This window comes from Hippoglossus hippoglossus, chromosome 4 (assembly GCF_009819705.1).
Source record: "Hippoglossus hippoglossus isolate fHipHip1 chromosome 4, fHipHip1.pri, whole genome shotgun sequence".
Classification (NCBI taxonomy): domain Eukaryota; kingdom Metazoa; phylum Chordata; class Actinopteri; order Pleuronectiformes; family Pleuronectidae; genus Hippoglossus; species Hippoglossus hippoglossus.
Window position 1 is genome coordinate 8,902,831 of NC_047154.1, and position 113,953 is coordinate 9,016,783.

At 41.4% G+C, this 113,953-nt stretch overlaps 10 protein-coding genes, 1 long non-coding RNA gene and 1 pseudogene across 17 annotated transcripts; 6 read left to right on the top strand and 6 right to left on the bottom strand.

Moving 5' to 3' along the window:
* The first annotated feature begins 2,654 nt into the window (after positions 1-2,654).
* LOC117760555 lies at positions 2,655-3,882 on the top strand. The gene is made up of 4 exons (XM_034583678.1): positions 2,655-2,739; positions 2,857-3,051; positions 3,091-3,324; positions 3,598-3,882. Exons 1-4 carry the CDS (start codon positions 2,665-2,667, stop codon positions 3,880-3,882), a joined length of 789 nt encoding a protein of 262 aa, XP_034439569.1. The 5' UTR covers positions 2,655-2,664.
* Positions 3,883-7,835: 3,953 nt separating this feature from the next.
* Positions 7,836-8,900, bottom strand: LOC117760851. The gene is made up of 2 exons (XR_004613739.1): positions 8,731-8,900; positions 7,836-8,356 (listed from the first exon to the last, which is right to left on the bottom strand). It is a non-coding gene; the product is annotated as an uncharacterized LOC117760851 (long non-coding RNA).
* On the top strand, positions 8,194-15,051 carry ubxn6 (UBX domain protein 6). Its single transcript, XM_034584210.1, has 11 exons — positions 8,194-8,454; positions 8,920-9,077; positions 9,984-10,048; positions 10,167-10,295; positions 10,416-10,513; positions 10,669-10,744; positions 10,834-10,918; positions 11,056-11,275; positions 11,804-11,934; positions 12,083-12,231; positions 12,777-15,051. Exons 1-11 carry the CDS (start codon positions 8,369-8,371, stop codon positions 12,900-12,902), a joined length of 1,323 nt encoding a protein of 440 aa, XP_034440101.1. The 5' UTR covers positions 8,194-8,368; the 3' UTR covers positions 12,903-15,051.
* A 1,408-nt stretch (positions 15,052-16,459) lies between these two features.
* chaf1a (chromatin assembly factor 1, subunit A (p150)) lies at positions 16,460-31,258 on the bottom strand. Its single transcript, XM_034584176.1, has 16 exons — positions 30,908-31,258; positions 29,336-29,383; positions 28,537-29,174; positions 28,257-28,319; positions 27,885-28,129; positions 27,675-27,756; positions 27,525-27,593; positions 26,817-27,034; positions 22,746-22,914; positions 22,408-22,488; positions 20,805-20,903; positions 20,423-20,672; positions 19,370-19,532; positions 18,859-19,177; positions 18,668-18,743; positions 16,460-17,349 (listed from the first exon to the last, which is right to left on the bottom strand). Exons 1-16 carry the CDS (start codon positions 30,969-30,971, stop codon positions 17,237-17,239), a joined length of 2,697 nt encoding a protein of 898 aa, XP_034440067.1. The 5' UTR covers positions 30,972-31,258; the 3' UTR covers positions 16,460-17,236.
* A 691-nt stretch (positions 31,259-31,949) lies between these two features.
* On the top strand, positions 31,950-37,151 carry scamp4 (secretory carrier membrane protein 4). Of its 2 annotated transcripts, none has more exons than XM_034584232.1 (7): positions 31,950-32,181; positions 32,663-32,688; positions 33,143-33,271; positions 33,357-33,513; positions 35,106-35,207; positions 36,597-36,714; positions 36,866-37,151. In XM_034584232.1, exons 2-7 carry the CDS (start codon positions 32,682-32,684, stop codon positions 37,052-37,054), a joined length of 702 nt encoding a protein of 233 aa, XP_034440123.1. In that variant the 5' UTR covers positions 31,950-32,181; positions 32,663-32,681; the 3' UTR covers positions 37,055-37,151. The 2 variants fall into 2 exon arrangements, with proteins under 2 accessions (XP_034440123.1, XP_034440122.1); XM_034584231.1 differs by having other exon boundaries at positions 31,954-32,260.
* Positions 37,152-39,812: 2,661 nt separating this feature from the next.
* Positions 39,813-49,303, bottom strand: LOC117760850 (semaphorin-4E-like). Its single transcript, XM_034584235.1, has 13 exons — positions 49,195-49,303; positions 48,780-48,922; positions 47,735-47,797; positions 47,287-47,385; positions 45,637-45,736; positions 45,212-45,322; positions 44,534-44,685; positions 43,225-43,397; positions 42,814-42,970; positions 42,481-42,703; positions 41,599-41,714; positions 40,749-40,968; positions 39,813-40,628 (listed from the first exon to the last, which is right to left on the bottom strand). Exons 1-13 carry the CDS (start codon positions 49,301-49,303, stop codon positions 39,871-39,873), a joined length of 2,424 nt encoding a protein of 807 aa, XP_034440126.1. The 3' UTR covers positions 39,813-39,870.
* Positions 49,304-57,684: 8,381 nt separating this feature from the next.
* LOC117760556 lies at positions 57,685-60,010 on the top strand (annotated as a pseudogene).
* A 2,265-nt stretch (positions 60,011-62,275) lies between these two features.
* On the bottom strand, positions 62,276-81,102 carry LOC117760829 (semaphorin-4E-like). 4 transcript variants are annotated; one of them, XM_034584185.1, is made up of 14 exons: positions 80,939-81,102; positions 72,525-73,016; positions 72,080-72,222; positions 70,283-70,345; positions 69,835-69,933; positions 68,084-68,183; positions 67,659-67,769; positions 67,369-67,520; positions 66,753-66,925; positions 66,259-66,415; positions 65,961-66,183; positions 65,074-65,189; positions 64,112-64,331; positions 62,276-63,991 (listed from the first exon to the last, which is right to left on the bottom strand). In XM_034584185.1, exons 2-14 carry the CDS (start codon positions 72,631-72,633, stop codon positions 63,234-63,236), a joined length of 2,424 nt encoding a protein of 807 aa, XP_034440076.1. In that variant the 5' UTR covers positions 72,634-73,016; positions 80,939-81,102; the 3' UTR covers positions 62,276-63,233. The 4 variants fall into 4 exon arrangements, with proteins under 4 accessions (XP_034440076.1, XP_034440079.1, XP_034440077.1 ...); XM_034584188.1 differs by having other exon boundaries at positions 80,878-81,083; XM_034584186.1 differs by having other exon boundaries at positions 80,868-81,083.
* A 389-nt stretch (positions 81,103-81,491) lies between these two features.
* LOC117760803 lies at positions 81,492-85,477 on the bottom strand. 3 transcript variants are annotated; one of them, XM_034584124.1, is made up of 5 exons: positions 85,171-85,477; positions 84,663-85,001; positions 84,320-84,373; positions 83,777-83,902; positions 81,492-82,035 (listed from the first exon to the last, which is right to left on the bottom strand). In XM_034584124.1, exons 1-5 carry the CDS (start codon positions 85,205-85,207, stop codon positions 81,872-81,874), a joined length of 720 nt encoding a protein of 239 aa, XP_034440015.1. In that variant the 5' UTR covers positions 85,208-85,477; the 3' UTR covers positions 81,492-81,871. The 3 variants fall into 3 exon arrangements, with proteins under 3 accessions (XP_034440015.1, XP_034440014.1, XP_034440016.1); XM_034584123.1 differs by having other exon boundaries at positions 81,492-82,038; XM_034584125.1 differs by lacking the exon at positions 84,320-84,373 and having other exon boundaries at positions 81,493-82,038.
* Positions 85,478-87,447: 1,970 nt separating this feature from the next.
* Positions 87,448-98,497, top strand: fsd1 (fibronectin type III and SPRY domain containing 1). The gene is made up of 13 exons (XM_034584117.1): positions 87,448-87,615; positions 88,379-88,474; positions 88,609-88,740; positions 90,023-90,124; positions 90,374-90,396; positions 91,373-91,494; positions 94,437-94,646; positions 94,743-94,841; positions 94,953-95,100; positions 95,198-95,280; positions 95,395-95,646; positions 96,645-96,733; positions 96,830-98,497. The coding sequence occupies exons 1-13, from the start codon at positions 87,601-87,603 to the stop codon at positions 96,938-96,940; spliced, it is 1,482 nt and encodes a 493-aa protein (XP_034440008.1). The 5' UTR covers positions 87,448-87,600; the 3' UTR covers positions 96,941-98,497.
* Positions 98,498-98,523: 26 nt separating this feature from the next.
* Positions 98,524-106,881, bottom strand: LOC117760801 (signal-transducing adaptor protein 2-like). The gene is made up of 13 exons (XM_034584118.1): positions 106,607-106,881; positions 104,557-104,628; positions 104,334-104,453; positions 104,195-104,251; positions 103,890-104,038; positions 102,662-102,793; positions 102,505-102,574; positions 101,859-101,961; positions 101,413-101,502; positions 100,504-100,551; positions 100,358-100,393; positions 100,120-100,254; positions 98,524-99,291 (listed from the first exon to the last, which is right to left on the bottom strand). The coding sequence occupies exons 1-13, from the start codon at positions 106,691-106,693 to the stop codon at positions 99,239-99,241; spliced, it is 1,152 nt and encodes a 383-aa protein (XP_034440009.1). The 5' UTR covers positions 106,694-106,881; the 3' UTR covers positions 98,524-99,238.
* Positions 106,882-108,872: 1,991 nt separating this feature from the next.
* Positions 108,873-112,731, top strand: LOC117760805 (ras-related protein Rab-11B-like). The gene is made up of 5 exons (XM_034584127.1): positions 108,873-109,025; positions 110,520-110,715; positions 110,808-111,001; positions 111,093-111,173; positions 111,984-112,731. Exons 1-5 carry the CDS (start codon positions 108,986-108,988, stop codon positions 112,127-112,129), a joined length of 657 nt encoding a protein of 218 aa, XP_034440018.1. The 5' UTR covers positions 108,873-108,985; the 3' UTR covers positions 112,130-112,731.
* The last annotated feature ends 1,222 nt before the right edge of the window (positions 112,732-113,953 follow it).

The following is a 113,953-nucleotide window of genomic DNA, read 5'->3' on the forward strand; positions in this document are numbered from 1 at the left end:
GTCCGTCTGGCCTCCAAGTGTAAAGTCTGTAGAAATCCAGCAGAATCCAATGTGTGAACACAGCAGGGGTTGATGACGCACAACAGACACAAAAATTTAAAAAAGAAAAAGAAAATAAAAATGTCCCAGTGAAAAAGCAGTGTCACACACGTAGAAGTCACCGAAAAAGATGTCAAGAGAGTTTGTGGTGATAAGGGCTGACACCGGATTCTGTGTGTTGTCAAGAAAATCACGTGATCTCTGCAGTGGTCTCAATATATGTATAAGTACACTGAAACACTGCGTATGTTTTGCACACAGTGACGAAAACTCAACAAAGTTTGTGCATAGTACTACTGCTTTAAGTTTCCTCACATCTACCCTGACAAAGGTCTGGTTTGTTGATGGACAGGTAGGCGTGGGTTATCTGTCAATGGTTACACAAGTACAATGTCAGCACCTTTGTACAGACTTTGTTGATAAGATGAAGATGGTGTAGCAACTGACCTCATAAAATCTCTATTGTAGCAAAGTGGGAAAAATACAACAAATATTGCTGAGCTAAAATCATTTCTAGGCTTTGTACCATTACAATCTGTTAATAAGACAAACAAATGTACATTATAAAATTATTTTTAATTGTATTATATATAACCTATATATAGTCTTCCTGCACCATCATCATCTCTTCCTTGAGGCAGCCGATTGCTTGGACCTGTTCACAGAGGAGATTTGACAGTTCCTCCTCCCACTGACATTTAGATTTTTCTTGGTCATGATTAGCCTGGGTCAGTGAAATTTTGATTTTGGAGGTCTCCTCCACCTGTCTGCTGAGGCATGCCTCAGCCTTCTTCCTCCTGTCGGATTGAGCAATGAGCTCTTTCTCCAGTTTTTTTATTTCTAGGCCAGTGTTCCATTCCAGCTTGATATGATTGGACAGCCACCAATACCGACGGCTCTCTCATGGTTTGCCTGGGTTACTTGACAACCCAAATGCTGTAGCTGATTCGTAAGCTCAATCTTCCGTTTCAGCAGTACAGATAAGTTTGTCTCCTTCTCACCGATCAGTTTAATGAGTTCTGGCTTGGTGAGTTGAGGGTTGGCTGGGGTTGGCACTAATGTGTTTTTAGATCTCTTTTGAAAGTTTGCATTCTTTTTCTTGGTTTTCGCTGGAGACAGTTTCTTCATTTTCCAAGAAGCCTGTGCTTTGTTTGTCCATGCAGACTGTCTGTGAGCTGAAACAGCATTTGCCACTGATGACAGAAAAGGCAGAGATACATTGTTGTGTGGTTTGCCTTGGTTGTAGGCTTGATCCGGGTGATAATAGCCGGGTCCCAGGTTGTCGCCTTGATCCAGGTGATGATAGACTGGTTCCTGGTTGTTGGCTTGATCCAGGTGATAATAGACCGGTCCTTGGTTGTCGCCTTCATCCGGGTGATAATAGACTGGTCCCAGGTTGTTGGCTTGATCCAGGGGATGATAGACTGGTCCCTGGTTGTCGCCTTGATCCGGGTGATAATAGACTGGTCCCAGGTTGTCACCTTGATCCAGGTGATGATAGACTGGTTCCTGGTTGTTGGCTTGATCCAGGTGATAATAGACCGGTCCTTGGTTGTCGCCTTCATCTGGGTGATAATAGACTGGTCCCAGGTTGTTGGCTTGATCCAGGGGATGATAGACTGGTCCCTGGTTGTCGCCTTGATCCAGGTGATGATAGACTGGTTCCTGGTTGTTGGCTTGATCCAGGTGATAATAGACCGGTCCTTGGTTGTCGCCTTCATCCGGGTGATAATAGACTGGTCCCAGGTTGTTGGCTTGATCCAGGGGATGATAGACTGGTCCCTGGTTGTCGCCTTGATCCGGGTGATAATAGACTGGTCCCTGGTTGTCGGCTTGATTCGGGTGATAATAGACCGGTCCTTGGTTGTCGCCTTCATCCGGGTGATAATAGACTGGTCCCTGGTTGTCGGCTTGATCCAGGTGATAATAGCCGGGTCCCAGGTTGTTGGCTTGATCCTGGAAATTATAGCCTGGTCCCAGGTTGTCGCCTTGATTGGGGTGATAATAGACCGGTCCTTGGTTGTCGCCTTCATCCGGGTGATAATAGACTGGTCCCTGGTTGTCGGCTTGATCCAGGTGATAATAGCCGGGTCCCAGGTTGTTGGCTTGATCCTGGTAATTATAGCCTGGTCCCAGGTTGTCGCCTTGATCCAGGGGATGATAGACTGGTCCCTGGTTGTCGCCTTGATCCGGGTGATAATAGACTGGTCCCAGGTTGTCGCCTTGATCCGGGTGATAATAGACTGGTCCCTGGTTGTCGGCTTGATTCGGATGATAATAGACTGGTCCCTGGTTGTCGGCTTGATTCGGGTGATAATAGACCGGTCCTTGGTTGTCGCCTTCATCCGGGTGATAATAGACTGGTCCCTGGTTGTCGGCTTGATCCAGGTGATAATAGACTGGTCCCAGGTTGTCGCCTTGATCCTGGTAATTATAGCCTGGTCCCAGGTTGTCGCCTTGATCCAGGGGATGATAGACTGGTCGCTGGTTGTCGGCTTGATTCGGGTGATAATAGACCGGTCCTTGGTTGTCGCCTTCATCCGGGTGATAATAGACTGGTCCCTGGTTGTCGGCTTGATCCTGGTAATTATAGCCTGGTCCCAGGTTGTCGCCTTGATCCAGGGGATGATAGACTGGTCGCTGGTTGTCGGCTTGATTCGGGTGATAATAGACTGGTCCCTGGTTGTCGGCTTGATCCTGGTAATTATAGCCTGGTTCCAGGTTGTCGGCTTGATCCAGGTGATAATAGACTGGTCCCAGGTTGTCGCCTTCATCCGGCTGATAATAGACTGGTGCCTGGTTGTTGGCTTGATCCAGGTGATACTAGACTGGTCCCAGGTTGTCGGCTTGATCCTGGTGATAATAGACTGGTCCCTGGTTGTCGGCTTGATCCAGGGGATGATAGAGTGGTCCCTGGTTGTCGCCTTGATCCGGGTGATAATAGACTGGTCCCTGGTTGTCGCCTTCATCCGGGTGATAATAGACTGGTCCCTGGTTGTCGGCTTGATCCTGGTAATTATAGCCTGGTCCTAGGTTGTCGCCTTGATCCAGGGGATGATAGACTGGTCCCTGGTTGTCGCCTTGATCCGGGTGATATTAGACTGGTCCCTGGTTGTCGGCTTGATCCTGGTGATAATAGACTGGTCCCTGGTTGTCGGCTTGATCCAGGGGATGATAGAGTGGTCCCTGGTTGTCGGCTTGATCCAGGTGATAATAGACTGGTCCCATGTTGTTGCCTTCATCCGGGTGATAATAGACTGGTCCCTGGTTGTCGGCTTGATCCTGGTAATTATAGCCTGGTCCCAGGTTGTCGCCTTGATCCAGGGGATGATAGACTGGTCCCTGGTTGTCGCCTTGATCCGGGTGATAATAGACTGGTCCCTGGTTGTCGGCTTGATCCTGGTAATTATAGCCTGGTCCCAGGTTGTCGCCTTGATCCAGGGGATGATAGACTGGTCCCTGGTTGTCGCCTTGATCCGGGTGATAATAGACCGGTCCCTGGTTGTAGGCTTGATCCTGGTAATTATAGCCTGGTCCCAGGTTGTCGCCTTGATCCAGGCGATGATAGACTGGTCCCTGGTTGTCGGCTTGATTCGGGTGATAATAGACTGGTCCCAGGTTGTCGGCTTGATCCTGGTGATAATAGACTGGTCCCTGGTTGTCGACTTGATCCAGGTGATAATAGACTGGTCCCAGGTTGTCGGCTTGATCCAGGTGATAATAGACTGGTCCCAGGTTGTCGGCTTGATCCTGGTGATAATAGACTGGTCCCTGGTTGTCGGCTTGATCCAGGGGATGATAGAGTGGTCCCTGGTTGTTGCCTTGATCTGGGTGTTGCCTTGATCTGGGTGATCTGGGTGATCGGGGTCTATTTGAGGGTAGCAACCAGCATCAATGTGCATTTACTTCCTTTCCCAAGCCTTTATAAGCAAATATTTAAGAGATCAAAGCATAAAAGGAGGACAAAACAGATCAAAGAGCTTCAAAGGACAAAACAGATCAAAGAGCTTCAAAGGACAGGAAATGATCCATCCTAATTTCCTAACCCTTGCCTGCACTTGTTTATAAAGATTAAAGAACCTCAACAGAAAGATTGAGATCCAGTAGATGGCGGTAATGCACCTTGACATTGGTTGCCACCCGCCAATAAACAAAAAAAAGGAAGAAGAAGAACAGAATTTTATTAGAATTATAAAGAAGTGCTAGCAAGTGGTTAGGAAAATAGTAAGAAAAGCAAAAAAACTAAGTTGTCAATCTTTTTGTAATAAAATAGGGAGATTAACAGCTGTGGGAGATGTTTGGAGCATGAATAGGAGCATGAGGAGAATCAGAAGGGAATGACGGTATCCAGTACTGAAGATGGGGAGGATGCAGCAGTGTCTGATGAAGAGTAGGCAGAGATGATAGCGAAAGCACTTATTCAAATCCATAGTTCTGATAATTTCAGTGAGGATGCTAAGAGAAGAAGGGCAAGGACAAGATCAGCTCATTTGTACTAACAGTACAAATAGATGCTCCACTCACTTTGGTAGAAAGAAAAGATCTAGGCTAACATCACAGGGTAGGATGACATCACTTATGCAGTGTTAAAGCACTTAGGTATGGTAGCATCACTGAAAGAGTTAGGTTTGTATAATAAGGTATGGGAAGTGGCGATGTTGCTTCTTGGAAAGAGGTGGTGATTGTTCCTATCAGGAAACCAGGGAGGGATCCATCAAATCCAGGGAGTGTTTTGTGTGGAGCAGTATAAAAGTAGCCAGAGACATGTCATTAAAGCTGCTTTCAGACATGCACTGTACTCCACAGATCCTCTGTATGTGCATGTGTGAACGCAAGTGTCCAAGTGAGACGCTTCGCAATTTCTATGGACTTTATCCGCCTGATCTCCTAGTTTATAGTCCATAATAATCCAGGAGAAATCAATGTGAGAACATGACTTCCTGGAACCTGGAGTTCATGTCTGAAAACGGCTTAAGTCAGAAAAGTTACATCCCTACTGTACTGTTGTCAGTAACACCACCCTGGCTGTTCCCCTCAGTGTCTACGGATCTCTACTTTCTGGAAAATGTGCAATGACATAAAGATTGTGGCAATATAGCAGTTTTGGTGGAAGATATATTGCAAACAGTATACAAAACATTTGTTCCATTATGTACAGATGTTTCAGTATACCAGACGTTTCAGTGAACAGGAGAACCTCAGATCATTTGTCAGTTTACACGGTGGAGATGGTAGCCATTGCAGTAGCATTACAGTGGGTAGAAGAGTTACAAATCAGGAAGGTTGTTTTGTGTATAGATTTGTCTTCAGTATTAATGTCGTTAAAGTAATGTTCATCTAACAGTAGGCAAGATTTAGTTAATGAGATATTTGTATAGATTTTCAAATATGAATATTGTGACTACTTTTATGTGGATACTGGCACACAGAGGAATAAAGGGCAATAAAGGGGTGGATGTATTGGCTAAGCAAGTACTAAATCATGAAGAAATCATGGACATTTCACTTAGTAAATCAGAAGCAAAAACAATAATCATAGGAAACATTATTAAAGAATGGCAGCATAGCTGGGATGTTGCCAACGCAGGGAGACACCTTTATGCAGTACAGCAGGAGGTGAGCACAAATAATTTAATATGGCCTAGATCAATGGTTCCCAAATGGTGTGCCTTGAGGTATATTCAGGTGTACCATAGGAATTTGAGAGAAATTTACAATATTATACAATACTACTATACTAGTACATGGCTCCAGAGTGTGATCATTTAAATTTGTGAAGTGTGACTAAAAATGTTCCTTTGTTGCAACGGTGCGCCAAACATTTATCTGGTTTCTTAATCTGATCGAGTTGTAACACTTTCTCCTCTCATCTCCTCTGTGAAGACAAAGCCAGGCAAACCAGTGCAACCAATGTCTGGAGTCTGAAATAAAAAGTTATGAATAACTTTTAAATTTATTATATGTTATTTTTATGCATTCATTTCTCAATACAGAGGTAAATTCTTTACCCTAAAAAATCATTTAAAAAAGCCTTCGGAACCCTAAGTTGCCGCAGTTGTCAGATGGTAGGAATTATTAGTGTGTGACACATCGAAGACCTTGATTGACAGCCAGTGTGAAGGAGAGCAACACCTCGAGCCAACCCGACAATGAATGATAACAAGGGTTTCGCATGAATAAGAATACAGGTGTGCCTTGGGATTTTGGCTTGCAAGAAGAAGAAGAAAGAACACATAGTGGATGGCAGTAAAGCACCTTGACAAAGGTTGCCACCAGCCAATACACGGAACTAAGAAGAATGAGAAGAAGTAGGATAATTTACGGTGATGCACCTTGACATTGGTTGCCACCCGCCAATAAACCGAATAAAGAGGAAGAAGAGGCCACTTCTGAATTGTGACAATGGAGTTCTTACCGACTCAGGGGGAAAGAAGAAGAAGAAGTAGATCCAGTAGATGGCTGTAATTCACCTTGAGGTTGGTTGCCACTTGCCAATAAATCGAACAAAGAAGAAGAACAATAACGCTACATTCCATTACACATTGGAGCTTGGAACACCCTCTTAAGTCAGAATTTCAACTCAGAAAGTCAGAGGAACCTCACCAACCCCAACTTCGAAATTCAAGATGGCTGCGCAGTGTATCAACAGTAGTGAAAGCTGTAGATTTAACTTTTAGTAGCACTAATGTCATTAAACGTACACACAGTACTGTCCAATTACTGTCTGTGGACGTTTTACTACGGCGTTGGTATGTGTGAAATAACTGGTACGCAATCAACTCAGGTTTTTGGGGTTTGACGTCATTCCAAGTGCTGAGTTCCAAGGTGTAATGGAACAGGGCATAATTTTTGTCATGGTTCACCATGACGGTTGTCTCTTGTCTTTGTCTGTCTTTTGTACCTGTCCTTTGTATTTTTTGTGCTTTTTCACTGCCTCACGACGGAAACTTCCAGTCACCCTGAGACTCCTTGTCACCTGGCATTAGTTAAATAGACATGCTCTTTGATTTCACTCTGAAAACCGAGTTTGTCTGTCTGCGTTTGGGTCTGTTCCATCGGCATGATTTAACTTTTTTTTGTTGTTGTTTGTTTCTTAAAAATACACATGAACAAACAGACGGATAAATACATAAAAATAGAATATGTAAGGAACTAATTTAAAATAACTAAAATAAAATAATAAAATACACAGTGTACAGGCAACACATATATTAACTGTTTTTAAAGTCTTTGTTACAGGATTTAATTGGCACTCTACAAAATCTTAATAGAAAACAGAAAAAAGGGGATTTTGACTGGAAAACTTGCATTAATGTATATAGAGTACTGACAATGCCAATGAAGATGGAGTATGGTTTACAGTTGAGCTTTGCAATTAGCATGTTCAAAAAGTACAATTAATATTTATATGAGTCATACATTTGTAGAGAAAATCCTTCTGCAGGCTAAAACCGAATAATAATTTTACCGTTTATCTCATCTACTTCACACTTTGTGTGTGTATTCTTAATGGTCCGGTCAAGTTCAGCGTTGAATTTGGTGCGATTTGGACATGTGATATGTGAATGTGTTGATTGCTGAACAGACCTCTGAAATAGCCAACATGCAATGTAAACAAATAACAGCAGTTAAGTAAACTATGCAAACTTATAAATAAACCACACACTTTAAAAGTAAAAAAGCTAATTCTGTTTCATTTAATGCAAAAGTTTTACTATAAAATCTTAACTGCAGATAAACTAGGTAGGATAAACAAAAAGTTTTCTAACTTCACTCTTCACCACAGACTGTTTACAAAAAGCTCTGCAAACAACGTCCAGCGCACAAACGATAACAAGTGGCAGTATATTGTAGAAGTGTTTGAGGAGGACTCACTAATGACAAGGTATAATTGTGAAGTAGCTCCTGAACATCAACACAGGACAAGAGAACAGGCAGGTTTAGAACAGACTCTGCACTAGTACACATTATTGCACTACAATATTTATCCAAACATGTCAGATAGGATAGAAAAACATTGAACTGCACTGTAAGTACTATTAGTTTACACACTTTAAGTATATTCTGCTGATACATGCATATTTCTACTTAAGTTGAATGCAGGACTTTTATTTGTGGTGGAGCATTTGAATACTTCTTCCACCATTGTCGAACACAAGCATCAGTTACTCGCGTCCATTGAATTCGTCAGTGTTCAGCTCCGCCACTTGGCGGCGACAAGGAGCCGGGTTTTCCCTCGAGTACAGTTTGTTTGGGTCGTCCTCCTCCGGGCTAACGTTAGCTAGCTGCTCTGCTTCTGCGGCCACACCTTCACCAACTGCCCAAGGAGATGAAGAAGTTATTCGATGACTTCAAGAAGGACATTAAGTTTAAAACAGCGGGGCCCGGAAAGAAGTTAACAGCCCCTGCCACCAGGCGAGTAGCGAACTTTTCTCAGCTGCCAAAGCGCTAACAACAGCTAGCCAACACAGCTAGCTGGCTAACGTCTGCTACAGTAGGTCAGCTGGTAGTTAGCTGCTGGTTTTTAATGATTGCTGAGCTGCATGAGAAGCTAAGTAGAGATATGCTGACCAGCGATCTTCACTTGGTAGATGGTCAATTTTACCTTCTGCTACGCGTTAGCAACCATATTATATAACACTCTGCATCTAATGTCAGGGCGGCTAACAGGTAATCCCTCAACAAGCTTACTCAGTCAATAGGTGAAGTAAAGTCACATTTAGCCGCAACGTTGGGTAAACAACACATGACTGAGCTGCTCATTGCGGCATCGTGACGCATCACTGCTAATGTGGTCGTTAGCTTGTGAAACACCACGGGTCAGCTGAGGTTTGACAATCGCCACCCTCCTCTGCCCTCCTCTGCCCTCCTCGCCCACAGCACCAAGCCCGAGGCGGTGCAGAGCAGCTCCGGGGCCAAACACAACCGCCATGCTGCCAGTGAGGGGGCCCAGCGGGCCGGGGCCGCGGCTCTGGCCAGGATTGAACAGCAGCCCCGGCCCAAGGTCCACACCTCTCAGGACCACATCAGGAACCAGGGTGAGACACGGTGCAGCCCTCTCTTTAAAAAAAAAACCTAATTTATGAGTGTTACAGACAATCAGCTAAACAGTACAGTTAAGTAATCAGTAGCATATATTAATAGATACTGAGTGAATTTTCATTTTGGGCTGAACTATCCCTTTAACGTAAATATAGGAAAGAGAAAAGAAAGAGGGCGAAAACGGTTTCTTATTGTTGATTGAAAATGTCACTGCAAATGTCGGCAGTTATTTTACTTTTTTAGTTTCTCTAATTTCTAGAGACTTGATATATTTAAAAAAAAAAGTTGTGTAGAAATCCTGTGAAATTGAAGGTATTGTTTGACATTGTGCAGCCCTGGCATCACAACAATTCACACTCAGGATGGTGTCTGAAACCCAACTGAGCTGATTTTCACCGCTCTCCTAACCTCACCATTTCTGTCTTTTGTTGGCTGTTGGAATATGTTGCTTCATTGAAGTCATTTGAGCTGCTTCCAGACGTGCACTGAACTCCTGAAATCATCCGGAGGTCCTGTCTGAAAACAGCTTTAGTAATGGAAACATGGAAATTGTTTAAAAGGTCAAAATATGATGAAAATAACCTATTGTCCCGGAGTCTGTAAAATTGTAATTAAGCTCCTCACATAGATCGACTCGGAAGACTTTAGTCTGTTTTTTGTATGAAGTTTAACTCGCTGTTGGTAGGAACCTCTGCTAGTGTTAAATATTACATGTGAAATTCTTGGAAGCAGAGCATAGTAATTATTTTTTCAAGTTTAAAGTTCATATGAAGGAGCTTTGACTGTGTTTGGATGACTGCCACAATTCTTATTATGTGTTCAAGTAATTATTGTAACAAAAGCATATACACTGGTCTCTAGAAAAGACATATAACTGCATGGTTTTCTGCTTTTGATCATAGTTAAAAGAGAACTGGAGGCAGAGGCGGTGGCACTGACTGAGAAGGATAAAGCAGCGACAGCAGAGGTATGCACTGCAGTGATTTGTCAGGCTAAATGAAGCTTGCTGAAGTTATACGATTAATATGATGTTTTGCTCAGCATTTAGTGTGACAACACTGTTGAAATTACTAATTTCTTTCCAGGGATCCAAAGTGCCAGTGAAAGATCCCACCTGTCTCTCTGTGTCAGGTGTGTATTTCACCTGTCCACTAACTGGAGCCACTTTAACTAAGCGTGAGAGGGAAGTACACATTAAGGAGGCCATTTTTATGGTACGTTTCAATGATATACATCACTTGTTCTTGTTTATGCTCAAATAAGAATGTGTTTGCAGTGAGATTATGTCTCAGTTAATCCTGTTAGTAAAACATGACCTGTATGTTCACTGTTAGCGGTTTGAGGAGGATGCAGTTGAGGCCTCTGTCATGATGGTCCACACATTTAACAAAGACAAAGAGAAGGTGAAAGCTGCTGTGGACATCATAAGCAAGTAAGACACTCTGCAATGATTGATAACAATACTAATGATAGAGGAAATGTTCCTTTCAGTTAGGGCTGACTTTGACCTCAGTTTGGAACTGTTTTTTTTACACTTCCATCAGTCAAAGAATTATTTTTCATTTTTCTTTGTTGCTTCATCATCAGGTATGTGGATAATATATGCAAGTGTCCCACAGAGGAGAAATACAGGAAGATTAAACTCAGCAACAAGGTGTTCCAGGTGTGGAAGAAACTAGACTCATTGCCATTTTTCTTTGTTGGCTCAGAACTGATTTCATGAATGTCATTCATCCTGTTGTTTTCTTTAAGGAGAAAGTGCGTTCTTTGGAGGGCACCCGAGAGTTCCTGGAGGCCCTGGGCTTCACAAGTATCATGCTTCCTATAGAGGGTCAAGGTAAATTACTCCTGATGAATGTTTCCTGTGCACTGTCCAATGGTTTTTCACTTTCATGTCACAGTCAACATCACGACGTGATGAATATAATTAGTCATTACATCTTTTCACTTGTGCTCACGTTTGCTGGAGATCAGAGGAGGAAGAGGAGTTCCTGGTGTTGCCAGAGCAGAGTCCTGATGCCCTGGAATTGATGAAGGAGAGAAGGGATCGACTCCAGAGAGGCGAGCCAGTCAGAGCTCAGCTGGACAGACAGCCCCAAGCTTTCAGACCCTCTCCCAACGCCCAACGCTTCGATCTGCCATCAGAATTTTACAACCTGACAGCAGAGGAGCTCAAGAGAGAGCAACAGCAGAGGTACAGACCTCTTGGTAATAGAAGCTGCAGTCAAAAAACAAGTTCACACTACATGACCTTCGAAGTCGTCGGATCACTGTGCAGACATACTGTCTTTTAATCGAGTGTTAGACATCAAGCTGCAGGAGACGGGCAAGAAGTTACTTACAATTGTAAGGAATAGAGAGTGACTCAGGTTGCATTTTTCTGTCCAAATCCGACCCAAGCCCATGAGAAAACTAACCAAGCCCGCCCATAACCCGACAGGCATTCTGTGTTTGCCCAAACCAGACCCAAGCCTTATGCATTTAAAATAAGCAGCTAAAGGAAACTATATTGTTCCTTATATAAAGTTCAAATTAAAATGGGTTGTTTAGCTAACATTAAACATTTACAGTCAATTTGTGGATTGGTGAAGTTATGGTTGTGATGCTCTAGCCACAGAAAATACTAACGTGCATCTCATACCTGTCCCACGACTGTGGACTGTGTTTGTCCATCAGAGAACCTGCACTCACTGACCAGCTGGTTTTATGTGTGTTTTTTCAGGAGTGATTTGGTGGAGAAGAACGCCATGATGCGCACAAAAGCCATGAGGGAGAGAGAGGAGCAGAGGGAGAGAAGGAAATACAACTACACCCTGCTCAGGATCAGACTGCCTGATGGAAACCTGCTGCAGGGTAAGAACCCCCTCCTATTTTTACATACCAACATTCATGAATAAAAAAGTTTTGTTAAAGTTGTCATTGTCAAAAACGTATAAAATGTTTTTTTTTTGTGATGTGCCTGGTTGTAAATAATGAGTCAGTGAATGATTTGTGACCACAGGCATATTTTATGCGTGGGACCGTCTGTCTGTGTTGTTTGGGTTTGTTCGGGAGTCCCTGGTGGACGGCTGGCAGCCCTTTGAGCTCATTGCACCTGGAGGTCTCAAACTACAAGAGGCAGAGGAAGTGGCGCTCGCAGAACATAACTTGGTGAGTTGCAACCAGCTGCATCTCATGGTACTGGCCTACTTTGAATCTAGATCAGATTTGTTGTCATGTATCAACCTGGTGTTCATTAATCCAGCCCCGAAAACAGTCCCCAAAAAATGCAGTAGCTGCTGAAGGAAATTATTGAGCCTTTTTTAATGGAAGTGTATAATTTAATGCAAGATTTATGTCCTCTGTAGGAACAAATGAGGTCGACAATAAATAGTTTTTGTCTTTTATCGATATAGTTACATATACATTTCTAAATCAATTTGGACACTGGATATGTTCAATATGAATAAACAAGCGTCCAGCTCTTTAGCAGCGGCGGCTGGGACTCATCAATGTAAGTGATGTGATCACGACAACAGTGCGTTCACAACAACGGCAACTGATTCTGCTGTTCAGGGATCTGCGTACTGAGTCAATCTTCACTGAACTTTGAATAAACATAAGCAAAAGCATACCGAAGTGCCATATTTTACACAATCCTGTATTAGCACTTTGCTGCAGTCAGTTAATATTCATGTCTGTATGTTGTGTCTAAGGTCCCTGCAGCTCTACTCACCTTCTCCTGGGATGCAGCCGTGCAGGCAGATATCGCAGCTGCAGGTGGAAAGAGCACCTCCCTTCTCAAACCGGGGCTGCTGGAAACCATTCAGACCCTGAACTGAGCAGACGTATTGTGTCCCCAAATTCTTTCCTGCTATGACCCTCCCTTGCACTGCAGGGGGTGAAGTTGCTCCTTCCAAAACAACTAGTGATGAGTGTTACTAACTTAAGTCGGTAGCAGCGATAGACTAGGGGCAACTTCTCCCCGATGCACTTGTTTTGCTGAGCGCAACCCTTCTCTTGTCACTGTGGGGTAAATGTCAACCTACAGTGTGTCTCAGCAACACATTCTGCTGAAGAAGCACTGCTAAGACATCTAAGGAGAAAGCAAGGGACGAGTGTGGTTAGTAATGCATCCTGAATGGACATGCTGTGTAGTGAACAGACTGTGGCAGCAGTCATCTGTGCTCTACCCTACAGTCAACCTGTCAGGTATACTTCTCGTGGCATGTGGAGAGACCTTGTTGTAACTGTCAGCACTTCCCCCTCAGTTTTTTTTTTTTTTTTTGTTAAAGTTTTTAGTTCATCTTGCTTCCAACTGTTGAATCAGGAAACTAGAATAGCCAAGACCCAACAGTACCCTTAAAGATAGGGTTGGTAATCCTGGAAAAGCTAGCAGGCAGAAGCTACACTTTGGGAAAAAAATTAATCTATACATCCCACTCCCTCCCATCGGCCCTCTTATTAAAGATACGCCCCCAAATGACTCTTCTAGTGTGCGACAGACGCAAAAAATAAAAAACAAAGATAAATAATACCTCCAAGTGAAAAAGCGGTGACAGACAGAGATGTCAAGAGAGTTTGAGGTGATGAGAGCTTTGTGTTGTAATGACAATTGTGATCCCAGCAACAGAATTAATACGTCACTTCCTGCCTCTGCCTGAATATTGAAGAGGATTTCTTCCCTGACCCATATCACATTGTTCCACGAAAATCTGTTATTTGTGTGTAATCTTGCTTACAAACAAATAAACCAAGACCGACAGTGGTGAAGACATAACCTCAGTGACGTAGGTCTGGTCGGATACATATTTAGTATCTCAGCCTCTACAGCAGCTCCTGTGCTTTAGCTTGGTGTCATTGCACTGGCTTCTTTCAAGACAGTCTGACGCTTTGTTTGGCAGTGTTGTGGGTTCGCTCAGTGTTTAATCCGTCAGCTGATGGTCGACTGGTCTGACTTGGTGTGATAACAAGTCTGTCTCTGTTGCTCGTCTTGTCCTCTGCAGTGGCGTCATACTCCTCAGTGCTGTACTACAGTTTTTTGTGGTTGCTTACGTATGAACATAAAAGCCCAGATCATCAAATCATTTTTTTCCCGGATGGATTGACTTACAACTGAGGTCCAAAGCTGGGGCAAATGTTTATTCAACCCCTCGCACTAAGTTTTTAGTGTGCAGTCAATTCTAATACCAAAATATTGAATCTGATCAGTTTTAAGCACTTTTATTTAAAACTGTTTGAAAGACTTGGTATAAAATTCCCCTGGCAATTTGATAGTTTAATTGCAAAAGCCTCATGTAAACAATGTTCTGAATTATAGTTGTGATAAAAGTGGCTTCCTGTCATTGTTCCTGTCGTCCAGAGAGGTGGTTTATTTCTATTTGTTTGTATCAAACACATTTAATTCAGATTGAAAGGGTTTATTCTTCAAACAGTGGTATTCGTGACAACGTTTCACTGAATCCACATGTGGAATAAATGCAACTAAAGTTTACCCCGAATGTTCGTTCTATCTTTTAGAGCCACCTTTTTGTCAGAGAAGTTTTTGTTATGTTTGTTAGTTGAATATATACCTGTTAAACCTGTACAAGCTTATTAGTTTCTCCTGCTTGTGGTTGGTTAAGATGACAACGACCTACCTCTCACCACACATCTCCATCGAGTCATAAACAAACAGATCCTAAACATGTTGGTCGTGTTGAACTTTTTCATCACCACCTTCAACCTGTGCCACTGTCACTGCACCAAACACACATTAACTTCTGCCTGCCATGTTAATGTCAAGGATTTGTTATTTGTTTAGTTCCAGTGTTTGAGGGCGGGTCCGCCATGAGCAAGAGTTCTGCACTCCACAGGTTTCAATGGAAGGGTGCAAATGTGTTCTCAGCAGTGTAACTTTATTAAAACACTTGATCTATCCAGATGTTCTGAGTTTTGTTCTGTTGTTTTAACCTGCCTGTATTAAAGATCGCTTGCACTGCATCTTGTTTTTAAAAACAGAACTGAGGCATGACTGTTTATTTGTGTAGATCTGTGTATCTGAAGAGAAGCTTTTCTACACATACTCCTATGACAAACTATAGAGCAACTATCACAGTTCTGAATTCCCTGAAGTTATTGAACACAAACCAAACACTTCAAAAAGAAAAGATGTAACAGTTTAGGGTTTCATGAGTTAAATGTCTGTTACTCCACCTCCAATTTCCGTCAAAACAGATCACAGAACCAGTGTAATAGCTTCTTGAAGGTTTTCATCCAATTTGTTTCTTTAAAATTACCCATATAATTCACGTTAATAAAAACATGAGCATTTAGTTAAAATTCTAAAACACCTAATTGCTTAACTTACTGGGCGTTAGACATGGTGTAAGGCAAGCCATATTTATTCAACATGGCTTATTGAATAAAGCCATTATATGGCTTCACACACATTTAATGCAGTTTGTTGTAACACATCAGCAAAAACTATTTTCAGCATGAAATAAGGTGGAAGCAGCTTCACTTGTAAATGCTTCTCATGTAGCAGCAGACTGCAGCTAAATCCTGGAGGACAACCATCTGAGGTCAAACCATTAATATTCTCATCCAATCATATTCCAGGCATCAATCCAATCAAAATTTGTAAAAGGATATCAGCAGTTGAAAAGTTTACAAAGGACGAGAGAATAATTGTAGCTTTTACTTCTGATTAATTCTCGTACATTTTTCCTGTACAGACAGTCTGGTACTAAAGAGATCAGCAGGATAAATGTTGGTTGGTAAAATGCCTACTAAATGTCAGTCAGCTGCTAACTAAGCTGGAGATGTGGAAATGTGTCCAGGAAACTCCAGAGGAAATTACCTAAACAATTTATTGTCACCAAAACAGTATATAATTTACCTATTCATACAGATTCAAGCTCTAACTGCTGGCGAAAGGGTTGACCACACTTTACACGTTCCATGTCCGCTGAGAGTTGCGTTAAATTCATACTAAAATGAGGGTCGGCGTCAGTCTGGTGTTCCACCATGCGTACTTGATCCCACATTCTTGTGGAGCATGCAGTCGATGTGTACAGTCAGCGCAGTCACAAATTATGGGCTGCACGCGGATGTCAGCAAAGGGGGCCGTGCCAACAGCAGCGACATGTTGGGATGAAGATATTTATGTCACGAGGACCACAGCAGACTGGTGTACGCAAAAACTGAATTCGCCTTTCGATCCATCTACAAAATATTGTCTCGAAGGGATGAATATTTGTGTGACATAACCCCAAAAAAACACATTACATCCACTGTTATTGTCTCATCACTGACGATCAGTTTCCTGCACTAAAAAAGAAATATTAGTGTGCTGAAAAAGTGATGGCATCACACAAGCAAAGTTACCCAGATGAAGCTGCAAGGAATGAAGGAGATATAAAAGTGCAGTACTTTTATTCATGTTTAATGAATTTATCCTGTTCAAGTATTCTTGAAAATACAGAAAATACATATTTATAAAACACGTGACACTGGACCTAATTGTACAAGTACAGATCTAGCAACTACACCAGTGAGTTGTCAGAATCAGAAATTGCAGAATAAATGCACCCACTGAAACCAAAAGGGGAAAATTCTGATAGACTTTCAGCCTCTCATTTCCCAACTAATTTCTGGTTAACTATATACATTTAGAGCGTAAAAAATTCCATGTCTTTAATTCAACATGTCAAAAATGTAAATAATGCTGTTCTTAACATCTTGGGTGCTTCTTCTCGAGAAAATTAGGTATTTCCATTCTGCTCTTCCTCCCTCTGTTCAACCCAATCTGCTGTAGCTAAAGCAGTGCCAGAAAGACACCACCTTCCCCTTTAAAGAGGCCCACGCCAAACATGCCCAACTGAAACTTTACTGCAAAAAAATCAGACCCATAGCTACTGGACACTGGACAAACCTGCCCTTAAAAGTCAAGTCAGACACTGATTTTATGCACAATTATGTTTTAATGGCAAGATGGCTCCTGACTCTTTAAAAATAATTATTAGGTGAGAGGGAACTCACGATACTGAGCAGATGCTGCCTGCTGCGAGTTGCCTGTACCAGGGTGTGGTGATTCATGTTGCACGAAGATGAAGCACCACAGAGTTCAGAGGCGGGAAGGAGAAATTTGTGAGGAAACGGGAGTAGCTTGGTTGGGGGAGACTGCATCCTGTTCTCAGGCAGTGGCGAGTGCAGGAGCGGCGCTGGCCAGAGGGAGAGCAGCTGCGTCGGAGGGGGTGACTTCCATTAGGACGTCACCATCACTGGAGGATTTCTCTCTGTTTGGGCCTGGAGAGTAACATTTTATGAGGTTTTATTTACATCATGAAAAAATGCAGTAGATCAATTTGAGAAGGGCTTCTATTAAGAGTTTGCAGATGTCAATGAATGTATTAACAGGTAGTGTTTTTCCATTTTGATTCAACTGTACAAATGAGATACAGCTCAAATAATGAACTTAAGTTATGCTTATAGGCTTTTTGAACTTTGGAGAGCCAGACTAACTGGATCCATATTCCCCTCCTTTACTTTGAGTAATAAGAGGGTAACAGTGACCGCCCACTTTTAGAAGGGCTCTGGTTCAGGAAGTACATTTCCCATTTATTTTCTCTATTGATATTTCAGAAAATCCTAAAATTAGTTTTAAGCCTGAAACCAGGCCGACCAGCTATGAGATGAATTAGGACCATAGAATATTTTATTTGCAACAAAAAAAATTGGAAAACAGAAAAAAGGGCAAAGGTATAAGACTGTGTATATAATTATTTTAAGAATGAAGGAACTACACATCCCATATAAAGTCAAAGACCTGAATGTAACCGTGTTACATATATGTTCACAATATATTGTAGTTTGTGTCTTGTATAGATGTATATAGGGTTTCATATAGTGTAGCATGTGTAACGTTAGTGTTGTCAGCAACATGGTACAGTGCTTTGTTCCACGACTGTCATAATAGGTAATCGGGTCGCTCTGTGGTAAACACTGCAAAGCTGAACCATCTGATTGTAGCCAACGTGACTCGCAGCTGTGGTAAACATTTCCATGGTAACCTTGAGCTCCACCAATCACAGCAGTCTCTATTACACCTGATGTTTGTGGGTAGTGTAGCACTTTTTCTTGATATTGCAAATCAAATGTGCTTTTCATAAGGATTGGTGGCTCTTGTAGCTTGTGGTAAATCTAACTTGGATTTTGACAATATTATGGTGATAATCAAAATCTCTTCAGAAAATGAATGGGATGAAGGTGTTGAGCTCTATGGCCTCGTATTTCCTTTTCTCCTGTTTTGAAAACACTTCCGAACTGGAGTTGGATCAACTCTGCCTCGGTTCTTCAGAGACGATTACCAATTGAACGGTCAGAAAGAACATGTCGAAAAAATGTTTTTAAATTCCCTAATCTGCCCATTTATCATGGGTTCTTCCTTGGATCATGCCTCACCCCTACACAAAATGTCATTAAAATCGGTTCAGTAGTTTTTGCGTAATCCTGCTAACAAACAAATAAACACTGAGAAAACATAACCTCCTTGGCAGAAGCAATAAGAAAAACTGTGTAAAGGCAGTTGTAAAAGCTTATTGTTTATTCTTCTTGTGTAACTCACCAGTCTGTGGGGAGATAATGACACAGTCTTCCTCATCATCCTCCTCAGTGTCAGCCTGAAAACCGTCTGCTTCCGTCTGGACAGAGAAGTGAGACCACGAGATGGTATTAAACTTGAGAAAAATCATATTTTCATGAGATGATAATCTGTTTAAAAATGTATTGTAAGAGGAAACTAATAAGTTTCCCTACCGGCTCGAGATCAGTGCATCTCTTCATGAACTTGGTGATTGACATGCTCCCTGTGCTCTTCCTCTTGTTGGATGAAGATGTGGTGGAGGAGGTCTGAGGTGTAGTAGGAGAGTTTCCCTGAGAGCCCGTGGCAGCCTGGGGTTCTTCGCGGGACTCCTCTCGGGCACCTGTGATGAGGTAGGTCCACTGGCAGGGCAGTGGAAGAGCCTCCTGGCCCAAACGGGACAGGACCTCTGTGTGCACGTACCAGCAGCAGCGCCTGTAAGTTGAACGCTTCTCGTAAACAGCGTTGCTCTTGATGAGGCGCTTCAGCTGTATTCTGCAGCGAGAGGAAAAGAGTACTGAGTAACACCTTATTGGAACAGCAAACAAATCTCTATGCTTTACAATTACACTTCTTTTGACAGTGATGTTTTAGGAGATTTGTTTCAATTAGTAAAGGAAGGGTATTCATATAATATATACATGTAGTTTCATGTATTTTATGCCACATATTCAGTCTTAAACTCACCTGGTGGGAATGTTTTCTGTTGAGCTCTGGGGGCTGGACGGTTCAGGTGGGGATGATGATGAAGAGGATGAAGTCTGCTGACGACAAAACTCCTGAAACTCTGTGATGATCACTTTGCTGCTGTTGACGTTGCCATGCAGCAGAGGCAACAGCTGATCGAGCACTGTGAGAAAGAATAGAAGCCCGTTTTTAGAAAATTGCTAAATCAACTTTTAAATGAAGAACAAAAACACATTTTAAGATTAATTTAGTTCAAACTGGATCATTGAAGTTTATCTGAAATATACATTTAAGCGAAACTTACTTAACATTATTATGCTTACTAGAGTGACTAATTATTGAATTACAAATGTTATGATAATTAAAGCAGGAAGTAGAGACCACACACACACACACCTCTCTCTGATTATATTTCTAGCAGCTGATGGCACAGGCTCCAAAACAATAAAAGTACGGCTATATACACGGTACTAAATGCCAGGACTCTTTCGGTCCTGCAATAGCAAACACAACCTTGTTAAAACAAATTAATGGCTTCAACAGAGACATTGAAACATTAGTGAAAGATTATTTTCACGGTCTATTTTTGTGAACTGCACGCAGTATGCAGAGAAAATATGCAAGACCTTGCCTCTCCAGAATAGCAGCGCAGCTCAAACACCGGCAGTGTGGCCGTGATAACCTAATGACATGGGTGCCTAAATGAAACGCAAGATGTTCCGCGTCACACGCTCACGCAGTGGCCCAGGCGTTGTGTTGCACCCTTTCCAACACGAAAAATATATGCGTTGAACTCAATCAACTTGCATTGAACCATTGAACTGGTGCATAAACAGCAACAAACATTTTGCAAGATACAACTCTGGCAAGACAGCGAGGTAAGAGAGATTCAGGGTTTTCAGCAAGTTTGTGACTTTGAACGTGACTCAGTGTGAAAAAAAACATGAAGTTATTAAATTAAATGTTCTGCTGGCATTGGAGTCAATTTAACAATTTGTATAATTGCTATTATAAGCGTAAAAGGGGAATCAGTAAATGCTGTGACAAACTTACATTGTGCTTCTCTCTGACACTTCTGCGACAGCTCCTCTGCACTCCTCTGGCTGGTGTCTGCTTTAGGTAAAGGCTCAACCAGACACACAGCATAAGGCTGGAGAAGCTCCAGACCAGGTCCTTCTCCCTCCCACATGCAGCCCCTCACCACTGGCTCCAGCACCTTCATCTTCTTCTTGGTGGACATTAGCTCGTCCCACTCCCTTGCTTTCAGTTTCTGGCGCAGTTTCTGATTCTCCAGGTCGCCGCTCTCCAGGGAGATTACATTAATTTGTTAGAAGGTGCAAACAGGAAGAATTTTGAAAACACAAAATTCTAAATACCTGTATGTCAGATTAAGGGGTGAAATATTCAAATTCATAAAACAAATGTCACGCCCTACCTCCTCTTCCAGCGCCACCTCATCCTCTGAAAGGTAGCCATGAGGAACAAAGAAGCCATCATCATCATCGTCATCTTCACCTCCTTCCTCCTCATCTTCCTGAAAACGATCAAGAATTCAAAGTTTTATATAAAGTGCACTGTACTTTGTTGCTTGCTCAAGTTTAGGCAAATGTTTTTAACTAGGGATGCACCGATATGGAAATTCTTGGCCGATACCGATATTTAAAACAACAATCTAGCCGATAGCCGATACCGATATTTGTTTATTACTTGAATAATATGAAAAACAGAAAAAGTGACAAGTGTAACTTTAGATGCCATGGATGGACATAGACACCTATTCAGCCAAACATTTAACAGTATCACCAGGCCTACTCAAGACATCATCTCAACTGTAAATAGATGCTTGCAATGCAGCCTTACAAAACACTAGCATAAACCCTTAGGGAATGCCATATAAATTCCGCCTGGCTGTTCACACCGGACCCGCATTTCTCCGCGCCGGTCAGCCCGCGATTCTCCGCTTGTTGTTGTATGTAACCCGTTCAATGTCGGGTGACGGGGGTAAATGACGTATTCTCCAAGCAAGCCTTTAGCCCCCCCCCCTCTCTTTTTATCTATACGACTGCTTGTGTGGCTGTAGTGAATGGGCAGAGGGGGACATTTAATTATGTGATTGGGAAAATTAAAACTCCAGGACAACAGAAGGGGAATACAAAGTATGGGATGCATATTTGATCATTTATATCATATAAAATATGTCATTTATATCGTTTAAAATCATTTTTCAGTCTGTTTCCTGGCGCGATACGCTCGCTCGCACGCCGAAACCATCGGTGAAGGGCGCTGGCGCGGCGCGGCGCCTCGCAGCCCATGTGAACTGCACAAAGGTTTAACAGGGGGGTGGATGGGAGGCGCCTGGCTTTCCTTGGCGCTGCGCGGCACTTCAGCACCCGGTGTAAACCCGGCGTCAGTGTACCATAATCTGGCTGCAGAAAACATACCAATGAACATCGGCCAATGTTATCGGTGAAAGTCAAGTTTATTACCGATACGCCGATGGCAGTAAACGAGGCGAATATCGGCCGCTACCGATATACGGCCGATACATCGGTGCACCACTATTTTTAACCCATTTCCTTTCACACAGTAAATACATTTAGAAAAATATTTAACAATCAGATTTAAGGCACTATTTCAATCTTGAAACAGTTATGAAGAAAACTAAAATTGTAAACTAAAATTTTAAAGAATTTCTTAATTTTCAGCTTGAAGACACAGATGCTTAATATGAAAATCATATCAGTGAGATTTCAATTGTGTATGTTTTTCTGTACATTACATTATGGTTACAGTTGCTGCTGCTTTGAAAATTCAAATTTGTGGGTTTCATTATGTCTAAAATTTTGAGTCAGCTGCTGAATAGCCATCTTGTCAGCGGCCCAACCACAATCCTTTACGAAAGCCTTATGTTATAAGTTTTATGAAAAGATTATCTGTGAATTCTATAAAAATTGTCACTGCTCTGTAAGCTGATTTTTTATGAAAACTTTTTAAGATCAAGAAATGACCATAATTTTTTATCCTCCAATGAAACTTACCCCTTCACTATGTGACAAAGACTCTCCTGGCTCCTCTTCCTCCCACTCTTCATCACTGTCCACCTCATAGTCCAACAAATCCTGTGGTGTCAGAACACAGCTGTTAGCACCAAAGCTACATGAATATAATTTCTAATATCAAATCAGAGATAAATTCTTATAAGTGATCCAAAAGCATGCGAATGTAATCTGGGTTCTCAGTTGATTGAGACCTCTGTGTTACATTTAAACATCTACAAGTGTAATCAATTTAATCTGCAAAAGAACCACCGTGAACTTTACTTATGAGGTGTTGACTAAACTAAATAAAAAGACAGGCCTTTTAAAAATAGGTTTACCTTGTCCTGGGTGAGGGGGCAGCGAGGTGAGATGTGTGTACTCTTTTTACTCCAGGTGCCCCAGTACGCTGGACGGTAGTTCTCGTGAAACCGCAAAAGCTTCATGGGTCCATAACGTTTGCGGTCTGGCACTCCTTCTGGTTTAGGGCCCTCCAATGTTATACACTCACTGAGGAAATAATACACATGGGGTGAGAGAATGTCTACCAGTTATCAAACAGTTAAAATTCCTCAAGTTTTTTTTCCCCTCACAGTTGAGTCGAGCTTGGTGCATCTTTATCAAGAATACAAATGAAATCAGTAACAATCACAGCATATCCTCATGGCTGTGGTTACTATGCCAATGTGTGAACCATCATGCACACCGCTGGTATTAGCTTCTCAGCTGTGAGAATTTGAAACTACTCTTTGTCATGATAGTAAACTGAATGGTTGGTTAGATGAAACAAGCAATCTGACAATGTTATGTTTTATTAAGCTCTAAATGTATGAAATAATCAACACTATTTGTCACTTTTGATCAATGTCACACTGATGTATTAAAGGGGACATAGCATGCAAATTCCACTTTGTTAGTGCTTCTACAGGTTAATGTGGGTATCTGGCATGTCTACCAACCCCAAAACTCGGGGAAAAAAACACTCGCGCGTTTTGTTATGGTTCCTCTAAGTCAGAAACGTCATGCTTGAGCGACTCGATTGAGCTTCCTGGTTTTTGTGTCGTAACAAGGAACTGGAAGTCTCCCTACATGGTCTTGGCCCACCCCCCACCTCACGCCGTGTTTACACCGGATGCTGCGAGGCAGCGCAGCGCCGTTCCCAAGCACGCAGCTGGGCTGTTCACACGGGACGAGCATTTCTCCGCTGGTCAGCCCGCGATTCACTCACATGTGGCATTTGTCTGGATCATTGGGACTGGGAGGCTGCAGCAGTTGCTCGGGCGCGACCGCTCGCTCTCCCGTGCGTGAGCTGGAATTTGTGTCAGCGCCACACAGCCAGCAGTGTGGAAGACTTCCGCAGTGTTCAGCGCTACTGTTACACTGCGGAAGTCTTCCACACTGCTGGCTGTGTGGAAGACTTCCGCAGTGTTCAGCGCTACTGTACGCCGGGTTAACACCGGACGCGGAAGCGCCGCTGCGAGGCAGCGCAGCGCCGTTCTCAAGCGCGCAGCCGCCTGGCTGTTCACACGGGACGAGCATTTCTCCGCTGGTCAGCCCCATAGACTGTATATATAAGGTCAGCCCACGATTCTGCTTTCTCCGCTTGTTGTTGTACCCGTTGAATGTCGGGGTTCGGGGGTAAATGATGGTCTTCATAGCCCCCCCCTCTCTTTCTCTCTCTGTCTGTCTGCTTGTGTGCTTGTAGTGGATGGGCAGAGGGGGACATTTAATTATGTGATTGGGAAAATTAAAACTCCAGGACAACAGAAGGGGAATACAAAGTATGGGATGCATATTTGATAATTTATATCATATAAAATATGTAATTTATATCGTTTAAAATCATGGGGGGAGAGGGGGGAGCTGGCTCATTCGCATTTAAAGGAACAGGCACTCAAAACAGGTCACTCGGTGGAGGGCTGTTTTATACAGGGTAAAAAGGGTGCTGTTTGAAATGATCCTTGTGGTATTTTGACCAAAGTATGTTACAGACATTTCATTAAGACCCCAAGGAACCATATCAACTTGTGGTAAAATGGGCATGCTATGTCCCCTTTAAGAAGATGCAGAAAAGTGCTAACTTTGGCTGTACAGGTAAGCTGTATGGAAATTTCTTGATTCTTGTATGCATCGCAATGCAAACGACTCTGCATCGATGTAATGGCAAAGTCTATTCAGGTTTCCCTTTACCTTTAGTGTTTTAGCAGTGTCCCACCTCTAAATAATTATAAACACCACTGCTTCAGGATCAAGACAGACGCATATTAAAGGTTCCGTTGTCCCGAGTTTTTATAAAGATCATTATTATATGCGTGAGTGATTAAAAAAGAGCAGAATAATGCACCTCAGTGCAGAGGCACTGCCAAGGGGGAATAGGCAGGGCCGCCCTGATACAGTAAAGGCTTTAATCAGAGTTTTTTCTTAGGTGCAGCTAGGGCTGGGCGATAAGATTCTTTAAATCGTATCAGGATATTTTTTTTCTCAGCACCACTGCACTGGGGTGCATTGCTCTGCGCAGGTCAATACGTGAATCTGCTCCTCTGATGTTTTCGAATTACTCACACTTAGAACTGATCTTAATAAAAAAAAAAACTGCTGAATTCATATTTATTTTCTTGGATAAACGGGGCGTCGCTTCTTAAACAAAGAAGTTAAAACACAGTGCTGCATCATAATCTGTGTGGGTGTGTGTGCTCGTCTCTGCCCCTCCTCATACATGAACTGATAATCACATGTATATCACATGTAAATCGATGATGCCGGATCATGACTGAAACATGATCGTTCTGGTCACTTTAACCCTGATGTCCTGACCGTGCGCGTCACGTCACGTGTCTCATAAACTCTAGAGAGTAAACGTCAGAACTGTACGTGTCTACTTCTGATCAGTGATGGTGTTTATTGTTAAAGTGCAAAGTGAGCGCGTGTAGGAGGGAGTGAGGAGGAAGCAGAATCCGACAGAGACTCTGACACAGGACGACTGGACATTTAATGTGCGTCTGTCCTGAAGCAGCTGTGGTTGTAATTATTCAGCGGTGGAAACCTGCTAAAACAATGAACAAGGCAGAAAACATGAATCGATTATGTTTAATCACTGCCTCTTTGCAGGAGTCCAAACGTTAGCACGTGTACTGCTGCTCCTCCTATACTCTATGCCAGGGGTCGGCAACCTTTTTGACAATAAGTGCCAATGTAAAATCCTCTCGTTAATTAGTGTGCCATATCAACAAGTTTTATTATTGAACCACATTAATATTTCCAACAGACATGTCATTTTATTCCATCTGTATTGGCTATATATAGAACAACACTTTAAAGAAACATGTTTATCTCATTATGATTGCAATAATAAGTTTGTCATTAACCCCACCAACCACACTCATACTCAGAATTGCAAAAGCTTGCTTCAAAGACTTTGAGAGAGTTGGCTTCTCATACCTGGACACTGCACGTTTGATCGATTCTCCCTTGTCTGCCTGATCTTTGAAACTTCTTTCGTGCCTTGTTTCAAAGTGGCGCTTAACACTGGACGTTCGGCACACAACATTTTCAAAACACAACGTGCACAGAGCACGGTCCTTATGAAAAACAAAGCCACAGTCTTCTGCCCATGAGGGCTGAAATGCCCGTGTCTTCGTTTTTTTAGACAGCGGGCATGACATCACCAATACACCTGAACGGACGCACTTCGCAGAGATTCATGTGGGGAAATGCGAGCAGCGCTGGCTGGGAGGCTTCTTCTTCTTATTATTTAATGGCGATTGGCATCGAGCCTATGGCGCATTACCGACACCTAGTGGCTGGGAGGTGTTAACATCAATCAAGCTAAATAATACAGGCTGCGTGACGGCAAAACCTTTGAACATTTCTTTAACAAGTGTGCCAATGATTATGGCGCCGCGTGCCAATGAGGTTGCCGACCCCTGCTCTATGCTGTGTGTCAACCTAACCTGATGTGGCTGTAACTCTATTCCAGCCACATGATAGGTTCAGCGCGGTGCTATTGTCATTATCATTGGCTGTTCGTGTTGTCTGTCAAAAAATGGACGGGATGAGTTCTATCGACCATGTCTTATATTTCTATCGAGGAAAAGTTATATCGTGATAATTATTGCTATCGTTTTATCGCCCAGCCCTAGGTGTAGCACACAAGTCTAAACTGAATGAATGTCGAATAAGTGTGGCCACTGTGATAGACTTACGGTTGTAGAGTCTATAAAAAAGGGAGACAATTTGTATTAATTGATGAAAAAGCAGCCATGTGCAGTAATATAGAAATTTGAGGATGTGATACATTGAAAAGCATCGTTGCTGCATTTGACTCATTGACTGCTGAATCCTAATCGAATCAAAGCGCGAGTCTAGTGAAGATGCACACCTCTGATGAAGATAATCATAATTTGCAGTCTCACCTGAGTGTGTCTGTCCGCCTGCGTTTGGTGGGTCCTGACTGACGGGGCTTTTGTCCAATCCAGTCTTTCAGTCCATTTAGGTTATTACTGGGGTTCAACAAACACCGGTCAAGATCCTCCAAAACAGAGTCCGCACACTGAACCCGACACAGCGGTGCCAGAGACATGTGTTCTTTTATCTCAAAAGGAGCAAACTTCCCACATGCAGCTGCAAGCGTCTGAAACAACATAGGGACAAAACAAGTTGTAGTTGAAATATTTGTACTTATAAATGCAATTTGACTTATTGATCCATTAGATCAGAGCAGTTTCCCGATAATTAGACTGATACGACCTATCACAGTCAAATTTGTGCCACTAGTTTCATAATGAACAAACAAAAACACTTTGACACTTCTTTATGTTTCCCATACATTGATATATTTGTGGCAGCCTACTAAAATATCAACACTGGGCCATATATTGATTTTATATTTCTTGTTTTAACTTTAACAATAACAGTAAATTCTTATTTCACTGTGAAGCTGTGGGCAGTCACATTGATTCGCTCAGCCCCTCTTTTCCCTGCTCTCTCGCTCTCTCATTAACACATTGACAATGGGAGACAACCTATCACAGCAGGGGCAACAATATGAACGATGTTGACCTAATCCAAGAAAAGTTCAAGTGAAACCAATCTCACATCTTGTTGTTATGAGATCTACCGACCTTTGGAGCTTGTTGGATCTTGGATATCTGCAGAAAACGTGTAATTTCTGCTTTCTCAGCTTTGAGGCGCTGTAAACGGAAACATGTAGATTAAAAAAAAAGTCGAGAAAATCCACAAAGCTCATCAGCAACATTTCTGTTTAAACTTACATCTTTCTCTTCCTTCAACCGTTTCTCTTCTTCCTTCACTCGCTTGTCCTCTTCTCTCTTCCGTTTTTCTTCGAGCTTGGCTCTAGGGAAAATGTAATCACATTTAGCTCAACAAAATCAATATTATCTGTGCTAAACCACTTTTATCCTGCACAGACTTATGGAACCAAAAAATAGACTTTAGAGTAACAGGAACTTGGCATTACTCACTCTAGCTTGGATTTCCGTAGCTCCTCTTTTGCTTTTAACTTGTCTGCTTTTTCCTTTTCTTCCTTCTCTTTTTTCTCTCGTTTCTCTCGCTCATCTTTTTCCCTTTTCTCACGTTTTTCCCTTTCCCGTTCCTCCTTCAGTTTACGAGCCTCTTCTTTCTTTTTCTCTTTTACAGCTTTAGCCTCTTCCTTCTGGCATTCCTTCTCCTGACGCAAACGAAGCCTCTCCTCTTGTTCTTGTAAACCCTGCATCGCAAAATTCCGACAATGTTTTCACACTTAATAGATATTGAAGCGAATGGCAAATACAACCTGTAACATATCACATTGTGTTTTAATCAATGTTTTAAAAAAAGACAAATAGAACTCCAACCTTCAATGAGCGTCTTGTGATCTTCTTCTGATCTTCTGGTATCTTGGGGGTGGTCTTTGGCTCCTATGAGAGGGGAGGGCAAATCTGATAATCAGTCTGACAAATTTTAATATTTTTGTATGTATAAATTTAAATAAATCTGACTGTGCTTAAAACATCTTCAAAAATGCTATTATCAGCAGACATATTTGTCCAAATAAACAGGGTTAACCCTATTTATAACGGCTAATCTTACACAACCCTCAGTGGGATTAGACAGAAAGCAGAGAGATGTGCATACTGTAGGTGTTGTAGTGGGTGTAGGGTCATCACTCTTGGACTTCTCTGGAGAACTTTCAGACATGGAGCTCACTGATGAGGCTGACAGTGCGGACTTATTTCCCAAACTGGAAACATTTCCTGACTCATTCTGCTCCTCTGGTTCACTGTCAGAATCCTGTGTTGTGTCAATCTGAGAAATAGATGTTTGATTCCCATCTTCATCATCCGCCGCCGCCGCCGCCTCCTCCTCCTCTTCTTCATCATCATCATCGACAACTGCACAGTCTACAGTGTGTGTCTGAATTTGATCAAGGTTGATGGATTTCTCCGAAGAGGCAGTTTTGTCTTTGCTTTGTTGCTTGTCTTTTGTTGGGAGGCAGGGAGAAGGAGGGGCAGGTGAAATAAGGTGTTTTACAAGAGACATGTTGTTGTCCTCAGTCAGATCTATAACCATGTTCTTGTTAGAGGCCGTGGGGCACCTTCGGCTCAAGAAGCCATCGAGGGGCCCGCGACCATTAACCAAGGGTTGTTTGGGGAGAGGGGAGGACTCATTCTCATTTTCTCTGTCTGAAGGCTCGGGGTAGGTATGTGCGCAGGGGCGTTTATGTGAGTGGTTCTCTTTGGGTTCAGAGTTCAGGCGCTTGAATGGGAGACGAGCTGCGGGCAGAAGAAAAATAGTCACCACCACACTTGTATATAATGTAAAACAGATGAGGTAAATTCAAAGTTGTTCATTAAAATATCTGAGGTCTTACTCTGAATTATCTTTCAACTGTGTCAAAACTCATGAAAAATGAAAATCGAACTTAGATTTTTACCTTGTATAAAATTCTTGTTGGCATTTTTACTTGGCTTACGATCCATGCCTGAGAAGAACAAAAACATTGGCACATCAGAAAAGCATACATCATGTCAAAACTTCACTTCGTAATATTTAGAGACAGATAACAGAAATAATGAAGTTGCGTGGCTACTGGTCAAAGAAGATCATTAAATGAGAGTTTGGACAAATAATGACAGCAACTTCTTGAAGACAGTGGTGTCAAAAAAAACAACGACCACCACTCCAAACAAAGCTTTCAAAGTTATAACTCATAAGCATACATATATCTGAAATGACAGATGACAGTAACCTTGGTGCAGACCGCCCATTTGACACATTGACTCCCATCATTTACCTTTTGTTTACTGTACTGCTGTGATGACCACACGCCGGTGCAGCTACTGCAGTGCGTCTTAAAGTCCTCATCACATTTATTTAATGTGCAACTACGTCACATCACAGCAGCGCCCAGACTAATGTTGGTGTTTTAATACATGCCAGAACAGTCTCCATCGGCGACGTGTTACGGTTACAGTGTGACAATGAATGTAATGGTTGTGTTTGGTTTGCTCTCCCGCCAACCGGGGCAGTCGTCGGTGCAGCAGGCCCGGTCTGGTCCGCAGGGCACGCACCTTAGTGCTGCCGGGGAAAAGGATCTCCGCCTGGCTACAATCAGAACCTCCAGAAACCCTATTATAACTACAATGAAGGGTTCTAATGTTTTGTGCCACGACCGCTGAGAGTGTGGATGTGTGAACGAGCTACGACAAAGTCTGAGCTGTGGAGGGGCTCACCTATGAGACTCTCATGTCTGTAGCTAACGTTAACCACCTCACGGGGCGCTAGCATTAGTAGCCTGTGTGCTAACCTTACAAAACTAGCATCTGTGCCAAGCACTCTTGGCCGGAGCTACAAGCTAGCTGCAGAGCAAACCGGCCAACAAAGTTTACCACCGGGTTACACACTACAAAAACTACAATACAACAGAAGCATGTCTGGAAAGACGTGTGTGTGTGATTTGAATCACACGTTTCTTAAACATAACTTTGTTATTTTTAACTGACGTTTAATCTTCGAGTAGCAATTAGCAATACCGGTGTTGTATCGAAGTCCGTTTCCCAATCCATATGATTCCCCCCTTACCCTTCTCTGAATCGAGACTCTAACGTTGTCTCTAAATACTTCAAGTCTTTCCTGTGATGTTTATTCTGACCCCAAGTTTATATCCCAAACTAACCCCTGACCGGTGGCATGTTAGCTGTGCATGGCTAGTTTTAATGTTTGAAAGCTTAGCGGCAGAGTTACACATTAAATCAGTTAACACTTGTCTCGTAGCAGTGACAACAGCAAACGCTGACTGGTGTCGTCGGGGAAAACGAGGTTGTTGGCCTTACTTAACCGAGCCTTTAATGGCGGAGTGTTTTGTATTAATAGGAACTTTGTCATCATTCTATGCTCGACTAATAGAAAAAAAACACGGAACTGCAGCCCCGCGCATTGCAGCAGTACACATTTTGGTAACGTTGAAGAGCATTTGCACGCCTGCTAGACGTGGCATTAGCGTTACCTCTTCTGCGGGGTGTCGATGCTGCCAAGTGGCCGTCCACAGATGGGTTTTCCGCCGCCAACATCCCAAACACTGACCGGGGGCTCGAGTCGGTTGCGATTCCTCCGGCGAAACGACTTCAGAACAACGGAACAGTTCGTGGAAAACGCTCGAGGACAGCCCCGATGCTAAACAAAAAGCTACGCGTTTACCTCAACGACGTGTATTTCTAATCTATTTCACAGAAAACATGACGCAGGCTCCTTCCTCCTCTCCCACACTCTCCCTCGGTTTACCCCGATGCCTGCCTCGCGCTCAGTCGGAATTGGCGGGAGTGTGTCGCTTGCTTCGATAACCTCCTCTGATTGGTCAGCGCCAAGTCACTGTGCGCTGCAGGAGGCGTTTGATTTACACACCCGAGCTGCACTTTGCTCGGTGCTCCGTGTGTTGAAGCGCTTTGGGCGATTTGTAACCACATTACAGCTTTAAATGTTGTATGATAGTTGCATTTTACAACATAAAGAATCAGTCATGTGAGTTAAATATTTCCAATGGACCCGTTATCTGTTGTTATAAACATACTATCCACCCCATCGAGGACAGCATGTGGTGTCACCCGACATTTGCCTCTCAGGGCACGCCCTCTGTCAGATGTTTCGGCCTCTGTGATTGGTGGATGTGCTTGACTCTGGGAAGTCAGGGTTGCCATGTTGTGGGACAGTAAAATACGGATGTTTTACACATATGCAGTGAAATGAATAAAGAGAGTCGGAATGATAGCAGGATTCGGTGTTTGATAAGGGATAGGCTTTGTACAAGATATGTAGACTCACACTGCTTTTATATATGTAGACACACAGACTGTCACTGTCCGTTTTGTTGCTATCTGTGAGAAAGTTGTCAAACATGGACGTGGAGCGAACACTTCTCCTGACTACGGCCGACAGGGGTTCAGGTTATCTGCTTCGCGGTGTAGAGGACGCGCTCTAACATGTTAAAAGACTGTGGTGGCATGGGTGGGACACTACAGTCTAGGGTGGGATACACTGTGTGTGGGTGGGATTCATGCGGACGGATGTCAAGGATGGGCCGTCACGCGTCTCCCATTTGCCGCTCACCTGAACCCTGGGACTTGTAGTTCTTGCGGTCGCCGGGCGCGCTGGATGTAAACAGTTGAGGAACTACAAGCTCAGCGGTACCGCGCACGCGCAGTGTGTTGGAAAAGCGCATTAATCTGAATGATTCCAGGACCCTGCTCTTGTCGACGGAAACGTGAGGAGATAAACGTTATTCCGGTAATTGCAGCTCTTGTGCTTTCTGCGTTACGAGCGGTCGCCGTAAGAGAGTCTCCAGGGTTTTGTCTGCAGCGATCAGGTCAGTCACATGAGGCAGGGACGTCAGGGAACAGTTAGCCTGTCTCTGCTGAGCTCCAGCTACTATCTCATCATCACACATAAAGTTAACGCAGGCTAACTTCACACCGGTGTAGTCAAAAGGAAAAATGGACTCTTCCATGTTTTATTGGTACAATGAGTTAATAGTTTGACCAAAGTTAGAATGTTCATCCAAACTGTAGAAACATGTTGAAATGAAGTGGTCTCTACTGAAACTGGTTAGAGGTTACCATTAACATGTCAGTTGTATGTCGTCTGATCATGAAGTAAATAAAAACAAGTAATAATGAGTATTATATGTGTACAAATAAATTCAAACTGGTTAAAGCTGTCTTGCCTGTATGACCGTTAACTGTCTATTCTGTGTATTCTTATCATCCAGGGATAGCTGGGATTCAAAAATGGGAGGTTTGTAACTTCAAATCTATTGATCTATCTATCTATCTGTCTATCTATCTATCTATCTGTCTATCTATCTGTCTATCTATCTATCTATCTATCTACTTATCTATATATCTATCTACTTATCTATCTACTTATCTATCCATCTATCTAGTCACATACTTGCTACTCAGCATAACCTCCTCCTGCCGTGTATTCATACATTTAAATATCTCATCGCTCATATTTCACAATCCTTTTCTTGTGTTTAAAAAGTATTGTACAATCCCTTCTCTAGTGTTAATGTTTTTATGCTTTTTCCCATTTTTATATTTACGCTTGCGCAAAACTTAAGCAAATTCCTTGTATGTGTGAAATCTACTTTGCAATAAATACAGATTCTGATACGGATGCTGTACGATATTCCAATGTAAAATAGTAAGTCATGAAAATAATGAAGACACTTCCTCTTTTGTTTCAGAGCGCGTGAATAACTTCCCTCCCCTGCCTCAGATTTTGAGAATAAAACCATGTTTCTACCAGAACATTGAAGAGGAAATTCCCGCCGCCCACCAGCAGTTGGTGCGCAGAGTCTACACGCTCTGGATGAGTAAGTACTTCGACATGTATTCACTTTCTAACTTTGTGTTCCTCATTAACCACTCTGCACATCTCATGTCTTCTCACCTCTGCAGTGTATTCAGGCACGCTGTGCATAAATGTGATCGCGTGTATTGCCTGGTGGGCCGGGGGTGGAAGTGCCATCAACTTTGGCTTCTCCCTGCTCTGGCTCATCCTCTTCAGCCCCTGTAGTTACACCTGCTGGTTCAGACCACTCTACAAAGCCTTCAGGTTAGTCGTCATCTGGTGAATATCACAAACAAGAAATTGCACTTTAACTTCAGTTTATTTAACTTGGTCATTACCCAAAAAGTCTCTGTCCACTTTGCAGGTTAAAGTCTTACATCAGACACACAGCAGTAGGTATTGCCTGAATTCCAATTTTTAACTGTGTGGTCCAGCGAAATCACATCATCAAGGTTTATGGACAATTAAATGAAGACTGACCCTCACCCTGTGGGTATTCAAATATAGGAAGTTGTTCTACATCCGATGATGGACAAAAGTGGTCCAAGTAATGATCCCTGTGGAACGCCATGTTTGAATTCAGAGCAGTAAGATGTAGCTGGTATTATTACTGTACACAGCTTCTTAGGACCAATATGATTCATGATTGATGGCAGTTAATAAGAGTTCTATCCTGATCATTGCAGTTATTGATATCTTTGAGTATTTGGGTCTGAACAGAATAGAAGAAAGTGAAACTCATAAAGAAGATTGTAAATGAATAAATGGCCTGTTATTTATCATGCAACCAACTTTTCTAACAGTTTTGACAAGAAGGGGAGAGCTGAGTTCCGTCTGCAATAGTGTAGAGTCCATCAATAGAATTAAGGTCTGTACCTATGGTTGTTTTAGAAGCAAAGAACTAAGACCTTCAATAAGATAAAATAAAATAAGAGACAAGACAATTCTTTATTAGTCCCACAACAAAAAAATTGCTGTCTTTGCAACAAATGGAATAGTAACTATAGGAAGCATCATTAAAAATAAATGAATAAACATAAGATAAATATAAAAATAACAAAGAAGAAACATTGAACTATTGACGGTGTATATGAAATCCCATCTACATTTCTGAGAATTCTGTTGTATGCGGTCTCGCATACAACAGAATTAGGGTTACAATTAGAATAGAATTAGGTTAGAATTAGGGTTTCTGAGAACACAGAAGATCCTCCGCAGGATTCACCACGAGCGAGTGGGGGCATGATGGTGTTTCTGACACGTGTCAGACACCAGAATGAAAAATAAGTAATATTTCAGGAGGACAAAAGAGGTGTCATACACGTAGCAGACACTGACAAAGATGTCAAGAGAGCCTTTGGTGATAAAAGCCGAGGCCGTTGTCAATGTGCCGTAAACAAAAACGCGTGATCTCTACCATCATCTTTGTCTGTTGCACCACCCCTCAGCTTAACATTTTAGAGATTTCTGTGTTGTTGTGTCTGAGCGAAGAATCTCCTGCTGTGTTCATGTGTGAAAGGAAACCTCCTGAGAAAGTCTGGAACAAATTTTGCAGACATCCTCCAGCTTTCATGTCTGAAAAAGTTTGAGTCCAAAAATGCTTGTTTCTCTTCTAAAGGAACTTCTCGCTTCATGATTTGCACTTGCACCCATTGTGTTTACTAAGGACATTTAGCTTTTCTGTGATTTGTTAAGTTGAATGCATCATATTTCACGGGAGTTTGCTGCCAGCTTGACCCAAATGTTGACAACCGGTAGGAGGATGCAGCTTTGCAACAAAAATAGGGCAACTCTAGGATTATTAGTTTACTAACGTATCGTCTTTTTGAATTCTGTTTTTTTTATTTTGTTCGCAGGGCTGATAGCTCGTTCAACTTCATGGCCTTCTTCTTCATATTCTTTCTCCAGTGTGTCTTGGCCCTCATCCAGACTATAGGCATATCTAACTGGGGAACATGGTGAGTGGAATCAGACCAGCTTTGAAGACTGTGTGCATGCCAGTTTTTTACCAGAGTCGTGGGGACGTCTTTCATGTGAACATTTGTCTGATGGAAAGCACATTTCCCAGCTGCCTTGAGTATTGGACAGAGTACTAGGGCTATATTGAAGGAAAAACTGTCCGATTTTAACAATATGGTCTTAATATTACAAGAATAAAGTCGTAATTGAGAAGGAAATCATAATATTACAAGAATAAAATCATAATTTAATGAGAAAAAAGTCATTATTTCAAGAAAAAGATAAATCTATTTTAGGAAATGAGCAGCAAGGAGAACCCGTGTTCACTGTAGTTCCACTTGCTCCAACAACCAATCTCATTGTTCCTTGAGAAACTACAAACCTCTTTGAACAGCACACAGATGTAACCAACCACATCCTTGCAGTCGATCACTTACAAACATTTCCTCCACGACAAAAGAGGCGACTTCCTCGAAGTGCTAGTGGTTCTTTTTTCAGAACTCTGTATCTTACGCAATATTTTCTCCTGATACTTATGATAATGTGGTGCTGATGTGCCAAAAGATGAGGGATTTCATTATCTGTGAGACCTATACTAAAGTTGAACTTAACAAGATGCCCCACATTCCTCATTCTGATATTCCCCTGCTATAAGTATGACTTTATTCTCAAAATCTCAGCTTTTTTCCCCCTTCCCTTGACTGTAATACTACGACTTACACATGTGTGCCTGTTTGGAATAAACCAGTTTGAAATAAAACCATTCAATTAACACATGAGGTTGTTAACAACATCATAACAATGTTGTTTAGTTCAGTTGCAGTTCACCCACAAGTGGAATGTTCTCTTTCTCTCTATAGTCTGTGTACTTGTCACTCGCGCTCTGTTGCGTGTAAGAGCAAACAGCGTGCAGGTGCATTCCCGCTACCGCCACAGACTGATTAAACTCTGTCGGAAACAATGCTGTAGTTACATTTTTAATAATTTAAATCTATAAAACACTATTATTCAAGAATGTATTATATTATTTTAAATGAATTTGTGATGATGTACTTGAATTCTAAAATGTGTTTTGATCTTTAATTTCTTAATACCGCACAAGTTCCACGTGGAACAAAGTTGTTTTTCAAATTATTTTATTTTGTATTTATTGTAATTAAAACATATTTTTCAAACTAAGTAATATTCAAGGCCACTAACCGAACATTGCTTGTGATAACATCCCGGTTCACTAAAGGGACAACGTGTGGTGATAATTCAGTGTTACACTCAGCCTGTTTCCTCACTTCTTAATGGCACTTTAGTATTTTGGATAATGTTTGTGTTGAATTCACTTTGCTGTATACTAACCCGTACTACTCCATCTCACTGTCACCAACACATCAAAGCGGCTGGATTGCCACAGTGATGTTTTTCAGCCAAAATGTGGGCTCCGCTATAGTGATGCTTATCGCAACTCTGCTCTTCACTCTGGTGACTGCTTTAATGGCACTGGTGCTCATTAGGGTGAGTACACACATTCTCTGAAAACATGCACGCACTTGTGATGGTAGTCTTTGCCCCCTCGTGCTTATAAACACACGCATACACTGGAGAACACACATGAACACACATTACACAAACTTTTCTCACTCTCCCTTTTGTTTTCCCGTGGCAGGTGCACAGACTGTACCGCGGCGGTGGCGGGAGTCTGGGGCGCGCTCAGGAAGAGTGGAGCACCGGCCTGTGGAAAAATGCACCAGTGAGGGAAGCAGGGTTCAACGCTGTGGCTCAGACAGCCCAGGGCCCGAGTTTGCCCCAGTACCCTGCAGCGGTGCCAAACTATCCTGACAACAGTCACTGGTGATAGCCAAGCACCGCCTCTAGATGGAGACAGATAGCTGGCCATTTCTGTGGTGCATGTGAAAGCACTCAAAAGTACAGCATCATTTCACCTTTACATGTCAAAATGCATATTTAATGCATTCAAATTTTTTGAATGAGATCGTGAGATTTATGTAAGAGTTTTGTCAGCAGAGCTTGTTAAAGCTCTTCACTTCTGCGAAAGGGTTTTCTTCAAATTATACCTTTACATTTCAGCTTTGTTTACACACTGATTATTGAGATGAACGAGAAAGATTTTATTTTATTTTCAAAAGAAATTTGCTTAAGAAGTTGTATGTCTTGCAAACACAGGAAACTCAGAAACAGTTTTGTGATAGTATGTGAAGGACACGTGCCTTATGGACATTGATGTGAGGAGGGTTTTGTGTGTTGACAGCTGCATGCTAGGCAGTGAGCTGAAGAATAGGGTTGTTAATTTTTTTTAATTTTGAAACAAAGAAAGTCTTAAACTGCGCGATTTCCTGAAGGAACTATTCTGTGTTTATGTATTCGGGCAGGACTCTAGTTTAGTTTTTATTCATTGTGCTTGATATCTTCACGCTTGTCTGCTTTAGCTTTCTTGAAACGGGCCTTACTATTACGTGCACATTTTGCATGTGATAAAATGACTGTCGCCTTAACGATTGCTTTTAAAAAACTGGATTCATGCTTCAGTGAAGCAACATGTGGAAACATTTCAAAAATTGTTGGTGCATAATCCTCCTTTGTGATTGGTCACTGAGCAACTGATGTGCCATAGCACCTGTCTCTCTCCTTGGTTTTGATACTGAGGAAAAAGTCACACCCTAAGTGGACACGTGTTGTACTCTGCTTTAGTATTTCTCAGTTTCTATGTTTCAGAATCGGCACTGTTTGCTTTTAGAGGTCAGCTCCCGGCTGTGAAACACCTTATCAGCTGTTGTCACTGTTCCACCCACTTTTCTCTCAGTCTGAATTTTTGTGTTTAGTGACTGCAGTGACTGTTTGCATGCAGTTTATCATGGGTGGGGAACTAAAGAGGATTTTTCTATTTCAAATATACTGACATCATATAACCAATATAACCCGACACAAACTGACTCAAAGAAAAAAATGGAACTGCAGTAAGGTGAAATCTTGCATGTGTCACTGTATGATACAGAATACAGGCATCAAAATGTCAAAGTGAAAACTATGATTAAAACCTTTGATGGCTTTGATTGCAGGTTATTTTACAGCTCACTTTGATCTTGTTTCAATATTTATATCAAAGCCTAAATGAAGCACGAGCACCAACTGGAAGCAAACGGTGTTCTTCTCATACTTTATTTTTCTTTTCTTGTTACAAAGTGTCCTTCATGGCCAACTGCCAAATGTAGTATTTTGTTGTTCTCTGTTCTTTGATAAGTGACAAACTATTACAGATGTTAAAATAATCTTTAAATATTGCAGCATTTCAATAAATATTCTTACTCATGTGGTCTCTGTCCTAGTTGAACATATCGGAATATTTATGACTCGGTATCTGATGAAAAGCCTGTGATGCACGTCTGAGTTTGACGATTCATAAACTCAAAAGTCTACCTCGCTGTCTAGTTAAGTATTAAGCAATGCTGGCACAGCCTGTCTGACAACATGTGTGATGTAAAGGCTTGCACACTTGGGTAACAATGTTTTCATGGGAGAAAAAAATCACTTCTACATTGATGGTTTGATTATTAACTCTTCAAACATTGGTGGTGGAGGAAGTACTCAAACATTTTACATTGACCGTTTTACATTTAAATAGATGAAATATCCCAATAACTTTTCTACTTCAGTAAAAGTAAGTAAATACTTGCTTTCAAATACACTTACCAAGTATTACAAGTAAAAGTACCTGCTGAATGTAGCCTATTCCCAATGCAACACTCTACAACATCATTATGTTTGAGTCTTCCATTTTAAAAAGGAGGTGGGGCCTAATGTTAAGTGCCTTCTCTGATTTGGATCAATGGACCAATTATTCCCCTCTTGTTATAGATCACCTTAAAAAAAATATTAAAAAAAACAATGTAACACAGTGCATTGTTTTTTTGTTTTTTTAGTAAAAAGATATTTGCAGAGTAAAAGTGAAAAGTACATACAAATAAATCTTTTTAAGTAAATTACAGCTACATAAAGAAATGTACTTAAGTACACTAACAAAGTAAATGTACTTTGTTACATACCACAACTGATAAACATCCATATGCTTTTATAACAAAGTGGGCAAATGCACCGCTGAGCAGCCTCTATCATCCTCTTGTCCCATGTGGTGTCAGGTTAGTGGCCATTTCTGCTGTGTGTTTTTCTTTCTCTGTATTCCTCATCCTTAGACTAAAATCATTCACCCTGGCAAAGATATGTCATCACATTGATTTATTCAGAAGTGTAAGTCAGACATATTGGAAGAAACTGGGTTTGGGATTAAAAAAAATACGCCTGTGAGCAACATTGCAGAACTCGTAAGAAACACTGAAGTAAAAATATGAAATGAAACCTCATTAAATCTTGGGAGGAGAATGAAGAGATTGAAGAGATGGGGCAGCTAAGAAAAGCCCCGTGGCTGTTTTTGGAATAAAGAACCCGGAAACAATAGCTGGCAACTGGATCAAGTTGATTCCCCTGAGTAAATATGTCTATGTTAAGCATTAACAGCAAAACCTATTCTACTGCACTGGCAATATTGTATTAATCTATCACCTGATAGGTCCAATATATATCCTTACACTGGAACCTATAGAAAGATAATTAGTGCACTGGCATTGGCCTCCGACTGAATCCTATAACTCAGCAGAGTCAAATCTCTGACTCATCATTTATGTATCCGAGACCATCCAGACTTGAAATGTTGGCCATAGGTGTGAAGTGGTGCTCGCCGTTCCCTTTGAAGTCCACAGCAGTGTGATTATTATTGGCTGTGCAAGGTCTCCCAGATTCAGGCCCCAGAAGCTTTACCTCTGACGTCCTGTTCTGGATGTGCATGTATTCACATGGCGACTGCAGCTTCCCCTCGCTCTCGCTGGGGCTCTGGAGCACCGGCGCGAATCTGAAGCACGCCCAGCGTCCTCCACTCCAGATGCAATATATGACCCCCATCAGACAGAGGCAAAACAGCGAGAGCAGACCCACGGCCACCTCCAAACGAGTCACCCTGCCAGTGTCGCTGTGCGTCTCAGGGGACGACGGGTCCTCTGATCCCGGCGCAGCTGTGTTCACAGGGGGAGACGAGTCCGAGGAATTCGTCACCTCAGTGCCAGGAGTGGTGCTGTCCCCCACTCCTGGTTCAGAGCAGAGCTGTAAACGATAAACCGCCACAGTTCGGTTGTATGTTCTGCCGTTTATCTGCTCTACTGATTCGCAGGTGTAAAGGCCGGCGTCCGATTCAGAGGCGCTCAAGATGAGGAGGCCACCGCTGTAGATGTAGTATTTGTGGTTGGAGTGAAGTGTTTGGTCAGAGAAACGCCAGACGACCTGTGCCAAGTTGGAGTGGAGCTGGCAAGACAGCTGGATGTTGTTCTGTGGGACGAGGGTGAAGTCCACAGCTGCAACTGGATCTAAAACACAAACACACGGCTTGTCTCACTGCATCTTATGAAAAAACAACTGCTGGCACATTGGCTCATCCAAAGCATCTCTACAGTGATGCATGCAAACGACACACTGCGTGAGCATACCTGGCTGAGGACATCGTGAGACGTCTCCCTCCTTCAGACTCTGCATTGCAGTAATTGGGGACGGGCGTAAGCTGTGGACCGAGGAGCAGTGCTCAGTGGAAAAGTCCCAGGCACAGTACGGATCCCTGGCCAGGATGCAGTCCACACACGTGTCGTAGCGGCTGCAGTTGATGACTGGCATCTGAACAGCACCAAAATCTGAACCTGCGTACAGCAGACCCTAAACAAACACAAACACACACACACACACACACACACACACACACACACACACACACACACGTTTAATGTATAGTGTTTCAGCTTCATGAAAATGTAATTTGAATTCATACTGATTGGTGGCAGGCTGACTGTGGATTATGATTACAACTGGATTGTTTAGATAAAATATGCCAATATTCACATTTACTACTATAAATAACAATACCTAAGGACAGAGGATGTCGCACCTTATTAAGTCCTATGAGTCCCATTGTGATTTGTGAATATGAGCTTTACAAAAAAAATCGGATTTGATTGATTGAAAAAGGGGTGTTTTATGTGTTGCATGTCTGAGTGGATATGAAGATGGAACCAAAACAGACAAACACATTTGAGTATACATTGTGCCTAATGAAATTGCCTTGTAGATTCAGGATGTAACCATTCAACCATTCATACATTAAACAATGGTGAGTTCTATAAGGAGAAACCTGCACAGAGCATTATATAAATAAATCATGAAGGTGCTTCAGATTAGTGTCAGAGGTGCTGTGATAGATAATGTCAGCGCGATCGATAATTGGTCGTATTTACTGAGAAATTATTGTTTTTCTGACTTGAAATTTCAACCACACTGGACATAAATTACCTTGGTGGATGAGAGGCGCAGGATGCTGATCGGCTCAGGGTTTTCAAACAGTTGAATCTCCTCAATGATGAACATTTCTCCAGCGTAGTTAACAGCCTTCTGAACAAAGCCATTTTCTATCAGGAGACAAAAATTTATTATGACGTTAATCATCGAAAAAATGACCTTTTAACCAAGATCACAGCTTTGATGTGCCTGGTCACTATGTATATGAAATCAATGCATCTTCAGCCAGTGAATAAAAAAGGAACTGATTGAACAATTGTATTAAAAACATAAAGCCTGTAGCAGCTGTCAACAACGATCAAATAATGTCTGATGCTAAAACACATAAGTACAGAAAGGTGGAAAAAACCTAAACTCAGTGAACAGCTGATCTGTTGTAGTGATGTTTGTTATACCAAACAAAAGTTCAGGCTGTAGCTGCAAAGTCTGAACTGACGAACACATAATTTCTCTGCTTATGAAGCCAGCTTTTCATTTATATGAGGAAGGATGTTTTCTTTCTTCTTTCAAAAGTTACAAACTCCTACATTAAAGACCTGAACACATCCAGATTCTACACTATGAGTGATGAGCTCCTACATGAAAACAAAAGTTCAGAGATTTATTTTTCTCATCGTTTTTGTCAATTGTGAATGTGGATGAAGTCATATATTACTTATGTTGCCACAACTGTCAATCAAACAACACCCGCATAATTCGACGAAGCAGATGAGACAAATTTTTCCAAACTTTGATGAAATTTTGATGTTATAGAGAACTACTAAAATTGTCAGGGCTCCATGTTTAATCAACTAGAATATTCATACAGAAAATCTAAGCTGAGGAAGACTCCCGCATCAGCTCTGTTGTTGTGCTTTGTTATATAATGTGCTTTACCAGTGCCAATAAACATGACAGTGTATCTCTGTCCGTCCAGCGCCAGCACGCTGTCCACTACAATCCGAGTCAGCAAAGCTCCCCTCTTGACCAGCAGCGGCCCTCCTGTCAGCGGAGGAACGGCCTCGTCCATGAGGGGACGGTCTCTGATGAATATGAGGGTTTGGTCAGGAAGGTCCAGAGAGCGGTTTATCCCCATTTTGCGTGCCACATCATTGATGCACTGCAACACATAACCACAGTTAAGGACTGTGTTTTTTTTTTTCTTGTGGATTTGCCTCATACGCTTCAAAATCCAGCATAATTTCTGGCTGCAACAGTCGTTACACTCACCGCTCCTGGTCTGGGGACTGGCACTTCTCCGGTGTGCATCACCCACTTCACATAGTAGGTCTCCACGGCAACGGCTTTCTTGAACTTTCCCTCATTGAAAATATTTCTGATGGCAGAGACGTTGTATGCGCACACAGCAGAAACCTGGGACAAACTCCTGGAAACACCCAATCAAACACATTTGGTATAACAACAATAACAATAACAACAACAACAATAATAATAATAACAATAAATGTTTAAATCTTGAATGAATAAAAATATTAGGTGTTAAATACCTTATATCCAAATAAATAAATCAAGACAAAGTCAACACCTCATGATTTTGTGTAAAGACACCTTTGTTTCTCCAAAATGACTTTCTTCTAATGTGGGGAACATAAAAACTACAGGATTTGACTGAGTACTCACGACTGCGGCGTAAAGACAGCGTAGAAGACGCTCTTCCTCCAGTCCTCGTGCTTCAGCAGGAAGACATCCTGGACAATTAGGGGCAGGCTGGGTTCAGGGAGGGAACAATCAAGACGAGCTTTCAGAAACGACGTCCATTTCCTCTGCAGCGTCCACTGGCCGCCCATATCCCCCTGAACACAGAGCAGAGCACTCAGTCATGTGCACATATTCGCTTCAATAACAACAAGCAGACCTGTGTCAGACAGGGATCTCTGAAGATGATAAAGGTCTTGAACAAATAATTACTATTTGTTTGCCACTGTGTGTTTGTTTGTTTGTCAGCATGATTATGCAAGAAATACTGTGGATTTCCATGAACCTTGGTGGAAAGATGGGACATGGGCCAAGAAAGAACACATTAAAGGGCCCATATTTGACACCTTTCTGGGATTTAATTTGAGGTATTGGTACCCCTAAGATGATATATCAGTGGTTTAAATTAGAAAAAACTGCTGCAAAGTGTATTTCCAGTTGCTCTCTTCTGCTTCTCTCTGGTGCTCCAGACAAAAGAGGCTGTTTTCGTCTTCCTCATTAATTATTTATGAGCCCCTCCTCTGATTGGCTGACTGCACTTTGAGTGACACGCGACCAGTCCTATCACCGGTCTCATTCTGGTGCATTGACAATCTCTCTGGTAAACACAGCTGAACGTCCTGTTGTTATGTTTGGATAGAAGACCAGCCACATATTTACAGTCGGTTACAACAGGATGTTTCTGAACGGTAAGTTACACAGTCGGCCAATGTAGGATTAAGTCCCGAGTTTCAGCAGTGAGTTTCTAGGTAAGGAGTAACGTAGACATTACTCCTTACGTATAATCTAACAAGCTGCTAACTCAGCAACATGTCTGTTTGGTGTCCCGTTCGGTGTGGAGGGGAGGAGGGTTGGTGGTTCGGAGGCTGGACTGGTACCGGCTGGGTGGGGCTGGGAGAAAAGTGCGATTTCAAGATGACATCATACGGACAAGGAAGTATGAAATGCGACATTTCAATAACATATTTCTTCGAATGAACTGAGTGAAAAAGTCCGCGGAGTGACTGTTTTCATACTTTGAGGGTACCTACTGACCCCCTTCAAGTAATTACGGATAGTAAAAGCCCAGAAAATGTATTTGTCACAATATGGGCCCTTTAAATTTTGACGCAAATCCAGATCAGGGGGCAGAGCCAGGAATTTTGTTTATCACTTTCTTTAACACTGCCAGATAGGGCAAAAAAATCTGACATGTTTAGGAAACTTATATTTATGGGTGTGTGATATTTGGTACCTTGCAGACACGGGCCACTCGTGACACTGTGACTTTGCTGTAGAAGTCGTACTCCATGGCGTTCTCGCTGAAGAACACGTACACCTTATCATCGTCGCCATCTGAACTGTCAAAACTCTCCCCAACAAAGTCCATGTAGACAAAGTTTGGATCTGAAATCACAAAACATGAAGTAAGGATGAATGGAGCGACGCCTGCGAGCTAGTTCAGGCAGCCAACTCGAGCTGCGCTGCTCCAATCATGTGACATACATCATGTGACATACCTCACTCTCCACAACCATCTATAATATACACCCCCCTTATCAGTAGGTCTATTTAAGCAGAGAGAAATTTCCCATCATCCCCTTTGCTCGCACTTCTGCTGCAGTATTGCTACCAGTTGCTTCTGTCCCTCCACCACCCCAGCATCCACCTGTAGGCTCCGACGGGGGGTTACAAGTATTTGCTCATCACTCCCATCATTCCTGTGTAATCATATGGGGGAGTGACTTAGTTGGAGCCTAGACGCCAAACACTAAACCTGTTCTACTGCTGCAATAAACGTTTGAACGTGAGCTGTCTGACTGAAATGCAAAAAAGGCCAATGACAACAGATACTTTCAGTTCCCGCTAAACTATGCACTTGATTATATAAAACTTGAAAAGGAAAGATTTTTTTTGCTGCAGAGGAACTCACCACTGAGCCAGGAGCTCTTAAACTCAGTGCGGAGAACCAAGTTTGAACTGCGCAGAACCGCAGACTCGTAGCCCAAGAAGTTGATGGATGTAGCAGAATACAGGTCATTTCCTGTTGGACAGGAACAAGAGTGAAGGAAAAAGTTCCTGGAAATCAATTATTCGCATGAAGTTAGAAAAATACCTCGTTAATATGGCGACTAATGAAGTGAACCGACTGTTTCAGTGCATGTGTTGAGTGAGGAGGCAGCAGCAGCAGCAGCAGAGATACTAGATGTTACATTTATAGCCTGGTCCTGTGGCCTTTCAAGTCGGCCCACAGTTATCATGAACTTATCCTTTTTTTTTTCAGTTGGTGCACTTTGAGCGTTCAGCATTATTCTGTGCTTTGTTCACTTTGGCAGCAAACGTGACTCAGACACTCACCAACCATAAGGGAGGAGTATCTCTGGAAGGGATCAAAAGGACACTTCCCATTCCCCTTCTCCTGCTTTCCCTGCAGCTTCAGCTGTCCGCTTACGAAAGTCTGTCGAAAAACAAGAGGGAGAGAGAGCAAAGAAAAGAAAGACTGAGCCATATTCACACAGAGACTGAGATCTTAGCCCGTCTGTATTACTCACAATTAAGAAAAAAAAAAAACTAAAGCCAACCATTCTCCAGCCTGTTTTTTACTTTTTATTTTTGTCAGAATGATACCATACAGATTATAGAGATCTGCTTTAGAAAACAATGAACCTCAGGTCTGCCTTTTTTTTTTTCATCAAATTTACATTGTTGTCTTTCTGCAGTTGCCCATAGGAACCATTCATTTCTCCATGGTGATGCTTTCACGTGTGTTCAGTCCTCTGAGGTTTGAGCTCGCTCAGAATAAAAATAAACCACAGTCATGAGCCGCTGCGTGTTGTCGAACAATGAAACCCAACAAAGACAATAAATAAGCAAACACGAGAAGAACTAACACAAACTGACTATTAAATTAAGAAAAGACAGCAACATGTAACCACAGTTATCTGCATGACTTAAGAATTAGTTGGGTGATGTTCCATATTGTCAACACATCACATGAGGAAACCAACAAAGAAACAATGCTACTAACTTGTTATTGTACAAGTCTGATAGACTTCACAAATATCTCTATTCATCTGTTATACAAAAAGGAATAAAACACTTTATTGAGCCACACCATTACATGTACCCAACCCACACACACACACACACACACACACACACACACACACACACACACACACACACACACACACACACACACACACACACACACACACACACACACACACACACACACACACACACACACACACACACACACACACACACACACAGAGAGTTCTGTCACCATGAGTTCAGAAGACTTTACATTGACTTACATTGATTTCCTGTATACTTACTCTAACCTTAACCATAGTTATTACTTGCCTAACCTTAATTTAAACCTAACCTTAACCTAAACTTAAACTCAAACCCAACCTTAAATCATGTCTACACCTTAAATGTAAGATTTATGTTTACGTTACGATTTATGGAACTTTTTGTCCCCATAAGGAAGACAAGTCCCCATAATGATACTGTGTAAGAACAAACACACACAAACGCACGCACACAGAAACACACAGAAACACACACAGTTGTCCTGCCCAAAATACTAGAGCACCAGAAGTGTATCCACTACTTAAAATAGTTTCAAATAAATGTCCTGTTTGAGTAGTTCAGTGGTAGTAGTAAAAACTACATTGCCCAGTTCTGTCCTTTTTTATGGAACTAAATTTTTTGAGACATTTGTTTAGATTTAAAGCTTCAGTAGGAACAAATGGGCTACAGATATGATGGAGAAGTCAGAAATAATGAGAGTAGGAGACAGACTTTGTAAGTAGTTTTTCATTGCATTTGTTGACAATAAAAACAATAGAAGTGATTAATAAACATATAAAACTACTTGTACAGATCTAAAAGAGGCAAAACTACTGAACCTGAGTGAGTCTTTCAAAATCTCTTCCCTTCACATAAACAGGGTCAGTTTTTAAAATTCTCTAATCTATGCATATATTCTACACTTACCATATAATCACAGGTGGGGCTAAAAGCATTGGTGCCGCACACATACATCGCAGTGTCATTCACTCTATGCAGGGTTCGAATGTAGTTGCGGCATTCCACCTGCAACGAGATCCAGCCCAGAGAATGCCAAGGTCAGAGCTTTGTTAGTTCAGCCACAAAAAATACAAACATGCCACAAACATATAGTGACTGCCCGGGATGCCAGGAGTCGAGCTGGGGACCAAGAGGTCAATGCCTTTATTTGGTCTTTCAGTACGAAGCTGGAACTACAGCACTTCAAAGACTTGAAAACCCACTCCCTTATCAATGATTTACAGATGCACAGAGATAAATTGCATGGGGGAGTAAATCGTTTTCAGTCAGGAGTCATCCTTAATGCTTGTGTTCTTGCCCCAGACGTATCAGAGTTAGCGTATGTGAGCTGTGTTTTGAAAGGTGGTACACAAACCTCAGCGTTTTTTCCCTTGTCCGTGCACTCCCTCTGCTTCTCCTCGGTCACTCGCCAGTACACCTGCATCAACACGGGGAGAGTGTTTTGTCAAAGCACGTGGGAACAGTGTCGCAACCCCCCCACAACAGCACGACAGCCGCTCGGCCTGTTTACACTCGCACATCAGTTTGTCAGGGACAAATCCCTCTTCCGCTCAATCAACAGAGCGCTGTAGCAGGTTCAACAAGACCAGTATTCATAAAATACTTTCTCATGCAAATAAACACAGAGAGAACAGTGTGGAACGAGAGCATCCAATGTACAGCTTGTGATCTGATCTTTGACCAGAATACACTGCAGTTAACTGGCAGACGGCCACCTTGTCAAAAAACACTGAAAGTTGACAAAGAAAGATACACAGGGAACATAGATTAATTGATTTCAGCATTATGACAAGAGCTGCAACGATCTATCCAAATTGTTAGTCAAAGAAAGAGGTTGTGTTTTACATGATTCTCAACCCAGTGGTCGGGACCTAGAACAATCTCAGGGGTCATTGAATGATTAAAAGAACGACCATGCATACAATATTTAGTGATGCTACACAAAACTATGCATTTGTTGTAACTTTTTCAGAATGTTGGCTTTTTCTCACTTTACTGGGCGGCTACAAATCCTCAAGTCGGACTTACACAGCAGCAAAATATCATAAAAGTTCCAAAAAAGATTTTATTGTATAAATGGGTGAATGGGTTAATGTGACTTTCACGATATAGCAGTAGTTCCCCAACTGAGGGGATCACAAGATCATTTCCAAAAATAAAATAAAATTTAAAAGCAATTGGAATTAGCATATCTTACCCATAATTGTTACAAAAGATTAAAAAAGTAATTAAACTTAAATATATAAAAGTAAACCAGCCTCTTAAATTTCTTGATCTCTTGATTTAATCCTGATTTACTTATCTTGACTTTCTTGAATTCTATGACAGATTAGCAACAGCATCAATTGAACCACAGGAAAAGATTTTACAACAGCCTCATTTCTTTGACATTTTCTTACCACAGCCTTTTCCACTGAGATGTCGTCGATGTCCAGAGCATATATGGCCTCTCTGGCTCCCAGCAGCAGCACGCCCAGGTCGTCTCTCATCAACATAGTGGAGTAGTTGGAGATCCCCTCCTCTCTGAACATCTTCAGCTCATCTGAACAGGAGAACATCAAGAATCAACCCTTCAATTTTACTCCCAAATTTTTAGCTGCAGAAGCAGAACAGAAATTCATTTCAATTTAATAAGCGTGTCCCAACCAGCATATAATCAAAGCATCTGGGTGCACTTGTTCATGTATCTTGGTTGAAATATTCTGCTACCAATTCTGGTGTTTACTGGTCCATAGCAGGAGTAGAGACACTTATTCAACACAGTAAGAGTAATGTCATTATATCTTGTAGAGGCAGTGAGACTTAGTGACTTACTCTGATATGGGACAGTCTTTCGTGGGGCACAGTAGTGAGTGTTGAGTGCACCGAGTGAAACATGGAGCATCAATCCACAGACGATGCTCAGAGCTAAGAGAAGAGACATGGCTCAGAGTCCGTCCTGCGTGGTGTCTATCTACGTCGTGTTAGCCACCAGCGCAGAGCTAATGAGCCATTCTGTCCGGCTACTAGTGAAGGACGCTGGAGGAGATCATGGTCATGGTTCCACTTTCTAGAGAAGATATGAAAAAATGTATGAATTAAATGTTCAATGAGACACATTTTTCAGCCTCTACCATCTTATTTCTTTCCACTTTTTCTGTTTGATGAATCATGGCTGATCATAACGTGCCGCTACAAAGGAATCCTCTTTTCAGTGTTGTCCAACAATGCTGCTGTTGTTGTTCTAATTATCTATTATTTACACAGTTTGACCCACAGCAAGAATGAGAAAAGGTAGACTTAGATGATCATTCCCATCTTTCACTAGAGAACAACCATAAAAAAGCCTCATACTCTTTAAAGGGAGGGAGGCAATGAGAAAATGTAGCATTGAAATCAATGATTACAAACAGAGTGGTCAAGCTGAGATATCTTGAGTTTTAGACCCTGATCTGTATAAAATTCCAAAAGCACTGAGTCCTACGAGTCCCATAATGCAAATCAAGAGCATATTCAATTAGGTCTTGTCAGGGTTATTTTTAACCTCCAGCAAGGAGCTTATGTTTTCACGTTGAGAGATAAGATGTTTTTTTAACATTTTCATTGATTTCTCAGAGAATAATTCATGGATGAATAATTCATATATGCAATCTGGTGCAGATCCAAGTAAAAATATGGATCTAGTGAGTTAAAATGTGGTTTCATGAGGGGACTGTTGGTAAGGAAAACAATTTTCTACCCAAATTAACAAGCTAATATTTTAAATGCATGTAAATTATAAGATACAAAACCAGAGTTTAAAAACTCTGACTGTAACTGTAACTTTATGCTTTGTTTACTTCCTCGGTTTCCTAAAAATGGGTTTGTGAAAGACAGGCACAGATACGATCTTATTGTCACACCAGAGAAATCAGGCATCACATAACAGTGTGAAAAGTTGAGCAGTAAACAATCAAGTTCACAGCGTCAACTGATGTTCGTGAAAATCTGCAGAGTGCCATGCTGCTCCTCAGGGAAAACTGCTCTTTAGCTGAAGAGTGTTGATAGATGGTCACCAGCTTCAGTCGTCAAATCTATCTGTCTCTCTGTTGTTTGGTGCTGAACAGCTAGTTTACAGTAGGTTTATCAGAGCTGAAAAGAAACCAAACAATGAGCTATTAGAAGCTAAAGCTCTTCTCTGAACACTGAATCGGTTTGTTGCTAAGAGCAACAGGAGGAGGCAATTCTTGGTCTTGATTCTGAGTCTGAAATCTCTGATGCTGATGACATAGATAACTATGTTCTACAGGATCAAGCTGGAGTTGTCTTGGAATCCAGCGCTCCTAAATGGAGAAGGTTCCTCTGATGACATAGAAGACTCATCTTTGATGACACAGAAGACTCGTCTTTGAAGACATAGTATCATTAATGACATAGAAGACAAAGGAGCCATCTCCTAAACGAAGAATGAAGAATAAGCTACAAAAGAATACAGCAAAGAAACACCCAGCCATGCACGAAATAACACAGGAAATGAATATGGCCAATTTTGGACCCATGTTGTGCATTAGAAGGGGTTTGCATAGCTTGTGTATCAAAGGGTTAAATAAAAACAGTGGTTAGTGCAGCATGTGTAGAATTATCCATTGCATGAATCATTATTCATGCATCTCAATGGATGCATGAAGAAGTTGTATACTGTATTTTGTGTTTTATTATTGACAATGGAAATCTCGTACACCTCTGTGCGTTGTATGCTCCTACTAAATTCTCATCGCTACTATTCTATATAAAAATCTCTGTGGGCTACCTGTGTATGTACATGTAATAAATCTTAAATCAACATGGCCCGATCTCTTACAATATTCAACAGATGTTGGGCCCTCAGAGTTAGAACAGAACCTGACACAAAGTGTATAAATGAGCTGCCACCTCTTCCTGGAATAATCTACAGAAGGATCTGAAAATGTCAGAGCTGGTTACTATGTGGGGGTTTAAATCCGGTTTAATAGATTAAGAAAATAGTCCTCATGGTCACTGTGGATGCTCTAGAATTTTTTATTGAAATCCGATTGGAAGATCGTACGTGTGTTGTGTGTGTAGTGTATGACAGCTGTATTTGACTGTTTGTATTTGTGTTTTATTGTTGTGACAATGTTTTGCTGCCCTCTTGGTCAGGTCTCTCCACTGGCATCTCACACAAGTGCATTAACAGAGAAACCACAACACACTACAAAATTCACACCCCTCACCACGTGGAAATAGGCAGCTCTATATCACTGTCAGAATCCATTTTGTTAATGGCTTATAGTCTTAATACCTGCAGACTTGATGGTGTATTTACAAAGCTGCTTATGACCCTTTGTTAATGACACAGCTTTATTAATACTCTAGGTCATTAACTATGTAGCTACATTAACAACAGCTTCTTGTTTACATTTAAGAACATATAGGACAAGGTGGAGAATATCCCTTGTATCCCTTGACATTGCAACTCAATGTCCACCCCATTGTGAGATTATACAGAACCTTAACATGCACCTCATTAAGATAATTAAATATTTATGACTGACATTGTTTGTGTAGAAGAGAACAGTTTTTGCATGAGGGGAACAACACTCAACCTGACATTTGAAGCACTGGTTGCATGTGAAAACAAGCAGCAGAATGCGAAGGTTCAAAGGCTGCGCACGAGCTGGTACAATACGATGGAGAAGGCTTACAGCAGCGTCTCCAGAGACTCCCACCACTTGAAGCACAGGGGGTATTTATAGCCTGCTCAGGAGCTTCCACTGTATCTACCTCACTCCTACGATGGAGTCTCACTACAATTACATGCTGCGTACAAAGTAAAACCCCAAATGTGCACAGACAGGAACCCTGCTGTCATCACCGTGAATCATAACATATCCAGACGTTATGTTGTACTGTACGGGAGAGGCCTCCTCCGGCTCTAACTGATTCACTCGAACAGCTGACTAACTGGTCTGCAGGTTGGTTGGTTGACTGCTTGCTGCCCGTCTTCCTGCCTGTCTCAGTGAAATTCCACATCAGGTCGATTGATGAGCTGGCCGTGATACAGTATTCCATCACATGTGGACGTCAAATTGAAGGCATTTGGCCCAAATGTTAAATGCCTAGAAGTGGACGTCAAATTGTAGGCACTTGACCCCAATGTTAAATGCCTAGAAGTGGACACAACCTATCTCCAGAACTCCTGGGGCTAGGATGCTGAAACTTTGGATCCCCCATCCTTGTGGGTAGGGATTTAAGTGTGCCAAGTTTGAAGCCGACTCGGAGCGCAGCCCCAATGACAAAGAATCCAAAGTTCGAGACTCCTAGCCCCAGGGGTTCTGGAGATACGCTCTTCCAATTTGGAGCACTTGGCCCCCATTCAAAGGGCCTAGAAGTGGACATCAAATTGTTGGCACTTGACCCCAATGTTAAATGGCTAGAAGTCGACGTCAAATTGTGGGCACTTGATCCCTATGTTGAATGCCTAGAAGTGGACATCAAATTGAAGACCCTTGGCCCCAATGTTAAATGCCTAGAAGTGGACGTCAACTTGTAGGCACTAGACCCAATTTTAAATGCCTAGAAGTGGACAGAGCCTATCTCCAGAACTCCTGGGGCTAGGACGATGAAACTTTGGATCCCCCATCCTTGTGGGTAGGGATTTAAATTCTCTTCCAATTCCGAGGCACTTGGCTCCCATTCAAAGTGCCTAGAAGTGGACTGTCCAATTGTAGACATTTGACCCCAATGGTAAATGCCTAGAAGTGGACGTCAAATTGTAGGCACTTGACCCCAATGTTAAATGCCTGTGGACAGAGCCTATCCCCAGAATCCCTGGGGCTAGGAGGCTGAAACTTGTGGGTAGGGATGTAAGAGTGCCAAGTTTGAAGCCAAGTTTCGACCTTTTGGTCAAAATCAGCTGTTGTAGGACTTGAAGTGAGATTTGGCGAGAAAACCAAGTTTCTCCGATTTGCACACTTGGAGCCAAGCCCCCAACGACAATGCATCCAAGGTTTTTAGACACCTAGCCCCAGGGGTTCTGGAGATATGCTCTGTCAAATTGGAGGCACTTGGCCCCCATTAAAAGTGACTAGAGTAGAGGGTGGGTGGGGTTTGCGTAACCTATGTCCTCATTCGTTTTCAATTAAAAAAAGCTGTTAAACTGGAAGCCTGTTTGGTAAGGGTGGTTTTAATGATTTTACTGTTCTCATCAACAGTGTTCAAACAAAAATCTGATGTTGGTTTATGTCATTCAGAGGAAACTTAAATTGTAGGAGATCACATTTCTGCACAAGCAAGGTTTCCGGCATGGAAAATAATGTCTTGTATAGTTTGGTGTCATTTTCACCCTGAATGTCAAAGTAGAAACCAGGTTCTGTTAATGATGGAGCAGAAGATGAAACTGATCAGTCCAGAGGCAGAAAACACACCAAGTAAAAGTAGATCAGTGGTGTGTGGGCTCAGAGATGGCCTGAGAAAAATCGGATGTTTCAGTAATGTTGTGAACGCTCCACTCTGCATTGGATGTGCTATTAAATTAACCAATTATAGTGACGTGGTCTGCCCAGGTCACAAGATCTGGTATGAAATGACTGAAATTCCATTAGAATTTAGTTTGCCTAATATTAAAGAGCATTGATCAGTTGAGCCGTTTTCAGACAGTTTGCCTTTCACACATGCACAACGCAGCGGGAGGTTCTCTGACATGTTCACAACAGCATAAAATCCTATGCATTATTCAGGTGAGAGGTGGAGCCGCTGGTTGCAGCAGACAGAGGCAGGAAGTAAAGTATTAATTCAGCTGCCTAGATCACGTGATCATCTTGACAACTCACAGACACCGGTGTTGGCCACAAACTCTCCTGACTTCTTCGTCGGTGTATTCTATGTTCTTTTCATTTTTGCGTCCCACTCGGTCGCTCTGTTCTGACATTGGATTCTTCTGAATTTCTACAGACTTTATCCTAGGAGGCCAGGCGGAGAAAGTCCGCAGACACTACGGAGCCTCTCACTCAGACTTTTGCGTTCACACATGCACCCCCTCCAGAGAAAATACGGAGGATCTGCAGTGTTCAGTGCATGTCTGAAAGCAGCTTTATTCTTATGTTTTTAGGTGCTCTCTTGGCAGGGTGAGTGGCCATGTGGTTAAAAAAAATGTGCTCCTTACGCCTGCTTTCAGACATGCACTAAACTCCATAGAATCTCTTGAGGGGCTGTATGTGAGAACACAAATGTTACCTACTGGACTTTATGCAAACTTCCTCCTGCGGATGATGTTTCTGACACGTGTCAGACACTAAAATGAAAGAAAACAAATATTTCAGGATGAAAAAGAGGTGTCATACACATTGTGGCATCACCAGGGGCCATGTAGTAGAGGGGTGCTACATCCCCATTCAAGATCGGCAGCCACACCACAAAATGGCCACCAAAGCACACACTACAGCTCCCAGAGTGCCTCACCACTCACCCAGGTGTAGGTGTTTGAGACACCTAATTGAGGCTGGACTGGAGAGCTGAGGAGCAGAGCAAAGGGACAGAGAGCACAGGGCTGGAAGGAGCTCAGAGAACAACCTTTGACTGGAGAACTACTTAAAGGAAAGGACAGAACCAGACTGTGAAACAGTGGACTTTCTAAGTTGAGTTTTCTTCTAATGCTGTTAAGCTAAAGAACCTTTATCTTTGCTGGGATGTTTTTGTTTGTTCTTGGATTTTGCTTTGGATAATGAGAATTACCTGAGTTGCCTGTTTATAAGAAGAATAAAACTTAACCTTCCTTTTTTGAACCTTTTGATTTTTGCTTGTTTTTCTTAGTTATATTGCACCACCCCACCCTAGCCTGCCCTAGTGACCTCATGGCATTACAGATGGTGGAGAATGTGGGCAATGGCGCTTAAGTGCTGATGATTGGGAGTGAAGATATTGAAGCCTTGACTCAATTTTTTTCAGAACTTCACACAAACGACCACCAAACCCAAATGAAGCAACTGGTGCAGATGCTGTTGGAGAGTAAGAGGGCACAGCAAGAAATCGGTGCAGCCTTGTTGCAACAGCAAATAAATGATAACCAACTGAGAGAGCAGGAGCTTCAACAGTTGCCCAGGTCGAAACCCAAAGCAGCTGATTTAATCCCGAAACTGGGAGAGACCGACAATGTGGAATGCTTACCTTAATGCGTATGAAGCTACAGCCATTTAGGAGGAGTGGCCGAAGACACAGTGGGTTGGACTCCTGGCTCCTTTTCTATCGGGTGAGGCACTTAAAGCATATCAAGCTGTAGAGGCCAGTATTGATGAAGACTATGACCAGTTAAAGGGAGAGATACTGAGCCGCCATGGGCTTACTAAATTTAGCATGGCTCAACGTTTCCATAACTGGTCCTTCCAAAATGGGCTAACTCCCCGTTCCCAAATGCACGAACTGGTACGAGTGACGAAAAGGTGGCTAGAACCAGAGAAGAGCAGCCCTGCAGACATTTTAGAAACACTAGTTATGGACTAATATCTAAGAGCTCTGCCGTATGAGGCCCAAAAAATAACCAGTCACCAGAAATTAACAACAGCCACAGAGTTGGTAGAAGCAGTGGAGCAGTACCAGGCGGCCTCAGACATGCTCCATCCAACCCATAAAGAGCCTATCGCTTCTGTCCCCACCCGCCCAGGTGGGCCTTGCCAAAAAGGTCCTAAGCCTGGATACCCTCACTATGGCCCACCCCATAGAATTGTTAATCAACCTTGGCAGCCACGAGGATTCCTGAACACCGAGACGTGCCAGTGCTCCCGCTGTGGCGAATTGGGCCATATCTCATGGCAGTGTGATAAGCCTGATGAACCAATGCACACAGCAGAGTCTGCTAGCAGCCCACATGTCCACTTTCCTGCCCTCTTGGGGGAAACTGGAGGCCGCAGACCAACATGCCCAGTAATGGTGAATCCTTGTTCAATTCTGGAAGTGCCAGAAGCGGGGAGTTTGTGGTCCAGGCAGATGCCTCAGAGGTGGGTCTGGGTGCTGTGCCTGCCCAGATCAATGAAGGTGAGGAACACCCAGTCCTTTTATTTGAGTCGGAAACTGCTTCCTCGAGAGAAGAACTATGCACCGGTAGAGAAGGAGGTTCAATCTAGTGACGGCTCATTCCCTGTTACAATGGATGGCCAAAAACAAAGGGACAAACAGCAGGGTAACTAGGTGGTTCCTAAGCCTACAGCCGTTTAATTTCTCTGTCATTCATAGGCCAGGACGGCACCATGGAAACGCAGATGCCCTGTCCCGCCAAAATGCCTTCTGGTCCTCATTCACCCTGCCGAGGACTTCAGGCCCGGGGAGAGGGATGTGTGGCATCACAAGGGGCCATGTAGTAGAGGGGTGCTACATCCCCATTCAAGATAGGCAGCCACACCACAAAATGGCCACCAAAGCACACACTACAGCTCCCAGAGTGCCTCACCACTCACCCAGGTGTAGGTGTTTGAGACACCTAATTGAGGCTGGACTGGAGAGCTGCAGGGAGCAGAGAAGAGGAGCAAAGGGACAGAGATCACAGGGCTGGAAGGAGCTCAGAGAACAACCTTTGACTAGAGAACTACTTAAAGGAAAGGACAGAACCAGACTGTGAAACAGTGGACTTTCTAAGTTGAGTTTTCTTCTAATGCTGTTAAGCTAAAGAAAACTCAAGTTTAAAGAACCTTTATCTTCGCTGGGACGTTTTTGTTTGTTCTTGGATTTTGCTTTGGATAAAGAGAATTACCTGAGTTGCCTGTTTATAAGAAGAATAAAACTTCACCGTCCTTTTTTTAACCTTTGATTTTTGCCTTTTTTTCTTAGTTATATTGCACCACCCTAGCCTGCGCTAGTGACCTCTCATGGCATTACAACGTAGAAGCCACTGACGAAAATGTTAAGTGGGTCTTTGGTGATAAGAGCCGAGGCAGGTGTCATTGTGCTGTAAACAAAAACGTGTAAACTCCAGAGCGGAATTTATACATTACATCCTGCCTCTGTCTGTTGCACCACCCCTCAGCTGAACGCTTTAGAGATTTCTGTGTTGTGTCTAATAGAAGAATCTCCTGCTGTGTTGTTCTTATGTGAAAGGAAACCTCCTGAGAAAATCTGGACCCAAGTTTGCAGACATCCTCCAGCTTTCATGTCTGAAAAAGTTGGAGTCCAAAAATGCTTGTTTCTCTTCTAAAGGAACTTCTCACTTCATGATTTGCACTTGCACCCATTGTGTTTACTAAGGACATTTTGCTTTTCTGTGGATTGTTAAGTTGAATGCATCATATTTCACGTGAATTTGCTGCCAGCTTGACCCACATGTTGACAACCGGTAGGAGGATGCAGCTTTGCAACAAAAATAGGGCAACTCTAGGATTATTGTTTTCTACTGTATCTTCTTTTTGAATTCTGGCCTTCTTCTTCATATCCTTTCTCCAGTGTGTCTTGGCCCTCATCCAGACTATAGGCATATCTAACTGGGGAACATGGTGAGTGGAATCAAACCAGCTTTGAAGACTGTGTGCATGCCAGTTTTTTTTACCAGAGTCGTGAGGACGTCTTTCATGTGAACATTTGTCTGATGGAAAGCACATTTCCCAGCTGCCTTGAGTATATTTATATTCAGGGCTATATTGAAGGAAAAGAATTTGTAATTTAACAATATTGTCCTTATACAGGAATAAAGTTGTAATTGAGAAGGAAATCATAATATTACAAGAATAAAGTCCTAATTTAATGAGTCATTATTTCAAGAAAAAGATAAATCTATTTTAGGAAATGAGCAGCTAGGAGAACCTGTGTTCACTGTAGTTCCACTTGCTCCAACAACCAATCTCATTGTTCCTTGAGAAACTACAAACCTCTTTGAACAGCACACAGATGTAACCAACCATATCCTTGCAGTCGATCACTTACAAACATTTCCTCAACGACAAAAGAGGCGACTTCCTCGAAGTGCTAGTGGTTCTTTTTTTACAGAACTCTTAAAAGTCCTAATATTTTTAATAATGTGGTGGTGCTGATGAGCCAAAAGATGAAGGATTTCATTATTTGTGAGACCTATACTAAAGTTTAACTTAACAAGATGCCCCACATTCCTCATTCTGATATACCACTTCTAAATGTATTCTCAAAATCACTTCCCTTTACAGTAATACTCTTAGGACTTACACATGTCTGCCTGTTTGGAATAAACAAGTTTGAAATTAAACCATTAAATTAACAAATGATTATTATTATTATTATTATTGATGATAAATTATTTTATTTTTAATTTATTGTAATTAAAACATATTTTTCAAACTAAGTAATATTCAAGGCCACTAACCGAACATTGCTTGTGATAACATCCCGGTTCACTAAAGGGACAACGTGTGGTGATAATTCAGTGTTACACTCAGCCTGTTTCCTCACTTCTTAATGGCACTTTAGTATTTTGGATAATGTTTGTGTTGAATTCACTTTGCTGTATACTAACCCGTACTACTCCATCTCACTGTCACCAACACATCAAAGCGGCTGGATTGCCACAGTGATGTTTTTCAGCCAAAATGTGGGCTCCGCTATAGTGATGCTTATCGCAACTCTGCTCTTCACTCTGGTGACTGCTTTAATGGCACTGGTGCTCATTAGGGTGAGTACACACATTCTCTGAAAACATGCACACACTTGTGATGGTAGTCTTTGCCCCCTCGTGCTTATAAACACACGCATACACTGGAGAACACACATGAACACACATTACACAAACTTTTCTCACTCTCCCTTTGGTTTTCCCGTGGCAGGTGCACAGACTGTACCGCGGCGGTGGCGGGAGTCTGGGGCGCGCTCAGGAAGAGTGGAGCACCGGCCTGTGGAAAAATGCACCAGTGAGGGAAGCAGGGTTCAACGCTGTGGCTCAGACAGCCCAGGGCCCGAGTTTGCCCCAGTACCCTGCAGCGGTGCCAAACTATCCTGACAACAGTCACTGGTGATAGCCAAGCACCGCCTCTAGATGGAGACAGATAGCTGGCCATTTCTGTGGTGCATGTGAAAGCACTCAAAAGTACAGCATCATTTCACCTTTACATGTCAAAATGCATATTTAATGCATTCACATTTTTTTGAATGAGATCGTGAGATTTATCAAAGGGTTTTGTCAGCAGAGCTTGTTAAAGCTCTTCACTTCTGCGAAAGGGTTTTCTTCAAATGTCAGCTTTGTTTACACACTGATTATTGAGATGAACGAGAAAGATTTTATTTTATTTTCAAAAGAAATCTGCTTAAGAAGTTGTATGTCTTGCAAACACAGGAAACTCAGAAACAGTTTTGTGATAGTATGTGAAGCACACGTGCCTTATGGACATTGATGTGAGGAGGGTTTTGTGTGTTGACAGCTGCATGCTAGGCAGTGAGCTGAAGAATAGGGTTGTTAATTTTTTTTTATTTTGAAACAAAGAAAGTCTTGAACTGCGATTTCTTTTATCTGAAGGAACTATTCTGTGTTTATGTATTCGGGCAGGATTCCAGTTTAGTTTTTATTCATTGTGCTTGTCTGCTTTAGCTTTCTTGAAACGTGCCTTACTATTACGTGCACATTTTGCATGTGATAAAATGACTGTCGCCTTAATGATTGCTTTTAAAAAAACTGGATTCATGCTTCAGTGAAGCAACATGTGGAAAGATTAAAAAAATTGTTGGTGCATAATCCTCCTTTGTGATTGGTCACTGAGCAACTGATGTGCCATAGCACCTGTCTCTCTCTTTGATTTTGATACAGAGGAAAAAGTCACACCCTAAGTGGACACGTGTTGTACTCTGCTTTAGTATTTCTCAGTTTCTATGTTTCCAAATCGGCACTGTTTGCTTTTAGAGGTCAGCTCCCGGCTGTGAAACACCTTATCAGCTGTTGTCACTGTTCCACCCACTTTTCTCTCAGTCTGAATTTTTGTGTTTAGTGACTGCAGTGACTGTTTGCATGCAGTTTATCATGGGTGGGGAACTAAAGAGGATTTTTCTATTTCAAATATACTGACATCATATAACCAATATAACCCGACACAAACTGACTCAAAGAAAAAAATGGAACTGCAGTAAGGTGAAATCTTGCATGTGTTAATGTATGATACAGAATACAGGCATCAAAATGTCAAAGTGAAAACTATGATTAAAACCTTTGATGGCTTTGATTGCAGGTTATTTTACAGCTCACTTTGATCTTGTTTCAATATTTATATCAAAGCCTAAATGAAGCACGAGCACCAACTTGAAGGAAACAGTGTTCTTCTCATACTTTATTTTTATTTTCTTGTTACAAAGTGTCCTTCATGGCCAACTGCCAAATGTAGTATTTTGTTCTCTGTTCTTTGATAAGTGACATACTATTACAGATTTAAAAATAATCGTTAAATATTGCAGCATTTCAATAAATATTCTTACTCATGTGGTCTCTTTCCTAGTTGAACATATCGGAATATTTATGATTCAGTATCTGATGAAAAGCCTGTGATGCACGTCTGAGTTTGACGATTCATAGACTCAAAAGTCTACCTCGCTGTCTAGTTAAGTATTAAGCAATGCTGGCACAGCCTGTCTGACAACATGTGTGAATGTAAAGGCTTGCACACTTGGGTAACAATGTTTTCATGGGAGAAAAAAATCACTTCTACATTGATGGTTTGAACATCAGTGGTGGAAGAAGTCCTCAAACATATTACATTGACGTTTTACATTTAAATAAATGTAAAAAAGTATCCCAATAAGTTTTCTACTTCAGTAAAAGGAAGTAAATACTTGCTTTGAAATACACTTACCAAGTATTACAAGTAAAAGTACTTGCTGAATGTAGCCTATTCCCAATGCAACACTCCACTACATCATTGTTTGTGTCTTCTATTTTAAAGGAGGCGAGGCCTAATGTTATCTGCCTGCAGTGATTGGATCACTGGACCAATTATTCTGTTATTGATCACTTTTAAAAATATATTTACTTTTTTTTTTTAACACAGTGCATTGTAAGATTGTACTGGAGTAGAAAGGAGATATCTGCTGATCTATGTAGTTGAGTAAAAGTGAAAAGTACATTAAAACAAATCTACTTAAGTAAAGCTTTTATAACAAAGTGGGCAAATGCACTGCTGAGCAGCCTCTATCATCCTCTTGTCCCATGTGGTGTCTGGTTAGTGGCCATTTCTGCTGTGTGTTTTTCTCTCTCTGTATTCCTCATCCTCAGACTAAACTCATTCACCCTGGCAAAGATATAATGTCGTCACATTGATTTATTCAGAAGTGTAAGTCAGACAAATTGGAAGAAACTGGGTTTGGGTTTAAAAAAAATACGCCTGTGAGCAACATTGCAGAACTCGTAAGAAACACTGAAGTAAAAGTACGAAAAGAAACCTCATTAAATCTTGGGAGGAGAATGAAGAGTGACGAATTGAAGAGATGGGGCAGCTAAAAAAATCTAAGACTGATTTCTGAAACTTAAAAACAGATCAGTGTGAGCCCGGTGGCTGTTTTTGGAGTAAAGAAACTGGAAACAATAGCTGGCAACTGGATCATCTGGATTCCCCTGAGTAAATATGTCTATGTTAAGCATTAACAGCAAAAACTGTTCTACTGCACTGGCAATATTTTATTAATCTATCACCTGATAGGTCCAATATATATCCTCAATTTAGTTCATGACCAATTATCTTATACAGCACTGTTGAATAATTGAGCAGAGACCCACTTCATCCATTTCATATCTACAGCACTTCAGATGAAACATGAGGCAGCTCTCTGAGCACTGTTGTTAATGACAGAGTGTGAAAACCACGGAGCAGATTCCTGTCATTTAGTTTGGTCTGTCTCAGAGTGTTAACCAAGGTGTGTGTGTGTGTGTGTGTGTGTGTGCGCGCGCGCTGTGCTTTCAAATGCATTTCTTAGACACAGAGCTGCATATGCGTCAAACTGCTAATTCGTTTTTTATTATTATGAACATGGACTGCATTTTCCAAATCTTGACTATCACTTAACTGTGGTGTGTCTCTCTGAGTGGACTCACTGCCAGAAATGTTCACCCACACATCTGCATCCCAATGACATTTTATCTTTTTTCACAGTAAGAACACAGTGTGTGCCTGGAATCTAAAATATATAGCAGAGTAGCCCAAAACAACCTTGGTTACACTATTGAACTGTAAATGATGAGGTAACATTTAATGGAGTGAGATCAACTCAGGTTTTTTTGGGTTAAGGAAGATAGAGGAGTTATAAAGTTCACTTATACTCTGTATCACCCGTTGAGCGTCATTTAAATGTTTAAATACAAAGGTATGTGTGGAGTTAATTCTCTAACAGCCACCATGAAGTAAAGGAGTAGCACAGAGAACTGATCAATCATTAACACAGCCAGTGATGATGATGAATGTTGTCTTAAATAAACAGAAGTATCCATAAAATGAAAGGTGACTGGGGAATGGAGGAGAGGTCACAGTGTTTGCTACTTGTTCCTTGTTGTCGACCATATTTACAAAACTTATTAAGAGTTTCAAGCTGAAATAAAAACTTCAGTGCGACTAATAAATAGCTGAAAAAAGAAAATGTCTTGGCTGTACAAAATATGTTACATAAAGTGTATTCACTTAGGTTGTCATTGTACAAAAAATACATTTACATATAAAAATGTCTTTCCAAGCGTGGATATCCCACCAGAAAAAGTCTTTACACTGAACCTCAGCTGCCATGATACGGTATGGAAATGATAGACAGTGCAGGAAATTTGCGAGGAGAGACAGAGCACCTATCAAAAGAATTTATAATGTGAAAATCTTTTCTGAGAACCGTCTCTCCTCAGATGTACACCTATAGAAAGATAATTAGTGCACTGGCATTGGCCTCCGACTGAATCCTATAACTCAGCAGAGTCAAATCTCTGACTCATCATTTATGTATCCGAGACCATCCAGACTTGAAATGTTGGCCATAGGTGTGAAGTGGTGCTCGCCGTTCCCTTTGAAGTCCACAGCAGTGTGATTATTATTGGCTGTGCAAGGTCTCCCAGATTCAGGCCCCAGAAGCTTTACCTCTGACGTCCTGTTCTGGATGTGCATGTATTCACATGGCGACTGCAGCTTCCCCTCGCTCTCGCTGGGGCTCTGGAGCACCGGCGCGAATCTGAAGCACGCCCAGCGTCCTCCACTCCAGATGCAATATATGACCCCCATCAGACAGAGGCAAAACAGCGAGAGCAGACCCACGGCCACCTCCAAACGAGTCACCCTGCCGGTGTCGCTGTGCGTCTCAGGGGACGACGGGTCCTCTGATCCTGGCGCAGCTGTGTTCACAGGGGGATACGAGTCCGAGGAATTCGTCACCTCAGTGCCAGGAGTGGTGCTGTCCCCCACTCCTGGTTCAGAGCAGAGCTGTAAACGATAAACCGCCACAGTTCGGTTGTACGTTCTGCCGTTTAGCTGCTCTACTGATTCGCAGGTGTAAAGGCCCGCGTCCGATTCAGAGGCGCTCAAGATGAGGAGGCCACCGCTGTAGATGTAGTATTTGTGGTTGGAGTGAAGTGTTTGGTCAGAGAAACGCCAGACGACCTGTGCCAAGTTGGAGTGGAGCTGGCAAGACAGCTGGATGTTGTTCTGTGGCACGAGGGTGAAGACCACAGCTGCAACTGGATCTAAATCACAAACACACGGCTTGTCTCACTGCATCTTATGAAAAAACAACTGCTGGCACATTGGCTCATCCAAAGCATCTCTACAGTGATGCATGCAAACGACACACTGCGTGAGCATACCTGGCTGAGGACATCGTGAGACGTCTCCCTCCTTCAGACTCTGCATTGCAGTAATTGGGGACGGGGGTAAGCTGTGGACCGAGGAGCAGCGCTCAGTGGAAAAGTCCCAGGCACAGTACGGATCCCTGGCCAGGATGCAGTCCACACACGTGTCGTAGCGGCTGCAGTTGCTGACTGGCATCTGAACAGCACCAAAATCTGAACCTGCGTACAGCAGACCCTAAACACACACACACACACACACACACACACACACACACACACACACACACACACACACACACACACACACACACACACACACACACACACACACACACACACACACACACACACACACACGTTTAATGTATAGTGTATAATCTTTAGGAAATATTACACATATATTGTTATGTACGTGCAACATCTATTGCACTTCTGTCTGTCCTGGGAGATGCATCCTTCACTTAAGACTCTATCTGAGGTTTCTGCATTTTTTGTACCGTTAAAATCTTTTTTTTAGGTCGTTTTTCTCACTCTAGTCGAGGATTAAGGACAGAGGATGTCGCACCCTGTTAAGTCCTATGAGTCCCATTGTGAATATGGGCTATATGAAAAAAATCTGATTTGATTGATTGAAAAAGGGGTGTTGCATGTCTGAGTGGATATGAAGATCGAACCAAAATGGACCAACACATTTGAGTATACATTGAGCCTAATGAAATTGCCTTGTAGATTTAGGTTGTAACCATTCATACATTAAACAATAGTGAGTTCTATAAGGAGAAACCTGCACAGAGCATTATATAAATAAATCATGAAGGTGCTTCAGATTAGTGTCAGAGGTGCTGTGATAGATAATGTCAGCGCGATCGATAATTGGTCGTATTTACAATACAATAAATCTGATTATATAGTATTTGCCATGAAAAAACTTTTGATGGGGTAACAAACTTAATTCAACCACACTGGACATAAATTACCTTGGTGGATGAGAGGCGCAGGATGCTGATCGGCTCAGGGTTTTCAAACAGTTGAATCTCCTCAATGATGAACATTTCTCCAGCGTAGTTAACAGCCTTCTGAACAAAGCCATTTTCTATCAGGAGACAAAAATTTATTATGACGTTAATCATAAAGAAAATGACCTTTTAACCAAGATCACAGCTTTGATGTGCCTGGTCACTATTTATATGAAATCAATGCATCTTCAGCCAGTGAATAAAAAAGGAACTGATCGAACAATTGTATTAAAAACATAAAGCATGTAGCATCTGTCAACGATCAAACATTTTTTGATGCTAAAACACATAAGTACAGAAAGGTGGAAAAAAACCAAACTCAGTGAACAGCTGATCTGTTGTACTGATGTTTGTTATACCAAACAAAAGTTCAGGCTGTAGCTGCAAAGTCTGAACTGACGAACACATAATTTCTCTGCTTATGAAGCCAGCTTTTCATTTATATGAGTATGAGTCTTATTTCTTCTTTCAAAAGTTACAAACTCCTACATGAAAGACCTGAACACATCCAGATTCTACACTATGAGTGATGAGCTCCTACATGAAAACAAAAGTTCAGAGATTTATTTTTCTCATCGTTTTATGTTGCCACAACTGTCAATCAAATACCCGCATAATCCGACGAAGCAGATGAGACTATTTAAAATCTTAAACTCTCAATAATTAATATTTTAGTTAAAGTTTTCCAAACTTTGATAAACTTTGATGAAATTTTGATGTTATAGAGAACTACTAAAATTTTCAGGGCTCCATGTTTAATCAACTAGAATATTCATACAGAAAATCTAAGCTGAGGAAGACTCCCGCATCAGCTCTGTTGTTGTGCTTTGTTATATAATGTGCTTTACCAGTGCCAATAAACATGACAGTGTATCTCTGTCCGTCCAGCGCCAGCACGCTGTCCACTACAATCCGAGTCAGCAAAGCTCCCCTCTTGACCAGCAGCGGCCCTCCTGTCAGCGGAGGAACGGCCTCGTCCATGAGGGGACGGTCTCTGATGAACTGGAGGGTTTTGTCAGGAAGGTCCAGAGAGCGGTTCATCCCCAGTTTGCGTGCCACATCATTGATGCACTGCAACACATAACCACAGTTAATGATGTGTTTTATTCCGGCATAATTTCTGGCTGCAACAGTCGTTACACTCACCGCTCCTGGTCTGGGGACTGGCACTTCTCCGGTGTACATCACCCACTTCACGTGGGAGGTCTCCACGGCAACAGGTGTCTTGAACTTTCCCTCATTGAAAATTTCTCTGATGGCAGAGACGCTGTACGCGCACACAGCAGAAACCTGGGACAAACTCCTGGAAACACCCAATCAAACACATTTGGTATAAAAGCAAAAACATTAATAGAAACTTTATTTATAGCGCACAAAATCCACATTACAAAGTGCTTTACAGTGGTGACAAAAATGTATATGAACTACAACAACTGATATATTTGTATGACTGGATAATAAATGTTAAAACCTTGAATGAATAAAAATATTAGGTGTTAAAGACCTTATATCAAAATAAATAAATCAAGACAAACTCAACAACTCATGATTTTGTGTAAAGACACCTTTGTTGTTTCTCCAAAATGACTTTCTTCTAATGTGGGGAACATAAAAACTACAGGATTTGACTGAGTACTCACGACTGCGGCGTAAAGACAGCGTAGAAGACGCTCTTCCTCCAGTCCTCGTGCTTCAGCAGGAAGACATCCTGGACAATTGGGGGCAGGCTGGGTTCAGGGAGGGAACAATCCAGACGAGCTTTCAGAAACGACGTCCATTTCCTCTGCAGCGTCCGCTGGCCGCCCATATCCCCCTGAACACAGAGCAGAGCACTCAGTCATGTGCACATATTCGCTTCAATAACAACAAGCAGACCTGTGTCAGACAGGGATCTCTTAAAATTATAAAGGTCTTGAACAAATAATTACTTTTTATTACCTCTGCCGTGGAGGTTATGTGTTTGCCACTGTGTGTTTGTTTGTTTGTTTGTCAGCAGGATTATGCAATAAATACTGAATGGATTTCCATGAACCTTGGTGGAAAGATGGGACATGGGCCAAGAAAGAACACATTCAATTTTGACGCGGATCCAGACCGGGGGGGCAGAGCCAGGAATTTTGTTTATCACTTTCTTTAACACTGCCAGATAGGGCGTTTTCAGCATTTTCACCAATTCCCCACAGAATAATTCATGGATCTTGATTGATTGATTGATTGTTAGGAAACCTATATTTATGGGTGTGTGATATTTGGTACCTTGCAGACACGGGCCACTCGTGACACTGTGACTTTGCTGTAGAAATCGTACTCCATGGCGTTCTCGCTGAAGAACAGGTACACCTTATCATCGTCGCCATCTGAACTGTCAAAACTCTCCCCAACAAAGTCCATGTAGACAAAGTTTGGCTCTGAAATCACAGAACATGAAGTAAGGATAAATGCAAAAAAGGCAAATGACAACAGATACTTTCGGTTCCCTCTAAACTATGCACTTGATTATATAAAACTTTAAAAGTAAAGATATTTTTTGCTGCAGAGGAACTCACCACTGAGCCAGGAGCTCTTAAACTCAGTGCGGAGGGCCAAGTTTGAACTGCGCAGAACCACAGGCTCGGAGCCCAAGAAGTTGATGGATGTAGCAGAATACAGGTCATTTCCTGTTGGACAGGAACAAGAGTGAAGGAAAAAGTTCCTGGAAATCAATTATTCGCATGAAGTTAGAACAATATCTCGTTAATATGGCGACTAATGAAGTGAACCGACTGTTTCAGTGCATGTGTTGAGTGAGGAGGCAGCAGCAGCAGCAGCAGAGATACTAGATGTTACATTTATAGCCTGGTCCTGTGGCCTTTCAAGTCGGCCCACAGTTATCGTGAACTTATCTTTTTTTTTTCCAGTTGGTGCACTTTGAGCGTTCAGCATTATTCTGTGCTTTGTTCCCTTTGGCAGCAAACGTGACTCAGACACTCACCAACCATGAGGGAGGAGTATCTCTGGAAGGGATCAAAAGGACACTTCCCCTTCCCCTCCTCCTGCTTTCCCTGCAGCTTCAGCTGTCCGCTTACAAAAGTCTGTCGAAAAACAAGAGGGAGAGAGAGCAAAGAAAAGAAAGACTGAGCCATATTCACTCAGACTCAGATCTTATCTAGATTGAGCCCATTCACTGTATTTACACTATTACTCACAATTAAGAAAATTCAACCAAAGCCAACCTTTCTCCAGCCTGTTTTTTTATTTTTATTTTGTCAGAATGATACCACGCAGATTATGGAGATCTGCTATAGAAAACAATGAACCTCAGGTCTGCTTCTATTTTTTCCTCAAATTTACATTGTTGTCTTTCTGCAGTTGCCCATAGGAACCATTCAATTCTCCATGGTGAAGCTTTCAAGTGTGTTCAGTCCTCTGAGGTTTGAGCTCACTGCCAAAATAAACCACAGTCATGAGCCGCTACATGTTGTCGAACAATGAAACCCAACAAAGACAATAAATAAGCAAACACTGACTGCATGCATCGCAACCAGATCCACTGTAGAAGAAAGGAGAGAATGCGTGACACTTGTTTGTGTTACAGGGTGTGAGTTAGTCAAATCATTTTTGAATAACGAACAAACCCACACTGACCATTAAAATAACAACAGAAGCTTTGTATACAGACAGCAACAGGTAACCACAGTTATCTGCATGACTTAAGAATTAGTTGGGTGATGTTCCATATTGTCAACACATCACATGAGGAAACCAACAAAGAATGCTACTAACTTGTTATTGTACAAGTCTGTGTAGCCTGATAGACTTCACAAATCCCTCTATTCATCTGTTATACAAAAAGCAGTAAAACACTTTATTGAGCCACACCATTACATTTATCTTAGTCCCCCCCCCCCCCCACACACACACAGAGTTGTGTCTCCATGAGCTCAGAAGACTTAACATTGACTTACATTGATTTCCTGTACACTTACTCTAACCCTTAACCATAGTTATTACTTGCCTAACCTTAATATAAAAATAACCTAAGCCTAAACTTAAATGTGGCACAAAACTCAAACCCAACCTTAAATCACGTTTTCACCTTAAAATGTAAGATTTAGGTTTACGTTACGATTCACGGAACCTTTTGTCCCCATGAGGAAGACAAGTCCCCATAATGATACTGTGTAAGCAGATTTAGGTCCTCACATCATGAGGAATACCTGGAGACCCCCAAAACATACATGCTCTCACATACATGCTCTCACACACACACACACACACACACACACACACACGCACGCACGCACGCACGCACGCACGCACGCACGCGCACACGCACACAGACAAACACACACAGTTGTCCTGCCCAAAATACTAGAGCACCAGAAGTGTATCCACTTCTTGAAACAGTTCCAAATAAATGTCCTGTTTGAGTAGTTCAGTGGTAGTAGTAAAAACTACATTGCCCAGTTGTGTCCTTTTTTATGGAACTACATTTCTGAGACGTTTGTTTAGATTTAAAGCTTCAGTAGGAACAAATAGGCCAGAGAGAGGTAAATGAGTTTTTCATGGCATTTGTTGACAATAAAAACAATAGAAGTGATTAATAAACATATAAAACTACGTGTACAGATCTAAAAGAGGCAAAACTACTGAACCTGAGTGAGTCTTTCAAAATCTCTTCCCTTCACATAAACAGGGTCAGTTTTTAAAATCCTCTAATCTATGCATATATTCTACACTTACCATATAATCACAGGTGGGGCTAAAAGCATTGGTGCCGCACACATACATCGCAGTGTCATTCACTCTATGCAGGGTTCGAATGTAGTTGCGGCATTCCACCTGCAACGAGATCCAGCCCAGAGAATGCCAAGGTCAGAGCTTTGTTAGTTCAGCCACAAAAAATACAAACATGCCACAAACATATAGTGACTGCCCGGGATGCCAGGAGTCGAGCTGGGGACCAAGAGGTCAATGCCTTTATTTGGTCTTTCAGTACGAAGCTGGAACTACAGCACTTCAAAGACTTGAAAACCCACTCCCTTATCAATGATTTACAGATGCACAGAGATAAATTGCATGGGGGAGTAAATCGTTTTCAGTCAGGAGTCATCCTTAATGCTTGTGTTCTTGCCCCAGACGTATCAGAGTTAGCGTATGTGAGCTGTGTTTTGAAAGGTGGTACACAAACCTCAGCGTGTTTTCCCTTGTACGTGCACGCCATCTGCATCTCCTCGGTCACTCGCTGGTACACCTGCATCAACACGGGGAGAGTGTTTTGTCAAAGCACGTGAGAACAGTGTCGCAACCCCCCCACAACAGCACGACAGCCGCTCGGCCTGTTTACACTCGCACATCAGTTTGTCTCGCGAGCAGGGACAAATCCCTCTTCCGCTCAATCAACAGAGCGCTGTAGCAGGTTCAACAAGACCAGTATTCATAAAATACTTTCTCATGCAAATAAACACAGGTCAAGGGGAGAACAGTGTGGAACGAGAGCATCCAATGTACAGCTTGTGATCTGATCTTTGACCAGAATACACTGCAGTTAACTGGCAGACGGCCACCTTGTCAAAAAACACTGAAAGTTGACAAAGAAAGATACACAGGGAACATAGATTAATTGATTTCAGCATTATGACAAGAGCTGCAACGATCTATCCAAATTGTTAGTCAAAGAAAGAGGTTGTGTTTTACATGATTCTCAATCCAGTGGTCGGGACCTAGAACAATCTCAGGGGTCATAGAATGATGATATTATCATTATATATTAATGATTACATTTTTCAGAATGTTGGCATTTTCTCACTTTACTGGGCCTCTAAAAACCTTTAAGTCGGACTTACAGAGCAGCAAAATATCATAAAAGTAAAAAAAAGAAGATTTCATTGTATAAATGGGTGAAGGGGTCGGGACCCTCAGTCTCAAGACACTGAGAGGGGATCACAAGATGATTTCCAAAAATTTAATAAAATTGAAAAGCAATTGGAAATAGCATTTTTTACCCATAATTGTTACAAAAGGTAAAAAAGTAATTAAACTTATATATATAAAATAGGGCTGTCAAACGATTACAATTTTTAATCAGATTAATCACAGGGTAGCTTAATCACCAATTCTAAATGCCCGAAAAATTTCCATTTTCTATGTATATTGTTGTGGGAACGGAAAGATAAATGACAGAAGGCGGATATATACATTTAACATTAGTTTTTTTATTGATGACAAGTCATAATGATAGAGTTATTAAGATTGAAAAATAAAATAAAATCAAACTAAAATATATGAAACCATAATTAAATGGTCTGAGCAAACATAGGATGATGTTAATTAGAATTTGGAGGGAAGGAATGAATTTGCATTTGTGTGTGTGTGTGTGTGTGTGTGTGTGTGTGTGTGTGTGTGTGTGTGTGTGTGTGTGTGTGTGTGTGTGTGTGTGTGTGTGGGGGGGCCTAGGGCTCCAACATTGCCAGGGCCGGCCCTGTGTAGACAAGTCATTTTCATGAAGCCTCATAAACTCTGGAGCGAATCAAACAAACACTAAGTTACTTCATGTACTGATCAGGTCCTGATAACTAGTGAGGAGTGTTTATTAGTTCTGATCATGACGCAGCTGATCACTGAGCGGTTGAGACCAGAGAAACTCTGTGTTCCACTGTTCTTCGACAAAGTCACTGACCGGCTGCTTTTCTTGACCGAGCTCTGATCTCAATGCGTGTGTCGCTCTGAGCGAGTGAGTGGGGGCGGGTATGGGTACATGGAGCGGGTCATTCTGCGCATGCGTTAAAAAAATGAACGCCTTAATTCCACAAATTAATCATCCCGCGTTAATGTGTTCATTTTTTTTGATTTCTTGAATTCTATGAACTCTACTGAGTGCCATTCTAGTTTCAACCTGTAATAAGAACCAAATATCATGTGCATATCAATTGGAGCTCTGCAGGCACTCTGCACATTTCCTAAGCAGATTTCTTTGACATTTTCTTACCACAGACTTTCTCACTGAGATGTCGTCGATGTCCAGAGCATATATGGCCTCTCTGGCTCCCAGCAGCAGCACGCCCAGGTCGTCTCTCATCAACATAGTGGAGTAGTTAGAGATCCCCTCCTCTCTGAACATCTTCAGCTCATCTGAAAAGGAGAACATCAAGAATCAACACTTAAATTTTACTCCCAAATTTTTAGCTGCCGCGTTTTGGTAAAAAAACACTTCCACAGCAGAAGCAGAACACAAATTCATTCAAATTTAATAAGCGTGTCCCAACCAGCATATAATCAAAGCATCTGGGTGCACTTGTTCATGTATCTTGGTTGAAATATTCTGCTACCAATTCTGGTGTTTACTGGTCCATAGCAGGAGTAGAGACACTTATTCAACACAGTAAGAGTAATGTCATTATATCTTGTAGAGGCAGTGAGACTTAGTGACTTACTCTGATATGGGACAGTCTTTCGTGGGGCACAGTAGTGAGTGTTGAGTGCACCGAGTGAAACATGGAGCATCAATCCACAGACGATGCTCAGAGCTAAGAGAAGAGACATGGCTCAGAGTCCAGGTTTGTCTCAGTGTGGAAGAGCTGCACGATCCAGCTCTGCCACCGCAGCATTAATCAGAGAGAGAACATGGTCCAATGTCTCAGTCCAGACGCTGATACGCTGCGGGGACGCCGCTGCCCCGGACATGTGCCGCTCAGGCACGAGTGGTGTGTTCACAGACGTTCATGCAGATGTTTAACCAGGCCTGTAGAGCGCAGCTCAGCCTGCTTTGAGTGTGAAGTCCTGCGTGGTGTGTATCTATGTCGGTGTTAGCCTCCAGCGCAGAGCTAATGAGCTGCTGGTGTCCTCTCTGGAAGGAGGAGCAGAAGCCATTCTCTCTGGCTACTGGTGAAGGATGTTGAAGGTGATCATGGTCATGGTTCCACTTTCTAGAGAAGATATGAAAAGATTTATCAATTAAATGTTCAATGAGACACATTGTTCAGCCTCTACCATCGTATATCTTACCACTTTTTCTGTTTGATGAATCATGGCTGATCATTACGTGCAGCTACATAGAAATGCTCTTTTCAGTGATAGTCCTGTGAAGGTGTTGGTGTCCAACAACGCTGCTGCATCTTTGTTGCTGTTCTAATGATCTAGTATTTATTTAACTGCACAGTGTGACAGTCAGCAAGAATGACAGAAAGATAGACTTAGATGATCACAACCATAAAAAAGTATCTAGCTCTTTAAAGAAGGCACCAGAGAAATTTAGCATTGAACTCAACGATTACAAATAGAATGGTCAAGCTGAGATATCTTGAGTTTTAGACCCTTGTATGCATCAAACTCCAAAAACACTGAATCCTACAAGTCCCATAATGCAACTCAAGAGCATCTTCAATTAGACCATGTCAGTGTTTTTTTAACCTCCACCAAGGAGCTTATGTTTTCATCTTTTTTTGTTCATAAATTAGCAGGATTACGCAAAAACTACTTGACATGAACTAAGAAAGAAATCATCCATCCAGGATTTTTTTTCACTTTCTTTAACGTTGAGAGATACGATTTTTTACATTATCATTGATTTCTCAGAGAATAATTCATAGCTGTGATGAAAAAAACCAGACAGGGACTGATATTCATGTGTATGCGCAATCTGGTGCAGATAAAAATCTGGATCTAGTGAGCTAAAATGTGGTTTCATGAGGGGACTGTTGGTAAGGTAAACAATTTTCGACCTAAATTAACAACCTAAAATTTAAATGTATGTAAATTATAAGATACAAAAACAGAGTTTAAAAACTGTGAGGAAAGAGATAGTAACTTTATGCTTTGTTTACTTCCTTGGTTTTAAAAATGGGTTTGTGAAAAAGACAGGCACAGATACGATCTTATTGTCACACCAGAGAAATCAGGCATCACATAACAGTGTGAAAAGTTGAGCAGTAAACAATCAAGTTCACAGCGTCAACTGATGTTCGGGAAAATCTGCAGAGTGCCATGCTGCCCACCAACCCTCCCCCCCCCACACTCTCTCTTCCTCCTCCACTCTCTGTCTCTTCCTGCCCTCCTCCCAGATAAGAACCTGCTTCCTCTGGGCTCAGCGGGGTTCAGGCAGCAGAGGGGGATCAGGTTTGGGCATGCATACAGATCACAGTAATTCACTGCTTTAGCGCCCCATCCCTACCCTGGGATTCATGCTGAATTGAGACTTCGCAACTTCTTTGGCGAGTTTCTGACTGTTTTGACTAACTGAGCGGCGCAGCCTCATTCAAAATTCATCAAGGCACTTTTTTTCCCTCCCCTCAGAATAACACACAAAGCACACTTAAGAGCAGCCTCACAAGGTAAAAACTATACTCTTATCTTTTTGCTTCAAAGCAGCAGCCTCCCACAGCTGCTTTGTGAGTGTTATTTAGATTTTAGCTCGAAGAGGAAAAGAAGCACAGCACATCTCATGGAGATGGAAGCCTTTGAAACGTCCGCGCCTGCCGACACAAACCAAAAATGACAGCATCCATATTTCCTCGAGAGGCCGCTTGTTGTTCACTCTGAACAACCCCGGGTTTGAAAGGTGGATTTTGCAACAGGCTGCCGCGCTCCCACCTAGTTGTTACTTGACACAGCAGGACGAGCCGCTGCATGTACAGGACTCGTCTTTTGTCAGAGCACCCCCCACCGCCCCACCCTTAGCCTGTAGTTTGAGCTCCACAACTGGATGGAATGACAGGTGTTTTTCTCAGCATGTGACAGATACTTCTACACGGTGCCGACAGGCAGGTATGGCTACAATAATAAGAGAAGCATGCAGCAGTTGTCCCTGCTCTCTCTCTTCCTTTGTTTATCCAGGGTCATACTCACACAGTGACATGTGCATGTGTGCATGTGTGCGTGTTTGTATTTTGGGGGTGGGGGTGGGGGTGGGTGGGTGAGCAGTTGAGGTTTTTACAAGTCACATGCTGTACACAGCTCAGACCATTGTGCTTTGTCTGTCAGTTCATTGACACGTTGACACGGGCTAAGATCATAAAACATTTGGTATGAGCACTTTAATTATAAAAAAAAATCTTTCAAGTAATTTTAAATGTTTTTGGCACAACTTCTTTAACAGTGGTTTATAAATAATGTATCACCTCTGCCATGGAAGTAGATGGATTGCCATGAAACTTGGTGAAAGGATGTGGTACGGATCAGGAAAGAGCACATTAAGTTCTGGTGCAGATCCAGATCAGGGAGCAGATCAGGGATTTTTTTTATTTGTCTTTAACTTTTTTGAGATTGGGCATTTTTAAAAAACGTTTTCAGCAATTTCACAGGGAATAATTCATGGATCTAGATGGAAGAAAATCAGGTACATTAAGGGGAATGATATTTATGAGTGTGCGGCTTGATTGAATTTAAGGGGGCTGTTGGGCCTTGGTGTGCCTCTGAGTGATATTCTAGTTTAAAGCTGCATTAACTGTTGTTTTTGGCCACTTGGGGGCAACAGAATAAAATTATAATTAGTTTTATCTTACACTCTGAGCCTGCTGTTTACACACACAGCAGACACTGAGCAACATTAGCATTCATGTGGAGCCGAGTGTCTGGCCACCAATCAAAAATAAGACCAATATTTACTCTCTTTTTCACTGTGCTTAGGTCCTCACCCGCTCCTCTGGGAAAACTCCTCTTTAGCTGAGAGGTGTTAATAGATGGTCACCAGCTCCAGTCGTCAAATCTATCTGTCTCTCTGATGTCTGGTGCTGAACAGGTAGTTTACAGTAGGTTTATCAGAGCTGAAAAGAAACCAAAACAATGAGCTATGAGAAGCTAAAGCTCTTCTCTGAACACTGATTCACTGTGGGTTTGTTGCTAAGAGCAACAAGTTCCATACTCACTTTTGAAAATCACCATAATATAAATTAAAACAGCGGTAAGTGCAGCATGTGTAGAATTATCCATTGAGAAGCTGTATACTGTGTGTTTTGTGTTTTATTACTGGCAATGGAAATCTCTTACACCTCTGTGCATTGTATGTTGTATGTCCGCAGTCTCTACAATGTCTTTTCTATATATAATCTACTCGGGTTACCAGTGTTCGTACCATAGACTCTATATAAAAAGTGTGTACATGTGGAAAATCTGAAATCAACATGGCCGGATCTCTTACAATATTCAACAGAGGTTGGGCCCTCAGAGTTAGAACAGAACCTGGCACAAAAGTGTATAAATGAGCTGCCACCTCTTCCTGGAATAATCTACAGAAGGATCGGAAATTGTCAGAGCTGGTTACTATGTGGGGGTTTAAGTCAGTATTAATAGATTAAGAAAATAGTCCTCATGGTCACTGTGGATGCTCTAAAAAGTTTGGTTGAAATCCGCTTGGAAGATCGTACGTGTGTTGTGTGTGTAGTGTATGACAGCTGTATTTGACTTGTATTGTATTGTATTTGTGTTTTATTGTTGTGACAATGTTTTGCTGTCCTCTTGGTCAGGTCTTATTAATACTCTAGGTCATTAACTATGTGGCTACATTAACAACAGCTTCTCGTTTATTGAAGGTTTTTCAACCATTAGTTAAGTCTTTTCTGTAAAGTGACACAATTTCACTACTTCTCAGTAGGGCTGTGCAATAATATCAATAATTTTCTAAATTAAATTTTCATCAATAGTGATAAAAATCATCATCCTCTCGCCTCCTCATTTAAACTGCTCCCATCAGGACGACGCTATTGCCAAAAGAAAACATTTTTTAAATCTCCTTTATTCAACAAGCTGCAATGTCCACCTGGTCTGGATCAAATGTCCACTTCTGTAAATCCAGAGCTGTGTCAATGTGCAATGTAAATCTAGGTGTATTGTATGTGTTGGTTATGTCTGTTGATGTTTTTGTTATTGTTTAAAAAATACCCAGTCATTATTGTTGCAAATCAATTTCCCTAAGGGCACAAATAAAGTATCAATCTATATATAAATATACACATGTATATAAATATATTTAATGCATTGTGCAGCACATTTGTCCATAAGTCTTGTAAAATGTTTTGCTGTTTATCAAGTGTTTGTCATTTTCTGCTCATGAAAAAGAGTTTAAAACCACAACCTTCCCTCAGGATCAAAAATCTGTCCTGAAAAATAATGGAAAATTTAATATTTGATAATTATCAATATCGGTTGATAAGAATTTTTTATAAATCTGCTCAGGTGTCAACACTGTTCTTTCTTAAAGGATGAATCATCATTTCTTTCACACTTTAGTGACAAAAATCCCATTAAACCACATTGCAGTAGGTTTGATCTCTCCACTGGGGCAAAGCGTACGTTGTGAAAGACTGGAGTGAAGTCTTGCTACACCTTTGGATCTATGCTGATTCCAGTAAATCCAGCAAAACCTGCTCAAAGATCAGTTATTAAGCACACAGCCGTTTAACACAGCTCTATATTTTAGAACATGTAGGACAAGGTGGAGAATATCCCTTGTATCCCTTGACATTGCAACTCAATGTCCACCCCATTGTGAGATTATATAGCACCTTAACACGCACCTCATTAAGAGAATTAAATATTTATGACTGACATTGTTTGTGTAGAAGAGAACAGTTTTTGCATGAGGGCAACAACACTCAACCTGACATTTGAAGCACTGGTTGCATGTGAAAACAAGCAGCAGAATGCGAAGGTTCAAAGGCTGCGCACGAGCTGGTACAATACGATGGAGAAGGCTTACAGCAGCGTCTCCAGAGACTCCCACCACTTGAAGCACAGGGGGTATTTATAGCCTGCTCAGGAGCTTCCACTGTATCTACAACACCCCTACGATGGAGTCTCACCACAATTACATGCAGCGTACAAAGTAAAACCCCAAGCGTGCACAGACAGGCACCCTGCTGTCATCACCGTGAATCATAACAAATCCAGATCCCAAAAAGCTGTCTGAACAAACAGCTGGAGTGAACTGTGACTTTGTGAGTCGAGCATACGCCTTCATTTGTGTGACAAGCTTTATGTTGTACTGTACGGGAGAGGCCTCCCCCTCCTCCTCCGGCTCTAACTGATTCACTCGAACAGCTGACTAACTGGTCTGCAGGTTCGTTGGTTGACTGCTTGCGGCCCATCTTCCTGCCTGTCTCAGTGAAATTCCACATCAGGCCGATTGGTGAGCTGGCCGTGATACAGTATTCCATCACATGGGGCCTAAACAGGAAACCAATTGTGGGAGGGTGTTTCACCTTTGACACTCCTTGTGTCACCAAACTCTTGTTGTGAAACTCACATTGGAAAACACACCCCAGTTCAGCGCCGGGTTATATTTTTAAAAGCTCAGATGGTCTAAAACAAACCGCTCTTTTAATGACAGTAGCCCGCCGCCACTTTGACGTGTAGGCAAGTGGTAATCAGCGGAAAACTTTACTTCAAAAACATGAAGTGTGTGCAGTTTTCAAGCCTGTCTCAGTGTGCATCATTAAGCAAATGGAAAATGACCACTCAAAGCATGTAACACAACTAAAGGTGACAAACAACAGAATAAATATGCAACAACCTAAAAAACCTGTTCAATGAGGTGGTTGATCCTGCTCTGACAAATGACTTGTCATTGATGAGACAAGTCTGGTTTAGTGTAACCGCACGCTTGAATAAGGACACACACACACACACACACACACACACACACACACACACACACACACACACACACACACACACACACACACACACACACACACACACACACACACACACACACACACACACACACACACACACACACACACACACACACACACACACACACACAGGCAAGTCCCAGCAGGAGTTTGGCCACAAAAGGAAAATATGAACAGCCCAAACATGTCTGCCTGCTCCACCAGTGATGTGTGACAAGTTCACTGACAGACAGAAACAACCAAGGAAACAAAATGTGACGACGACTTAAAGCTAAAATGAAAACCAAGGAACTGTTTTCATCACACCGAGACGGACTCATTTAATTCAAAACTCTTACAACCAACAGTCATTTTCAATTATCACTCATTGTCTGTGTTTTTTATTGATTAAGTGACAAACTTCTTTGCCTTTCAAATGTCAAAGAAATGTCCAAAACTTTTTCCTGAAGCTGAACGAGACATCTTCAAATGTGTTGTTTTGTCCGACACAAAGATATTCAGCTTGCAATCAAGGAAAACAATGTAATTCTCACATTGGAGAAGCAGGAACAGGGTAATGTTTCTCAATTCTTTCCTTGAAACATTAATCAATTATTTAAAAGTCATCAATTATCTTATTGTAGATCAACTTATTGGCCACTTATTTCAGGTGTAGTGGTGAAAGAATGGTGAGTTAACGGTGCAAGTGCCTGCTGTGACCCATTACAACGTTTCATGGATCGAGAAAAGCCAAAAACTGAAGGTTTACTTCACACCTACAAATCAAACCTCCTGCTTCATCGGATCAGCTCTTTTAAACAGGTGCCTATAAAGTCTTAAAAGAACCATGTGAGCCGATCATGTTAAAAAATATATATATATATATATATTTCCTCCCCTGTGGTGTTTCTCCAGACTAATGTTCAAGTCCTACAAACTGTCCATCTGATCACAAGCAACTGGGCGAAATGTATGATCTATACCTCTGCAGTTTCAAACAAACAAGTGTCAAAAAGTGGACATAAAGTGTGTGTACATTTTAAAGTGAAGCATAGAGGAAATGTGCATCATTGCCAGGTGAGACCACAGAGGGCTGGTGGGTTATTTGTAGTGTAGCTGCTCTGCTGTCAAGATGACAGCTGAAACTGAAAGATCCCCCTGTGCAAACTCTCAGCAAGTGTGGTGACACTTAGTTCTGTAGATCTGCTCCCTCAGTCACACGCATGCATCATGAGCTAGGATTCTCTCACACGCTTGAGCTATCACTCTCAAGGGCTGTGTGATACGGCGAATAATGATGTTAAGAGTTTAAATCAGACATATCAGCCATATGAATGATTATCACAATAGTTGTTACATTTTTATTTCTTTTAGGTTTAAAAACAGAATTTTGCTACTAACAAAAGGTTGAGGTTTTAAACACTTGACACACTACAAATTTGAGGTAGATCATTAATGTACCTCCTCACTGTGTTTACACATTGCATAATGAATATATCGAAAAATATGGAGCTTTTGATATATTTACTATTCGTTAAAGTATATTAATTATTAATTATTGATATTGTTTTATCACCCAGCCCCTACCCTCAACTTTAGAGCATCCAGTTACATTCCGTCATAACGTTGCACTGTTAGTTAATGATTGATGAAGTCAATGATTTTTTGATTACGCAAGAATGTGAGCATTTCCAGAATAGTTCACAAATTAAAAGGTGTGCCACAGTTTCACAAGTATTTACTGTATTCTTTTGTGTTTTTAACATTTTTACCTTTAAAGGTCTGAAAATCCAATGTTTCAATGGATCAACGGTTGGTTTAGTGAAAGTAGTTTGGTTTGTGGTCCAGACAAATGTTCCCGCAGGATTACTTTCACCTCACACTCACTCCCGAGTGTGTGTGTGTGTGTGTGTCCTGAAGCCGCACCGTACAGCGACCCCAGCAGACACCGCCCTGGATCAGCGACACCATCTGCGGCGGTGGTGGGTGAAGTGTGTTGGATCCTACTACTGCTTAGTCTGCCTTCCAGCTGCTATTATTAGATTAGGATCCTTTAATCTTTAGATAAGACAGAGAAGTTACACAGTGCTGTTTGTCTGCATTCGCTCCTCTCAGTCACACAGGCTGACAATCCTGTTCCTCCGTGGACAACAGACAGTCATTATCCACCGGGACAAACCTGCGCGCAAACAAGTCCGTGCGTAAAAGTCCGAGGTGCGGCTCATGTGTCCCTCACTCACCGGGGCTGAGCTGAGCTGTCTGGGCTGTGCGCAGCAGAAAACACCCTCCAGGCTGCCGCTGCTCTCCTCCTCCTGCTCCTGCTCCTGCTCCTGCTCCACCTGTAACGTTCACTCCTCATCTAACTCCTGCAGGCGCAGATTATCCTGCAGCTCTCTCGGTAGGCAGCGCCTGATCATGTGACTTTTGATTGGAGCTTTCCTCAAGAGCGAGCACTCACTTTCCAACCAATCAGACGAGACCGCAAAGTTATATCCAAAATAATGATTTTTAATTATTGTCATTATCATAATTTGTGTGCGTGTGCGTGTGCGCGTGTGTGTGTGCATGTGCGTTTGTGAGTGTGTTACTTATGTTGTACGGACCTAAATGTGTTTACACATTGTGGGGGCTTGTCTTCCTAATGGGGACAAAAAGTCCATAAACTTAAATCACTAAATTTTAAAGTGAAGACATGTTAAGATTAGTTTCAGGTTAAGACAAAGGTTGGGGTAAGGGTTAGGGTTAGATATGTGTGTGTGTGCGTGCGTGTGCGTGTGTGCGTGTGTGTGCGCGCGTGTGTGTTTGAATTAAATTATAGCAGGCCTATATCCCTCTATTACACGTTCAAAATTACAAACTACATAACAAAAACTACATGTTTAACATCTTAAACTTTAATATAAAAACAAGCAGACACTTTTACACAACGCATTTTAGTCCCATCACTACATAACTAACACTAAACATAGCACTTATTTACAATACAAAATTACTGGCAACATAGTCAAGTATTATAGGAAAAGAAAAAATAACAGTTTTAAGTTTACAGAATGCACCATCTGCCACCTTGTGGCTTATTATAGCTATTTTACTGAATGGGTTCTACTTGAAAGAAATGAGTCTAAATACAATTTACAAATATACAGTTTAAGTTTAAGAGCTCCTTGACCTCCTCACTTTTTCTGCTTCCATTTGCCGTTGGCATATATCCTGTTGGATCTCGGGGTCCAGAAGTCATCAGAGGACGAGCGTGTCTTCAGGCTGTCCAAAGGCAGAGAAGGCCGAGGTGACGGCTGCTTGTGGGCCACAGGATGAGTGTTTGCATAGATCTGATCTTCTGCTGGATGAACAGTAAAAGCACCATAAAGTTGTTAGGTGTTAGGTTGCTAGTTAATTTATTAATCAAATATGCTGTATATCTATTGTAACATGTTTAATGTCATTTTGTTTTATTATGATGTTTTCTGTTTGATTAAGATGCTGTTTTTTGACTTGGTTCCTTTGAGATGCACCTCACTAAAGAGGTTAGAGGTTAGAGCTTGAAACTAACTAAATTATTACTGAAAATAGAATTTCATGAAATCTATTTGTGGTAAAGACTGGTGAAGAGAGTAAGTTTGACCTTTTAAAGTTGCTGATATATTTTTATTATATTTTTGATTTAATTTAATTTTATTTATTTCCTTCAAAGACATTGATAAAAACCTAGTATTGTGAAGAACAATGTCCATAAATAACCTATAATTTTCCTCGTCAATAGTTATGTATTGTTTCTGTTTAAAATAGGTACTGCCATGTTAAGAGTTTGGATTTAATCATCTACTGTCACTATATCTAGTTGCTAATATATATATATATATATATATATATATATATATATATATATATATATATATATATACACACACACTCGAGCAAATTTCAGGTGCATGGACACATAATATACAGGCGTAACATCTGTCATGTACATCTAATTTATGGAAAGACAGTATAAATGTTTCACAGATCATCCTTCTAATCTCAGTAAATGCTGTAAGGTTAAAAAAAATCCATCAGAAAATGTGTGTAAATATTATTGAATAAGATAATTATCAGATATCACTGTTGTCCATATTCTCTCATGGATCATTGCTGTTGATTTCCTAAAGTGCTGAAATCCATGAAATTGACCATATTTTCCGAATCTGTATGGCAACAACTCCTGTTGATTATGGTTTATAGGTGTGGGGGTCGGGCTTTCTCCTGTTAAGAGCACCCACCGGGAGTAACATGTCGTATAGTAGTAAGTGTCATTTTTCACTCTTAGTTTTAGAAAAGTGGGATGCACCTTTAAGGGCTTCAGACAAAATAAGCTCCCCTTTAAAAAGCAAATGATTCAGCAAAACTCTACATGGAAAATAATTTCATATGAGAATTATATACTGAATCTATAAGGCAAATATTATATAATTTATTTCTTTATCACACACAGAGCGATAAAAGTGGTGGGTGCTGCAATGTGGTTAGATTCTTCGGGGGTTGCTGTCTTTACCTGGAAGTATCTGATTCTGTTCTCAGTCCTGGTCAGATCAAATCTCACATACGCAGCTCCTGCACTGAGCTCTGTCTGCAAAGGGGCCCCTCGACAGGTCTTTGTGCATTTTTGCTTAAACCACACAGTAGATGATAGACAACAAGAGCTGTCCTACATTTGAAGATTTTCCCACGCTGCGCTATTAACCTGCACATCTTTGCTTACTTTGCCTCCAGAGCTTGTGCAGATGTAACCACCTGCTATCGTATGAAAAAGGCTCACTCTCTCTTCTGTTCTAATGGTCAGAAATACATGCATTCAAAAATAAAATCGGTCTCTTCCTTGTTTCTCTTGTCAGATTTTTTTTTTCTGAATAACCAAATTTTAAAGCGGAGCAGATTTGAACTGACTGGGTCTTGCAAAGTTTTCCGTGATATTATTTGTCTCATGCTCTACTTTTTCTCACAGCGTCTTTCATCACAGACCTACAGCCTCTCTTCTCCTCAATCCACATGTTTGCTGTCGTGTCATTATAGGTCAAGATGATAGTCTGAGGTTTGTGTACCTCTCCTGCTGCGGCATCTCCTTCTCAACATCACAGTTATGAACAGCAGGACGATCAGGATGACAGTCGATACCCCCAACAGGAGCCACATCCACCAGTGGATGGGTTGGGGGTCTTCTGGGTTAGCTGTTGCAAAAAAATACAAATAAAAATCACAAGGTTTGTTAAAAGAAGACATGTGCGTAAAACAATCCTCCATTAGACAGATGGACAAATGACTTTAAAACCTGAGAATCAACACTTTCTAACCACGGAAATATTTATTACATTCACGAAAGCACACAACCGGGCAAGTCCCAGCAGAGACATACAGTTTCACAATGCATTCTCTTGCCACTTACTCTAATCTTAACCATCACAACTAAATGCCTAAACATAATTTAAACCTTCCCATAACCCTAACCTGAGGAGAGGACGGAACACCTCTCCTGTCCTTGAATAGGAGACAGGCTCAGTTCCCCTAACCCTTAACTACACCTAACCCTCACACTAACCTAATAGCGAGTCTTAACCCATTAAACAGCCAATTTAAAAAGTAAGTACCTTGCTTACTAGTCACTAGTGACGGGTACACTGTAGCCTCCATTAAGCTCTTCGCTGTGATGGAGGAAACAAAATAATACTTTAACAACATTCATTAAATAATAGCAAGTCAGAGTAATTACTGTATTCATGAATATATTATTGATATCATGTTTCGTCATAACAGGCTATATAGCAAGACATTATCTAACATTTCTAAACAGCACGCACATGGTTTATATGCCTCTATAATACAGTTCTAAGCAGGTAGAACTGTTTCTTATAAGTTATAGTAATACATTGACAAATACTGTACATTTATAGACTTAAAATGTCTTTACACCTGCAAACTGCACATACTTACCAATAACTATTTGTGTTCCATTGCTCTTAATAACGTTACTGAAGGGAATCTCCACAGTGACTTCACAAAAGTACCATCCGCTGTTCTTCAGGGTAACATTTGGTAGGGTGTGGTTCTCTCTAATGTCTAGCAACTTATCATTCTTCACCATACTGCTAGAGATGTTTGAAGCGTTGTCTGAAGATCCAGAAGGGCTGAAGGACCACTGCAGACGAAACCTCTCGTAACGCGAAGTGTTCAAAGGGCAGCCCAGAGTCAGAGAGGAACCAAGAACGTCCACTTTTCTCTGTTCTTCACCCAGAATCACATATTGTTTACCTGAGACCACCATGACTGCCACTGTTATAGATAGATAGATACATAGATAGATAAGTACTATGATAATATAGAATGCTCAGTAACAATAACTAAAACGGGAAAATGTTTCCGTAACTCTACACATGTGAAATTTCAGTCCGTTCTTTCATCATTGCATTAGTCTCTTTATAAATAGTCTATATGGTCTTACCTGTGAGCAGCACCAGAGTCGACTGTTTCAGCCACATTTCTGTCTTATCGCATGAGGTGTGATCGTCTTCTCAGAGTCATCCTGTTGGTGCCGTCTGACTATCTTCACATCTGTCACAACGAGACTGACTGTGAGAGTGTGTGTGTGGGTGGGAGGAAGTTTTCTCTTTCCTTTTTTTTGACTGTATGACGAGTAAAGGTTGCTTTCACTGAGGAAACTGGCTGTAGTGGAGGTGGCCCTGCTCGCCGTTCCACAGTCCCGGCTGAGGACCAAAGGTGACCAGAGGCCTTTTCTGTCAGGGCTCCAACTCTTTGAAACAATCTCCCTGAGGAGATCTGTCTGGCAAACTCCTTCTCCTCTTTTAAATATCTCTAAAAGACAAATTTTCTTAGGTGTTCAACCTAATTCTGCTACCGACAATTTCAATAATTTTATATTTTTATAACATTTTTTAAATCTTGTTTTTACTCTTTCCTCATCTGATAATTCTCTGTATGTCTGCATCTGTGCAATATTGCTGTGAAACCTAAAATAGCTTTTAAATTGTTTCTTAATGTTTGCCTTCAATTTTTCATTTTGAACTTGTAAAGCACCTCGTAACTGTGATTTGAAATGTAGGTGCTGTATAAATAAAGGTGTAGTTATTGTTATTATATATTGTCCTAATTTAAAGACATCAGAGGGTCCTACTGCTATGCCGCGGCTTAAAATGTACATCCTGCACACTTCTTCACAGTGGTGCATAACAGTTTTTCAGTGAGATACAGACAGAGTGAAAAAAAACAAAAAAAACATGGAGTGACGACATAAGGGGGATTGTGAAACCCCTGTGGGTTTTGGTGCTGTGTCTTTCTTGAAAAGGCTTCCTGTGACAAGAAACAACTATGGTGAGTGGAACATAACGATTCCATCTAAAAACCACAACCTGCTCTAGAGACAACAGGGATCAGAGATCAAGAAGTACATTCTTCAATTATAGTTTCATGCAGGACGAGATGATTAGAGCTTTGAAAACACAATGACTTTTTAGTGTCTGACATTTTACAGTTGGGTATTAAAAACAGTTCCACTATTTTACAATGATATCTGACACAAATGTGTCTTTAAGTTCATTTAAGTCAAATGAAGAAGCATGATAATAAGTGACTATGAATTGTTTGGTTATGACAGTGAACAGTGATGATGAAAAAGTTTACAGGTGGTGTATTTCTTATGAATCCTCATGATCTTGAAAGTGGGTACTATCTGTGATGAAAGAAATGGACTTAAATCCTTTGTTTGGTAGGACGGTGGTTTACATTGATTTGACAGAATCTACAATACTGCATGTTCACGTGTTTTGGGGTATTTAATGTGCAAATTGTTGCACATATTTGTCTTGATTTTGGTTCGTTATTATCAAAACGAACCATATGAATACAAATTATATGTAACAAAGGTTGCTGATTTTTACAACCATAGAAGTTAAGGAAGTTAAGTATAGTAAAAATGAAAGTGAATAAAGTGTGTTGTTGAAAATGTTGGAGTTTGTTTACAATAATAAACAAAAGTCATTTTTCTCTCATCAGCCAAAACAAATTACATTATATTATGTTTTTTCTCCTATTACTATTTAAAGTTATTTATTAATTAATTCACTCATTAATTCATTGACCTAACAAAATGAAAGCCCTTCTCTGTTGTGTTTGCATTTTATTTTCTTCCAATTTGTATTCGTCATTACCTCGTTCTGCTTGTTTCACTTAACTTATTGAATAACTTAATTTTGAAAAATGTTTTTCCTTTAAAAGGTCCAGTGTGTAAGATTTAGGTGAAAGACATCTATTGGAAGAAACTGAAAATAAAATAATCAGAGTGATGATTTCACTAGTGTGTTTCATTTAAATTGTACAACTTGTGGTTTTCTTTACCCTAGAATGTGCCCTTTATATTTAAATACTTTATATTTACATCAGCAGCAGGTCTATGGAGGCCAACTTGTTTGTTTTTTTACAGTAGCCCAGTCTGGAAAAACTAAACAACGTTTGAGTTTTTATGGCAACTGAGGGCTAGAGGTTTGGAGGGGGAGGGTGAGGTGAGGGGTATTCAGCTGCGACATGCAACTTCACCACTAGAGGCCACTAAATTCTACACACTGAACCTTTAATTGTGAGATTAGTAATGACTCTCAGACGATCTCTCCGACAGTACCTGAAAGCAGCATCGCTCCGCCACACAAACACCATTACCCAGAATCCTCCTCTGCCGCATGCGCTCTACGCACTACGGCCCAGAGGCGTTGGTGGTTGGTGTCCGTCCGAGAGATGCGTCTCTCCCCGGCAGCATCAGCACCAGCTCCGCCGCGCGAATAAACCGAGAGAACCGGGGCACGGAGGAGGAGCAGCGGCGGCGTTTGCGGCTCCAGCGGCGCCGGAGCATCGGGGCGGCGAGATGGGCGACCAGAAGGTGAGCCGGAGCCCGAGGAACAGGTGTCTGTGATGGGGGGAGAAGCAGCCTGTTTCAGGGCGTAGTGTTACAAAGGAAGCGGGGGGAGACGCTGCAGAAACCCGGGGAGTTTGTGGACGTGGGAGCAGCTCGTGTTTCACAGCCGTGTCGTTTGCATTGATACGACTCTGTGCGGGTGAAGGTTTATCATTTCCGCGCCTTCGACGACTTTGTTACCGGTGTTTCGGAGCAGCTGCAGCGGCGGACCGGACAGGACCGGACCGGGGGCCTCGGTGCAGGTCCTCTCGCATCAATAAACATTACACAGTTCTTCCGTGTTAATGATGTTTCACTGTGACTGAGCAGCGTGAGAGTGGATCTAATCAGTGATGTCATATATCAGAGGTGTAGTCCGGCTCATAATCCATCTAGTCCCCTTGCAGTGGGCTGTTCAGTTCAGTGAAGCCGCATTATTGAATTATGAATGCACATCCTTCCGCCCGTGAAGTGTCCTCCCTGTGCTCAGAAGCTAGTCCCTCTGACCCCATCTGAAGAACACACATTTGATCATGTGTCTAAAGGAGCTCAGAGCCCAGAGCAGCTCGTGTCCTTGATGATCAGCAGCACCTCTGCTCGTCTGGTTCAGTGTGGAAGAGAAACCTGCAGCCATTCAACCCTCTGATGGAGAATATTTGACTGTGCACGCTTTGCTTTGAGGCTCTGAAAGGATTTGATTCGACAAAATATCAAATGTACAAATGTGATCTTTGTGTCATCTTTTCAGGAATCTCTGTTTAAGATCACCCACACACTGGCCATGAAGAATGAGGAGATTTCAAACTTCATCGGCACTCTCAAACAGAACCTCGACAACCTGGAGGTACAAAGTCACAGAAAACCTCGATCCCTTTAATTCACAGTGTGGCAGCTGTCCTCTGTCCATGTGTTCATCCAGCTTTTCAGGTGAAAAGGCTGCTTCCCATTTTTACTTAATTTATTGTCTTGTGACACCAGGCAAACTCCAACCGGGTGCAGGACGACCTGCAGTCAGAGTTCACCGCCCTCCACTCAGTCCTGGACGAGATAAAGGAAAACATGCTGACACGCATCAAACAGGAGAGAGCCAGCCGCACCTACGAACTACAGGTATTTACCGCTCTATCTGTTTTTACAATAAGTGTGAATGTTTGTAAGATGCAGTTATTTAGAACAACCTGAAAAACATTTGGAATTTACTCAAGCTGCGATGTATTCATTTATTTTTTACTTCTTTGTCTCATATCATACGTATCTGACCATATCGTGATCACCAAATGAATCGTGTGTTTCGAACTGATATTCAGGCTGTTGTGGAGGAACATGTCACCAACTTTAGTGCAGAATCAAACAAAACACAATTTAAAACTACCAGGGTTTTTTGCAGGCTCTTAAAAAATTCTAAGCTCAATAATCTAGGCCTTAAAAAACTTTAAATATGTTAAAGCAAGAACAAGGTCTTGAATATTTTTTTCAAGGCTTTAATTATGTCAGTTTTTGTTTAACTCTACTTCCATCACTCTTAAGAATTTTTACGAGAAATGTTTTGGCGCCATACATGGTTTGTAATGTCTCTGTGTGTAGATCTTTCCCAATGATACAAATACTAGCACGCTACGATAAAACTACAAATAAGACCAACATGGAGCTAATCCCTGCTCAGAATTTGTACACCCTGTACACTGTGTGGATAACTACTGTCTCTGCCTGACAACATAGCATTTCAAAGGTTGTTTTCCACTCGACTAATTAAAAAAAAAGAAATTGCTTGATTAGTTAATTTTTTTAATAATAAAATTGATATGTACCGCTGAGGTCTTCTTCAATATCAACATAATGTAAAGGATTTGTTATTCAAATTTGACATGGCAGGAAAAAAACATAGGATAAACCAGATACAACAACTACTACTACTAATAATAATCATAATACAGAATATTGGGTAGAAATTAATTCATATCTTTTTGAAACAGAAGAGAATCAAGGCAGAGGACATAATACCAAAAATAAATACATTTATTTATTTATAAAATAATTTAAGAACACGAGGAATTAAAGAAGGTTCATGTCATGTCTGGAATTGTTGATTTCAGAACTTAATCACTAAAGGGCTGATTTTTTGTCAGTTTCTTGACCATAGAACAGTCATTTCAAGTCAGCTTCTGTGAAATTAGCTGTTTTATAATATTGTCATGTTGAAATATTCTCACAGTGGTGTCTTGATCTCTGGTGCAATGATCCGACACCCTGCAGTCTCAGGACAAAGCCATGACTCTCAAATGATGCCGCAAACACCAAAGCCTGTGCAGGGAACATAATAGTCCCATTATACTGCAGCGAAACGGCTGTGAGTTTGCAGATGTTTGACTGTGTGACGTGATATCTTGCCCAGAGTCAGCTGAGCGCCTGCTCCAAAGCCCTGGAGAGTTCGGAGGAGCTGCTGGAGCTGGCCAATCAGACACTGTGCTCCTCGGAGACGGACGGTTTCACCCAGGTAACTGGGCGACTGCTCTGCTGCTGTGGTGCTGCTGCACTGTTCCCCTGCTCTCTGAATGTTTTAATGATTGACCATGAACTTCAGTGTCCATATATATGATTGAATCCGTGCTTCTTGTGGTGTAGTGTTATCTTAACACCTGCACATATTTTGTGTTAAATGAAATGTGATGGGTTACAACTCAGTTTTCTCTTTGCTCCGTATCTCTTCTCTCTCTTTCATTTTCCCTCTGCTCCTCCTCTCCAGGCGGCCAAAGACATTAAGGATAGGTATAGTACTCAGCCATCCCTTGCTTCCATTTTGTCATAGCCTCCTGTAACCAATGAGCTATCTCATCATCTAGCATGCATGCGTTCAAACGTGTAGCCACCACACCCATTCTGTAGACAATAAGCACCATGGAAAAGCTTTCTTTTGTCTCTGTTTCCCACTGTCCTCTAAAGTCTGTACCATCCGCTGTCAGCCTCTCCCTGGATAAATGCTCCCTCTCTAGTTCTGCTTCCTAACGCCCGGGCCACAGTGGATAGCTGAGCAGTGCGTGTGCAGAGTCTTGCGTTTCATTTTTGCCCCCACGTTATTGCGTAAGAGCGGCCACCAGCATGAGACATGTCTGATCCGCGCTGCTCTTCTAGAGAGTCGGGGTCTCGCCCATATTCTCCACGTCTCCACACGCGATTCACAGCAAAATTGAATTGTATGAAAATGATCTTTCCCCTCAGTTTCAATGTCTTAATATTGAATATGTCTCAAACATAAATATTTGCATAACCCTGTTTCAAAGTAAACATGTAAAGCACACGTAAGGTTTTTTATTGACTACGGCATTCATTTGTTTTATAGTGGCTTTATTGGGAAATATTGGCAGGACTGGAGATGCATAGCTTCATACCGTAGAGTCTTGACATTTAGCTGAGTATATGACCCACTTTCATTTGAGGAAATACAGTAGTCATACCTAAAACCTCCCGTAGCAGCTGCAGACACGCTCTGTGTGAACAACAGATGTGCGTAAGCAACACAGCATGCGCTGCACATGCACCCAGTGTGACCTGGGCGCAGGTGTTGACCAGGATAATGAGGTCAGTTGTAGTAACAGAAGTGTAGCTAGTGGCCTTTTCTTAGTGAGCTGTACTAGAATCACCTGTTTGTGTGTTAGTTTTTCCTTCTCTGACTTAGTTGAATAATGCACCGTGCTTGTCTCCACCCTGTGTGTTTGTCTCTTTCTGTGCGTCTCTTTGTCTGCAGCGTGACGATGGCTCCGGCCTTTCGCCTCTCCCTGAAGGCTAAAGCCAGTGACAACATGAGTCATCTGATGGTGGATTTCAGCCAGGAGAGGGAGATGTTGCAGGGTCTCAAGTTTCTCCCAGGTCAGATCCACATTTACAACAAAGACACGCTGATAGAAACGTTTGTAGACAGCATGATGTAAATAAAGCTCTCTTCAGACATGCACTGAAATCTGGAGGGGCTGCACGTGAGAACACAAAGTCAGTTGCTCCGGACATTTTCCGGAACTTTTCCTCCAAGGCCCGAGTAAAATGTCTGGAAAATGTCCCAGTGAGCCCATGTGGAAAAAAACTGTTTTTTTCCTATCTTTATTCAAGAGTGTGGTCTTTCAGTTTGAGCACATGACTTGTTGAATTCATGTTCAGATTGTGTACTGCTTTTCATCCAAACCCTGCCCTTGCACTCAAATAGCCCCTGTTCGCACTTAAATTTGCTCTGCTCCTGCTCAAACTGTGTGCTTGCACTCAGATATATTGTTGCTCGCACTGATTTCCTGCACTCCAGCTTCAGCCCTTCTCCGCACTCGGGCTGCTTTCTGCCGCTCATGAATCGTCTGCTCTCAGATTTCTCCTCTGCTCTTGGATTTTTTTGTGGAACAAGCCTGTCAAAATTCCCCAACCAATAGAATGCCAGGTGAGGTGTTGACCACTGGTCAACCAATGAAATGAATGATATCCACTCCGACTCTGCTCCACTCCCGCCCTCCATGGCTTTATTATATGGACTTCCCCTTGCTGTATATTCCGGTATATACAATAACTGTCTTTTTATTCCAAAAGTATTAGAGAAAGCAAGGGGAAGTCCATATAATAAAGCCGTGGAGGGCAGGAGTTGATGAACCCGGTCAAAGAGTAACCGCCTGCACGCGACGCTCAGAAGTAAAGCGAACGCGCCCGCAACGACCAGAGGCCAGTGGTCAACACCTCACCTGGCATTCTATTGGTTGGAAAATTTGAGAGGGTTGTTGCACAAAAAAATTCCAAGAGCTGAGGAGAAATCTGAGCGCAGACGATGAATGCAAGCACACAATTTGAGCAGAAGCAGAGCAAATTTAAGTGCAAACAGGGGCTATTTGAGTGCAAGGGCAGGGTTCTGATGAAAAGTAATACACAATCTGAACATAAATTCAGTGTGTTGTTGACGTTTACACGTTGAAGACACTAGTGAGATCCGAGAGCTTTTGGTGATATGGGCCAACGCCTGGTCGATGTGCTATAAACAAAAACACATGGTTTCTGCAGTAGAATGAATAGGTCTTATCCTGCATGCTCTACCCAGACGCCACCCCTTAATTGCCTGACATTTTCCTGTTGTCTGACCCAGACAATCTCCTGTTGCGTTCATCATATGTTAAAGGCAAACTCAATTTTCTGGACAATTTACAGAGTTCATGTCTGTAAACTGCCTAAGTAGATTTACATCAGTATTGTACATGTTCTTCACTTGTGTATTTCCATTTCATGCTACTTAATACTTTAAGCTACAGCATTTCAAAAGGATTTTTTAAATTTTTTGATCCATAACATTTAATTAACTGCTGCAAATACTAGGCTGTTCACTAATTTGGATTTTTATACGAAAATAATTCTTGCTAAACTTTCCTTCTCAAGTCATTTTAATCTGTGATTGATGATGGTCAATTGATGATGATCAATCTATGCATCTTATACTCAATTCTGAATTAAATTAAACAAGAAAATCTGGCCAAATCTGGTACTTTTACTCTTGATACTGATCTTTCAGCTGGAAATACTTTACTTTTACTGTAGTAGCTGGGCTATATGTGATATTTGAAAGTTAAAAAGAGGAGCCAATAAATGCAGGTAAAATAATCTTCTAATGGATAAATCTGTTTATCAGTGGTATTATACACAGGTTTTAACCTCTTATCACCTTGGTTACATTCGCTGTCAGAATAGAAACCATCTGTGAGACTGTCTTTCAGATTTTCCACTTATCAGTATTGTATATACTGATGAGTCAAATTACAAGTAACATGAAACATTGCTTTCTTCGCTCAGGGCGATGAAACCACAGAGATTGGTTAGCAGCTCTATGACACGTGTTAACCTCATTCGAGAGCTGGTGTGGTTTTACAGCTCACCTATGTACTGAAGGGGTCGAGCTCATTGCGAGCAGTGGAAAAGCTCAGATAAAACCACTCTATGCCTCCTCTGCAGCACCAGACGACAAGCCGATGAGCTGCTAAGGAAAGTTAAAGCTTGACTGGCCATATTCTTTCTATCAGAAGCTGTTAAAGCCCTACGGAGCCCCACTGGGGACATTAGTGGAATAAATATTATTGAGTGGTCACAAGTTGATAAGGTAATAGGGGGATCATTTCTCTGTGGCCACTAGATGCAAATCTATTCACCGACAGTGCCAGGTGATGGAAACATTTGCAATCACTAGTTTAGAGAGACATAGGACCCAGTGTTGTCAGTAAAGAACAGATTCATATCTTGTGGCCACAAATATTAAGACATGGTCACAATTTAGTTATCTCATGGACACAAGTAAGTTATTTCGTCCCAAAACCTTAATAACTCGTGGTCACAATAATATATTTTGCACCAATGCCACCAGGGGCACAATAGAGACCAAATGAAAGGAAGAGTTACAATTAAACCTACATTTGTCCACTGGCACTGGCCACAAAAGGACTCTTGTCTAGACAATACTATTGTCTAGACAATTATCCGTTAACAAGGTATACGTAGCTACTTACAAGGTGAAAATATGCTGACCTGGGTCCCTACCAGGATGTTCTTTAATTTTTCTGCCACAAAGTGGGCAGATATTTAAAAAAATGGAGCTGCTTTATTGTACATATTTATGTAATGTAATTTCCTGTAGACAAAAATTAATAATAGATAAATCTTCTGTTTAATATATGTATTTTGCACAGAATGTGTTACTGTCAAGTGTTGAAAATGTTTAGCATGAGCGGGGTTGTGTTCACAGAAACTGATTTTGGATGTCCCTCAAAACAGAAATGGTGTTTCTTCTCTTCCACATTCAGTTCCTGCCACTCCAGAGATCCAGGTGTCAGAGTGCCAGGTGTGTGACAACACAGTGACTGTAGCATGGACCTTACAGGAGCCTGACACTAAGATAGACCACTACATACTGGAACATCGACGGACAAACCACGAGGGTCCACCACGCATCAGGGAGGACTACCCCTGGATGGTGGTGGAGGGGATACGAGAGTTGGAGCACACACTGACGGGTACAAGCAAGGCTGTGAAGAGACCTTCGGCATTTGTTGTTTGAACCCTGATGAAGCTGATTTATAAGTTATAGTTTTGTTTTTCATTATTCTCAGGTCTGCGCTTTGACACCCGGTACATGACGTTCAGAGTGAGAGCGTGTAACAAGGCCGTGGCAGGAGAGTTCTCTGAGCCAGTTACTCTAGAAACTCATGGTGAGAATACAGGGCATAAACAGCAGGTCCATTCACAGCAGGTCACAACCATTTAAGTGTTTTATTCGTTTTAAAAGTTAATAAAAAGTTTGCTTCCTGCTCGGTTTCCAGCCTTCACCTTCAAACTGGACTCTGGTTCGGCTCATCAGAACCTAAAGATTGAGGACTTGAGTGTGGAGTGGGACAGCGGCGGAGGAAAGATCCAGGACATCCGCAAAGAGAAGAACCGAACCAACTCCCCCATGCATTCTCCAGCCAGGTTTGTATGGATGATGACTGCAAGGTCCTTAAACCATGTCAATGATGTCATTATGAATAAATCTGAGTCTCTACCCTGATGTCTCGTCTATAATCAGGTCAGCACTCATGTCTCCTAAAAGAGCCCCGACTGCCCGTCCAGGCAGAGACCGGTTCACGGCAGAGTCCTACACAGTGCTGGGTAAGAATTTCTTTTTTTTTCAGTGCTAAAGGTTCATAAGCACAACTCTTAATCTACTTAATATTGATACTGTAATTCCTGACCTGTATTATCTGGGCTTTTGTCTCATTACAGCTGACACCATGATCGATGCCGGCCAACAGTACTGGGAAGTGCGGTTTGACAATGAGAGCAAGGCCTTTGCTGTCGGGGTGGCCCTGCGGACCCTCGGCCGGTTTGACCAGTTGGGGAAAAGCAACGCCTCCTGGTGCATCCATCTGAACAACTGGCTGCAGCAGAGCCTCACAGCCAAGCACAACAACAAGGCTCGAACACTGGACTGTCCGATCCCAAGCAGGATAGGAGTCTACATCAACTACGAAGAAGGTAAGATAATCACATTCACATAGTTGGTGTTTGATTAGAGACAGAATCATTGCTGGTCTATTGAACTGTGGGTTTCAGTGATTCTCTCTCCAGAGCAGAAATTTCAGTTTGTCACTGATGCTGAACAAAGAAAATACAGATTACAGATATTCAGTTATAACTCTGCATTAAAAAGCCACTTAAAATACTGCAGGGCAGATGATTTATTTGTATGTGCTTTATTATTAAGATATTTTTATCCCTGTAGACAGAACATTAATCAGCAACAGTTTCGACAACAGCAAAAAAGAAGCTTCTAAAATGTGAGGATTTTCATTTTGTATTCATATATTTAACTAAATTTAATAACATAAGTTCCACTGAGGTTAAAAAACTCTTTTGTAAGGTTGACCAGGCAAAATTAAAAAAATAAAAAAAACGTATTAAATTTAATTTCAAATACTTTAGATTTTTGGGGGATGTTGATCAGGCCCCTATAAGGAACTTTTCATTTGAGTAGAGTTTGGTGCCTCAGTGGACAACAGTGTTGATTTGTCCACCTCTCCTGCTGTAATAACATCGGCATTTGTTTTTGAAGGAGTGAAAAAAGACACACAGCTGTTTGCACAATGCATAGCGATTAGATAATGTATCTTTTTGTTGCTGCATGAATTTGTTGCTGTAGGATTGTTGACTTTGTGGGTTATCCACCCGAACACAGACATTGAGTATAGTTTATAGAGAAGGCCCATTTTCTCCCTGATTGTCTCATTGCTGTTGTAGGTCATAAAGATTAAAATGAGACTGTTTCATAACCAGTGAAAATCTACTTGTAGGGCCTTTAATTTTAAGACATCACTCCAGGCCCTTTTATATAAACATTCAATAAAGTAAAATAAAAGGTTAATTGATAATTTGTAGAAATAATTGACAGGTAAATCAACAATCATAAGAATTTTCGTTGCTGTCCTTTTTTATTGAAGTACATGAGTGTGATTGGCCTTCTTCGCTCTCTCCAGGTGCTCTGTCTTTCTACAACGCCAAAACTAAGCAGCTGATGCACACCTTCAAAACCAAGTTCCCACAGCCAGTTATACCTGCTTTCATGGTGAGAACTGTTTCTTTAGAAGCCTCTGTGCTCTCAAACCATCATCCTGTGACCTCTGTGTTATCAATCTGGCTGTCACTTTGCTGCCCCCTGCAGGTGTGGAATGGCAGTTTCTCAGTAGTGACGGGCCTGCAGGTTCCCAGCATGGTGCAAAGCGGTCAGAGGAAGAACAGCGGCACCAGCAGCTCCAACGCCAGCCTCACCTAGACCCATCCAGTCAGCAGCTCGATGCTACACCAGCTCGATCTGATCGCTGTCACCCGCTGCAGAACATCATCTCTGCCATGACGCCTGTCAAAGCCATATCATGGAAGAGTTACATCACTGGGGTGCGATGGTTTAGCCTGTTTCTCATGTCCGTGCATGACAACATAAATGTTTTTGGGAACGAGTTAGTCATCGGCGCCCTCAGTGACATAATCCTTCATATTTGTGACTCTGGCTGTTGTGGTTGCTTGGGGCACGTTAGGTGTAGTCGTACTAGTTTGTCACTCTCTACACATTCAATTAGCACTGTCCCACTGCTGCTAGAGCAAATATTTAGCGCTGGCCGCTGCCCTTCCTTCCTTCCTTCCTTCCTTGCTTCCTTCCTTCCTTCCTTTCTGTCTTTCTTTCCATCACCAAAACTATCAGTTGTACTGTCATGCAGCTAGCTGCAGGTGCAGGGTCCAGCCCTGTCCTGTCCGCTCTCTCCCTGTGCCTTCTTTGTCATTTCCAAACTGATTGGCCAGATCGGGTAATCTAATCCGCACCATCATGCTAATATTTCACTGCAAGATCTGGTCTCCCTATTTCAGTTTAACAATGTATTGTGTCAGTGTCAGTATATCCTATTGTAACTTAGTGGTAAATATCATCTACTGAATCTGCCTCTATTCATCAACCAACCTATGTAACCCAAATAACAAGCTGCTGTTAGACAGAGCTGCTAAGTAGAATGTAGTTCATCACTCAATCAGGATTTATTCTACTTTGCCAGCAACTAATGGATCTTGAGAAATGAACCACACACATAATAGGGATGTTGTAGTTGAATTCTTGCCATGGCATGAAGACTTATCAGTATTTACTGCATTTCATTTTGTAGTCAGGACCCACACTGAGTGTAAGAAACTGGATCCTTCAGCCTTCTGCTCAGGTTCTGTCAGTTTTAAATGAGTCGGTGTTGAGCTTCGTCTGACAGAGGGAGTTTTCCTCATTCTAACGTCTTGAAGTGGAGTCAGAGCCGTCAGACACGGCTTCAGGAATTTGGAAATGACTGTACTGTATTCATTGTATTCACCTGACTTGCACCCTAATGCTTGTATGTATAGTATGTATGTGTCTATACCTAATAACACCACTTAATCTGCAGAGAGATGAGTCGTGGGTGTGTCTGTCGTCCCACAATAACAAATAGCTTTCCAGTAGCTACAGCTAACTTACTGTGGTGTGAGGATTAGCAAGGTTTGGGATCCACCTGGGCTAGAAAGGAAAGTGGTGGCCTCTTGAAATTGTTTACTGATGTTACTGATCCTTACTTGTGCACTCTGAGTAGCGTCCATGTCATACAACACATGGTAAAAGTCTCACTTTGCCCTGTTGCTCTTTGTTCCCCCGAATGCATCTCCTGAATAACTGTAGCCTGCAATGTTTTAAGAAGCATCCAGCTGAGATTTATGTTACCTTTATTTCACGTGTGGACAAAAAGTCAGTTTATTGTAAATAGTTTGAATTTTTCCACTATAATGTATCAGCCATTGAGGTAATAAAGGAGTGAGATCACTTTGCTCACAGACTTAATTTTTTTCAAACGAGGAAAGTTAACTATTAAAAAGAGGTGCAACGAAAAAGTAGAGCAGCTACAGGAGATTGAAAACAGCCTGATTATTTCCAACTTCTGCCTCACACATTTTAAAGTCACTTGTTCAACGGTCCGACTTGATGGAAGCAATCAAAGCTACAAAATGAGCTGACTTCACTGATAAACTATTCACTTACATAATGTAAGTAATCAGCAGCTCATCTCTGGGAATCTGTCTCTACTCACTCATGGCTTATATAAAGAGAAAGTCATTTTGAGAGAAACACTATACACGTATTTACATATAAACATCACGAGCCTACGAGACAAAACATCCTGTCCGTAGTTGCTTACAAAAATATAAATGTATACATGATAATGACATTTACAAAATGAACCAAAAAAACACTGATAAGGAAAATAAGGTGAAGATAATGTGACAGGTACATCCCTCTTTACAGTCCATTAATTTGCTAATGCGTGTTAGAGAAGGGTGAATCAATAAAGTGTTAATCTTCAGAGAGGCCTCACTACTGACAGGCAGGCAGCCAGCGAGGAGGAGGAAGAGGAGCAGAACCACGGTGCAGAGGAGGACGAAGTCATTCATGTGCAAATTCATGTCGTCTCTGTTCCCCCGTGTCAGTTCATCGTGCAGGGACAGACTGGGAGGTGGCTCCTTTTTCATGTGAGTGAAGGCTTCCAGAGACTCCCACCAGGAAACTTCACTCCAAACACTTTGCCCTCTGCTCAAACTTGAGTTTCAGCTCTGATATCGCTGCGAGAGAAAACAGAGCATATCAGACGATGAGCTTCAATAGTCAATCAAATCAACCAAATTTTATTTTTAAAGCTCATATTCACAAATCAAAATTTACCTCAAACACAACAGAAAAGGAAAAGTGTTAGAGAGGAAATACATATGCTGCGTCAGACAATGTGAACTTTTTATATTGTAATAATTCCATTTCATAATGATGTCATCCTGAGGTAAATTAACTGAATGATTATTATTGGTTCTTCTAAATAAGATGTAAATCGTGTTTCTAATCTTACTTGTTGCAAAAGCGTATAAATACTTGCATGTATAATTTTCTGACTTCATAGTGAGGTCATGATGTCATTCCCATACTGTCATGAATAATATTTCAATCCATACAAGCTTTAGGACGTGTCTATAGGATGCAGAAATACCCACAATACAAATACATTTTTTAACAATGCATGACATCATTTTCTTACTTCATTGTGATTTCTTCATGATGTCTCTTGTATAACATGATTTTCTGGGGAATCATTTTCTGATCAACGTAAGCTTTAGATTGTTTAACTTGATTATTTTAGCAGTGATACCTTGAAAAAAAAAGATTCTGATCATAGTTAATCGGTCTGGACCTTTGACCTTTGCCCAATTAGCTGTAAAAGTGAATCGTCTGCAGATACCCTCCCAAGTAATATTCCCAATAAGTTTGGTGAAAATCCTTCCATGCATTGTTATTTTCAACACGCACACAGACATGGGCAAAAAATAACACTCTGCTCGTGCTGCTGCTGGCGTGCAGGTTAAATATGAATTAAAATGGTAAATGTCCTCAAGTGGACTCACTCTGTTCTACAGGGTCTGTGAGGCTTCTCCTCCTCAGCTCTTTTGTGGAGGAGGCGAGGGAGGAGGTTGACCTACTCGGGTTCAATTTGCGAGGAGCAGGAACTGGAGGTTTGGAGGCGGAAGGTTTCTTTAGCTCTATGGGAAACAAAATGAAACCCAACACGATTCAAAATCAAGCAGCGAATACAGCAGATAAATGGAGTATTGTGAGATAGAGCGATAAGAAGAAGGGACATACCTGGCAGAGCGACAGGTCGATCCTCTCTCACCTCCACTGTTTGAACAGAGACGTGCGTTAGCCACAGCGATGGAAAAAATGGAGTCATACCAGTTTATGTTTGCAAGACAGAAAAATCAAGAGCTGACTGGCAGAGTTAAACTCACACTCAACTGGCGTCGGTGCTCGTTCAGGAGTCTGTACTTTTAAAGCAACTGCAAAAGAAAACATTTAATTATGATTAATTCATTATTATAGGGTTGATATCAAACATAATAAGGTAAACAACAAGTGCTGTCACAGTGAAATCACCTAACCCTAAACTACAGCGGGCTGCTCTCAAGTCCACTGGTTGTAGGTGGTTTTTGAAATTGAGCATTTAGAGAACAGCATATTCAGTAAAATAAAGGTTAACGTGAAGATTTTTAGTTATGCATGTGCTGTGGCTCTGGGGATGGAAATATCTGTGTGTCTGTTGATCCACCATGTTGGTTCAACCACAACACAACGTGTGGAGAGATGTCTCAAACAGGCATCTCGTTCTTATTGTTTGCTTGAATCAAGTCCACAGCGGAACAAAAACTCTCTAGAGGAATTTGTTCCTGCTTGATAAACAAGAAAACCATGAGTGATTGTGTGAGTGTGTGAACAAGCAACGCGATCGTACCTCTACGTGATAACTCCACTGTTTTCACAATGTTGTCAGAAAGCTTTGATTCAGTGGAATATTTATTTTAAGTACAACCACAAAGTGAATTAATCAACCACTAGAGGTACAGCCCCTGAAGTACATGCAGTGGGTTTATAATGTTAAATAGAAGATTATACAAAATTTTTGTTATTGGTTTCTATTTTGACAAACTAATTAAAAGTTCTATTTTGTGTCGCTGTGACTTGGAAGGGGTCCAAGATGAACCCTCTTGCGGATCTAATTTCCTCATCTGAATACCTGAACCACAGAAAACAGTTCTGACAAACAGTTGAGTGGCTGAGTGAGTTGGTGCTTAGGTTTTTTAACATATTAGTGTGTATTACTAGGTATTATTCATATTATTATTTTAAAATTGACACAGTACCTGGTTTTGGCGGCAACCTTGGCAACTTGAGGTTAGAAAAAGCCTGCTGAACACTTTTTTCTCCATTTTCCCTGTCCGACCGAATAAAAACTGTAAAAAAATAAAAAACTTACATAAGTCTTTGGTGAATGGAGATAAGATAAGATAAGATAAGATAAGATAAGATAAGATAATCCTTTATAAATCGAGGAAATGTGCTGTGTTGCAGCGCCAAAGAGGACAGTCAAAAATAGACATCAGTAAAAGTAATAATTAAGTGTAATATAAACAAAAGGAAATATAAAGATATAAATGGAATTGAAATAATATATACAGTATATATATATATATATATATATAGCAAGATGTATACAGTATAACTGGATTGCACATTAGTCATTGAATTGCACAGATAGGAATGAGTATTGCACAGTTAAGTGAATGTAAAAGTTTGTAGTTGTACGTACAGATGTTTTTCTCATACTGCTCCTCGATGATGAGCGGAACCAGAGCTCGGTCAGTTGTTTCCACCAAGTAGTTGATCACATCTCGAAGTGTGTCACAGTGAACCTGCACGGGGAAAAGCTTGTTCTCAGTAACGTTCAGCACATGCAACAACAATGAAAACAGCTTGTGTTCTGGCTCTGATCCTGGAACATCATGTGTTCACGTTCTTGCCAACTTCACGGAAACACCTTGCCAGTGCACATGCACACACACACAAACACCCACACAAACACAAACACAAACACAAACACACACACACACACACACACACACACACACACACACACACACACACACACACACACACACACACACACACACACACACACGCATCACTTTATGCCAGCAGTGAGTCATGACAGTGACAGTGACAGCAACATCTCATCTGCCGCATTCACACTTTTCTCTGGGAAGTATTGTCACATTACTTCCCTGTCAAATGTTTGGCATTGCTGAAGCTCATTTAGATAAGCAGATTTATCAAGTTACCGAAAGGCAACGTCAGGCTACTTTATTGTCCGTTTTATTCAAGGGCAACTGTCAATATCACTGATAGTTTGGATAGAATAACTCTGCAGAGAGTAGAGGGATGGTAGAAACACTTACAGGATTGTCCACATCAATAGAAAAGCCCCCTTCATGCTTAGTAGTCACACGGTAGTGACTGAATATAGCACTGATGGAGAGAGAGAGAACAAGTCAGTCAAAAAAACGAGGAAACAAATCAAATTGAAAACTTTACAAACTGTGTGTGTGTGTGTACCCGACATGGTCCTGTCTGGTGGTGATAGCGAAGGAGTTTCCGTCGCTTCCAGGCCTTATGAGCAGGTTTCCTCTCTTGCACTCTTTCTCGAGCAGCAGCTCTGCCTCCAGACGAGACACTCTGTGGTAACAGCTGCAGCGACGAGACAGAAGGAAAAACGTCACTCATCCAAAACTGGGATCAACAAAAAGTGGTGCACAAGAACTCACAGATTGGACGTCTGTGAAGTGAGTGTGAATGAAAACCTACATAAGTTTTGTCTGAGATCTAAGGTAATAAAGGCTGAGGTGTACTCTCAGTGTGTAGATTTATTTTGATGCTAAAACATGAATTAAAACTGAATCCATAAAGAGCATTTAAAAACCTAAAATTCACATGTGAAGATTAATATGCTTAACATTTTACACATTAGGACCCTCTATTGACAAAGCTCTGTCCAATTTAAAGTCAGACATCTCTACTTTTCACATTACTTATACGCAAAGGGAGCAACATCTTCATTTATAAAGCTACCATTTTATTTATCAACAGATTCAAACTCATGAATGTGGGGAACTGTACTCGCACACAAGACTGTTACCTTGGATATCCATGATTACAGATTATTATAGTTCTCATATGAGGAATAAGTCCCTTCAATGGACATTTCTTTCAATGACACAAACAATTAAAGATTAATTTAAGTGTTAAATTATGACTGCTCCTGTTTTTTGTTAATATGTCCATCACTGTGTATGCTGCTTATACTACTGTCTATGTGTCTCTGGTAAACATATGTACAAGATTTTTGACTTTGACTTTTACTATGGGTTTGCACCATTGAGGTTGATTCTGCATTCCCTGATTAATTAAAGAAACGTATTGATTAATTGAGTATTTGTTACAACTACAGAAAATAAAATCTAACATTTTCATGAGAATGCAAATAATAATTCAAGGGAATTATTAATGTTTTTACCAGTATGCTTACATTTAGTTTTTCGGGAGTTTTAACTTCATATGTACCCTTTACATGTTTTGTAGTAATAAAAGTTACAGATTTTAAGAGAGGCACATTGGAAGGAATTATCAAGTAATGTCAGACCCATAAAGACCTTTTCTATTTCACAATTCTCTCTTCAGATATTAATTTAGTCATGTTTGTATCCGGGTATCAGCTCTATAATATGGCCATTATATTAGAAAATCACCACTTGTGTCAATACTATGGAGTCTGATTGGTACTCACGGTGGTAATTCAACTTGATCGTTGATGTAGGCATAGGAGGTGACTTCAGGCGGAGCGACACATTTTAATCTCTCCCTCTCATTCTCCACTGCTTCCTGCAGCATGTGGAACTGACCCGGTAGCAGGTTGAGGGAGGGGGGCACTGACAGCTGCAGGGAAACACACAGTTTTTCTCTTATTAGTGTCGTGATACAAACCATACCACTATCTCAAGTGTCTCCAAGTGTCTCATCCAACTCAAACTTCAGCCATTTAAACATGTTTTAAGATGATAAAATGTTTATTAAATGTTTTGCATCACAGACCTCAGTCACAGAGAGGATAAAGCCCTTCCACAACTCACGAGCCTCTGTATTAGGAGCCTGTAGAGACATTAACAAACTGTAAATAAACAGGAATTAAAACAAAAGTCCTGACCAGCATATTTTCTTAATGTTCCCTCACGGTGAATTTGATATTTCCATCTGGCAACCTGAGGGTGAGTCTGGCTGCGTCCAGGTTACGATCCTGGCTGCTGTCGTCTGTGACTGAGATCAGTCCACTGAGATCCAGTTTCTCTATGTACTGAGGAAACACACACACAAAGCCACAGGTGTTGGCTCAATATAGAATTGTCTGGGGAAAAACCTTAAATACTGTTTTTCATTGATTAACCCAAATAACTTACATCAGTGTTTCTCTTGTCATTGAAGAAGTAAAGCATGTTTCCACACAGGCAGGTCCACAGATTCCGGCACGTCTGCACAAACACACATAGAAACATACTGAATGAAAATACAGCACATCAGACACAGAAAACTATAGAACCCCACATTGGTCAGCTGATAAAAAATTAGCGGATATGAGCCTTTAAAAAACATATCGGTATCTGTGTTTATGTTTGCAGGTATGTGCCAATATGAAAGCTTATATTTTACAGAATAAGCAATCATGAAAAGATGTGCATTTATGTTAACATTTTACATTTAAAATATTATTTTCGAGATTCATGGCTATATATTTGATTGTATTTGTGTTTACTTTTTATCTACAGCTATTTATAATAAAGTTTATGGTTAAACTGTCAAATATCAAGCATCAATTACACGTCTTTGTCATAACAGTTTGATAAGTACATCTTAGAAATAATTGCAAAATGTTTATTATATATATATATATGTATATGTGCAAATTCGTATTGGAAAGATTTGTATTAACAGTATCGCCATCGGCCCACATAATTATGGATAGGTCTATGGAAACAGGAGGAAATACAAACTAACCAAAGCTAAACAGAACAAGGCAAATAAGTAGGATAGTTAATCTGTTCCTGGATTTGACTTGATGAGTCAAGAGTTTGTCACCACATTAGAAATCAGTGTTGGGTATAAATAGTGCTGAAGTGGTTTGACCTGCAGGTAATTATAAACGTGTCACTGGATAAATTTTGGGAGTGAATCATAATCTAAGATCACCATTGTCTGTCCCAGGGAAAAATGCTGCCAACGCTGTGTGGTACAAGTAATGCAACAACTTTCCAGTCCGGTATTTATAAGTTTGCACAGAGGATGGTCCCAATTTAGTCACAAACAAATCCCCTGATGTAACTGAGCTGCCCTTCCTTCATTAGGTATACACCTAAAGTGTCCCGGATAAATCCTTCCCCCACTGTAATTTCATGTGCTTTCATCTGAGAGTGTACAATGTCTTATCAGCGATGACTTGGCAGAAAAACCCAGAGGATTTATTATTTGCAAAGCCTGTGATGCCAGTTTGTTTCTTTACTTTTCTGTCAGTTTCAAGCCCGCACAAATCCTCATGGCACAGAGGGCTGAAAAGCAGTCAGACCTGTCGCAGACGCGGAAATGTTGCTCACAATCTGCAGAAGTCAAAGTCCACATAACTTACGAGAAACTATCTAATGACAGGCTGCTCCGCCCAGAGAAAACAACACTTCACCGGCATTTACCAAGGACTGTGATGAACGGCTCTGACATATAAAAAGCATTCAACTTGACAGAAGTGTTGAGGACATCCCTGGCAACTATACTGGACATTGTTGAGAAACCAAGCTTTCACGGTTCTGCCAAACACACACACACACACACACACACACACACACACACACACACACACACACACACACACACACACACACACACACACACACACACACACACACACACACACACACACACACGAACAGAGAGAGAAAGAGACAAACAGAGAAGGGAGTAAAGCTAGCATCACAACAACAGTTGTCCTATTTCACATATCATCATGCACTCCCGTTTGCAACTGTCAACTAATAATCAAGAAAGATAGATGAACAATGGAAATAATAACAACTGCTAGATGCAGACCTTACAGTCATTAAACCACACTATCTTTGACAAAACCCTTACTTTTACATTTCAGGATCAACATACAATCTTTGGTTGACCTTTTTCTTAAAACTTTGAATTTTTCTATTATTTTCATCGCTGCATCATCCGCGACTTTATCGATTATGGGACGATGAAAATAGGTTTAAAGATTGTTAGAAGAACACTTTAAAATTGGCATTAAGCCATACCAACTTAAATGAAAAAAAACATTACAACAAAAGACAAATACAGAAAATAGACTCAAAGTGTCTCTTCACAATCCATTCAGCTGTTGCATGTTACATTCAAAGACAACCTGTGCTGACTCTCCTGCAGTCGACAATAACATGTCTCTGCTGCCTGAGAAGTTACCTTGTCTTTGAACGACCTCTTCTCCAGGTAACCCTCATAGTAACAGTCGGGCAGCTGGACTCTCTGTCGCCCTGCTCTCCTGGCCATGTCGAGGTGCAGCCTGTATATGAGACGTTTACTGGGACTGTGTGGTAGATACTTCCATTACCACCTCAGCAGGTTCTGCTAGACTGAAGTTACCGTAAGAGGGAAGTGGTTACCTGGGTGTCACTGCTTTCACAGCCTTAATGCTGATTGGCCAGTGCGTGAAGTGGGTGGATGTTATTTGAAATTTCCACAGGTGAGTGTACCTGTGACGTGAAGGATCTGTGTGGAGGATGGAAATTACCTGTCTGCTTGGGCCTCACTGAAACTAAGACTGGTGTAGAGCGTCTTTGATCTTAACTTTATAAGTTTTATAATTATTAAGACTGAACTTAAACTGACCAGAGGAACTTGTGTGTTATTTCGACCGACTGAGCTACTATCAAGTCCTCATTTGGATTGGTTTCTTTATGTAAAGCGCAGTAGGAGGTAACTGTTTTCAACAAAAACACAAACAATCAGTGTGTCTTTGCAATTTTTTATTTTTTTTTAACCTGAGCAGTGAAAATAAATGTTCAGAATATTAAAAGAAAACACTCCTTTTATTAAGCTTATACAGCACCTGAGTTAATTTTATATTGTAGGATTATACAGGACCTAAATTCCTTAAATAATTAGATTATATAGCTACACAGTCCATTTTACAATATTACCTTATATTGCACATTAGTCTTTTTATATTATAAGCTCACCTGAGTCCATTTTTTTTAAAGCTTTTATAGTGAAACTATTTTATATCATTAGCTTATATAGATACTGAGACTATTTTATTTGATTAGCTTATAGCTACTGAGTCTGTCGTATATTATTATTACAGGTACAAAGTCAGATTTGATAACGTCACGTAATATTGTCACTTCCTTGTGGGAAAACATCCGTTGCTTTCATACAGCTGGAATTCCACAGGGCAGTGGTGTTGTATTGGATGTGAATGATAAAGAAAAGCAGGATATTACAGGATCATGGTCTAGAAGCGAACTGATGTATTTCATATTTTAACAGGACAGGTTAATGTACAAATGCTCTTGAATAAGTGAGAGGTCTCATGGATCTTCAGTGAGTGGGAGCTGAGTGTGATGGCCCCCTCTGCTGGTTCTGTGAATGGACTTGTCAAACTCAGTTATGAGTTTATCTGTCTCTCCACAGCACCAGATGTGGTTAAAGACGGAACAGGAACCTGTGGCTTTCTCGGCTTAAATTAACATCTGTATTTTCCTGTCTCATTCACATTGACCCATCAACATTTACTAGGATACTTTTATGTCAGTTTTTATCCAATTTCACTGTTGATACAAGTTCAGCTCCTACACACGGAGTCATGTCAACATTCAAAACAAAGTAATGCAGAACTTATCAGCATCATGACCTATGCCCGGATTCCAGATACGGGTTGGACAGAGAATATACGTGTAATGAGATTGACAGCGTTTACCTCGTGAATGTTAGAGTAAATGATACAGCTCTTTACAGATATTGAGCCTGGACATGTATAGTTTTTATTATGAATCATAAAATAATAGTAATACACTTTGACTAAACTATTCACACTAAAGATCCACCGAATAACTTTCTCTTGTGCTTTCAGCCCCATCACAAAGTCTTCATCATTGGATGGAGTTTGCTCAGTGTTCATCTGTTTATGTTGAATCCCAGAAACTGGTATGACTTCATCGCTTGCACTCTTCATCTGTGTTGGCTTTAAAATGAGACGCTGATGGTGAGAGTTCATTCTAGGCCTGATCATTTATTAATCAGGCCCTGCCGCTATTACCACCTCATAAAAACCAAACAGGTAGATAGTGCAGGGTGGAGCGTGGATTCTTTTATCAAAGGTCAGAGCTGAACTATCAAGCCTAATAAAAAAATAAAAATTGGGGTCTGACAAGGAAATGGCAGCCTTTAAATAATAATGTTTACTTGAATTAATATGATAAACAATAATGGAAAGCAACTACAACTTTTTTTTAAAATTATTATAGGCCAAATCTTCAGCAATTGATTAATCAAAAGAATCATCTCTCACACAGTATCATGGACGCGACCCTTTGGGAAATGACATCTATACAAAGGAAAGTACAGACATGTCAATGACCATGTCACGTTATTACCATGGATGCGCACATCCACGATTATTCCTGTGACTTCCTGTAGCTGCAGCTGCTCAGCGTACGTACCGTCACGTGCTGCCCCTGCGCTATGTGCGTACTGCCTCCTGTCATCTTGGCGCAGCTGCCTGCTTGTGGCAGGGGAGTGTTTTCTCTCAGCGCAGCCTCAGCGAGGTGATCACGTCTGACCATGGGCAACAGAGACGATGAATATGATTTCCTGTTTAAAGGTGGGAAACACGGACCGAGCTTGCAAATAGCATTCTGTTATCACAGCTGGCTGAGAAGTTGCCAAGCTCGGGCTAGCATGCTAGCGTTAGCTGCGTCAACGTCAGTGGTCTCGATAACATCAGCTGGTGGTGGCAGCTAACTGTCGCTAGCCGCCAGCTAACCGCTCCCGAGCCGTCTTCTCCAATTGACACCACGTTTAATTTAACATGAGGTCTACAGCCGCTTTTATTTGCGTGTGTTCAAACTGTGCTGCTAACGCTGTGTTTGGCTACATGTGTTTCACATCGAGGAGGGCGTAAGGAGAGGTAGCCCTGCATGCTAGCAGCTAATCTAACGGGTGGAGCTGAGTCTTTAACAATAACTTTGTCGTCGAGCGGGGGGGGTTGTCCTCCCACAGCTGGAACCACACTAAAAACGTTACTGTCCAAACATGGCGCTCTACTTCTTTACGCAGGTCTAATTAACTCCGATACATTTACTGGAACAGTACTGAACCCTCTGAGGTTCAGTGATGTGGTTGTGTACCTGTCGCCTCAGGGCAGAAACTCACTCCAGCTGATATGAAGAGGAAACAACTAGTTTCTTGTGAAGCGGCTGTTCAGGTGATCAGGTGCTTCCCAGACAACCCCAGGGCCTGTTTCCACTTTTACTCACTGATCTATTTCTGTCATGTCATTGTTCACATGGTCCTGTCACACCTTGAGTTCAGTTTCATGAGAAATGTTACTCACTTTCCTGTCTAAGTTTAGTCAGGCACCTTTCCCGATTTAGGCTCAGCTTGTTATTGTGTTATTTTTAATTGAAACACTCAACTGCTTTCAAACTCAAATGACTCAAACTCAAACCCTGATTGAAGTTTTCTTGCTCCGAGGGGTTAGATCTGAAAACATGAAGCTCTTGTTAACACCGTTTTACAAACTTGAATGATATTAAGCTCTGTAGTTAACGGTAGAAGATTCTTTCACATCCAGCCAAGTGTCATTGTATTGTAAACCACTGGGATTTGGACTGTGCAGTAACAATAGCAGAGGATCAAGAGGCCTTGAAAAATCGTTGAGTCAGATTTCCCGGAGCGAGTGTTTTTTGGCAGCGTCTCCCTGAACGACGCCCAACAGGGCAAAGTCTGCCAAGATAGAAGATGGCAACACAAGTCAGAGCTCTCACTTTGACCAAGGAGGCAATGAATGAATGGCAACCTGACCACCTACTGTGCATTATATCATCATAGTTGTTCGATACATTTTGTCTAACTGTTAGTATCAGTGTTATAAATGAGCTAAATCTGGTACATTTATGTCAGTTGAACTCTTAAATTAAGTTTTAAAAAGTGAAAGATCACCAGCTGCAGTAGTACTGGATGAGGCATTTGCAGGTGAACATGGGTCGAGTAAAATCACACAACTGCTGGAATTATTGAAATCTGTGAGACACATTTTCCTTGATGACAACCCTGGTAAGTGTTTACATTTCTTTTCTTTATGTTGTGGTTGTAGTCGTACTAATTGGAGACTCTGGAGTGGGGAAGAGTAACCTGCTGTCCCGGTTCACACGAAATGAGTTCAACCTGGAGAGCAAGAGCACCATCGGGGTGGAGTTTGCCACCCGCAGCATCCAGGTGGACGGCAAGACGATAAAGGCTCAGATCTGGGACACAGCTGGACAGGAACGCTACAGAGCCATCACCTCAGCGTGAGTTTGTTTATTGTTGTGTGTAAACAAGTGTTTACTGTGGGGAAAACCTATAGAGTTGATGTACTCATCTGGTTTTATGCTGTCACCAGGTATTACCGGGGAGCAGTGGGGGCTCTTCTGGTTTACGACATCGCCAAACACCTGACGTATGAGAACGTTGAGCGCTGGCTGAAGGAGCTGAGGGACCACGCTGACAACAACATCGTCATCATGCTGGTTGGAAACAAGAGCGACCTCCGCCACCTCAGGGCCGTGCCCACTGATGAGGCCCGAGCCTTCTCAGGTAAATCACACCAAGTGCTGAAGTTATAAAGAAAGAGAAGCCACTTGGTTACATGTTTAAACTAAACATTTTTTTTATCTTCCCACATTAGAAAAGAACACTCTGTCATTCATTGAGACATCAGCGTTGGACTCTACAAATGTAGAAGAAGCCTTCAAGAACATTTTAGGAGGTAGGAAAAGCAAAGAGGCAGTGCAATAAATCATGTAATGCACGTAGAATGATCCCTAAAGACCAGTGTTGCATATGAATTATTTAAAACATCATCAGGTAATAGAGGAATAATTATAATGAAAGGTATTTGTCAAACTCATGAAGATGTTGACAAAGAAGGAACAAGTATTTTGTGTTTATAACTAATTTAGTAAGTTATTGGTGGTGATTGAAGAAATATATGAAGGGTGGAGTTGACAAATTACCTAAACTGTGTACTGTTTTTAAAGTAACTGAACTTGAACTCCAATACTTAAATAAAAACAAATATTATTCATTTTTAAACCTTGATTTAACAGTCAAGATTCATGATATAATTGTGAACATTGGCATGTAGATATTTATCTTGTGTGATATGTATCTTTTAATACATTTTAGAAAAGATACTAACATTTTACTCCCCCTCATCCAAAAAAAGTTACTCAATGAGATTTAAAACATTTTTAAGTACTCTAAAAGATTTTTTTTACTCTAATGCAAGTGAGATTTGTTTTTATATGTAATTACCAGCACTTCACTTTTGTGTACTTCTATACTTTCTATACTCTCTACCAGAGTTGACTTTCAATCTAAGAATTCATTTAACGTTCAATATGGAGGTGAAAAGAATTGTCTGAAAGACTTTTAAGCAGAACACTTAATTTAATGTTTAACCATTCTTTTGTATTTTACTTCTAATGGGATATTCACTTGTGGGATGAGTTTTAACAAGTTTAAACAAATGAAATGCATCATAATATTAATCTTTTCCTTGCTTTCCCCTCTGCAGAAATCTATCGCATTGTGTCGCAGAAGCAGATAGCGGACAGATCTGCACATGATGAGTCTCCAGGCAACAATGTGGTGGACATTAGCGTCCCACCGACCACTGACGGGCAGAAGGGCAACAAACTCCAGTGCTGCCAGGGCCTGTGACCCTGAATCCCACAATCCCATGGCACTCATCCTCTCCTCCACATCCACGCTGACATCACATCACCTGAGCACTTTCTATCCCGGAGCTCTGCTCGCGGCTGACTCCTTTGTCACTCTGTATATTTCTTTCTTCCTTTCATTCTGTTATGTGTCATACTTTTGAACTCACCCATTGCTCTTCTCTTCTGCCATGAAAGAAAACGAGAAGCCTTTGTCACTTGGTCAGCTGAGCTGTTTGTGGAATCAATGTGAAGGTTCCTGTGGTGCAGGGAAGAGGCGCTCGTGGCCATCTTAGAGATTCTTTGAACTCTACTGACTCACCGTCATGCACAGGGAGGCTGTGACACACATTTCAATGGATCCCACTAGATGGTGCTGTGTAAATAAACCATAGGCAGTTACTCCAACCTGGTGAAGCAGTATTATGCCTTTTGACAGTGTGGTTCTTACTCTCTTCTTACATTGGTTAAGTTGTCATGCCAAAAACATCCTCACAAAGTATTTATTGAAGAATACTTGGCTTGATTTGTCATAGTTTTACTTTCAGTGTAAGAACTGTAAAACAATTTACAATAAAAGTACTTGAGTACAAATTTTGTGTATTTTGGTGTATTTTGAGCAACTCCATTTTGCTGAACTTTATATTTCTATTCCACTGTATTCAGAGATTAGTATTTAGTACAGCTTATAGCTATTGTAGTGGTTTGTTTTTAGGTCAAGATTTTAAAATGTGATAAGTTTTTATAATATGCTGCAATGTTAGATTAAATAACACCAATACTACAAGTATAAATCAGGAAAGATAAGCTTGAAAATGTCAACATTAAAACCCTGCTTGCATGTTAATGCATCAGTTATAAGAATCTGATTATTTAAACTTTGGAGGCGGCTCTGATTCAGGAGATAGAGGATTGTCCACCAATAAGAGGGTCGCTGGTTCGATTCCCAGCACCTCCAGTCTGCATTTAGAAGTGTCCTTGAGCAAGACACTGAACCCCAAATTGCCCCTGACGATTGTGGCGACAGAGTGTAAATGATGTGTGATAGAAAAAGCCCTATGTAAACGCAGTTCATTTCCTTTTATTTGCTATAAAGAACATTTTGCTCATAATGTTAATTTAAGATATGGAATGTTGGGCTTTACTTGTCATGGAATTTTTATATTATGTGACCTTACTGTAAGTTTAAAAAACTCTCAGTAGCACCTCTGTCAAGCTGATATCAGCATTTTAGTAAATAAGATAAGACAAGTTGTCTGGATAACATGGGACCTGTACAAGGAATTCCACCGTCTACATCAGGGTACTGAGTTCAAGGTTATGGTACGTTGTGTATCCTCCGTATCTGAGGGTAAACTAGTGAGGTAGAGAGGCTGATCTTATCCTCGATTTGATCACCAGAGCCACTGGAAACATTCCAGTATTTTTGGCAGGTTTTCCTTCCTGGAGTGATAAGACCAACATGAAATAGTGTTTTTCTAAACTAAGCTGCTTATGTTTGCTAAATGCAGCGGATCGTACGAGGAGATTCTGTGACTCTCGGATCCGGCAGAACTTGACATCAGCAGTTGTTTTTCCATCAGGATTAATGGCTTCATGGAGCTGTGGTCAAAAACAGACTTACACTAATGACGTCTCATCCTCACTGGGCTGAGACGATGAGCTGTAAACAGCCGCATCATACAAATCACAGAGTGTACACTGTAGCGTAAAAGATAAACTACAGTGCCACACAGAGGTCTTCACATGAAAATACAACCACACAGATGCAGAGAACTACAAGAAAACAAAATGCACAAGTTAATTTTCACCCATAATTTATCAT

Excerpts from the sequence above, each read along its gene's own strand:
- LOC117760555 (XM_034583678.1), top strand. The coding sequence starts at position 2,665 with ATGATAGACTGGTCGCTGGTTGTCGGCTTGATTCGGGTGATAATAGAC. Across the intron at positions 2,740-2,856 it reads TGGTTGTCGGCTTGATCCTG|GTGATACTAGACTGGTCCCA; the intron begins GTAATTATAGCC and ends GGCTTGATCCAG. Across the intron at positions 3,052-3,090 it reads TGGTTGTCGGCTTGATCCTG|GGGATGATAGACTGGTCCCT; the intron begins GTAATTATAGCC and ends GCCTTGATCCAG.
- ubxn6 (XM_034584210.1), top strand. The coding sequence starts at position 8,369 with ATGAAGAAGTTATTCGATGACTTCAAGAAGGACATTAAGTTTAAAACA. Across the intron at positions 10,745-10,833 it reads TCAGCAACAAGGTGTTCCAG|GAGAAAGTGCGTTCTTTGGA; the intron begins GTGTGGAAGAAA and ends GTTTTCTTTAAG. Across the intron at positions 12,232-12,776 it reads CGCTCGCAGAACATAACTTG|GTCCCTGCAGCTCTACTCAC; the intron begins GTGAGTTGCAAC and ends GTTGTGTCTAAG.
- chaf1a (XM_034584176.1), bottom strand. The coding sequence starts at position 30,971 with ATGTTGGCGGCGGAAAACCCATCTGTGGACGGCCACTTGGCAGCATCG. Across the intron at positions 20,673-20,804 it reads AGGTGGCGCTGGAAGAGGAG|AGCGGCGACCTGGAGAATCA; the intron begins GTAGGGCGTGAC and ends ATCTCCCTGGAG. Across the intron at positions 17,350-18,667 it reads CATTATCTCCCCACAGACTG|GCCCAAACAGAGAGAAATCC; the intron begins GTGAGTTACACA and ends GTTACTCTCCAG.
- scamp4 (XM_034584232.1), top strand. Across the intron at positions 33,514-35,105 it reads CCACTCTACAAAGCCTTCAG|GGCTGATAGCTCGTTCAACT; the intron begins GTTAGTCGTCAT and ends TTTTGTTCGCAG. Across the intron at positions 36,715-36,865 it reads TGGCACTGGTGCTCATTAGG|GTGCACAGACTGTACCGCGG; the intron begins GTGAGTACACAC and ends TTCCCGTGGCAG.
- LOC117760850 (XM_034584235.1), bottom strand. The coding sequence starts at position 49,303 with ATGTCTCTTCTCTTAGCTCTGAGCATCGTCTGTGGATTGATGCTCCAT. Across the intron at positions 42,704-42,813 it reads CAGTCCCCAGACCAGGAGCG|TGCATCAATGATGTGGCACG; the intron begins GTGAGTGTAACG and ends TATGTGTTGCAG. Across the intron at positions 40,629-40,748 it reads CTCACGATGTCCTCAGCCAG|ATCCAGTTGCAGCTGTGGAC; the intron begins GTATGCTCACGC and ends TTTGTGTTTTAG.
- LOC117760829 (XM_034584185.1), bottom strand. The coding sequence starts at position 72,633 with ATGTCTCTTCTCTTAGCTCTGAGCATCGTCTGTGGATTGATGCTCCAT. Across the intron at positions 72,223-72,524 it reads AAAGACTGTCCCATATCAGA|ATGAGCTGAAGATGTTCAGA; the intron begins GTAAGTCACTAA and ends TCTCCTTTTCAG. Across the intron at positions 66,416-66,752 it reads GCTGTCTTTACGCCGCAGTC|GAGTTTGTCCCAGGTTTCTG; the intron begins GTGAGTACTCAG and ends GGGTGTTTCCAG.
- LOC117760803 (XM_034584123.1), bottom strand. The coding sequence starts at position 85,207 with ATGTGGCTGAAACAGTCGACTCTGGTGCTGCTCACAG. Across the intron at positions 85,002-85,170 it reads GACTCTGGTGCTGCTCACAG|TGGCAGTCATGGTGGTCTCA; the intron begins GTAAGACCATAT and ends TATCTATAACAG. Across the intron at positions 82,039-83,776 it reads GAGATGCCGCAGCAGGAGAG|CAGAAGATCAGATCTATGCA; the intron begins GTACACAAACCT and ends CTGTTCATCCAG.
- fsd1 (XM_034584117.1), top strand. Across the intron at positions 94,842-94,952 it reads AGTTACTCTAGAAACTCATG|CCTTCACCTTCAAACTGGAC; the intron begins GTGAGAATACAG and ends CTCGGTTTCCAG. Across the intron at positions 95,101-95,197 it reads CCCATGCATTCTCCAGCCAG|GTCAGCACTCATGTCTCCTA; the intron begins GTTTGTATGGAT and ends GTCTATAATCAG.
- LOC117760801 (XM_034584118.1), bottom strand. The coding sequence starts at position 106,693 with ATGGCCAGGAGAGCAGGGCGACAGAGAGTCCAGCTGCCCGACTGTTAC. Across the intron at positions 104,629-106,606 it reads AGAGGTCGTTCAAAGACAAG|ACGTGCCGGAATCTGTGGAC; the intron begins GTAACTTCTCAG and ends GTGTTTGTGCAG. Across the intron at positions 101,503-101,858 it reads GCAGTATGAGAAAAACATCT|TTTTTATTCGGTCGGACAGG; the intron begins GTACGTACAACT and ends ATTTTTTTACAG.
- LOC117760805 (XM_034584127.1), top strand. The coding sequence starts at position 108,986 with ATGGGCAACAGAGACGATGAATATGATTTCCTGTTTAAAG. Across the intron at positions 110,716-110,807 it reads TACAGAGCCATCACCTCAGC|GTATTACCGGGGAGCAGTGG; the intron begins GTGAGTTTGTTT and ends TGCTGTCACCAG. Across the intron at positions 111,174-111,983 it reads CTTCAAGAACATTTTAGGAG|AAATCTATCGCATTGTGTCG; the intron begins GTAGGAAAAGCA and ends TCCCCTCTGCAG.